Source organism: Uloborus diversus, chromosome 6 (assembly GCF_026930045.1).
Source record: "Uloborus diversus isolate 005 chromosome 6, Udiv.v.3.1, whole genome shotgun sequence".
NCBI lineage: Eukaryota > Metazoa > Arthropoda > Arachnida > Araneae > Uloboridae > Uloborus > Uloborus diversus.
Window position 1 is genome coordinate 66,924,730 of NC_072736.1, and position 142,484 is coordinate 67,067,213.

At 34.0% G+C, this 142,484-nt stretch overlaps 3 protein-coding genes across 4 annotated transcripts; 2 read left to right on the plus strand and 1 right to left on the minus strand.

Moving 5' to 3' along the window:
• Nucleotides 1-7,934: 7,934 nt before the first annotated feature.
• On the minus strand, nucleotides 7,935-38,822 carry LOC129224562 (alpha-tocopherol transfer protein-like). Its single transcript, XM_054859039.1, has 6 exons — nucleotides 38,700-38,822; nucleotides 30,737-30,896; nucleotides 28,929-29,165; nucleotides 25,426-25,625; nucleotides 10,055-10,165; nucleotides 7,935-8,313 (listed from the first exon to the last, which is right to left on the minus strand). The coding sequence occupies exons 2-6, from the start codon at nucleotides 30,882-30,884 to the stop codon at nucleotides 8,083-8,085; spliced, it is 927 nt and encodes a 308-aa protein (XP_054715014.1). The 5' UTR covers nucleotides 30,885-30,896; nucleotides 38,700-38,822; the 3' UTR covers nucleotides 7,935-8,082.
• Nucleotides 38,823-49,185: 10,363 nt separating this feature from the next.
• Nucleotides 49,186-85,482, plus strand: LOC129224284 (glutamate-gated chloride channel-like). 2 transcript variants are annotated; one of them, XM_054858713.1, is made up of 9 exons: nucleotides 49,186-49,340; nucleotides 53,959-54,057; nucleotides 57,261-57,355; nucleotides 58,104-58,168; nucleotides 59,454-59,674; nucleotides 60,551-60,633; nucleotides 65,308-65,445; nucleotides 84,236-84,576; nucleotides 85,067-85,482. In XM_054858713.1, the coding sequence occupies exons 2-9, from the start codon at nucleotides 53,999-54,001 to the stop codon at nucleotides 85,262-85,264; spliced, it is 1,200 nt and encodes a 399-aa protein (XP_054714688.1). In that variant the 5' UTR covers nucleotides 49,186-49,340; nucleotides 53,959-53,998; the 3' UTR covers nucleotides 85,265-85,482. The 2 variants fall into 2 exon arrangements, with proteins under 2 accessions (XP_054714688.1, XP_054714689.1); XM_054858714.1 differs by having other exon boundaries at nucleotides 85,070-85,482.
• Nucleotides 85,483-90,203: 4,721 nt separating this feature from the next.
• On the plus strand, nucleotides 90,204-121,131 carry LOC129224492 (gastrula zinc finger protein XlCGF8.2DB-like). Its single transcript, XM_054858954.1, has 2 exons — nucleotides 90,204-90,458; nucleotides 119,236-121,131. The coding sequence occupies exon 2, from the start codon at nucleotides 119,351-119,353 to the stop codon at nucleotides 120,215-120,217; it is 867 nt and encodes a 288-aa protein (XP_054714929.1). The 5' UTR covers nucleotides 90,204-90,458; nucleotides 119,236-119,350; the 3' UTR covers nucleotides 120,218-121,131.
• The last annotated feature ends 21,353 nt before the right edge of the window (nucleotides 121,132-142,484 follow it).

Consider the following 142,484-nt stretch of genomic DNA (forward strand, 5'->3'; position numbering starts at 1 on the left):
GTGGAATGCACTGTAACAATATTTCGGACCAAACCAACGAAATATTAGAAGATGGCCCCTTATATAAGACTTAAAAATGAAAACCAAAAGTAATATCAAACGTTAATACTATCCGTTGCGAGAAAATAATCAGTTCAAATATACTATTCCTGATTTATTTAAAGCTTAAATAGTTAGCCAAGCATTAACATTATATTATAGACTATCGCCGACACACACGAATAATAAAATTTTGTAACAAATAATTCCATTATGGTAGTAAAAACTTTTACTGAACGTCATTACATTGTTGATCCATTTCAAGACAATGACTATTATCATATTATTATCTATAAATGTTGTTCAAACATTTCTTTCCAAGACGTAATGATAAAAAGCTATTAATTTATTGAAGTGACTTTTTGGTTTTTATTGTGAGATTTCTGCATAGTGCGAAAAGAAAAGCGAATAATCGTGGTACTGCTCTTGATGGTCTAAGTGTTTCGAAGAGGGGGGGGGGGAAGCAAGAGGGGTAGGGGTCGGGACTTTGTGGCTTTTTATTGTGTACCTTATGTACAAACATTCTGCCAAAATTCAGCTTTCCCGTAATTAGTTGCGACACGAAAAACGTATAATCATAGTACTACTCTTGCAATGTTTCGGAGGGGGTGGGGGGGGGAGCAAGAGGGGTGGGGGTCAGGACTTTGTATTTTTTTAGTGTATACTTTATTTGCTAACATCCTGCAAAAATTCAGCTTTCCCTAAATTAGTTGCGACAAAGCCTATTTTTTTACCTTCATTGACTGGGCTACTCGTGGTGGCTGTTCACAACCTTCCTCCACTGCCTTGTAAATACTAACTGGGTCCTAAAGTCACTCTGATAGCATACTGTCCGTCAGTGGCGGATTGGTTGAAAAAATCGGCCCTGGCAATAGGAGATGTAGCGGCCCCATAGCTCTTATAGATATTAAATTTTACCTAACGATTGGGATATCACTTAAATATGAGGAAATTATTCTTAACAACTAAATACGATTTGTTTAAACAAAAATTAACAGATAGGAACACTTCTGCGCTTTAATGGTGAACGGATTGATACAGTAAACAATATTTTGGGGGGAAATTGTGACTGTAATTGTCCATTTAAGTATTTTTATAATGCCCGGAACTTGATTGATTATTTCCGTAATGATAACACTGCTTGGCTAGTATGTCCTTTTCTGCAGTCATAATAAGTAACTTAATTGCCCAGTTTTATGAAACTGATCTAGCGATGTTCATGGGTGAAAGACTAGGGCCGTCTTAGAACATGATGTGTCCCTCGACACAAACATACATTACTGGGTCCTGTCATAAACATTCCCTTTTTTATACTGGCGTACCCTGACAACCCCCAGACTCGATGCGAGGTCAAAAACCTGGTTGAGGGGTCGGGTACGAGTTTGGCAGCCCCCTTAATTTTTTTTTCAAACGCTTGTATTTATACAAAGAGATAGGGTAGCTTTCTGGCTTCTGGGAGTCATTAAAGTATTAGCAATATAAACTTAATGGAAAGATTAACATTGAGTCTGAAATGGGGGGTTCGGGGGTCCTCTCCCCCGGAAAATTTTCGAAATTGTAGTCTTAAAAACTCAATTTTAGAAAATATTTGGTGATGTTAGGGGAGCGTAGGTTCAAGGTTTCTCCTGCTGTAATTTTTCGGAAATGGAAATCCAAAAACAGAATTTTAAATTATCTTCGAATATATGGTATAAAGAGCAGTTCCGGGGGCTCTCCTCTGAAATTTTTTTAAAAATATTAGCTCTGAAAACGCAGTTTTAGAAAATCTTTGGTGATTTTAAGTCAAGATAGATTCCAAGGCTATCCACCAGAAAATTGTAAAATTTAAGTCTTAAAAGCCTTTTTTGGTAAAGACTAGTACACCGGCAGTTACTCGAAAGTTTAATTCCAGAAACGAAATTTTTGCTTACCTTCAATGATATAAGGAAAAAGAGTTTTCAGGAGGCTCACCACGGAAAATTTTCGAAATTGAAGCACTAAAAACGAGATTTAAAACGTTCTTCATTTGTGATGCCGAGAGAGAGGAGGAAGCGGGGCACTTTCCCAGAAAATTTTTGATGCAGTTAATTTAAAAACACAGTTTTAGACCATCTTTGGGAATGTTAAAAAATGGAGAGGTTCGAGTACTTTCTTCCAGCAAATTTTCGAAACTGGAATTCCATGGTATGGCGGGAGTGGATTCGGCTGTTCTCTTATGAAGTTATTCAAAAATAAAGCCAAAAAAAATTTACTTTTACACGATCTTCGATGATATTCGGAGGGGGGGGGGGGGGAAGGTTCTGGGGACCTCCGGAATTCTTTCGACATTGGTTTTTAACAACTTACTTTCTTTTTAAACTGAGGGGCGCGAAAGCGTGAGTTTGTACAGCGTACAGAATACTTTATGTTTCGTCAAAAAATGTTTGAAACTCACATTTCGGTGGCCTTTGATTTGATAATCTTAATAATGTAGAGTTTTTCATGCTCCTCAACGGCTTTTTGAAATTGCATTTTTTTAAAATAATTTTACGGAAAAAATATTTTGTCACTTTTAATCCAACTGTTATAAATAGGGTCGCCGAGAGCAAAAGCGGATCCGAGAAAAAAATGACGTAGGTCAATTTTTTCACAGTCTCCCTTGTACACCTTTTACCATTAGGATATTTTACTCTCTGCACGAGTTCAATTCTTAGCTGGGCCCCTATTCTCCAACTAAGCTGACATGACCTCACGTCGGCCCTTGTTGTAAGTTGCATTTTATAGCAATTGTGAATTGTCATTTATAAATAAAAGTATCAAAGAGACCAAAAGTATTTTAACTTTTTACGACCGCTAAGATTTCCCTGTTTTTTTTAAAATGTATTCATTTATTTTTTATTACACCACTAAAAATATATTAGCAGTTCCAGGCCCCGAAAAACTAAAAGTGAGGCCCTAGGCTCCATGAAGACTATGCAATGTTGGATTTACATTTTTAAAGCACGAATGCACTTTTGGAGGCCTCTTTGTCTAATCACACAACTATGTATAAATCACTTATGTGCATTTTTGAATCCCCTTTGGGCCCCTTCATAATCGTGACCAAGTAAATCCGTTACTGGCAGAATGATTAAAAATTCCCCTTTAAGTTTTTTTCTAACAAGTCATTTTTTTTAAAAAATACATGTATTTTTCATATCGTTGCAATGCTATGCATGATTCTTTAAAAAATTTGGGGCCCCTTAGGAAGATGAAGCTTCAGGCCTAGGCCGACAGCCTCTGCGGAAATCAGGCCCTGGGTAGCCCATTTCAGAACCCTCCCCCTCCCTCTTGGTGACGGTCCTGCCTCCCTCCACCCGCAAGCTTTAGCCAAAGCGTAAAGAGGAGCTGAGGCTGTGTTTTGCGAATTTGCGTTATTCTAAGCAAACCGGGCAAATGCCCGGTTGCCCGCCGGCTGTATCCGCCACTGCTGTCCGTTCTCGAAAGCAAAGACTACCACTAAGGATTAATTCCATTAAAAAAAAGGGGCAATAGGTTGAGGATGGGTTTTTTCCGCTCGCACTTGCTATCTCTATCGTTTTCGACGCTTCTTTGGAAGAACTGCTGAACATGTTATTTTGCATCTTTTTTACTTCCGGGTTTCCTTCCCTATTTTGATAAAATCATAGCAGACCTTACGCATGCGCAAACTAGGCACTAGATCTCGGCTAAGGAAAACAGACAGTAGATGGTTGCACCGTATTCATGGGCCACTTCAACATTAGTTTTACCCGCCTAAAATTCTTATTATTTAAATCCTTATGACTGTCTGTTACTAGACCCTTGTTTGTTACTGTTGTCATTACCCTATTTTGAAGTAGCTGGAAAAGTAACGCCTATGATTTTGGAATGAGAAGGAATTTGACTTGATTTTCATAGCAGCTATTTTTTTTACTTTTTATTTAAAAGAGGTTAACTTTTTTTGAGATAAGTGTTTAAATTGTCAAGAAATATATATTCAAGTGAATTCGGAACCTGAGCCGAATAAAAGAGAGAAAAAGAAAGAAAATGCTAATGTTACAAATTCATGTTAGTAAAAGAAAAAGTAAGCTCGTTTACTTCTGGATGAACATCTTGTTAAAAAAAATAATTGTTTTAGCAATCGTAAGTTTTTTTTTTTTTTTTTTCATGCTGAATGCTTCACAAATCGCTTTATGTAGTACTTGCATTCTTAAAACTTTCACATTCAACTCTTAGATTCAGACTAATTATTTTACGGTATTTTCTATTCCTTTATATAATATTACTTTCTAACACCAGTTAACAAGTCGGTGAAATTCTCAATTAGTTCCGATTGCATGGTTGCAGTCTTTCTATCTTAGTATAATCATAGTTTTGGTGTATACAACAGGTCATCTGTTTGGATATTCACCAGAACAGCTGCCAGTGTGGATTTCTTGGATCATTCTACGAAAAAAAAAAAATGCGTTTTTTAAAAGTCCAGCGCAGTTAGTTTAAAAAATATTTATTTTTAAGCATTTTTTTCTGAAATTTAGAAAAATATAACACATTTTGAAATGTGATCAGTAAAAGTTAATAATGGTTTATTTTTTTAGGTATGCCTTCATTACATGTTCCGACACATTTCCTCCCATGTACTTTTTCATTTATTTTCTCAATACAAAAAAAAAAAAGATTTAATGGTGCAATTTGAATTAACTGCTGTTTTTTTAATAGTTTAAAAGAGTTACAATATCAAATTAAAAAAATATGTATAGCATTCATAATCTTTTGAATCACAGTCACAGTCTTTTTTGTATCCTCTGTTCAGGGTCTAATTAAGCATAAGAATTTCCTATAAATGGCAGTACTGGCAGCTCATTACAGAGACTCAGAATCACAAGTATCCATTTTCAACTCTGGGTCTTCATAGGAAAGCTAAACAACTTAGTGTGAAACAATTTCAGCATTATTCTCTTTGAAGTCAAATAGGTCCTTTACTTTGTGTAACCTCCACCCTTGATTTTGAAAGGTAAGAATTGTTTATGGATTTTTTTTTTCAGTTAAAATCGAATCACTTTTTTTAGTAAGTTCTGAATAACATGTTGCTTTAGCCCATAATCAACACAATGTTGTAAGCATAACATAACTATTGAATCCTCCGTATTTGAATCCTAAGTTACAGTATAGATAAAATGGAAGATATACAATCAATAATGGAGTACACAACTTGGTAAAGAAATCCATTTTAAGAAAGATGTGTAAATTTTAATCAGATCAAATTGTGTTCCTCATAAAACATGCAAGTTTATTTAAATAAAATGTTTTGAAATACCATTTAAATATCCTCCGTTCAGGTTCAAAATTTTAACTACAAAAGAAAGTGATAAAATAATCAATAAAGAATGTGGCTAACTATGTGAGAGTAAAAAGGTGTCCAAAAGGAACAATATAAAGTAATTTAAAACAAAATTGAAGATTCTTTTTAAAAAATTAATTCCTACTCCAAAAACCTACGTTTTTTGTATAATGACCCTCCTATACATGGCAAATAAAAGAAGCTTCTAAAAGAGAATTAATAACTCATACACAAGCAGAACATATGTATGAAACATTGAAGTGGCCGGGGGGGGGGGGCATGGTGCAGTTTGGTGCTTCAAAGTGAGGCCACAAGTTAAAAGGGTTGAGAAACCATGGACAACACCATCCTTGCTTCTCATTTGTGATTTGCATAGAAGGAATATTTCTGCTGTTATTTTCTGAATAGGAAGATAAAAACACATTTAAAACGTTATGTTAATGAAAGGTAGAATTGAATCACGATATTGACAGCGTGAACTTCTACAATAAAGCACGTGTCAGGCATTGATAAGCTCCATACTGACTGTTAAAGTTAATTCTCTCACGTGGAAAAAATAACATTTTGCAATCTGCACGTGTATTATGACAAAATGCAGGAAAAATAATTTATCAAAGTCAGCTTGTCTTTGGAAAGTGAAGTTTTACTCGAATATGAGTATAATAGAGGGAAATGTATTTTCAAGATAAGAAAGGGAAATGTTGAGTAGATTATGAAATGTTTAATTTTTTTTTTCGTTCACCAGAAAAAGTTGTTTGTGAATACGGCAAAAAGATAGCTGTCGGGCCACTGGATGACAGCATATCAATATCCTGAATGTACTTCATTCGCATTTCACGTGTTCCTAACAGTTTTTGAGTAAGAAGGAGAAAATACCTATTCGAAATTGCCCAGTAACGAACCTCTCGTGATGGCATGTTGTGATATTGTCAACATGTAGAAATCTGCCAGGGCGTGCACGGGGGGGGGGGGGGGGAGAAGGGACACCTGTTGGTCCGGGCCCGAGTCTGAAAGGGCCCAATATTATTTTAACAAGGCATGAAATATAGAAGTAAACAACATAGGGGAGGGGGGGCTGAAAAGTAATTTGTGACGGGCCCAAAAATTTCTGTGCACATTTCTGGGAATCTCTATCCTTTGTACTGTAGACTACCTGTACCCGCACAGGGCCTGATTTAATTGTAAGCCCGGAATTAGGGGCCCTCTAGCCAAAAAATTATAAACTTCTTTTCCTCACATGTATAAATGTTTTCAAATGTTTTGCACTGTAAAAATTTTCTAAATAATTTTTATTCCAGTGTAAAAGTTTAAAAATTTAATTGGTATTGCTGGTTCTGTTTCAACAAGGTTTATTAACGCAATTGAAAACTAACTAACTTTCTCCACAGAATGAGACAATTATCAATGCAGTCAACCGGGAAAAAATAAGTGGTGCAGACTACACCACTGTTTCTTTCCTTCTTTTTTTGGGGGGGGGGGGGGAGGGGACTTTTCTTTCTTTTTGGAGGGTACGTCATTGCTTTTGCTGGATAGGAATCTATGCAAAGACAAAAATATGTGCGATTGAGCACGTTCTTCGATTGGGGCCCCACAGGTTTGTTGTGCTTACACTTCTAAAATAACTAAATCGGGCCCTGCCCGTACCGCTTTGTTCGTGCGATAACGTTAAATAACAAACTTTTAAAGCAAATGTAAATTTCGCTCCCCACTCTGAAATAAAAAGAATTTTTTTTCCCCTCTTAGCTGTTTCCCCCTATTATAATTTACAAAGCAGGATTGTGGATTTCTACAAAATAAAATATTTTTAAGAAATTAAAATAAGAAAGAAAGAAAGAAACGAAGACTTTAAAAGGTGTAAGCTTGGCAACACAAAATAAAACGGTTTAACTTGAATTGAAAAGAGATTTTTGAACTTCAGGCTAATTCGCTTGTAACTTTTTTCTAATTGAGGTAGAAGGTTAAATCTTCGACCATAGGTCGAGTTAGATCTGGAGTATTTAAAAAAAAAAAAAAAAACGCTCTTTCTAATGGTGACAAAAACAAAAATATGTAACGATTCATTACATTCGAGTTAAAAATGCAAATAACTCCCGCCATAATAAAGTTAGAGAATTGAAACAAATTGAGTAGAACGCAGAAAAATCATCCCTTTCCAACAATATATAATATTAATATATGCAATACTTTTTTAATCCCCATATTCAGGAATTTAGGTGAAATGTGGGCCCTAAATTAGAATTAAAAAAAAAGAACTACGTATTTGTCGAACTTTTTTCAAACTGTTCTACAAACCTTTTCTGGGCGTAAAGAAACAAACTAAAAATTGCAGCGAAATCGGTCCGGTAGTTCTCGACTTTTGCGCGTTCCAAAAAAAAAAAAAAAAAAAAAAAAAAAGAACCGCTTTTTGGAAACTTCATTTTATATTATGTAGAGATACAGAGAACAATAATGTATGTAAAAATGTTGAAACAGTCAAACATCAGGGGCTCCCCAATGGGAAGTCGCTGGGGACCTCCCAAAAAATTTCTTATGTTATCACGATTAATGAGTCGTACACAGATGCTAATGAAAGTTTGAAGTCAGATTTTTGTTCCAAAACTTAACCACGTTTTAATTTATACAAAAGACAGAAAAAAATACATAAAAAAGGCAGCAAACGCAGCAAAATCAGCAGTCGTTCCTCATTTATAGCTTCTGAATACTTCTGACTGAATTCCACGCCATATTTTACTTTTTGCAAATGTCAGCTACCAAATATCATCCTCATTTAACTTAGTGTATTTTTCTGTCACTTCTGTCTCTTCAGTTTTTACAAAACCAAACTGTCGTACGTAATTCGTGTAATCTTCACGATCCCGAACGAGTTGGACAAATTTTTGATAGTCACGCGAGGGTAATTTGCCGCCATATTCCTGGGGGAGAATAGCTGGGTCTAAAAACTGATGTAGGTCTTTCATGTCAGATCCAAGGAAATGCACCTGCAATAAATAAAATAATTGTTATTAATTACAAATTACAAAAGTTTCCTATGCATTCAAAGCAGATTAAAGACAGTAAAACAAAACAACTAGATACAAATTTCAAGGAAACTTCATACACATGTTTTGAGGATACAAAGAACCCTTTTTTTTTAGTGCAAAAGGAAATAGTTTTTTGATGAAAAGGCACGCGCCATTACTTTGTTTTATTGTCTTTTATTTTCAAACACAAAGGAATCAATCTATTCAATGCAAAAGCAGGTTCACCATTTTCAATTTTACCAGCGGAGGAGCAGGGGAGGGGGGATATCTCAACTCATATCGAACCCATCAGAAATTACGCTTACATTTATGTACGTACCTTAATTTCTCAAAACCACGAGAGGTAGGGGTCATTGTCCCCCTTCTGACTCCTGTCAATGACTAGTAAGCTCTACAATTGTATCATCATGAATAATATGTAACTCTTGCTTTATATTTATAGTTTTGAGTACAATGAAGTATCGTATCGTGAAAATGGATGTATTGCAATCATAACCCTGACAAACAAAAAATATTTTAGGAGCCTGGAAATGTTCAACTCATTTTTACTGTAACTTGAATTCTGGTTTTAAATATTAACAGCCTCTGAAACTTTGAAATTCAGCACAATTCAATCATGATTTTGATTTTGAAAAGTTGTTACGCAATGTATTCACTATGGTCAGTTGATTGAATAAATGATATTTTTTTTCTTTGATTAAGTGCAATGTTTACATCTAAGATAACGTTTTTAATCAATCGTAGCCACTTAGTTTCTTGGGTAAGACCATAGATGTAGTATAACTATATACTAGATACACGACTCCGTAAAGAAAACCACTGAACCATTGAATGCGCGAAACTTGAAATGGACTGGCAAAAGCGTTGATTACGTTGATGCAACGCTGTTTGTCTCCCACCCATTAAAAAGCAAAATCTGGGAAAAAATAGATGTAACTGGGTCTACGTCTTCGGGACTAACAACAACATCCAGTTCTTCTTAATTTACTTAGTAAAGACCATGTTAATCTGACCTCCTGAATTGAGATTGCAAAATCACTGTCTTTATCTGTTGATGATGTGTGTGTGTGTGTGACCTTTTCTTGTCTTTTTCCTGTTAAAAGTTTTACTTTCAGCTTTTGTTTTCTTTTCCAAATCACTCCGACGGATTTTTTCAAGTTTTTATGCTGAACCAAAGTAAATCGTAATTTTGAGGTTAGGAAACCTTGTTATTGTGAAATTTTAAAATAAAAATTTTAACGGAAATGAAATATACAGTTATATATTATTGCATAAAGAACTAAATAATGTTTGTAAATAGGTAACAAATTCTTAGCAGATGTAGAACTGTTTCCATATGTAAAAACTTAAGAGGTTATAAAGACACGTGTTAGCACAAAGTGAACAAAACCATTAATAATGCTCCTTGTGGAGCGCTGTCAAACTGCTTGGTACACATCACTGCGCGATTGATGCTGTTTCCTAGCAAAAATTGTTAAAATTAATTTTAAAACTATTTTCTGAAAGTTAGCATAGAACGTTGTATTTCTTTTTCTCCGTTTGAGGCAAAGAACCCTAGAACCAAATTAGCCAACATTCATGGTAACAAAAACCTAAAATACGGATAGTTTTGAATAAAGCTGCTAATTGAGATTTTAAACGAAACATTGGCAGTGTGTTGTTTTAAAGGAAAGAGGAAAAGAATAAAATAATAACTTACTCGATCTCCGAACTTTTTAGGTATCAAAGGTTTCACCAACGTCCATAACGTTTCTACTAACTGGGGAGTATTGATTACGAGAATTGTACTTACTCGAGCTGGGTTACTATTCTATAATGGAAAAAAAAAAGAAGAAATTAAATATGCTCTTCAAATATGTGCATAAATACATATTGGTACACTCACACACATATAATATGTAACATTGCCTTCCTCATTTACCTATATGTACTTCTTATTTGGAACTAAAGTATTTAATGGTTAAATGTTTTTAAAAAGTGAAACATTGAGATTTTTTCCGTGTTTTTTCAGGCTAATTAGTAATGTGATTTTCTTCTAGGATATGACTGAGGTAAAAATTTCGATTTAAATATGGCATCTGTTTACTGATTTGCCATCTTATGCAAGTAAAAAAAAAAGTCTGTCCACGCTTTCCTTCTGGTAAGCTCTTTGTAGAAAAGTTATTGAACTTAAAGTTATATATATATATATATATATATATATATATATATATATATATATATATATATATATATATATATATATATATATATATATATATATATATATATTGCGGTAAAATAAATAAGATACCTTGTAGGCGATATTGGGTTAAGAAATTTTTATTCTAATGGGGGTTAATCATTTTACAGGTAAGTCCTATGAACAAGAATTACTTGCACAATAAAAAACCACACACCTTACGTCTATTAGTTGAAAAATCAAAACGGTTATAGCCATGTATTTAGAATCGGCGTGTCAAGGAAAGCTACGTATTCTCCTGATATGGCCCCTCGCAGATTCTAGATGTTCTCCAAACTGAAGAGGCTTTTTAAAAGTGCACTATTTGAAACAAGAAGGACATTATAGCTGCATCGACAACCGAAGTATTCTTCATTCCGAAACATATCTTCTCGGAATGCTTCGAACAATCGCAGCACTGCTTGAAGCAGTGTCAAAAGTCCCACAGAGACAACTTTGAGGGCGATTAGGTTTCCAACGCAGTGGCGGATCACCGCATAGGCGCATGAGGCGATAGCTGGGGCCTCCAGCAAAGCAGGGGGCCTCGGAGCTGCCAAGTGTCACACCCTCAAAATTATGGTTTTCCATGATAAATCCTCAAAACTCATGGAAATTGATAGATAATCATGGATTTTAGGCGCGGGATGATTGCTCATTGCTCCCAATAGAGATAGGGCCCCCTGAGTCTTAAGGGGCCCCAGGCTTCAGGTGCCTTTGTTTAGATTTCCCCAGGAGTTTGGATTTTCCTCATTCTTCCCAGAATTTCAGTACAAAATAGTATGTTTTTAAATACTCCAAAACTATTTAGTACTTTCCGATAAAATGCAGTTAGTCTTGCTAGAATGATTTTTACCGTTCCAAGCAGTTTTTTGGCCGAGTACTCCGTACACTCGACCACTTACTACTCGGCTGAATAAAGAATATTCATCTTGTTCAAAAAAAAAAAAAAATAACACTATTGATCACGAAGATATTTGCTTTAATTGGAATAGCCAAGGACAGGCCCGGATCTGCCCCGCAGATCCCGCAGTGCGGGGGGCCCACCTCCGTAAGGGGCCCAACGGCCCAAGAAATTGAAGGAAAAATTTTAAAAAAAGAAAAAAAACTAGCACTAAGGCTTATTAACATTACAAATATACACTGCTGACCTCTAGAGAGGGGCCCTACAGATTTTGATGCAGGGAGGCCCAAAATTTATAGCTCAGGGCCTGGCCAAGAACGTGTCTAGAGGGGTTAGACCCCCCCCCCCAAACAAACGATAACCAGTCGTTATTTGTCGCAGCATTATATCAGTCCTCAAAATATCCCAGTCGTCATTTGTGAGATTATGCCCGAGTCGGTGTTTTTAAGGCAAGTAGGACTTTTATTAAATGGGATGTAACCAGGGGCGACAAATAGGGGGGTCGAGAGGGGGTGGTCGCACGCGCACCCCCAAATTTTTTGAGAGGAATGATAAAAAATGAGCACATTCAATTTACATAAATCCCAAATTAATGTTCAAGAAAAACAATGTTGCTGGTTCTTTGTAATGGTTGATGAAAACTCGACACATTTCCAGACATGAGCAATTGTTTTCCGTTTTTTAAATTATTAGAAATGTATCAAGCCTTTACTGGCCTTTTCAGAACAGAAAAAAATTAACCAACGATTCTTCATCAGTTTAACTAAAGACGTAATTTCCTCATATAGGCTAAATATCTCGTTCTTGTGTGCTCTGTGTAACAATAGTTAAGTTATGAGAGGCCCGTGCAAAGGTGCGGTTGTATGATTTTCACAGGAAAATGCCTTAGTATTTTACATTCATTGTTACCCTTATATTTTAAGTGCGTCTATTTAATGAGTGTTCATCACTTTCTTCTTCTAGAAACACATTTCAGCTGCTCAATGCATCGTATGCTTTCATACTCTTTAAAAATACATACTATTTTTGAAAAAAAAAAAAATCTCACATCAACAAATATATTTTCTGGGGGCTCTAACTATACAATTTCTCCCCATATCATGATTAATTGCCGTTAGCCAATATGTGTTTTGTTCTATACTAAGATAATTCATATTTAAGAAACTCGACCCTCCAAATAAAATGCTGAAATGCCGCCCCTGGATGTAACTCGACGTAATTCGACCTCTTCGAATGGTCACTTTTCTTGACGAACAATTATATTGCCCTTCCTTATCTAGAAGGGAGCCTAAGGGAGCAGAAAGATCTGTGGGGGGTCCAGATCGAAGCCATCGGCACAATGGCACAGCTGTGTTTTCTTTCTTTACTTTTTGCAAAGTTTCCCGCTTTCCCACCAGTAACCAACCCGTAACAAAATAGCTTTATGACGTATTTAGTTAAATAAGTAATTTGGAAAAGGCAGGAAGTTTTTCTTTTTTTGGAGAAAGAACGAAGAACGTTCGTCATTTGCTGTTTTGATTCACTCGTGCTCGTGAACGTGCTTTTGCTCTGTCTTCAATCAACGACAAGACCATTCTTTTTGAGATAAGTTTAATGATATGTTTTAACAACTTTAATTTTTAGAATAATGACTGCTATCATGGTGTTAAACGATGATATGGTGTTTTGAACAAATAGTTTTAATGGTACAAAGGTATAACTTTTGGAAAAAAAATATACTGTTCATTCTTCTTCTTTACTAATAATAAAGCTGAAAGTCTCTCTGTCCGGAGGATGTCTGGATGTCTGGATATCTGTAGGATGTCTGTGACGCGCATAGCGCCTAAACCGTTCGGCCGATTTTCATGAAATTTGGCACAAAGTTAGTATGTAGCATGGGGGTGTGCACCTTGAAGCTATTTTCTGAAAATTCGATGTTGTTCTTTTTCTATTCCAATTTTAAGAACAAAAATATAAGATGGAAAATTGCGAAATTATCATAACGTGGAACCGCAACATGGGTACAAGCCAATTGGCGAGAACATTCACCATACATTATTTGTAAATATACAGGCGAACCAAAAGACCTTTTATTTTTTCTATTACGGGCAAAGCCGTGCGGGTAACACTAGTTAAATTATATTTCCATTACAGCGAAATTGAACATCTGTTAATTCATTGCAAAAACGCTTTATAAAATTACTATAAAAATTTTAAATGCCTCTGCTGCGAAAATAGTTGATTTTGAGTGTTCTCCTTCTTTCACTGGTGCCATTTGTTTGTAATATATTTTACAATTTCCACTTCATAAAGATTGATTTACTCATTAAAGGTAAACGTTTTATGTATAAACTGCAGTTGGGGCAAACCTAGCCTAACAGCGTCGTAATGCAATAATTAAGAATTAGACCTGCGTAACTTTCACAATGCTGCCAGGTTAGGTTTTCCCCAACTATAGAAGTGTTTAAGTTTCATTTTCAGGAGTGTACATTAGGGTGTCCCGAAAATTTTTTTTCCCGTTTTTCTTAATGCAAGACCTCTCAAAATTTGCGAAATCGATCGTAAATTACAAAAATAATTTAAAAAATAGAATAAAACTATATCTTCAGGGCTCTACCGATCGTCAAAGTTTTGAAAAATTGTCATTTTTATGGCAACTGAAAAAGAAGTACTGTGAATAAAGCTATAAATTTACTGTGAAATAAAAGCTCGACAGCTGAAATAAAAAGATCGTGATTCGTAATATCAACACGAACAGAAAAAAAAAAAAAAACATATGGTGATTACTACTGTAAATGCCTATATGGGAATAACCCCCATTTCCGCAGTAGAATCGTCCACGAGGCTTGGCGCCACGTCTCGATTTGCATGCAACAATATGTTACTGACGACTTCGACTTTGTTTGGTTTCAACTTGCTAATTTCTTTTACTTGTTTCGAGGGCTTTCTTGGCTTGACTCACGGGTGTTTTCTTCGTAGCCAAAGTAATTTTAATGCTATAAAAGTACAGTTGCTATTGTTAGTGTTATATGCCGATTCTGTTAGTTTTAAGTAATGAGTTCGAGACGTAGTGAGACTACTTGTGCTATACTGGGACCCTACAAGGAACTTGATGATCGGCAGCTACCTACTGTAAAAGACGTCATAAAATTTATTTTATTTGTCAGGAGCGAACAGAAATGTATGCATAATGGAAAGGACCCTTCCAGTTCAGATATATATACAATTGTTTCTGAAAAAATCAACAGTATTTGGACAAAAGCTTCAATTCCAATCGTAACTAAGGAACGAGTAATTCAATTATTAAAATTCTATTTCGAAAAGTACGTCAATTTGAAACGATACCCCAGAAACAAACGAAGTGATAGTTTTGAAAATAAACTGAAGTGCATTTTAGAGTCATCTGAGAAGCTCTTCGACGTTGCGGCTTGTAAGTGCCCTGTATTTGAGTCTTGTTCGTGTTTAAAACCTAAAAAAGTTCCCATCAATGAGAGAAGTTTCTTGTTGGATCAAAGAAATGACAGAAAAATGGCGATAAGAGGTGTCGATAAGAAAGAAACAGCTAGATTAATGAAACAACAGCAGAGAAAACTTGAAAGGGCAGCAAAAAAGTCTTCTACTGAAAATAACGATTCTGTCTCAGCAAATTTTGATGGCGATTCGATGCGTGAATTTTCTCCAGAAACGTATCCCATAACAGAGAGGAATACGGCCTCTACAGGGACACCATCAACTTCAACGACAAATATGAATACACTGATCTTGCCAACAGTTGCTAAGGTCTGTGATAGATACGGTTTGTCGACGCGATCTGCTGCTGCTGTTGCTTCTGCAGTTTTAGCTGATGTCGTCTTGGTTTCAAAAGAAGATTTAACTGTAGTTGTTGATAAAAACAAAATCCACAGAGCTGTAGCTAAAGCTCGGAAAGAAGCTTCCAAAGATATTGGAAGTATTGTTATAAAGAGCATTTACTTTTATGGACGTAAAGACAAGACTCTGATAAATGAGAAAATAGGAGCTCGTTACCATCGCAAAGAAATTTTAGAAGAGCACATCTCAATTTTAGCAAATCCCGGATCAATTTATTTGGGACACGCACTGCTTCTAATGCAATTCTAACTTCGATTACAACTCTATTAGAAGGTCAATGCTTGAATTTAGAAGACGTGATTTGCGTTGGATGTGACGGAACTGCAATAAACACCGGTTGGAAGGGTGGCGTGATTCAATATTTAGAGGAGTATTTGGAAAGACCATTGCAATGGTGTGTGTGTATACTTCATGCCAACGAATTACCCCTTCGTCATTTATTATTGACCTTAGATGGTTGCACTTTGGGTCCTAAAGAATATTCCGGACCTATTGGAAAACAGTTAGCTGGTTGTGAAAGTAAAATGACATTGTCTTTTTGCCCGGTGGATGGTAATTTGCCTAATTTGCCGAAAAATGTGGTTGATGAACTAAGCACGGATCAAAAATATCTTTATGAGATTTGTCAAGCTGTATCAACTGGTTTCTGTAGTCCTGAGCTGGCAAATCGCCAACCTGGAAAAATGGCGCACTCGAGATGGCTTACTTCTGCTAATCGTATACTCAGACTTTATGTAAGTACTTTTAATCCAACAGAAAATTTGCGATTATACTTGTTATGTTAACTACGTGGTTAAAGTGTACGCTCCAGTTTGGTTCTTAATCGAGCAAAAATCATCTTTTAAGGAAGCAGCCAAACATCTTTTTCAAATGATTGTGTACTCTCGATTTTTACCCGAAAACTTGAAATCTGTTGTGTATTCTGTTTTCGAAAGAAATGCTTTTTTTGCGCACTCAGAAAACCTGCTGGTCAGTATGTTGTTTGATGATAGGGAGCACATTCGGGAGTTAGCATTACGAAGAATAAAAAAAGCTAGAGAGGCTGAAAGTAGCACTAAACGCAGAATATTTAAAACACCAAAAACTAACTTCTCTGCTAAAGATTATACGGAAATAATTGTCTGGCAAGAGTGTCAGGTTACAGCACCACCGGTTCTTCGACATATTTCTAACGAGAACCTTCAAATTATGGCAAAAGATAATAGCTTGGAAATCGTTGACTTTCCTTGCCACTCACAATCTGTGGAAAGATGTGTTAAACTAATAACACAGGCTTCACAAAGTGTTACTAACGCTACTTCTAGAGATGGCTTCGTTAGAACCAGGTTGCAATCTCGCGCAGAAATGCCAAATTTTGGACACAAAAATAAGTTTAAATTCTAAACTTTTGTCATTATTTATAAACTGTAGTTTGTTTATTTTGTTTTTTTGTGCTTTGTTTCATTAGTTTCTTAAATAAAATGCTTTCTAAACTTTATTTTTGTATTTTTTAAATCATATCGTTTAGGTCTGTCAAAAATGTAAAATATGCAAAACTTCAAAGAGCGGTAGAGCCCTCAAGATGACACGCAATTCCATTTTTTTTACCTTTTTCGTGATCTGTGAAAAATTTCGCAAATTTTGACACCTCTTGTGATAGTGTAGCTCAAAATTTGTTTTTTTCTCATATATGTACGGGACACCCTAGTGTACATATGCCATATTCTACACAGGCAAAGAGCGTGTTTTAATGCTTCGAAAAAAAAATGATGGTAATGGTTTAAAAATTTTATTTTAAAAACATAGACTTTTAGATTTACTTGAAAACTTCTGAAGAATAAGGATTTTCGAATTTTGAATTTCAGAAGAAAATAAACAATTTCAGGAAAATACTGTTAAAAAATCTGGATACTCAGGAATTCTGATGTTTCTTTCATATTTTCTTCATTTTGTAAACGTACTACAAAAGAAATTCATCATCCAACTGAAGTCGAAAAATAAATAAATAAATAAAGGAACGAATATAAAAGGGCTTCATTGATGACTTATTAAATGACCCTCGAAAAATGTACTGGTTACAAAATATGGTCTTAAGAATCGCCTTTTTAAGACTTAAATTTCAGGAAATATTCGAGCAAGGGTCCCCAAACTCCTTTAATATCATAAAAAAATCAAGTTTTTTAAACTACACTTAAAAAAACTTAATTGGAATAGCCCCTGAGTAAAAAAAAAAAAATGCTGAAGCTTAGGACCATAATTTTTGAACAAATTTTCACGGAAGCACCTCTTTCTTGAAAAATTGTTTATCATGTAAAGTTTGTCTACAATTGCGTTTTTGAAACTTCAATTTCGAAAATTGGAAAGGGGAGGGGGAGAGAGAGAGATATATTGATTTCGATCTATTTTTAAAAAATATTGATCGGTGTCACTCCCTTGGCTCCATCCCTTACCCTAACGTTGATAAATATGGCCTATAATCGCGTTTGTAAGGCTTCAATTTCTACTACTTTCCGCTGAAACACCTGCACCTTTTTGTTCCCAAACATCAGCAAAGAAAGTCTAAAATTACGTTTTTAAAACTTCAAGTTTCAAAAATTTTCCGGGGGAGAACCCCCGGATCCCCCTTCACTTCTCAGATAACAGGTTTTCTCTTTTCTTTTTTTTTTTTTTTTTTTTTTTTTTTTGTTAAGTGTCCCGCCCTCCAAAGACTTTTTTCTGGTTGCGCCACTAAATTACACTTGCGTTGGAAAACTGGGTAAAGCTGGGATTTTGCTAAATGCCAGAAATCGGGGCTCGGTGGAAATCTCCCCTTGCACTGACTAAGTTACGAAAAAATATAGTTTTTTTTTTTTTTGTTAGAAATGTCGTTTTTTCCCTTTTAAATATAAGAATGCAACTGCGCCCCCACCTCTTCCAAAACTTGTTTTTTATCATATATATATATATATATCTTAATATATAAAAATCAATGTCCTGAGATAACATATATATATACATATATACATATATATATATATCAACGCACAGCCAAAACCAGTGAAGCTTCAGACTTGAAGTTTGGCAGGCATGTCCGCATGATTACGAAAGTAACCACTAAGAAAGGATTTTTCGAAATCTCAATTAGTTCGGGAGAAATTAATTAAAACCCATTAATTTCTGCGAAATTAAAACCTGTCATTGAAATTCAAATCCCTTATTTTCGAAGGCTTTCCTCCATTCAAATCATTATTCAATACTTCATCTCAACTTTTGGTCGATAGCGAACTATAAATTTGATATTGTTTTTGTTTCTCACGTGATTCTTCGAGGCTTTTCTCAAGTCAAATCATGTTTCTGTCTATTGCTTTCATTTTTTCAAAACTAGAAACGAAGTTTTTAAAAACATCATCACAGGCGGACTATCCTTTTGAATTTAGAAGAGTGCAGTTTCCTGTTAAAGTTTGCTTTGCAATAACCATTAATAAGTCACAAAGACAGACATTAAAAGTAGCAGGGACCGATTTAAGAGAAGACTTTTTTTCACACGGCCAATGTTATGTAGCTTGCTCCAAAGTCCGTTCATCAAGCAGCTTAATAATTTTAGCACCAGAAAAAAAAAACTAAAAATGTTGCATACAAAGAAGTTGCTTAAACATAGGTATATCAATAAAATGTGGATGGCCTGTGTTTGCAAAGATAATCAATAATTTAAAAGGATCGTTAATAACAGTTAAAGATCGGTTAAGGACAAGGTCATATATGTAAGGAGTCCAGGGGCCCCGGGATCCTCCCCAAATTAGAAAAAGTTATAGGCAATAAGTAATTATTATAGGGGATTTTCGAAACTAGGTGCACCAAGCAGTTAACCCCTGCTAATTCCATTACCCGAGCAATGCCGGGTACGGGAATGCTAGTATATATATATATATATATATATATATATATATATATATATATATATATATATATATATATATATATATATATATATATATATATATATATATATATATATAATTTTCTGTATGGTTAATATTAATAAACTATATCGTTTTTGTTGTGTCAATAGAGGGCCTCCGGATAAGGCTGCGCCTGGGGCCTCACAATCCCATGATCCGCCACTGCCTACCACCCAGGACTCCGAAAGCGGATGAACTCTTTGAATTTCAGAAAATACTCGAGCAAAGGTCCCTGAACAGACTTTCTTTAATATCATAAAAAAATTAAGTTTTTTAAACTGCACTTAGAAAAAATTTAAATGGTATAGCCCCTGAATATAAAATGTTATTGAAGTTTTTAGGACCATAATTTTGAGAAAAAAATTTCATGGAAGAGCCCCATCACCTCTATCCCGTAAAACTGTTTATCATGTAAATTTTGTCTCCAAATTATTCTTTAAAAGTTCAATTTCGAAATTGGGAAGGGGAGAGGGGCAGAGAATTGATTTCGTTTTTTTTTTTTTTTTTTTTTTTTTTTTTTTTTTTTTAAATATTGGGGGCACTCCCTGGGCTCCATCCTTTACCCTAACGTTAATAAAATGGCCTATAATCGCGTTTTTAAGGTTTCAATTTCTACCACTTTCCGCTGAGACAACTTCACCTTTTTGTCCATAAACACCAGCAAAGGAAGTCTAAAATGGCGTTTTTAAACCTTCAAGTTTCAAAAAAACTTTTCATGCTGATATGCCTGTATTTTTAGACAAAATCAACTTCGTAGACCTTAAGATTTTTTTTTTTAAGAAAGAGAAAAACCTATGCTGCTGCTGCTTTTTTTTCTAGAGAAGGGGAGGGGGGGGGGTGCAGTTAACAAAAACAAATGCTCAATATAAAACTGTTTTATCTATACTTTCTACTTACTAATTGTCATTCATCTTCTACAAAAAAGCTATACAACAAAATAGGAACCCAAATGTAAGTACTTGGTTCAAAAAGCTTATTTAGAACAAAAGTTAAATGGTTTGTCCCCAGGTGGGAAGTAATATTTATTTTTATAATGCTTATCTTGCGTTGTAGTCTGAGCATTAGCTTGTTCTTCCAATACAAAGACTAAGTTTGCTTTTATTTGTGTTTCTGTTCAGTGAAGTTGGATTATTTCTTGCACATATTATTTTTAAATTTAGTCACTGACTTTTTGTTTTAAAAATGTGAATAACAGTTTGTTATATTTAAATGCCATGGGAAACGAAATTCTCTTCCCTGTAGTTGAAAAGGCAGAGAGAAATAGATGCAAAATTAGCACATGGTGCCATGCAGACAGGGATGAATTTAAAGCATTTTATTTTCACAGGTATTGTCTCATGCTGATGCGACGAGACAAAGAGGTTGACAAGTAGCTTGAAAAATCAAGCTGTATTTTTAATTCCATGTTCTTTGTCTTTTACTGAAAACATATTGGTTATAATGAAGCAATCCAAAGCTTTTGTTCAAATTAACTCCAAGATAAAATTTTGTAAGCGGAGGTTTTCTTATAGTTTTAGTTGCCATGAAAAACAATTATTCATTTGCGTCTTTAAATGATTTATCTGGAATTTACAGGGGTATTTTTGATGATTCTGAGATACCAAAAAGTATCAGATTATCTGATAAAAAGAAAAATGCAATAAATTTTGGACTTGCACCTTGCACTCTACTTTAAATCCCTCCTTCTTAAGGACATTTTTTCAACAACAACAAAGCGAGTTGACAGACGCAATTGGAAATATGTACATTTATTTTTACTTCATTTCATACTGATCACTGTGTTAAAGAATAAAAGATTGAATGCCTTGTATTGTAATTTCAAGATTGAATTTGAAACGTTTTATCATCCACTGCGAAAATCAAGCTTATACATTACGTTTAAGTTTAAAAAAAAAAACTTGATATCTGTTGTCCTAAAATTTTATCGAAATTCTATCCTAAAATTTTTGAAATCACCACTCCGATCCCTGTAAATGCCAGAAAGCGGGGCTCGGAGGTGCTGACTAAATTACGATAGGAGGCAAAATTTTTCACTGTAATGTGTTTTTTTTTTTTTTTTGGGGGGGGGGGTCAGAAATGTCGTTTTTTCCCTTTTAAATAAGAATGTAACAGTCCCCCCCCCAAGCTTGTTCGTTTACTCAAAAAATAAAAAAAGTTATGATTTCCAGCATTGTTAATATTAGTAAGACGCTATTGTTTTTGTTGTGAGGGCCTCAGGATCAGGCTGCGCCTGGAGCCTCACAATCACATGATCCGCCACTGTTCCAACGCTCCAAATTTACCAGTTTTTTCTTCGGCAAAAGGTCGGATACTTTTATAACAGATCATGTCTTATATGATTAACAAAAACTTTGTGATCAAACGTTCATTTACAATTACAACCCCCTTCAATAAGATTGCTTTTGTCAGGGGCATGCTACACAAAAAAGGGTTCGCAGGTTGAAAATAATTGAGAATTCTGGCAATGTAAACTAATAGGCACGTGTGCAACGGAAAGATGTCAAATTTAAATAATGAATTCATATAAATACGATCAGTCTGCTACGACTCTGTTTAAGAAGCTGCTGGTTGTTTGCAGCTGTTATTGTTCATATGACCTTATTAAATGCTGTTAAATACATAGTCGAGAAATTATTCCACACTAAACGCGGAGATCCTTTCCGATTGTGGATAAATACTTCACTTAAATGTATCCCTCTTGAAACAAAATAAAATATATTTCGACATGCATGATTGCACAAAACTTTATTCCGATAAGATTATTCACTATTAGTGTGTTGTATTCAGCACACCAGAAAAAAAAAAAAAAAAAAAAATGAGGTGAGATTTCTCACCTTCAGTAAAATTTAAAGTGAGCTTTTTAAAAATTGATTTGAAATGTTGGCTTTGTTTAATTTCATTTTTGTTTGGAGGTTTTTAATGAATATTTATTTAAACAAAATTCATGCATGTACTTAAATGGAAAATTTATTTTGTGGGCAAAATATTGGCAATAGAGATAAGTTTGTTACGAAGTTTATTAACAAGAAGCCAAATTTAGAATTTGTATAAGTTAAATTAAAGCTGCTATGTGAATATCGGTATTAAAACATTGTCGGTTTTTGTATAATAATAAAAGTTTCTTTCGGTTTGTTTGAGTTAATGGGTAAAGGTAATGGTTTCAGAAATTCTCAGGTTTGCGAACAAAAATACTGAAAAATAATTACCTTCACTTATTAAACATAACATTATGATTTTATTAGATGCCACGTTCATTCTCACCACCATATATTATTTTTCATCCTCAATAGTTTTATGTTACAGTACAACTGCGCGTAAAGAATGTGAAACCCACGAAAAAAGGAATTAAAGTAGGAAATAATTTTTTAATTTTCAACAATTTTTCTATCACTTTTAATTATTTATTTATTTAATTGTTATTAATTAATTAATTAATTCATTCATTCATTATTTTTGACCAAAAGTTTACTCTTTCAATTGTTGTATGAGGTAGACGATTCTACTTTTTATTATTTGTCACTTATGGTAGCTTTCTTAGTTTCCTATTTTAAGTCTGCTGCGAATATTGTAATTCGTATTTCATCCACTTGCTGCGCTAGGATTTGTTTGAAATTGGATATACGGTTTTATACGCGATGTCAATTCCCCACTTGAAATAACACCACAAAACTTATAATGAACAAAAATGATATCAATTAACTAAATTAATGTGAGTCCTGAGCTTAAACAATTCATTATGTGAGAAACACAATAAAAATTAAAAATATCTTAAAGTTAAAAATTGAGAAGGAGGATTAAAATATTTTACATTTTTTGTCCTTTACTTACGTTTTTTTAACACATTTCCCTTTTTTTTAACCTTTCTACCACTATTGCATCCTTGATTCTACATCGCACACGTTTGAAGCAGCCGATCTTAACGCTTTATGTACTCTGTCTGGTCTACAGACGACTTGATAGAATAATTATCTTCAAGGAACTCCAAACAATTGCTTTCATCCTTTGCTTACGGTTCAGTCTCATCAACAGGCCCATCACTTTCAGATTCCTTATTACTTCGCCATCTAGATTTCGTCATTTTTCATTATAGTTGGGGCAAACCTAACCTAGTTTGCCTTGACATTGCTTCAAGGTTAGGCCCCACATATAGTTAGTTTTCTTTGACTTTCTTCAGTCAAATCATTCCCTCTTGCAGTTTTCAATTCCCCCCCCCTCTATTTCTGTTGAACTCATGTCATAGACTTGAACTCCCTGCTCCTTGAAACATTGTCTTCTTCTCCAAGAAGCAGAGCTATTTTATGCTAGTGCTTGACGGGTCTGAAAGAGGCGCACGCAGTAACCAAGGACACCCCAATGGGAGGTCACGGCAAGTCACAGTGACCTCTCAAAGATGTTCTTATTCGACAAATTTTGTCTGACGATTCGGGAAAATTGTAATTATATTAGGCAAAAATTATAAAGTTTCGGCAAAATTAAGAGTACCGGAAAATTATTATTGTACCGGTATTTGGAATATTGAATTTATGTTGCTACAATATTGGAGCTTTATGGGATATTTGAAAGAAATGCTCTGGAACGATAATTTCTACCGATTGAGTGGCAGGACTGCCGAGAGTCAAGACGGGCCCCTGATCAGCTTGGTCGCCGGCCCCACTTTACCCCTACAACTTGATAAATTTATACTATTCCGATTCCGAACGGGACCTCCTCATGAGAGGGGCCCTATGAGAGACCATGTCAGCCTAGTTTCCGACTAGGCTGACATGGTCTGTCATTGGCCTTGTTGAGTGGGAAAACTCCCGCAGCTTTTAAAACATGGCTACTGCTAATTTAGTTCATACATTTCCACTCAAAGCACTAGCTTATATTCTCTTGAAATATGTTTGAGGATGATGTTTTATTTAGTTTTGCGTTTTATAATCGTAGTGTTATTTGAAAGTCAACAAGAATATAAAAACCTTGCTGATTGAAGTTGGAAGGTATGCCTTGTGTGACTTGGAGGAATATTTTTACTGAATTTTTGGATTATACTTTATACTATTCGCCTCCACGCGACTCTATAGCTGCGTTCACATGAGATTTTTCTACTTCACAATTTAACGCTCCAACTCTGAAAAAGAAAAAAAAAATTTCACCGTTCACGTTTGAAAGTCTTCTCACAAGAAAATAAAACCCTGGCTGATTGAAACTGGAAGGCATGCCTTGTGTGACTTGGAGGAATATTTTTACTCAATTTTTGGATTATACTTTATACTATTTAAATGGCAAAATTAATGATGAAGCTCTTTAGTCCTAAAAGTCATCTACATGTCAACAAACTAAAAACTGGAAAAATTATGCCACAAATTTAACCCACAGAAATTTTTCCGTAATTATTCTTAGCAATTGATATCATTCGCCTCCACGCGACTCTATAACTGCGTTCACATGAGATTTTTCTACTTCACAATTTAACGCTCCAACTCTGAAAAAGAAAAAAAAAAAAATTCACCGTTCACGTGTGAAAAGAGGTTGTACGTTACACCCGAGAAAAGCGTAATTCAGACAGCGTCCGCACATCACGTTCGCCACGTAAAGCGGACAGACTTACGTTTTCCGAAAAGAGAGAAGCATTCATATATTGCAAACACGAGAAAAGCGCATGTCAGTACTCTCACCCAAGAGAAAAGGCGCGCTCATCTCGTGGAGACCAATGAAATGCGACTCTCAATTCTACGGACGTCATAGACGTCAGACGTCTGGCTTCTTGTCCCGTCGACGGGTCCCGCACAATCGTGGCCACGGCACAATACGACTTGCTGACTTGCTGTCATGGCACGCCGATCGAAAACTGGTTTTGGGGAGAAAAAAGCGGAGGTCATATGTCGTACGGACGCAGTTTGAATGTTGCTTAAAGCGCTTTTACTCAGCATTCTTATTAGCGGCTATACCCAGCAAGTAAACAAACTCGTTTCGCGTAGTGCATTCTGGGTAAAAACCACGCATTTGCTCCAGTTGAAAGAAGGAAGATTTATATTTATCCCGGAAATAACCAGAATGCGATATAAAGCAAGTTTTTTCCGGGGTAGAAAAGATCAATTTTAACGGGGCTTATTAATGCGCTATCTCGAGAAAGCAGTTCTCTAAATATCCGTCTAAAAAGGGTAATTATCTGAAACATTATAAAAAAAAACTTAACTTACGGTTAAAATCGTAGAAAAAACAGACAGTTTCCTTGGTGAGCTCATCTCCAGGAAAATTTTCTTACTAAATCCTTGAACATCACAGATATTAACAATACCATTAATCTGAGTCACGGGATCGAACCATAAAATGCTTTCTGATGACAACATTATGGCGGCAGCCATATCCCAGAATGAATAGACATCCGGGTCCCAGGAAGCTGCAAAGAAAGACAATTTAAAAATACAGTAACTGATTCTTTTTTCAACCGAAACTTCGTTTGATTGAGTTTTTATTTATTTATTTATTTATTGGTATGCAAACAAGGCTTTAAGGTCTTGGGAGGCAGCCGTTTCTACAGTAGATGCAAATTATCCATGAATTTCTATCACTTATGTTCTTTTCCTCAAACACACTAGAAAATCTTTCAAACACAAAAAAATTATATGTTTAGAACTTTTGAATTCGAAAGCTAATGAATCGGAAAGTACAGTAATGTATATATGATGTACAGTAATTATTTTTTAACTACGTGTTCTGCTTAAAGTTAACAAACAAAAAGTAGTTGACTCTATCGTAAACAATACAATAAATAGTAAAGTTTACTATGTTATGTCTTTTAAGATTTAATTGCCTTTTCTCACTTGTGTGACAATTACTGAACAAAATAGTTAATTTTGGAAACATAGCTGAAAACATCATTATGTAGTATTCATAATGTAAATGTTTTTTTTTTCTTTCTGGTAAAATCATGTAGATACAATGTCGAAAAACACTTAAATACACTCCATAACAAAAAAATAAAAAATAAATAATGAAATAAAATAAAATAAAATAAATAAATTTAAAAATTTTTTTAAAAATGACACACCAAGAAGGTTTTGTTACAACAAAACAAAATTTTACATGATGGAAGGCAACAATGAAATATAAAAACGATTACAAAATGAACGAAACATGATCATTTATTACTGGAAAAATTCAAAATGAATGGAGGTTTCAGTCCCCTACTGAGCAGGGTTGGCCGAATTGGACCCAATTGGGTTGGACCCAATGGGTTTTTTTTTGAAAAAACCCATTATTTAACCCACTTTTGGGTTTTTTAAAATTTTCTGAGAAGTTTTTTAAAAAAATAATTAATTTAAATACTTTTACAATTTAAACTTCATTTTTATTTGTTCTTCACCACAAAGAAAAAAAAAATGAATTTAGAACTTGAATAGTATTTCTTAACTCTTAACGGCATAAAAAAATACTTCAGATTTTAAATAAATGTATTTAACTTTTTTCTTTAACTGGTCAATAAATAACTCAAATTATACTGACCAAGTCCTGTCAGTCTGCTTTTCTCAATATTTGTAGATTGTACAGAGGAAACTAATTTAGTTAAAAGGCTTTCATGTGAATTATTTTCTGCTAACCAACATATCACAAATCTCGAATAAACACAAGGTATATTTTTTAGAAATAAACAGATTTTTCAAACGGTCGACAGAAAACAGAACAGGTGCAGTATTTTCATTATCTTACGAAAAAGTTTAATATTTCTTACTCTGTACACAGAAATAGAAAAACATGCAACATACAGTTCAAAGAAATATCTTGATTAAGCTGGAATTCAGTAAAAAGGGATTTAAACTACTTGAGGTTCTACAGTAGTTTTACATAACAAAATAAAATACAATTAAGTAAAATGCAAAAAAAAAAAAAAAAAAATGTAGTAATTAAAAATGTACAATAGATTTTATCACTCGAGAAGTAACTTTACCTTAACTATTGGTAATAATGAAAATTAAAAAATCTGAAACTTCACCATTCTTGGGTTTTTTCGTCTTTTATATTTTTCTCCAGAAAATGCTGAATTTTAACTAGTTTTCCAGCTTTTTTTACCCGAAGACAATTTTTGCACATTGTCCATATACTTACGCTACAATATTCTATAAGTACCCCACATTTTCCCTAAAAAAAGACAAAAAAACCCACATTTCTTTTAAAAAAACCCAACTTTAGTTGGGTTTTTTTTGGGTTTTATTTAAAAAAAACCCAAAAAACCCTGGGTCCATGGGCTTTTTTAAATAAACCCGGGTTTTTGCCAACCCTGCTACTGAGCCACCTCTATTGCGAATGTACGAGACAATACAGGCAAGCATTGAGGCATAACAGTCGGGAATTATGTCCTATGTCATCTCGTACCACAGGTACAATTGACACGACCCCAATTCGATCAAATTCATAGGATGTTTAATTTACCGTCTCAAGAAATCCTACATATGCTCGATTTGTTACAAATCAGTGGATCGCGCTGGCCAGAGAAGGTGACAATGTGAAAGAACTTGCCGTGTATTTTCGAGCATTGTCTTGTTTAAAAATGGCGCCTGGGAACCTCATCATGAGTGCCAATACACGTGACTGAAGCATAACACAAACGTACCGTTAGGTTGTCATTGTGCTGTGCATTAATATTAGGGGTAAACATGTTTCATTTTCGATAACACCCCCTAAAGTCACTCCAGCTGTGAGTGCGATGTGCCGCATCCCCATTGTCGTCTCCTCTTAGAGTAGTATCCAATTAGATGGGATTAGACAGCAATAGACCCAGATCGTCTTTAGCGATGAGTCCAGATCAAATTTAGGCAGTGATGACAGTTGTGTACGTTTGTGAAGAACCCGTTGTAAACTCACTAATAACGCCCACGCTTTTCAGTGGCTTTGTGCACCCACCCTCGGGAGATGTTATGGGGTGCTATCGTATACGAAACATGGTAACCCCTAATATTGATCTACAGCCCCATGACAGCCTAACGGTACGTTTGTGTCATGTTTCAGTCCCGTGTGCTGGCACTCATGGTCAGGGCTCATATTTTTAACAGGACAATGCTTGGTCACACACAGCAAGGGTGTGATGGGACTTCGTCTTCCACTTTACCACTCTCTCTAGCCTGCACCATCCACTTGTTTGTTACAAATCGAAAATATATGAGTTTACTTGAGACGGTAAGTTTGACAGATTATGAGTTTGATCGGTTCTGAGGTAGTTATATTAATGTTGCCCTCACGTTTGTAAAATTTCATTTCACGCTGACGACTCCTGATTAGTGCGTCGATTTTTTTTTCGTTTCATAGTGTATAAGAAGTGTTCCTCTTTTTAGAATGTAAAAAAAAAAAAAAAAATCATACTCTAGTATAACAGAAGTTGAACTGTACGAGAAAACCGCTTTTATTAAATTTGCTAAAATAATACATTCATATCACCAAAATGTCGCTTAATTCGTTTCTGCCTGCTTCATAATGATTGCCAGGTGCGACATTTCCACGGTCGTACTACACTACTTTTGTGACTGCAGAACCCTACCTACTATTTCTGAAACACATACGTAAGGAATTCTAGACCTGTATGTTTAACATGCCAGTTGCGTCACCTTTCTGTCCTTCACAGTTTCACCAGATAAATGATTTCGAAGTCGGATCGTACTTTCTGAAACAACCTGTAATTTTAGCTTTTATTTGATTGTGACTAACTTACAAATATTTAAGACAGAAATAGCCCTTCCTTCTTCATCCCTGTACGGTAGATGGTAGTACAGTCCATTTCTGAGCAGTGCTTCCACTTGCGAAGAGTTCTGTAGGAGTTCCGGATACTGTGCGCGATAGCCATAAAAGTTCTGAAGGAGGCTGAATGCACGGTCAATGTCAAATTTTCGAGCCCTTAGAAAAAATAGTAAGTAATCATCATCCAAACAAGCGTTCAAATTCTGGACACCTAAAATTAAAACCAAGAAAAATTTGAAGGAGAAGTCTAAATTTTTCATATCATTTTAAACGTCTAAATTTTATTAGTGCTTTTGCAGGCTGACCAGGTTTGATTTGGAACTAGCAAGCGGTCAGCTAGACGGTTCTATCTGAGTGAAGGGAAAAGTACAAATTTGATGCGTGTGTTTCGTTTACTTCAATGTGAAACTGCTTTAACTTATGCCAACATACATTTGCAACCACAAATTGGCATTCCTGCAAACAAACTGATGCCTCCGTTTTCCTGTAAAACGGATCTCCACGTTTCCATCTGATCGGTGGTCAAACAGCAGCAGGGAATGTATTTTATTGTTATTACTAGTTCTGGATATTATAGGGTAACGGCACCAGTAACAGACAAGGGTCCAGTCCAGGGCCGGATTTAGGGGAGGGCAGGCGGGCCTCCACAACAAAGGGGCCCCCACAATAAAATTTTTACAAAATATTCTAACTTTCACGGGTCAGCAAATTTTACGTTCTTTCTCCCAGACTTTTTTTTTTTTTGTATTTCTACAAAGAATGCTTGCACAAAAATAATATTATTAACGATATATCAAGAAAGTCCCGATTGCAAGTATCCATTTACTATCAATTTTTTTATTTGATCGAGCATTTCAGTGGCAATATATATATATTTTTTATTCATTTAAAATGTAGTTTGTACCTATGAGTTAAAGAAAAATAAAGTAAGTTTAAAAAAATCCGAAAAATGGTTAACTTTGCAGGTTATCCTTACAACTTCTCGCTTCTTGAGCTCAAAAATTTAAAAATTATTTGATGAAATGACTTGAATGGAAATTTTTTAACAAAAATATCTATTAAACACGTCGATTTTCTCCCGCTTCCCTCTTTTTTTTTTTTTTTTTTTTTTTTTGACATTTTTTAATGATAACTAAGAATTCTGAATTAATCATTAAAAATCTGTTATAATTTTCTACATGGGGGCGCTCTTTTTTTTTTAACCAAAGAAAGGATTTAGCCCTTCAAGTTGGTGAAACCCCTATAATATGTCAAAGTATCGGATATTTTCGAAAATATGATGATCTTTTCGAACCCTGATTAGGGGCCTCCACACTTCGAAATCCGGCCCTAGTCCAGTAACAGACAGTCATAAGTCCTAAGCTCTAAGAAAGGACTTCAGCTCTTCAGATTTCCAGCAGATGCAGCAAGAAAAAAGAAATGGATAATTAATAGCCGATGAAGTGACTGGCAGACTGGAAACGGAGCTCGCTTGTGTGAGGTTAATATCAATTTATTTCTCATGATTTTACTATCATTACGTTATAAATGCTCTGTAATCTTTGCTAACGTGTTGCAGTGTTCTGCGAAATGTCTTGTATTATGCTTTTCCCTGTTGTGCGATAAGCACGCTTTCTCCCGCTTGGTCCAACATGGCGGATGCGTCGGCCTCTCCAGTTATAGGAGTTCTAATATAAGGGTTTGTTTAATCCGGATTTTCGCTTCTCCGGATTGTTTTAGTGTGGATAAAAGACGTTGTACAGCAAACATTTACACATTTTTCGAAGTTTTTCCACAACTTACTTCCAAGCATGTCTTTGAGAGTACGCAGTGCAACTTCTACACTTTCAGGAGTTTCGTTAAGCTCCAAGGCTGCTTTTAATTTGTCCTGAGGGTTCACCTTTTCTCCGTAAAGTGCTCGGAAAGTTTTCTCTCCAGATATAAGCGCCATACCATCCGTTTTCTTAAAGGAAATATGTGAAATACATGTTAGAAAGCTTTTGCATTTTATTTTTTACATAAAAAAATAATCGATCAAAACAATTATGATAATAATAGCAAAAATAAATGAATGATAATATTAAAAAAACGTGGATTTTTATTTTTGTTTGTTGATCAAGGATTTCAAACAAGTTCTAAAGCCTTTTTTTTAGTAGTCCAATCTTTTCGAATTTGTGCGCTCTAATTATGCTTAACGTTTCTGAAAATTCCAAATTTGTGATTAATCGTTATCAGGGCCCGACTTAGAAATTTTAGGACTGTAAGCACAACAAATTTGGGAAGGCTCCTTTGACATCCAGAACCGAAGAACGTGCTCAATTGCACTTCTACTCCCGATTCCATCCCCCCTCCTCCCCATTCAGGTTCCCATCCCACAAAAAAAAAAAAAAAAAAAAAAAAAAAAAAAATGCGTACCATCCCAAAAAAAAAAAAAAAAACTGATACCCCAACCCCTCAAAAAAAAAAAAAAAAAAACATTGGTGCAATATGCACCATTATTATTAATTTTTTTTTTATTTTATGTTAACCCTATTGACATTTGCTTGGTTATAGGCTGCCGTAAACCGAAGGTGTAAATATATATATATATGTTTTGAAAACATATATATATATATATATATATTTACACCCTCGAATTGAATACCTTAAACAAAGCCTTTTTCCCCCCCAAACTGGTTTCAAATTGCTGGCAAAAAGAGAAATAGCGTATTTTTTTTTGGGGGGGGGGATGTACCTGCACGAAAATAAGTTTATCACCTTCCATCAAGATTTGGCTGACTTGACCAGGTTATTCAGGAATGCTCAGATAGCTAGTCAGCTGCATGTATTTTGCAAGTCACATGTTAAGTATTGCTGATGTAAACTAACTAAATAAAATGCTAGATATTAATAAAAAGTTGTTTTGGTATTACGGATAAAGAAGTGATAGCTCACAACAGGTTCTGATCCCAGCTAATCGGGTGCTAGTCAATTTACCTGCTCGCAATTAAGATCAACAGCTCTGTATGTGTAATTTAAAACTTACATAAATAAACAATCAAAAAATATTCAAACATCTTGAAATAGTGTAAATCAACTGAAACAAATTAAATGTCTTAAGCAGTAATAGTGAGTTCCATATACCGGCATGGAGTTGCATCTGAGTGGTCTCATTCTACACAAGGGCGATTCTTACGTTACATGTGTTTCTTTTACATAAAAGTTTTCAACTTTAATGCTCTTTATAACAAACTTATTGGATACTTTTCATAGTTTTTTTTTTAAACTAGTTGTTAAATTTTCATGTGTTTTATGAATGCAAAAAAAAAAAAAAAAAAAAAAAAAGTTGAAGGTTTAGATTAATTTTTTGTTGCAAAATTTTTTTTTCTGAAATTTCGTCACGTGTGTTACTTTTTATAAAGCTTGGTATTTGAAACTTCGTATATATCTTTATATATTAATAGGCAAGCTGTTTTCTTTCGGTACCGATTCCTCCTCTGTTTGTGAACCGATTTCCTTCATCCTTTTTTTGTTCGGTAGCTATTGCCGAGTTTTAATGTCATCAATAAAAATTTTTGAAATCGAACGCTAATTAACGGAGATATTAATAAAAAACGCATTTTCGTCCTAAATGGCTCTTTCTACGCGAACGGATGGTCCATTTTTTTCGAATTTGATATGGTTGGAAAAGTCTTTAAAAAATACTCCTAACGAAAAAATTGTCAGGGTGCCCAAGGTCCAATAACCTAAATCCACTAGAAAAAAAGTTATAAGCGTTTTTTAGCTAGCGAAACTCAAAAATTTTAATTTTATCTCTTTTCCATTGTTGAAATTCATTGTTGGAAGCGTGAAACATTAAGTTTTAATTCATTTTTTAAACCGCTTTTTCTACACGAAAAATGCATTTAAGTGCTTTGAGCTTGGTATGGTTGGAAAGCTTGTGAAAACTACTTCTAAAAACGTTTACCCCCCGTTTACGGCAAAAAAACGAAAACCCGCTAAGATGACTAGAAAATAAGCTAGAAGCAATTAAAAGTTAGTGGAAATTCATTTTTATTTGCTTTTTCACCCGACATAGTTAGCGTGAAGAAATTGCTGGATAATATTGGGGTGTTGCCATTCCTCGCTTGAGCATAAAGAAATGAAATACTTTGCATTTTTCTTAATTATTATTGAGGCTTTTTGGGAAACTATAGGCATTAAAAATATTTTCATTTTGATTATGTTTTCGCGATTTTAATATTTAAATAAATCATTTTACGGAGTGAGGGAGGGCTTTCAGTTTCGATAAAATTACCTTCTTCTCACAATAAAACCTGTATTTGCTATCGCCAGCAAAAATCTCAAGGTGAAACTTTTGATAAATTGGCGTATTATTACGACGACCTGTGCTTTCGCATGGACCCGCTATATAGATAGGCCGACGCATCAGCTTAAGTGTAGCCTTTTTGGATCGGATTTTTCATTGTTGCACTGCCAGTGTTACCATAGCAAAGTTTCGGATTTCGCCAAATTTGCCGAAAATAATACTTTATTTAATAAACAATTCACGTGCCGCTTTACAAAGAATATTGTTTATACAGAAGTTTTACGTTTTAAAGGAGTTTTATGGTTTCATTTCATTCAGGAAGGCTTCCATAATTGTGAAAATGGCGAACTTTATTCTTTGGTGTAAAATTTTTGGCACCAAAATGCCAGCGCGAGAAATATTTTTCTTTTTTATTCGTAAAAAAAAAGTAGAGAAATGTCGATTTGCAAGGAGCTGACTACGAATAAAGTCCCTCTTTAAGGTGGGGTTCGTTAAATTAACCGTACGTGACAAGGGGGAGGAAATAAATGACAAGAGGGACATACAATGTAGAAAATGTGACATCAAGCCCTTTTTTTTTGGTAATAAAGTTTATTAAAAACAGTATGACATGTGGCAAAGAGAACAGGGAGCATGATGAAGTGTGAAACTTTGTGACAAAGGGGAGAGGCGTCAGAATTTTTGAAAAGAGCATTAGTTATTTCCTAAACCGTAATATCACAAAAACGATTTTTTTTAAAATAAAATTGCACTATTATTACGATGTCAAGTGTTTTTAAATGGACAATTTTTAATATAGTAAGTACCATTCGTTCATTTGTCTGTTTGAAATTTTATATTTCTAATGGAAAAGGTCAAGGCAACTAACTCAATAATATTAAACTTTTTAGAAGAAATATTGTTCCTGTAGAAATTTTACGTATAATCTGAGTTTTGCAGCATCATTTTATTCGGGAAGATTTTGATAATTGGCGCTCTCCATTTATTAGCCTCAAATTTTTGGCACCAATTGTAGCGCGAGAAATGTTTTTTCTTTGCATATGTAAACAAAGAGTAGAGAAATATATATTTCCATACGGTTACCACAAAACAGGGGCTGTCCTTGAATGAAGTCCCGCTTTAAGGTGGGGTTCACGGAATAGTAAAAATTTGTAACTGAGGAGAGGAAAGAAATGACAAGAGGGACATACAATGAGGAGAACTTGACAACAAGCCTTATTTTAATAGGAACGTTTATGAAAAGCAGCGTGACATGTGACAAAAGGAAGAGAGGTATGGTGAACTGTGAAACTTTGACAAAGAGGGGAGAGGGTCAAAAATGTTGAAAAGTGTGACATTAGTTATGCACCGCCATAAACGAATCTCAAAGATGACCCTTTTTTTTAAATTGCACTATTATTGCGACGTCCAGTGTTTTCGAATGGACAGTTATATGTTACCACGAGTAGAGTTCGTTCATTTGATACTTAGAAATTTATATTTCTAATGACGAAGAAGCTACTTACTTAGTAATAGTAGACGTTTTATAGTTCACACAGAAGTTTTTCGTATAAACTGAGTTTTGATGCTTCATTTCATACGGGGATATTTCAAAAATTGTATTATTGACCATTTTTATCCATTGGCGTCTCAAGTTTTTAGTTTCCAATGCCAGCGCAAAAAATGTTTTTCCTTTGCATATGTAAACCAAGAGTAAGGAAGTATCTATTTGCATAGGGTTAGCACAAAGCAACATGGTATCCAAAATAAAATTAATCAAGCCAAGAATTTGACGACCACACCAATTTCTCCAATGGGGCTGTTTTTTTCAGTCAAAAGTACTACTTTTAGTCACTGAAATTAATAGAATAAGCAAAAGAAATAACGTGGAGCCAGAAAAAACTTTTGTTTTCTCGACAGTTATTTTTTATTAATATTTCAAACGTTCGATTTTGGAATTAAAGCGTGATCTTTATCACGTTACAAGTGATGTACTTTGGCGCACTACTCCATTGTCGTGCTAAATGTTTACGCTTTGCTGTCAACCGCCTTTCCACGCTATGATAATTTGCGCTGTGCGCTAATGGCATCAGTGAATGGCATTTCATCCCTTTTAATGTCATGTTCAGAAGCGTAAAAACTGAATTTCAATCTGCGCACCGATTAAAATAATTGTTAAAAAATATTAAATTCTTAATATTTTTTTAAAAAAAATGGTTAAAACCCATGTTTCTAAGCTTGCTCTTTCAGAAAAAATACTTTAAAAATTTCGGAAACGTCCCCATTACCGAAATATCCCTTTTCATCCATATATTTTGAGATTAACAGACAAAAAGCAAAATTGGAATAAATTATTACCTTTTGTAATTGCGTGTACGTATAAAAATTGTATGTTTCCAGATACGCAGTAAACAAGAGTAAAAGTAGAAATAAAAATATTGGGAATAGTTAAATTCATACAAGGTTTCTCAAATATTCATTTATGAATATGGTCGAATTTCGACCACTGGGCGAACACTAGTACGTTTAATTCTGTGAAGTATAAATGAGTAAAATCAAGATATTTTTTATAGAGAGATATTTATCAAAGGTGTGTTTAGAGGTTTTTTAAAAAATTTTAAAGCAGTAAATATTCTTTTGATTTGTTGAAATTGCTGCGTTACGTGTGTTAACAGAAAGTTACGTGTGTTACCTTTTATAAATATTACAACTGAGGAGTCACAAATACTGCACAAAAATACATTCAATTACTTGAAATTTACTGAAGGAAACCAATTTATTTTAACAATTGAAGTAGATCATGGTTTAAGAAGAAAATTTTACCGGACTTTTCCACCGTAACGTGTGTGACTTTATGACGCTGTTTCTTCGCAAACAACAATAAAAATGTCAATGAAGTTTTTAAAATATCTTTTATTTTCTTTTAGTATGGTAACGAAGAATGTCTAGAGTTATTTTAATGGCAATATTTTTATTGTGGATAGTTCTAAATTTTTTCATAAAATTTTAAAGCATTATGTTTGTGATTCAGAAAATGAAGGAAATGGAATGAACTGTAAAGCTTAAAGAGTAAAACAAACTTCATTTTTTAACATGTATATAAGTGTTTACATGTGTTAATATTAATATTTGCAAATATATTTTTCTGAAGCTCTTACGTTGCCAGTACAAGATAAATACACTCTGTACAAATGTGACTGAAGAGTGGGGCCGCATGTGAAATATGTTTCAATCAAATGTCATTTTTTAGTAATAAATATGATTTACTAGTGGTACCCGCACGGCTTTGCCCGCAGTAAAAAATTAAAAGGTCATTCGGTTCGCCTGTATATTTACAAATAATGGATGATGAATTTCTTGCCAATTGGCTACGTTCATTCGCTCTCCCATTACACGTCATGATAATTTCGTAATTTACTCGTCCATCTTATGATAATTTTGTGCCGGAAAATGTTCTTAAAATTAAATTGAAATAGAAAAAGAACAAAATCGAATTTTCGAAAAACCGCTTCGAAGTGCACACTCCTATGCTACAAACTAATTTTGTGCCAAGTTTTATGAAAATCGGCCGAATGGTCTAGGCGCTATGCGCGTCACAGAGATCCAGACATCCCGACATCCTCCAGACAGAGAGACTTTGAGCTTTATTATTAGTAAAGATTTAAGTCAATTTCAAATCACATGAACTAAAAGAATCCAAGAATTTTAACTAAGGGGGGCCAGGAGTGGAGGGGTTATGGTGCAGACTGCGCCATTAAATATTTTAGAGGTTTTTTTTTTATAGAGTTTTTTTTTAAGCCATTTGGGGTGCGGAGAGTTGCTCTGTCGAACTCCAGGGGAATGGGCCATCCTCTTTGGAGAGATGGTAACCTTTGTGGTAAGTTATGTGGTTTTGAATTTTACCTATCTACATAACACCAGTCACCTACTTGTAGCTCAGTAACAGCCTTTGTTTAATTTGACAATCATCAAAATTCACTTTCAAATCTTTTGCATCATCTGCATGCCATGACTTTGCCCTTCAAAGGTTGACATAACATTCATTCTTTTGAAACCTGGAGTATATTTTACATTTTTGCACAGATTATCTTCAAGTCAATATCAACTTGATTGAATAAAAATACTTTGGTTGAATGTGTAGGATCCTTTATTACGTTAAGGAAATCAGTTGATGACTGAACTTTTATGTTTTTCAATTTACTGATACTTTTCTGCCTAAACCAAAAGGTTATCTTTTCTTTCACGCTGTCACTAACCTCTTTGCCATGCATATAGATAACAAATATTTAATTCAGATTTTTGTTTAGGTATGGGAATAATTTTCGCTTTGGTTATATTCTCTTTCTTTAGGTACAACCCTTTTTAAGCTCATATTCATACATGAAACATTTTTTCATTTTTTTCACTGAGGCATAGTTTTAGAGTCAGCACACAATATTTTTAGATGAATCATTTAAAACAGCATTACCTTAACAATCAAATGTAAAGATCCAACATTTGAAGAAAATCATACGAAAACGTTACCTGTGTTACCTCCTTTATGAAGCTCTAATAAATATTTTCTACCAAATGTAGAATGATGAAACTTCAGGTATATGACTAACATATCAAGTTAATTTATAGTATGAGATATTTTTCTTTTAACCCGCTAATTTAGGTTAGAAGAAAAACTTTACTACTTTACGCGTTACGTGTGTTACCGAAAAAATAAATTGTCTGAGTATTTTCTAGGGTTGAAATTTTAATAAAAGTCTTACTTTTAAGTTTTTACCTCATAGTTATAGTAGAACATTTGTTTTAATGTTATTTCATAGTTTTTTCAAGAAAAAATTAATGATTAAGAAAAATATGGCTTTTAAATTTATCTTTATAACTATGCATTTTTTTTTTTTTTTTTTTGGTGCTGTCTGTGTGCTACCGAATGTGGCCAAAATTTCATAGAAAAAATGTTTTTATCAAAAAATTGATGCTGAAATTGAAAACAGTAGATATTTTTTTATCTAAAAAAAAGATTTGTTTTCAATTTGTGTGAAAAAAATATTTCAGTGTTTCAGAACCACTTTTCGTGGAATCACCCACTAGATGTCACTCTAGATAGTTTTCTTACTCCATGGGAGAGAGTCATTTTCCGCTGAACTCATAAACCTTGTTGAAACAAAGCCAGCAATAACAATTTAATTTTTAAACTTTTACAATAAAATAAAAAATATTTAGAAAAATTTTATAGCGCAAAACAAATGAAAACATTCATTATGATTTTTTTTGTTTTGTAATTTCTGGGGGCTCCCAATCTAGAGGGCCCCAAAACCCGTGCTTATCTGGCTTACACTTCAATCAGGCCCTGATCGTTATATTTGATTTGTAAACAAAAATAAAGCAATGGGCCACACGGACCGGCTTCGAGAACAGCTTGTGGCTCACGGGTCGTAGGTTGGGCATCACCGAAGCTAAAAAAATTTTAAAAAGAGCAACTGTTACGCGACAGATTTAAAAACTTACCCAATATTGTTCAGAAACGGGAATAGGCAGCCAGCACTAATTCCAGCTGTAGAAGAAGTATTGCAAATGTTTTGCTATTTCGTAGTTAGATAAGAATGGAACGCAAAGAAAGTACAAAATCACGGTCCGATAATCGCAAAAGTAAGCTAACGCAAGGGCACTAAATTCAAAAGGATTCAAATTACAACTACCCGAGTTTGAGCACCTGCAAAGAAATGTGCATAGGGAAAACGAAACAATACCATTCTTCTTAAAAGATAACGCAGGTCATTTTCTAATAACAAAGCAATGTATATGTTGAAAAATTTATTTTGCTTCTTCCATTAAAATTGGATTCTATTATAGTTAAATAATGTCTATACGTAATAAAATCAAATCAGCAAGCCTGTTTCAGGATGTTCAGGAACATATAAAATCAAAATTTTAATTTTAAGTAGATGGGAAATGAGTGACAGGCGAATGGAACTTGGAGGAAATAACATATTTACTGAAGGAATTGTAATATATGTAGGAAAAGGAAACACTATTTTAATTAATTCAAAATGATTTTCTGAGGTCGTTTAACATTTGTTATCCTTATTTTGAAGCTGACTTAAAAAATTATTACAAAGAATTTTTGGGCCAAGTTCAATGTGATCGGTAAAATAATTTATTTAAAAAAAAAGTATCTATTTTATTCTAAATAACAATTTAAAATGGAAATTTCTTCAATATTTTTTCGCAATTTAATGAATTATTACCGACAATGGTCATTCCCCTTTCATGTGACAGAGGAGACAAAAATTTGGGTTTTTTGCTATCACCATAACTGCGTGCACGCGCACACAAACATATACAGTTAGTACAAAAGTCTGCGTACAGACTAAATTTTAAATAAATAAATAAAAAAAAAAACACTTAAAGCATAGAAAAATGTATTTTAATCATTGTATTTTTTTCTTCTATTAGCTACAATTATAAGTTTAAATAAAAAGTAAATAATATAAGTGTAATACTTTTTACATTTTTACAAAAATATATTTTGTCTAAAAATCTCAGAAATTCCCTCCACTAAAGTCTTTTAATAAAAAAAAAAAAGCAAAATTTAAGTTTTTTTTTTTTTTAAATTTCTTCAATACTTTGTCGGATATCATTTATTCTTCAAAACAGCTTACAGACGTCTGGGCATTGACTGAACTAGTTTTTCAGTGTGGTCCGACGTAAATTTCGCCTATTCTTTCTGCAAACTACTAATTATCTCATTTGGCGACGTAATATTGTGTTTTCGAATTCGTTTCTCCAATTTTGCCCACAAATGTTCGATTGGATTGAGGTCTGGTGACTGTGGAGGAGTACGCAACTGTCTTGGAGAGTGATAGAGGGGATATTCCTTCACAATTTTAGCTGTATGTTTCTTGTCGTTTTCTAGTTGGAAAATAAAGGTATTAGAAAGTAGGATTCGACCGATGCATCGGCGCCGATGGTTCAACAATTTAGCCATCGGCATCGGCATCGGTGGCCGATGCTAACTTGCAGGAAACATCGGCCCATCGGCCTTAAAATACATCGAAAAGCCGATGGAATTGGCCGATGTTTTTTAAAAAAAAGGACCTTTGCTGTTTTACTTTTTAATACATAGTAAAGGGAGTTATTGTTTTCTTATAAAATTTTTTACTTGAATTTCAGTATGAATTTCTATTTTATCACCCCTGAAGGAATTTTTAATTTTGCATTCAGGTACAAACAAGTTAATTATTGCGTTGTTTCTTGCAGCTGGATGTACGTATATATCTCTCATAATTCATAACTCAAAAATGGTAAGCTGTAGAAGGTTAAATTCTCGCATTCGGGGTGTGCGTACGTTCCAGTTGTGCACTTCCCTTTTGTTTTCGATCGGGTGCTCTAAAAAGCCAGTTTACTCATTTTTTGTGGCTATTAATTACATATTTCAATGCAAAACTAATATAGCGTCTCAGACTGACGATCATTTGGTGATATATTGCCGAATTGGAGAACATGGAAACAAATATGAGATGGCAAAACCGGTTTTTGGGTCATTTTGCTAAATTCCCGTTGAACCGACGGTAATTTTTAATTTTTTGATATTTGTAATAGGAATCACAGTAATGCAGTCTTTTCTGTATCGCTTCGGTGGAGTTACAAGTTTGGGGCCCGGTGAAATACATTTTGGGGCCCTATTTCTCTATCACAGAAGTTGTAAAACATTTATCATAAGCATTTTTGTAACTCCAACGGTGCCCCTATGGTTATGGGGCCTCTCGTGCAATTGCAACATTTGCTAAATTTTAAATCCGCCACTGCACGTCAAAACAAACTCGGGTGCAAGTTTTAAAAGGTTTTTTCTGGCCATGTTTATGATTATTTTGAACTCTATTTTTTACGACTATTTTTTCAATTTCCGAGAACACTTGCGTGCCTTTCTCCCACTCCCTCAATTTCTGAAATTAAACTCTAGTTGTACTTCTGAGTTGTTTAAAACTAACACCATTCATAAAATTAGAGATTTGTTTTTCAAACTTTATCTATTGTTTAGAAAGAATTTAGAGCATTAATGTAACAAACTAATTAAAGACGTTTTGAATGGTGACATAATTCGGAAATCAAAGGGACTTTTGAATTTTTTCTTCAGAAGTGCTGAAGTAGATTCAGAAACTCTTCCGAGACGTTGGTGGTAGCCTTTCTGTACTAAGAAAATGAGGCCAAAGTTGGTGCCGAAGTGTGAGTTACTCCAAAATCAGAGGGTGACCCCCCCCCCCCCAACCCTCCCTCGTCGTTTCAAGCATTTCTTAAATATTTAGCGATTATTATTTTTGGTCAAGAAATGTCATTTTGCGTATTTCTCATACTTGTTTCACCTATATTTCGTAATGCGCCATTTTTTTTTGCATCATTAATAACGATCGATTTTTTTTTTCTGTTGTAAGTAACTATTTTTATGTATTTATATAAAATCAATGAATAAGTTATTTTCGTTTTTTATAGAATAGTTTCAAGGATTTTCTATTATGCAATTTTTTAAATTTCAGAAAATTATTGCTAAATTGAAAAATTTAATTTGAACTTGTTTGTAAAGCTTCATAAAAGATTAAACAATCAAATTGTTCAATATTATGTGCAAACAACAGATCAAGTATTATATTTATTCAGTTATTAACTTAATGCAAATATTGAATTTGTTTATTGTTGCTTCGTTTTAAGAACCTCGCTCTTTTCATGGGTATTTCCTTTTTCAGCAAAACTTATGTCACTGTTATAGATTTTATGAAAAATGCAAACTTTTCTATTCATAAATTTTAAATAAGTACAAAAATATTTCTATTATGATTTAATATTGTAATTTATCTGTTATCTTTTTCGTTTAATTTAATGACTAAAAAATGTCTACGTGCAATCTTTCCAGTTTAATTGCGTAATTTGTTGACGGTTTCATAGTTTTATTTATTTATTTTTTTTTTTTGAAAGATTAAACAACATAATTTAATGTTTTTTAACTATTTTTAATGTATCTAAATCCATACATTATTACAATATTATTGAAATCTTAGTTATATGTTCAATTAAAAAAAAAATCAATAGGTTATTAAACAGTCTCTTTGTTTTTTTTTTCTTTCATTTTTTTTGACTGTTGTTCTTTTCCTTTCATCATACAGCTGTCAAAAAAAGGAGAAGCATAACTACACCCTATACAAATTGTACGTAGTACGATCCAAAAGCTCGGGGACAAGCTGTATAAAACCTTACCCAGAATTGTTCACATTACCGAAGCACATCCACCTGCAAAAGGACACCTTGAGGAATTATGTACTTCTGCCAGTGTTCATATAACTTTTGGAATCACTCCTGGGAGCCATTTTTCGCTACCTTCTTATGATGCAGCTTTATCTTCTCCTGACGGAAGAAAGTGGCGTCCATGCAAATGTTTTTTTTGCTGGGAACAGGTAAAAGTCACGTGGAGCTAAGTCCGACGAAACCTTATGTTATTTGTTTGTCATATTAGAGTATTGACCAATCGAACCGTGCATCCTCAACATGAAAGTTGCCTTCGTCCCCACGATGAAGTTAAAGTAGCAGCGCAAGAGGCCTTTTAAGAGGTTGCGAAAAATGTCTTCCAGGAGTGCTTCTAAAAGCTATACGAATGTTGGCAGAAGTGCATAGTCGTCCAAGGCTATTTTGTAGATAATTGTGCTTCGGTAATGTGAACTATTCAGGGTAAGGTTTTATACAACTTGTCCTCGAGCTTTCAGATCATACTACGTACGTATGAGTTTTCAACTTACTATTTCATAACGTTTTTGAGTGAAGAAAGTTTACGCGCATGAAGACATCACAAGGGAATTTGCGATAATTAACTCAGGAGGCGTTCAAAATGGATATTTTGGTCATCTATATGTTCTTAGGTACATATGCATGTACAGATGTGCCGAAAAAACTTGTGAAGTTTAAATTGGGTGATCGTAAAATAGAAATTTAGGTCAAGAAATTTGATTTTTCTTTTTTTTTTTTTTTTTTTTTGTGATTACGATTCCTTATTCGTAGAAAGGAAGTTAAGTGAAATGAATCAATGATCCTTTAAATCCCTGATAATCTTATCAATTTATTTCTGTTTGATTTTTTTTTTTTTTTTTGCCATCGGCCAACGGCATCGGCCATCGGCAATCGGCATTCGGAGGAAAACAATTGGCCATCGGCCATCGGCCGTCTTTGAACAATCGGCCAACAATCGGCATCGGCCCATCGGCCAAAAAATGCCATCGGTCAAGCCCTATTAGAAAGGTTTAAATTTCGGGCACAGTCTCGTAGATTTTTCTTCAGAATATCCAGATAAACATATTTATCCATGACTTTATCAATAATGTGAAAATTTCCAACTCCTTTCGACGACATACACCCCCATACCATCACACCGCCAGCACCATGTCTGACAGGATTTAAATTTCTCAGATTCAGTTCTGTTCCTGGTTTTCTCCATACAATAGAGTGGCCATTAAAACTTTAAATATTGTATATTTATTTTCATCTGAACAAATTACCTTATTCCAGAAGTCCTGCAAAGAGTTTAAAAATTTTTTGGCAAAAGCAATTCTTTTCTTTCAATTTGTCTCGGAAATGTATGGCTTAGACCTAGGTTTGCGTCCATGATAATCAGCCTTTCGCAGCATTTCTCGTACAGTTTCAGGAAAAATGTCCTTATTGCTGGCTAAAAAATATCTTTTGCAATGCTTGCAGCAGAAAGTTTAAGATTTTTTTAATTCTTAAAAAAAATTTTCTTTCTTCTCTCTGCGTTAGCTTCTTCGGTCTAAGACATTTTGGTTTTACAGCAAGACTACCAGTGTCAAGATAGTTTTGAATAATTCCTTGTACACTAGAAAATGGTTTTCCAATGGTTTTACCAATATCACGAAGAGTTTTACCTTCATGTCTCAATTTTATAATTAGTTGTCTCGTAACCAAAGGAATTTCTTTATTGGTTGTCATTTTCGTCAAAGAAAATAGAAATAACTTCCAATCAACGTGAAATTTGCTTCGGAAGTCAATGACCTTGAACGCGTAACCTTCTTTGCATTCTCAAGTTTGAAGCATTTGAAGTTTGAAAGTTAGATAAGAAATCCCATGCTTCCTTTGCGTTGTACGCAAACTTTATGGGCTTTGATTTCTGGCCAATTATCTTTTAAAAATTAGTGTGCATAAATTATTAGACATGAAAATATTACTGTTGAATAATTTCAAAGTCCCTTATTGAAACTAAAAATTTAAAAAATAAAACTTTAAGAAACTATCATTTTTGCACCTTAAATTTGGGTATGATATTACTTTTTCTTGATATACGCAGACTTTATTGACTAACTGTATGTACAAATAAATCATTATCGCATAAAAAAGAGGTTCAAAGCCTTTTCACTTCTGACCAGGAAACAACACGATCAAGGAAATTCGAAAAAAATCGAAACTGGAACCATTTGGAAGAGCATCGTAAAATATGTTTGTGGCGCAAAGATTATGTGCCCTCGTGACCCCGTTATCGAAATAAGAGGTCTTAAAGTTTGCCGAAATTTTAAGTAAAGTCGCCAAATTTAGCGAGTTTCGTTCGGAAATGGAATGTGCGGCCCTCATTCAACATCTGCATTTGACAAGACATCTCATTTCCATTTTTGGTCATTTGTGGACGAAGTGCGTGATAGATGTTTTAATTAAATTCTTTACTAAGGGGTAATTATTTGGGGGGGGGGGGGTTGTGGCACAGCCTGCTCCATTAATTTTTAAGGGGTTGTTTTTAGAGGTATTCTTTTCTCGTCTGGGGGGGGGTGGCTTTTGTTTTTGAAAAACGGCAACTTTAGAAAAAGATTAAACTTAAGTTTTATCTTATTATTGGTGATTAAAATAAGCCCACCACTTAAGGGGGTCAGGAGGTGGCTGTTGATCCCCCTGGTATTTAAAGAAAAAGTATTTACATGTACTTGCAAAAGTGTAGTATGATAGGGGAGGGGAACGCGTGGGAGCGCCGTCTCCCGAAATATTTTTATTTTTATTGTTACAAATCCTGTAAATAGTAATTATTGTAGGAACGTAACCTGTAAATAGTTTCCCGTAATGAATATACAACCCCTTTTTCATTCGGCTAAAGTATACGACCCCTATTTTCTTTTCTTTTCATTGATAACGGTCTACGCATTTCGGGAAGCCGAAAGAAGCGTGTGGAATATTTGAGAAATTTCTTTTCGGTGTCTATATAAGCGTTAGCGATGGATAAACAGTGGAGTTTCGATTGAGGATTTCGAACTGAGAGTGTATTAGCTCTGTTTATAGCAAAGCATTTCGCTGTGTTGTTTTCGTATTTGGAAGTAAATACGTGTGTAAACGTTGAGTTTACGGTGTTGTGTGATAGTTGCTTAATTGCTGATGAATAATTTAGCAGTTGTTGACGCTCTTTCCTGTACATAGTGTAAATAAATTTCCTGTGCTTTATCAAGAACTGTGTCTTCATTTCAAGAAAGTGGAAGTCGAATCGAATCCGTTACATTATTTTTTATTTATTTGTTTATTTATTTATTTATTTATTTATTTATTTATTTATTTGTAAAAACAATGCAAATGTAATGTAAAGTGATTTTATACCAACTTTTTTCTCTCTCTCTCTGGGGAGTTCCCTTAACCTTAAGTTGAGTTCCACCAAACATTTTTCCCAACTATAGCAATGTATATGTTTATGTTGCTTTTCGGTATAATAAGCATTTGCCGTGAGAAATTAAAACGTAATCTCTGCAAATTTTTCAGTTTTATTTTTATTTTTATTTATTTATTTATTTTTTTTCCATTATTTTTTTAATTTGCTTTTTTGTCATCTTCTGTGATTCAGCTTTAGTGTACAAGCTTGCTTAATTGGTTTTCGCTTAAAATTAAGCACGGAAAAAACGTTATATTCTAACGTTTCTCTTTATGGAACCCGAAAAGCGGTTATTCAAATAGTATCTCAAAAATTTATTTTTGCTGATACGGTGCTTTAACTTCCCACGGTAGAATTGACCCTTTCCCCACTAAAATTTTTAAGAGACGCGTCGGATAAAAGTACATTTTTGCATTTTAGTGGATTTTAAATAGATTTTACTTTATAGTACTTTAAGTGTTAAGTACTATACGAGAATGACGCAGACTGCGCCATTGAAATTTTCAAGGAGGGGGATGTTTTGAGGGATTTTTTGTTACTTAGGGGGAAATCTTGCTTTTTTTTGGGGGGGGGAGGGAGTCTTCACGATATTTACCATATTACCCCACATTATCCGACATGCCGAAAAAAAGCGAGGTTGACTAGCATGCCTGGAAATTCGAATTTTCCGGCATGTCGAATAATTCGAGGTTTATTTTGCAACAAAACAGAAATAAATTTCCCCATTCAGTTCCAATCAGAAAGCAAACACTGTAAGGAAGAAAAATTAATAAATCCCAAAGGTAACCTTCTTTCAAAAAAAAAAAAAAAATGTGTATCGCATATAATATGGGCTTGTTATTTATGGTAGGTCATTAACTATGGATTTAATTTTATAACAAAAATCAGTTCAGAAGCAAGCATCGTTACAGCAATTTGTTCATAATTTTTTTAAATAAATTATTTTAGGTTCCTTTTAGAGAGGAAGTTTCATTTATTGATTTGCTACGGTAAATTCTTCAGCACTGGTTTAGGGTTAGTAACTTACTACTTAAATGTTTGCTTACTTAGTTTTAATTTAATTTTTATAAAATTATTCGTTATTAAACAATATTTTTCTTGTTAAAATAACAAATGACATTGTTAGTAAATACTTTTACAAAATTAAAAACTGTTTATTAATACTAATAAGATATGTATAGAATTTATATTAACTTTAAGCTGAACATATATTTTATATCGTATTATTTTTTTCCTCTGACCTCGGTTTTTCCGGCATGCCGGGGCTGTTCACTTATCGGCCGTCCGTTCCGTCCATCCCGATTCTTTCCACCCGAAACAGGTTTTCTTTGCTGGTTGCCATGACAGCAAGCCATCTTTGACGGGACCGGTTTCGATCAAAAGTACCTTGATATTTGACGGCCGTCAAAAGTAGGACAGCATTTCATTGGCTCCCGCCAAGTAGTGCGCTCATCTCACTGCTGGGGGAATTCAGCCACGTGATTGATGTACGGCGACCGTATGTGAATGCTGCACTGTTTTCGTCTGCAGTCCGTCACGTCAAAAAACGGGATGGACGGGACGGACTATCGATAAGTGAACAGCCCTTAAATGCGTGGTAAAATGGCAGGAAGGGTGCGCCCTTGCTCTTAAGGGGGGGACCCCTGTATAGCTTGTGTTTTTTTTGCTGTGTTGTTTACAGTGTGGAACACGGCAAGATGCCTGCTTAATTGGGGGGGGGGGAATGCAGATTCACGCAAACAAAATGTCACAAACTTATTTTCTTCATTTGAAACCTCACCCAAAAATAACTAGTAAGTGGTTTTTGAACAGCCACAACATCGGTATTTTTTCATTGTGTGGAATGGAAGCAGAAAACCTTCTTTTGTAAGTTTTTTTTTTTTTTTTTTTTTTTGACATAGAACATTTTCTTGTTCAGCAATAATAAATAGGATTTATTATTCCTGGAATGTTAAAATTAAGTAAATTGGAATGCATTTTTTTTTTCAATAAAAATGCCGATGCTTTATGTTTTTATAGGTAATTAGCTGCGTTGCCAGTCTTCGCCCGGTCTACCTTGAAAATAAAAATTCTGTCAAGTGACGTATATTCAGCAATCAGGTGAACTAAAAAAAAAGTATCATGCAAAATTTCCCTTAAAAACAATGACGACAGATATTAAAATACCTTTAAGAAATTCAATCGAGAAAGATGGATTCAAAAAGCGTAACCATGGAAACACAAAATAAAATAAGTTTAAGGAATTAAAATGCGAAAGAAAATGGTTAACATTTTGTACGGATATGAGATTTTTTGAACTTGACTTAAAAAGGCTTGTAACTTTTTTTCCTTTGGAGATAGAAGCTCAGTTTTCCGACCGAAGGTCGAGATAGATCTGGAGTAAAAAATGTCTCTCTTTCCAATGGTGTCAAAAAGAAATCTGTGGGACCTTTCCTTCATCTTTTATCGATAGATGTAATGAAGAAAGTAATGCCTAAATTTCAGCTAAGCCTAAAAGAATTCGAAGTAAAAACGCTATTAACTCTCGCCGTAGTTAAGTTAGAGCGTTGAAACAAATTGCGTAGAACGCGGAAAATTCTACACTTTCCAACGATATGCAATGTTACTCTGTGTAAGTATTTTTTCACCCACATATTCGAGAATTTATGTGAAAATTAGGCTTAAATTGGAATAAAAAAAGAACTATTCATCGATTTTTTTCTTCGAACCGGTCTGCAAACCTTTTCAGGACTTAAATAAACAAATTATGAAAATTTCAGCGAAATCGACCGGGTAGTTCTCGAGTTTTGAGGGTTCAAACACACAGACGCTTTTTGGAGACTTCATTTTATACTATGTATAGATACTTATATTTCAAATTTGCAAAAAATATCGAATACTTTATAAACTATAACTTCTTTCGAATGATAGAGCTTCGGATAATTGGAAAAAAACATTCACATGCCAAATTCGGCACGCGTGCCGCTGTTGTAGTAAACTATGGTGTAGTAAAAAAAATTGCAACCAAAAAGAAAAAAAAAACGAATACAATGAATTATGAAAACATGAACAACCTCGTTTTTTTAAACATTATTTATTACTTTCCCCCATTAATATAATGAGTTTGCAGGTCAGATGTCGTGAGAGAGCAAATGAGGAATATCCAAACAATCTCATTTCCTGCTTCGTTGGCACTGTTGATGATTGCAGTTAATAACCGAGAGGGGACACAATTCATGTCCGCATCCTCATCAGCTGATGACGTCACACCCACCCACCCCCGGGACTGGCTCGAGTCGGGAGTAGGGCTCAGAGAAAAAAAAAATGCATCTAGAAAGCAAGGAAGCCCTGCGTTTCGGAAGTGATGTATCTGCCCTTGGATGGGGTGCATGCAATTTACATTTCCCGTTTCTACACTGGACAGAAACCGCCCGGATACAGAAGCTGGTGTAGAAACAGAAAGGCTTGACGTTTGAAATAGATGTCACTGGACGCTTAAGGTAAGTTCTCATAACATATCTAGTAACATACCACTGTGATTACAAGTGCTGTAAATAATTTAATGCGGCATATATTTTGGTAGGATGAGTCAGAAGTTTTTCAATAAATTGCTATAAATTACCGGTTTTATTTCTTTAATTAGTGTTACCCGCACGGCTTTGCCCGTAATAGAAAAATTAAAAGGCCTTTTGGTTCGCCTGTATATTTACAAATAATGTATGGTGAATTTTCTCGCCAATTGGCTTGCACCCATGTTACAGTTCCACGTTGATAATTTTGTATCTTTGCCAATTGGCTTGTACCCATGTTAAAGTTACACGTTATGATAATTTCGTATTTCGCCAATTGGCTTGTGCCCATGTTACGGTTCCACGTTATGATAATTTCGTAATTTACTCGTCCATCTTATGATATTTTTGTTCTTAAAATTGGATCAGAAAAAGCACCACATCGAATTTTCGAAAAATCACTTCGAGGTTCACACCCCGCGTGCTACAAACTAACTTTGGGCCAAATTTCATGAAAATCGGCCGAACAGTCTAGGTGCTATGCGCGTCACAGACATCCAGACATCCTCCGGACAGAGAGACTTTCAGCTTTATTATTAGTAAAGAAGATAATGCGCTATTAATTTTAGAAACCTAGTATGTAAAATGGCCTGTATGTATTTAAATACAGTCCTACATAAGACAGCTTTCAGCTAGTTCTTTGATACCACGGAGAAATAAAATTTTATTTTGATATAATGATGATAATGATAGCCATCATGATAATTAATGTTTATGTTATAATAACCATCTTGTTGCAGTTATGTAGCCCACTGAGCCTTCTTTTAGCATAGTATGGTAGACCGGGGCATGTTTACGCGGCTTGTTTTCAATGAATTTTCTAATTTTTATGTTTTAACTTGGGAAATTTTAGACATGGCGATTTTATGAAGCAGTTAATGGAGTCAAAATTGGTATATTCAGTTGTTGCTCAGTTTGTGCTTTTGACCGTAAAAAAATTATTTTTGAATCCAAGTCAGTTGCGTAAATTTGGCCCAGACACGGAGCACGTTTACGCATATTTATTTACACATACGTGGCTCTGTTAATGTTTTGAACATAATGTCTTACCATCGTTAAAATAAAGCAAATTTATTAGAGACTGAATAGTGTATAGTAAAAGCTGAATGAGCATGAAGACATCACTACATAATTGTAACCAAAAAAAAAAAACGAATTTGTAACTCCATTTTTTAAAAAATGCCGACTTTCAAAACTAAATAGCCTGAAAATACTAAAAAGGTTTGAGGCAGTTCGGAGCGAAAAAGGCGTCAGGGCACGTTAACAAAATTAATAACATTTCAGTTCATACAAGTACAATTCTCAAAAAAGGATAAAATTCTGCTAATTTTTATATATTTGTTCTTTTTTAAATAAATATTATTTTTTTTACAATAAACTTCAAAACGTTCAGCACAAAACTTACTCAACTTGGTAGAAAACAGATTATTATTTCTGCATGCTAGACCGAAGCTCGATTGATGCTCAAAAACTTGTAAGAATATGTGCTAAAGAGCTGCATCAATTTGTTATGACTGTTGGCTCTCCAGTTATAATTCGTTTTGAAAAAAGGGCACTCATGCGTAAACGTGCCCCGATCTACCCCTACAGTGAAATCTGTGTAAGTTGACCACTTGCGATGCAGTACTTAAGAAGTGACCTTAGACAGGTGGTTAACTTATAGAGATTGATATATGGATGCCTAAGTTGCCAAATCGATTAACTCCACTTGTTAAAAAAAATCATCATTTTTGCTTTAATAGTGCTGAATCAATGCTTAGTATGTGAATAATTATTAAAGTTTTGGTTCAGTACATTTCAGACCATGTGATGACAGAAAATACTACACGAAATCCTATCTACTCCTATGTATAACACTATCTTCTTCATAACTTTTTTCTACTTTTTGTTTTATGGAGTTAATAGATTTGGTAAGTGAGGCATCCATATATGACATAGGGCTAATTCTGTACTTTACAAACGTGGTCAACTTAAGCGTAATTCAGATATCGTCCGCACGTCACGTTAACCAGACGGACGTTTTCCGAAAGGGGAGAAGCATTCATATGTTGCGAACGCCCGTAAAGTACTCACACTATAGAGAGAATCTTGTGGAGACCAATGAAATATGACTCACAACTGCACGGACGTCAAATATCTAGCTTCTGGTCCCGTTGACGGGCTCCGTACAATACGGCTTGCTGTCATGGCAACGCGGACCGAAAACTGGTTTGAGGGAGTAAAGGCAAGTCGGCGCTGACGTGCCTTACGGACGATGTCTGAATTACGCTTTAAAATGGTGGTTAGCTTACAATTGTGATCAACTTTACAGGTTTTATTGTATATGGTTCCCGTTGCCTTGTTGCATTATGACCTATCTCTATCTCATAGAGTAAAGCATCTTTTGTTAACTTAGTATGGCTGCTCACTTTTAATACACCCACTTTACATACCTTTTATCAGAACTGAATGATAACTGAATGCTTTAAACAGCATTTCGGTTATTTCCTGGGTAAATGTGGATCTTTCTTCCTCCTATTTCTTCCTGGAGTAATGCTGGGTTTTTGCCCGGAATACACAACGCGAAAAGAGTTTATTTGCTGGGTAGTCGCTAAGTCAAACCACTTTCTCAGGTACAACCTATTTTCAAATGTAGATGGGGAATTTTCGAACCTTTTTTTTTTTTTTTTCGTTGCTGGAGCGGGGAAATGCGAGGTTAAAAAGTCTCATGAGAACGCGGCTACTGTGTCTATTCTTCACCACTCTGAAAATAGTTCACAGCATATCAGGCAAAAATAATAGTCATCTTCTAAGCTTTCTTCATCAGAGTCATGTAACATCTTTTTCTTGAAATTTGTCTCTCGATTTCTGTGCTGGTTTACCATTTTTGTTGGCTCATTCTCTTTCCTTCGTTAGTCGTCTTTCGTTTTCTAACTATGTTTTCCAATTTCTGGCTCTATTCCTTGTTCCAGTGCCAATGCATTTTTCTCTGATTGGGGGAATGTGGTTCAAAGCGGTTATGCCGTCCAAAGCGAGTACACAATCGTTTGCTGCCGCATGGTGTGCAAGCGGCGATGAATACATATGTCGTGTTTACCTGAATGCCTCTGAGTTTCAATCAGTCCCAGCTATGCAACGGTGAAAAGGCATGACGTAACCAGACTTAAAATACAAAAAAAAAAAAAAAAAAAAGATAAATTTCTTTAAAAAAAAAAAAAAAAAAACTGAAGGTATGTAACTTGTGATTAGTCGAAGACCAGTTCATTTTAATATCACGTTATTCTGACACCATCCACCTTTTAACTACGATGGTCATTCCGTTTTTTTAATTATGAGAATTAATATATAGATTATAATTATTGAAATGAAAAACGTGCTTTCGGACCAAGTGGGTAGTGCAAAGCGGGTATACCCGCTTTCTACATGTTTTGTTGGCAAATGTATTGATTTAGATTTTCTATTTAAATATGATAAGTATAATTTTACAAAGTTATTTTTTTTTATGATGAAAATTTGCAAGTTTATTGATTTAATCAATTATTTCTTTATGTTTTATAACGAATATGCTGACTTAAATTCGATACGTATAACTTTGTTTTTTATTTTTTTAGTTAACTAGTCAATTGGTTTAATAATTTCTTACTTCATATTTGACTGATTGTACCAAATCACAATTAGTTAAGCTTACCCGCTTTACCCGAACGGCTTAGACCAACTGATAAGGCAAAGCGGGTTTTTCTAGTGTTTGTAATGTTTGGTTATAAATAAATATTGGGTTTGAAATATTGCAAGAATCACTTTTTCTTTTGAAGTTCACAATCCCTTCCAGGAAATAAAATCAAAATTGTTACGATAAAAAGCCAAAACTGCAATTTTTGATCGTTCTTCGTTAACCTACCCGCTTTGGGCCACCCTATTAGTTAAAGTTCCTGATTTGTGAGATTATCATGCGATCTTGTTGATATCGCAGCAGTGCTTGTAGAAGGTCGAGTTATCTCGAAGAAAAAAATGCTTTTTTTAGGATAAATACATCTGCTAGGGCCAGCAATTGCTATAATATACATAAAGCTTTGAGCACAGAGAGAGCCAATATTTTGAAAAGACCAAATAATAGCACTCAGGCGAAAAGCACTACAGCAGTGCCGCGTAGTTGGAGGAAAAATGACCGACTCTGGATATCTTAGAACCTTCAACTCCGACTCCTTTACCCCAAAACCTGTCCGACTCCGACTTTGACTCCAACTCCGCAAGCTCTAGCAGAGTTGCGGACATCGAGGAAAAATGACCGACTCCGACTCGGACCCCGCCTCTTGGAACTTTATACCTTTGACTTCTGACTCTGACTCCGACTACTTTACTCCAAAATCCGTCCGACTCCGACTTCGACTCCACAGCCCTGATTATGATGCAGGCAGTAACGTACAGCAACCTTCCACGAGCAAATCCCACTTTTAGCGATCTCGCATTATGTAAGAAATAAGTAATCTTGCTATAGTTATTGTCATTTATAATGGTATTATTAGTTTTATAGCAAATGAATAATGTAAAGCATGTTCGTTTTTCTCTTTAGGCAAACTGAAAAGAAATATTGAAGTAAAAAACAGTTCGCCATGAAGGAATTTTTCTTGACTTGTTTTCTTCTGATAGCATCTTCATTTCATTTCACTAAGTATGTCAGAAAATATATCTCATATTTTTGTAACTGTTGGTACGCGAAGAAATAGATTTAATTTTCTTAATGTTAATATTATTTCTTGTATTTCAACCTATCATAAAGAGATTAATTTTAATTTTACTGAATGGATTTTTGCATTTTTTGATGTGGTCATTTTGTATGAAGTATAGTCAGTTAATGATACTAAATTTGATACATAACTTCCAATGTAATTGAAAATTAAGTTTTAAAAATAAAAGTAGTTTAATGTTAAAAAAAAGTGCGTAATTCAGCATGAAAAGTTTTAGAATTGCCATTTCCTGTTATATGTATCTTATGCCATTATGTTATACGATAGATGTAATATAAATTTAGTCTCCTAAACGCTTTTAGTTTCTAAAGTTTAGATGCTTCTCCTCCCTGAGCCTTAATGAATAAAGAACTTACTAAATAGCAGTAAGTCAAATATTGTTAACTAGCGACCCGCCACAGCCTTGTTCGGGTTGAAAAATTATCTATCTTAAATAAATATTATGCAGGTACTGTTTAGTAGAGAATATCATGGTACACAACATTTTTTGTTTCGTTTTTATGACATTTGAAACAAATTGATTCAGAGAACAACATATCGTAGTTGCCCACAAGTAAGAATTAACAGAGGTTCTTGTATGTAATGTTATACTGAGTAAAGTTGTACGTTTGGCCTTCAGATTTGTTCATGGTGATCACACAAGAAAATAATATAATTATGAAACCGATTTGTTAATATTTAAAGTAAAAAAATCATCTTCAAAGGTGAACTTAAGCAAGCATATAACTATGGGTTTAAAATAAATAGTGAAAAAAAGTGTATACAAGTATAATAAGCAAGTATATAAAGCAAGCCTGTGTCACTCCGTAATTATGTAGCTATCAAAGAGTGAAGAAATTTTCAAATAGGTGCAGTGGTTCCGAAGATATCCGGAACACATGAATATACAAAATCCGCTCTCTCTATGCATATGTTACCGTTAAAGTATATATTGCAGTTATTTTATAGAATACCTAGTTATTCCATGAAATAACTGATCGTGTCTGTTAAAGTGTGTAATATGTTATTAATTTGACACTTTAACTAGTTATTCTATGACATAACTAGGCATTCTATAAATTGACTAATAAGAGACAGTTAAAGTGTAAAATAAACAATTTATCTGAAATGAAATAACTATATATAGGTATTCTATAAATAAACTAATGATATACAATTAAAATGAAAAAGAAACATTTATCTAATTTATGCAGCATATAAATGATATTTATGGAAACGTACCATTAAATCATTTGTTACGACAAGGATTACTAAAACAACACTTGGAGTTACAAAGAACATTATTTCTAAAGCAAAAAATTTTTTTTGTTGACGTACAGGGTTTTGGAATAGTTCATAAATGCAGTAGGGGTGGAAGGTAAATGTATTTGTCGCGTAAGATGTATGATATAGATTATTTTACACTTTAACGGGCTGCAGATCGTTATTCTATGAAATAACTAGTTAAACCATGAAATACAAGACAGTTTTACACTTTAACGGACACGATCAGTTATTCCATAAAATAACTAAGTATTCTATAAAATAACGGATTTCATACTTTGACGGAACATATATATTAGTATAGATTGAGCCGTCGTTCTAACACCAACTCACCCCTGATATACAGGTAGTTTTGGTAGAGGTTTTATGATCTAGAGTAATCTTAAGACAGTTTGTATTCGTCTCTGAATGTTTAGAAATATTTTTCATTCAGTTATTAATTCGTCCAATGAAGGAAACCTAATTGAACTTAGAAATTCAACGAAGAGCAGACTGTTCCACCGAAATTTCCTTGTCTCTGAACCTATAAAATGCAATGGTAATTTCCTAACTGAATATTGGCTGTCGATTCAGCGTTTAGTAAGGTTTTTAACCGACTTCAAAAAGGAGGCGGTTATCAGTTCATACCGTATGCATGTTTTTGTTTGTTTGTTTGTTTGTTTGTCCACTCATAGCGTCTCACCTAGTGAACCGATTTTGATGATTCTTTTTTTAATGGATAGGGGATGGCTCAACTTAGGTCCCATTACTTTGTTTGACCATATTTGTTCTTTAGAAAAAAAGTTATGGGCAAAAAACAGTAAATTTTATGCAATTTCCAAATGATATTGTAGCGAAGTTCGCACCTTTCGTCCGTGGATAACGGTGGCTCAGTGGTAGAATTCTCGCCTCCCACACGAGCGACCTGAGTTCAAATCCCGACTAAGACGAGGTGAATTTTACTAAAATTTCTTTTCTACTGTTTCCCCTATTTTCTCGAATGTTCTATTAATTTCTACATCTTTCCAAGTCTGGAAAGTTCCAGCATTTTCTCAAGTTGTATATAAGCAGATGTAACGTTCATTCGTGGTTCTGAATAAAGATCTCGAGTTGAGACTAACGAGTATTGGCTTCATTTGGCTTTCACATTGTCTTCGCTATCTTCATCTACGCGACAATATGAAACTCATTGTTATAAAAGTTTGGTGCCATATAATAGTAATTGTAATGATAGTTTTGAATAAAGGCTTTTCTAAAGCAATACAGTGATATAGAGCCGAACTTCTTACTTTTACTGAAATATCTACATTTACACTAAAAAGAATGAAATAAAAAAATTTTGAAAAAAAAAATAGAACCGACTTCAAAATTGCTCTAAAAAGTGAAAAATAATTTTATTCTTTAAACACCATCGATAATACTTTTAAACATAATTTTTGAAGTTGGCGCAAAAACAAAAAGTAAAATCCATTGTAACCATGCTTCGTTCATATTTTTATCAAAAAATCATCCAAAGTTAGGAACGAAACATTTATATCGTTACTCAAATATGCTGTCATCAATGCGTAATGCATGTGGTAGTGAAGAAACTGGACCTGGTTAAATTGATACTTGTAGTTGAGTTATGGCTGTGAATGATTTTATCGATCGTTTTTGCGCCAACTTCAAAAATTATGTTTAAAAGTATTATCGATGGTGTTTAAAGAATAAAATTATTTTTCACTTTTTAGAGCAATTTTGAAGTCGGTTCTATTTTTTTTTTCAAAATTTTTTTATGACGAAAGTGGTCGGCGGAAAAACACTTAAGTACGGAATGGTTTTTTTCTTTGAAATTCGAATAAGATGTTTGCTTATACCCATTTTGAAACTTTATATTTTCTTACAGTGGCAAAGGTAACCTATATTTGGAACAGAAGATTCTAAAAGATATTTTCAAAGAATACGATTCCAGTGTCAGACCAGAAGGAAAAAATGGTTCAGGTATGATATTATTTAAGCACTGATAGCATTCTTAGAAGATAATAGCAATTTTTAAGATTTTTGTTTCAAGGTTTCAAAATTTAAATCTAAAACTTTTAATAATTTTAAGCAGTCAGTTTTCTGAGTAATTTATTAGCATTGATAAACCCTTTTTTGAACTGTTTATTAATCTGTCCATAACTTACATTTTATTTATCCATTGTGTATTTAATATTCTATATAAGCAACTTTAACAAAATTAATTGATCGTCGGAAAGTTTATAAATACTGATGTAAAACTTCCAAGATGAAAGTATTTTGCTGAATGTCATCAACTTGGATTACTTTAATTAATTTTTATTAACTTGAGGATTTTTTTTTTTCATTTAATTTCTGTTTTGTATTTCGTTCGAGGCAATGATTTTTTCTCAGAGAACTTCCAACCTTTTCTCAGAATATTAATATTCAATTTCCATTGAAGAGTTTCGGATTGGTACGAGGTATTATGATTTTCTTTTCGCATTTAACAACAATTATTTATTTTATTCAAACGCCGCAAAATACTATATTTAATTTAGGCATAGTAATTGTCTAACATGTCCCCCCCCCCCCCCAAAAAAAAAACTCGTGGAGAAAAGTAAAATTTACTGAGTAAGACAGCAGAAATAAAAAATTATAATAATAATAATAAGTTTTACTTGAAGCGATATTTTGAAATAATACTCAACTGACAAAGCAATACATAAAAGGTACTGTTATTTTCTTACAGGTCCAGTTGTTGTAACGGTTAATACTTATGTAAGGAGCATAACGAACATCAATGATGTAAATATGGTAAGGCATTTTGAACAAAAACATTTTTCTGTAAACTTGTCCATAAACGACGTTTTATATTACTTAAGAAATCTAATTGTTTTGAGTAATCAAATTTTTAGAAAAATAATGAATGCAATTCTAAAATAATAATTTAAAAAAAAAAGAACAAGGAAAGAAAAAAGACAAAAGCACGAACAGGAAAGAAAGAAAACAAGAAAAAAATAAACAAAGAAAAAATACCAGTACAAAAACTATAAACTAACAGTAATTAATGACACTCGATAGCGATCGGTTGAAAATTATGAGTATTACCGTACTGTTATACATTAACAGTGATGCACCGTAATTGATTGACGAGCAAAAAGAAAGAGAGAGAGAGAGAGAGAGAGAGAGAGAAACTGTCCAACCACGTCTACCGTGGAATATTGGTAAACGATCAGTTAGGGCGATTTTTTTAGTATATCAGTGGAAAGAGCAAAATTTAATCATCATGTTTCGTTCGTTTCAAAATATCTCTGTTTCGAATTCGGCAAACTGATAGATGCGTCTGTTTCCGCCCCTGCACTGGATGTACGCCTTCATCTCATTAGGGCCGTTTCGGACACTCATGGACACTTTCGACCTCGAAAAAAACCTGTTTTTCACCGCATTCCGGTTATTTGCGGGATACATGTGGATTTCTTCTCTTCCTGCTTGCTTATGGGAGTAAAGCGGAGTTTTACCCAGAATGCATTACGCGAAGCAACTTCGTCTACTAGCCGCTAACAATGCTGGGTAAAAACCGCTTTCTTTGGTACAATGGGAAACCTCTTTTTACATGGAAACGAGGAATTTTTGAATCGGAGCCAGAGCGGGGATTTACCGGGTCGAAAAGTGTGTTGTGAACGGGATGGTGGTTAAATAGCACCTCTTCTCATGTGCTAGAAAACGCAACTTGTGATAACTTTTGCCACATAGGTCTATTTACATCCACTGAAGAAGAGGTTCTCATAACTCAGAAACTTTCAACCAATTTTCATTGAATATCTATTCACTATTATTGATTTTATTCAATCTACTGCCAGTACAAATCTAATACTTTTAAAAAAAACATCTGCTTATGTCTTTCAAAGAAGTAATATTTTTTAAAGAATATCAAAACCTACGCACTCAACGAACAGCGAAAATGAAATTATTGTAACAATACTGTTACTCTGACTTTAAAAAAAAAGTTAATAAAAATCAAATTTCGCTTTCAGTCGTATGAATTTACCGCTTTTGCGTGTTTTCACAATTACTTATTTTCTGGCTTCAATTTTCGCAGGAATACGATGTTCAATTGACTTTCCGGCAAAGTTGGATGGACTCCCGCCTGAAATACGACAGTGGTTTAGGCTTAACGTACCTCACTCTCACAAAAATCGAACATATATGGACGCCTGATCTGTTTTTTTCGAACGAGATGTCGGGGCAATTTCACTTTCTCCTAACACCTAACACTCTCATTCGAATTTACCCAGATGGGAAAATCCTGTATAGCACGAGGTGAGTAAGTTTGAAAGCTATCATTGAAATAGTTACTAGAAAATATATGGAACAAAATAGAAATAAAAATTATCGTTTCTGTTTAGAATCAATACACTTCAAAACAAAAACTGCAGTAGTACTAGAAAATATCTCGGAAACTAGGCTTCCATACAGATTTCTAGTGACGATTCAGCTTCTTCTTAAGTAACATTAACTAATACTAACTTTAGCAGTAACTCTTTTTAAGTAACATTGCCAACGTTACTTAAGAAGAAGCTGAACCGTTAATAGAAACCTTTATGGAAGTAAGAACTTTAACTACACTGTAAAAAGGACCCAAAAAACCTAAACTACACAGTAAAAAAAGAAATGAAGAAAGAAACTACAGTACTACTAAAATATCTCTAGGAAACTGGAATTTTCATCAGCTTCTTCTTAAGTAAAATTGTCAACGTTAGTTGAAAAGAGCTTTATCGTTACTAGAAACCTTTATGGAAACCTAGTTTCCTAGAAAATTTCTAGTAGGTATTGCATTTTTTTTTCTTCTTTTTTCTTTTCTTTCTTTCTTTTTTTTTTCTTTTTATAGTGATAGATTAACTTTTTGCAATGCGTCCTGTCTCAATAAGCATTTTGTTTCGCAACCAATCGTTTGTCAACAACCAATATGGTTATTATAAATATTTCGTCAAGAGTTAAGCCCCCTGTGGTCAGGACCAGTCCAGGCTCCATGGTCCTCATGATCCAGGCTCTATCCCCAGAGTGGTAAGAATATATCACTTCATCCACGATGTATGACAACCCCAAGGCAGAAGGCAACGAGATCGGAGAGTGTTTGAGAAAAGTATGCCGTTTTTTACTTTATATGGGTATCTTTATCGTTTTGTTTTCTTTCAGAATTTCCATGAAACTTTTCTGTCCTATGGACCTTAGGAATTATCCCATGGATAATCAGATTTGCAGCCTCAAAGCAGCTAGCTGTAAGTAAAATAAAATTTTATTCGATTCCGTATAATTCATACATGAACCTATTTTCTTTTGCAAGGGCCGAACAGGTGTTTCCAGAAAATTTCCTTTTTTTCATCCTTTGAATCTAACGTTTATCATGTACATCACTGAAGAAGAAAAAAAAAACTGGTATAGTTTTCGAGATTGAGTCAGAATGGAAATGGAATCAGAAAGTATGTATAACCATAATAGTATGTAGCATGCGTAGAAAGTTACAGTAATGCACTAGACATTTGTATACTTACTAACAATATCAGCATATTAGTAAAATGAATTGTTAAAGTCATTTCAAATTATTTTCTTGGGGACGTCAGTATTGGTTTACTAATTTGTTTGGCAAATATGCTGGTGTCTGTCACGTCGAAGCTCGAAAGAACTTATCAAAGCAGGAGAATCATTGAAAGAAACTGTGCATGATGTCGTTTAATATGGAAGAACCCAGATGTTGAGGCTCGGTCTCATGGCCGACGAGAGACCATATGTCTGCCTAGTCGGAAACTAGGGGACTAGCTCTTGTGGGACCCGTCTCAGGATTGGAGTAGTCGTATGATTTTTATAATTTTTCAGCTAGAATGAAGGGTCGGTGAACAAACTGCCAAAGGGCCCGCTTTGGCTCTTTTGTGGCGCAGCTCGGACTCCACACAATATCCATCACTCAATGCTATTGGATATTACTGGCGATTTCAGCAAAGCAACTTGGACAAGAACTACAAAAATACACTCCAAATCGTCTACAGTTGCAATAAATAGCAGACTTTTCAACTCGTCACAAGTTTGAAGAAGGAATTATACAGCATGAGCATTTTGAGGTAGCACACAAACCGAATATCCCCATGTTCAACGAAAAGATCAGATTAGAACGACTGGGAAAATATTTTAGCAGTAACGCGTGGCGTTATAATTGACTCTAAAAAAAAAGTCGAAATGACATTTTCTGGAAGTGAAAGGCAAAAAGATTATCTCTTTCACTTCGATTGAAATTTTCTATTCCCCTTTACAATCCTTTTGAAATTTTGCCGAAAATACTAAGTAATATTTTATAAGTAAACTAGAAGCCCGTTCCGACCTAGTTCTGGTCCAAAAAACTATCTATCTTAAATAAATATTATAAAGGTACTTTTTAGTTTAAAAATTTATAGTAAGCAATATTTTTTTGCTTCGTTTTTCTGAGGTTTGAAACAAATTGATTTGCCATATTTCCAGAGCAAGAGAGACCAACATATAATTCCCACTGAACAATACGATCTTCCCGTATGTAACGTGGCACTACGTATCGTACAGTTGTACGTTTGATGATGGTGATGGCATAAGAAATTTTCACTGGGTTTTGTAATCACCTAAATGTAAAAGGAAATCTACAGGGACCATGGGATGCAAAGATTATGAGCCAACTGATATGCTGCTGGTGCTGTAAGAACAATACTCGAAATTATATTATTCCGTAGTGAATTTCATTGGGGTTGAATTCCATTGAATATATTAGACAAATTAAAGTGACGCAACAAAATTATTGGGATATCGCCTTTAATTTTAGAAGCATAAAGAGAAGTCCAGAGGAGTACCTTATTGAAGAAATTCTCCTACCCAAATTGCCTGGTTTTCTTATTAAATATACGCAGTTTTTCTGGAAGAAATATTCAAAGTAGTTTAAATGTGGAATGGTCAGTTTTCACATCTCTAAGTAAAGTCACTACAGTTCCGGAAAAAAAAAAAAACATCGCAAAAAGCCTGTTGATAAATTTTTATAGTGTTGAACTTATTAATTTTTTCCAATTCCACCGGGTATGCCGATCAACATTAATTTACATTCCTGGTTTTCACGTATCAATCCTGTTTTAATAGAGTTTTTTTCACTGTTTCTCTGCGGTGGTGGCAAACAAAAGTCTCCTGTTGAGTGTCCGCATTCACAAATTTCGTCTTTAATTTTTATATCTCTTGACGTTAAACAACAATCATAGCATTTCTGCTGACGCTCTTCTTGCAATATGTCGTCAACGACATCTTTTTAAAATGTTTGCCATAAAGCAATAGGGTTTAAAAGTTGACATAAAAGTTAAAATAGTTGTAAACAATTATCTGAGTTTAGGAGCGGAGTCAGAAAGTTACGTGTATAAACTAAAGTTAGTTTCCAAGGTATGTCGCCGTCTATAAGACCGAGTTCTTTATATGCTGCTTGATAGATTGGCAGGATCTTTAACCGTTATTCGACCAGGTATGTATATTAATATGTAGGACCACGAAAATGTTCCAAATTATTTCTTATGTGACCGGGGCCCGATTCATTTCTGAAATTAGGGGAAGCTCGGCCTTATTTTGGGGGCCCCGACGTTTTGTTCTAGGAAAATTTTCTAACCATTCTATGCACATTGATACAAAACTAACTAATGCTAAGTGGCCCAGCAGAATTCAGAGTTAAGTTAATTCCACATTACAGACCGACGGAAATTTTGTTTATTACATATGTTGCACTTGAATTCTCAGCAAATTTGGGTTGTAACATTTTGAATCGTACTTGACACTTTACAAAGGAAATTAAATGTCATAAAAGTACATTGTAACAGAGTTGTATCAAATCTCACATTTGAAAATTTAGCTTGTACTACATTTTATCAACTGTGTCATCACTTTCAATAAGTTAATTCTTTCAAAAGTTTTTGTTTAGCAAGTTCATACGTTTGCAATATCTTTAAGAAACACATTCAAAAGCTGAACTGTAAAACACAGTTTTACAGTGAAATGTAGACCCCCTAAAAATTCTGAGAAGAAGCTCAAGCTTCCTGAGCCTTTGGGGTAATCAGGCCCTGTACTGTCTGACCACGGATTGTATGGAAATACAAACATCCGTTTTACAGCCGGAAATGAACGAATCTATTATTTTTTAGCGATGTCAGCTTTTGCAGAAACAGAGTCTCATTCGAATGAGCGGAATACGCGCATCAAATTTTTACTTTTCCCCCTATTCACATAGATCCGTCTTATCTGGACGTTTGGAAATTCCATGCAATCCGTGGTTGGACAGTATGTGACCTAATTCAAATTAGCTATTAGAATGACTCACATATTTTATACTAAGAGGTGAGTTTTCTCTATCGCGGAATGCCTTTTAAGGTGGTTTACTCGTTTTCTTCGAGAAACTTGCTTTTTTCATATGCCTCCTTTTTTTTGTAATTTCCTTCTGATAGGATATTTGTTAGCTATATTAGTTTATTATATTGTTTTTTAATGCTTAAATATGGTCATCATAAAGAATTGTTTCGCTAATCATTTTTATTTATTTTTTCATCTTGTCTGTCAAATTCTTTCTTATCCACTGTTTTTTGTTCGTTGTAGTTTTAACTCTTAATTTTGAAAGTACGGTAATTGCGTGCCATTACTCTTTCAATTAATAATTTTCCAAACTAAATGTACTTAATTGAATGCATGCAAAATAACAACTTTCAGAAAGACGAATTATTATTGTCTATCTATACTATTCGAATACAAAAACTTATGTCCCCGAAAAGAATCGTAGTTATATTTCATTTAATTAAATTTTGAAACGTAAACAGTATGTGACGCTAAATGGTTTTTCAATACCCTAGGCTAATGGAATGCTACATAACCTATCTTCTGCAGCCTCTAATACATGAAAAATATTTGGCGGTTCTCCTACTGGCATCGTGATAATTTTATCATTAACATGTGCCCAACCCTCACTATTCAGTTTAAAGGAGAACCTTTAATTTTTCTGCCATTGCGGATGCGGAGCAATCAGAGTTAGTTTTTACGTGTATAAGAACAAAACAGTACGAAACATAAACTCGTAGTGAAGAGAACTTATTAGTTTTAAAAAATAGTAAAAAGAAATATATACATAATTTATAGCATGTCACTCAGCAAGAATGAACCTTTCGTATAGTAAAAGAATTTTTCAAAAAAATGCAGTGGTTCCGGAGATTATCTTGAACGTTTAAACATACGAAAATCCGCCCTCTCTCTTCATAATATTATAGTATAATATAGTATAGATTTGCTAACATTTTACAAGGCAGGAGGTTAGAGTTATGGAAAAGATAAATGCTTCATCAGTAGTAAAACTAACTCTTGTAACTGTTAGGTAATACAGGGTGTCCGAAAAGTCCTTGACACATTTAAAAAATTCATAGAAAACCAACAAATAGTCGTATGAATTTGCGGTTTGCACCATAATACTTCACGTTTCAAGAGTTTTTATGACATCGGAAAGAAAAAAATAAAAAATAAAATAAAAAGGGGACAAAAAGACAAAGGAAAAAGGTATTTCGCAGCCAGGGTGTCAGTATGCTATGCTTGTAATTCTTCATTTAGTAATTTTCATTCCTTTTTGCGTTTTTCCATGTCAACAAAAACGATTTAAAAGTAACTTTTAACCTGTGAAGTATTATGGTGCAAACCGCAAATTCATACGACAATTTGTTGGTTTTCTATGAATTTTTTAGATGTGTCAAGGACTTTTCAAACACCTTGTATTATCTCTTAAGGTTTTTAGTAAGAACAGGCATACGGTTTTATATTTAAATCTAACATTAGAATATCATGTGAACAAATAGTATCGTAGAAATTTATAACGGTACATTATTATGGGGCATTAATATTGTCTAAAATGTTATTCGTACTTCTTTTTGAAGATGCCTACACAACAGAAGACCTGGTGTTCTTGTGGAAGGATACTGAACCGATTCAAGTCACCAAAACACTGTCACAGATTCCGAAGTTTACAATGAACTCTTTCAATGAGGATTATTGCACCAGCAAAACTACAACAGGTAACATCAATTGTTGTCTGAAACGAAAGCAAAATTAGAGAATTTAGACTATTTAGACCTTTATTTATGTGCATGCCGCCTGCCTTGCCTAGTGGTCAGAGCAGTCTGACTGCGACAGGAAGGTTCGAATCCCGGTTCGGGCATGGACGTACTTTCTCTTTCCCATCCTTGTCCTTTATTTGTGTGAATGTGTTGTTATGCTGTGAATGGTTGCCTAGTGCCTACCCTATAAACGGGTCCTTATGGCATGTGTGTACTGCAGAATTCGGACTTCACACCAAATTACGGTACAGTTGGAAAAGTGAAGCAGCGCACCTCAAGTTGCCAGCCTAGCTGGCACACAGCAACAACAACAACATATATGTGCATAATTACATGTGTATATATACATTTATAATATTCCAGTGTAAATAAATTGATTTCTTTATTACTCATAATTAAAGATGAAAACAGTCGGGAAAAAAACGGAAAATTTCCGAAAAAAACGGAAAAAAAACCGTTTTTTTTTTCCAAATGAATAAAATTCTACTTCGGAAAAATTGAAAAAAAAAAAAGAATTTTTTCAACTTTTCAGGGTTTCAATTGAAATTTTCAGCAAAAAGTGATTAGAAATTTCTCACGCTTAAATTCTGATGCAATTTCATCCCCGCCCCCCGTTTTATGTTAAAATACTGTGCAACATTAATGCAAGTTGTTGTATGACAATATAATTTGCCATATAAATCAAAAAATGCTTAATAATACTTTTAGCAAAAAAGCTTAAACCAACAACCTTAGTGAAGAATTTATTTTCCTTACTTCATAAAACAAACGAGCATAACTTCAATCACAAAACTATGTTTCTGCTGACTGTGCGATCCAAACGTACAGGGTGCGGCAAAAAAAAAAAAAAAGAGCAAGCAATTTCCCAAGAAACGATTAAAACAAATAAATTAACAAAACACAAAAAATAATAATATGAGAAGACCTTTAGCAATCAATAAATTTAATTGGTTTCAAACTAGCAGCCTTATGCAGTAATACAGAGGTGCAACTGCTTATTGAAATTTTCATTCAAGGGCAGCAAGTCCTTTAATCAATCCTATTCCCTATAAAACAATTGGTTTAGAAAGTCCATTGTATAGTTTAGGGTAGACCTTTGACTCTGAAACAGGCCATACAGTGTAATAAATAGGATTGAGGTCGAGCGAGTAGAGCTTTCACTCTAAAGATGATATATCATGTAAAAAAAAATGTGCGTTGCACCACTCTGGTATTTTTGGCCATATGAATCGGTGTGGAGTTAAAGAAAAATGTCCAGTTTGTACAATGCTGAAGTGCTCTTAGGTCCACAGAAGTACAATAACTTCTAAAATGTCCTTTTGGTTCACTTTTTGATTCATTTTACGGCCCTCATCCACAAAAAACTAGAGATTTTTTATCGCTTGTCCCAAAATTTTAAGGGGGGTGGGCTCTGATATTTTCCTCATGGTTTAGCAGGAAATTTTCCCCATGGAAACGGACTTTAGTACAGATTAGAGCTAATAAAATTTAACATTTTTGATAACTAGTTCATTAATGGCTGGAGAAAAAATGTTTTTACATTTTTACAAAGAAAAAAGTTTTAAAAGAAAGGAAGTTCTCATTTCCAAAGAGGGGGGGGGGGGCTTGAACCCTCACTTTCCCCCCTATATGGGAGCCTATGGTATCTACAGACCAAATTTTATGGTTCTGGGGATATGAACCGGTTGAACGGTAAATCAGTGAAAGGTATCTCATCCAGTGTGGACTTGCGGGCCCGTCTCAAAAGTTTCTGGCATCTTTCGAATGCCTGAATTTTTGGATACGAATGTCTGAATTTTTGGAACTTGCAAAACTTCTGCTTGAGCTGTTTTTTCCCTTAGTCGCACTTATCGGTCCCAAATTCCCACAAACGACTGCTCTCGTGGAAACCCGAGGATTTCATTGAACTCACTTTTGGATGACATGACGATTAACTGAAATGTTCATTGTTCGTTTTGTACACTTTCCGGACATTGACTATCATTTCCAAGCCACTTGAGACGGCATGCCGTTTCAAATACTGTTTGTCGAGGCACTACAAGCAAAGGAACTGTCGTTCTACTTGGTTAAACAACTTAAAATAGCAGGTATTTCGCTTAAAATTTTAAGAAAACCGAAAAACAATACATAAACTGGGTAATATATTGTAAATTATTTCCTAATACAGTGAGAAAGAAAAATAAATTAGATACTCATTAAAATAAAATTACCTTTCTTCCATTCGATGATACAATTTTTGTCCGATATTTTTTTTTTTAAAGAATTTTTCAAAACAATAGCTCTTGATCAAATGACCCTAAAACATTTTATTTATTAAATAAAATACGAAACAGAGAACAACTTGGTTATAATAACTCAAATTTGTTCAAAAGGGCTGGTATGACTACTTTTACTACTGTGCTTAGCACGGCCGCATGAATAAACTTTAACTCCAGTTTAATTTTGGTTCAGCTTAAGAAAAACCAATTTAGTTTTTATTTGGACTTAGACTGGATTGGAAAAAATCCAAACTCAATAGCTTTCATTTTCAGATAGTAACATTGTATTACTTTTCTCCCCCCCCCCCAAAAAAAAAAAATATCAATCATGTTTGAAAATCGAAAGTTTCAGAAGTTTCAAAGGCTATCTAAAATCGGAAATGTAATTGTTATGATTAGACACACATTACCCAATATTATTGGTTGAGTGACGACTTGACTTATTTCTCATGAAAGCCCTCTACTCAGTTATAAAAAAAAAGGTTTTTTTCTTCTAATTAATCTTACCTTTATGTGTATTTCTGTCAAGCAGAAAAAGATGTGTGGATAGCATATATTTTTTTATGCTTAAACCTTTATATGTCACAAGAAACACAGAGCTATTAAGAAACCCAAATTTTATTCATAAAGAAATCAAATTTTCCATTTTTTCCAATTTTTCCCGAAAAAACCCGGTAAAAAACCGGTTTTTTCAACCACTTCAAAATTTCCGGAAATTTTATATCTCTACTCATAATAATCTCTTACATTCTTTTCATTTCCCCATTTTCTAAAAGTTGACTAATATCTTAATTATTTGCAAAATGCGACCATTATTAATATCACTCAGCCTTAAAGTTCAGTGGGTAAGAAAACAAAAAAGGAGTGGACTCTTATTCTTTTGATTTAACTAAAGGGTGGAAATAACCACTCTTGACTATGTCTACATTTTTTAATAGAAAATCTGACAAAACCATGGTTACAAATATGCACTTGTATCACAATCGTTTTTCAAGTTGTTACCAATTCAGAGTGGGTGAGTTCGTCCACGATAACCGACAGCATCACAAACCGTAACACTATAAAACGCTATGGATGATGTACTGAGGGATACAGTGTTTACATCCGCCCATGATAATCAGGGGAGGGTACAGAGGGGGAGGGATATGGAGGTCATGACCCCTTCCGCACCTTAGGCAGTTTTTCGTCAAGTGTAAGAGATCCTGCTGCAACTTGAGCCTAAGAAAAGAAAAGAGAAACGGAACGTCAAACTTAAGAAAAAGGTTTAAGTAGATTTTTTTCAGTCGAAATTAATCGCTTAATTAGAAAATCAATTTTCAAATTTGTTAATTTTCAAAACTGATTAAATTGATTAAGTTTACGCCTTACTTCTCGTCGATTCGAGGCTTTTCATTTGCTCTCAACGAATTCTAGAACGTTTTCCTACCTGAATATAAGATCTTGAATATGATCCCCCTGAAATGTTGGTCTGTATCCGCCGCTGATTATAATTAACATAATAAAGTGTCTTATTCAAATATGCTGATAAGCACATTACGACAGAAAGCGTCTATGGTCATTTGCCAGGTTTCTTCTTTCCAAGAAGAATCTTTACTTTTGCTGGGTAGTGCATGAGAAGATGCTGCACCTCACATTACTGTCAATATAGCTTCCAAGCCGAAGTAGAAAATAAAATCCGGATTCCCCTTGTTAGTGTTCATCACATTACGTGATGTTCTGTGCCTTGTACCAGCAACAATAGTGTCAGCTAGTGCGAGTAACAGGTTATCTTTTGAATAAGTAGCACACCAGATCCGCAGCGATCATCAGAAGAAATTCAATTGAATCTTTATAAAATTAATAAGGCCTCCTTTTTAGAAAAGAAGGTTGAGTTAAAATTAGAGTTTCATATGTTAGTTTTTCCTGCGAATTATGTGCCAGAAATTGCTATAAGGTTAAGTGAAAATTTAAAGTGAATCACCGAAGAGACACCGATGGCCAGGGCCCGACCCAGAAATTTTGGGGAAGTAGGCCTGACACATCTGTAAGGGCTCTCTGAATTTCTACATTGGATGTAAGTGCTGCAATTCTGCAACCGTACGTCTTTTGTTTATTACATATGCATTGTTATAGTACGCTGAGGGTGTAAACAAGGTATATTTAATCTTAATATCACTCGGGTCACACATGCATAACACTTCACATGGGGCCACATATGCATAACACTACACATGGTCCCACAACCTAAATGAAATGAATTTTTGATAGTACCTCTGAATTCATTTAATAAGTGGTACTTTCCCTCTGCTGGAAAATATTTGTTTACAATTTTGTGGGGTTCCTGATCTAGGGTTCTGACCTACAGCCGCTTTATAAATAGGCCGACACATCAGCTTAAGTTTAGCAATTTCGGATCGGATTTTTCATTGTTGCGGAGCTAGGGTTACCACAGTAAAATTTCGGGTTTTGCCAAATTGCCCAAAAATAATACAAATTTTAACAATCAAGTCACGTGTCGCAAATAATTGCTCGCAATAAAAAATCACCAAACACAATAACGTGCCAGGAAAGACAACCACTCAAACACGCTCTCCGATCCAAAATGACTGATGCATCGGCTGATATAGTGTACAGGGGCCTTAAGCGTAATTCAGACATCGTCCGCACAACACGTTCGCCACGTTAGGAGCTGTTCGCACTAAGGCCCCTATAGTGGAGGAGCAGACGCATCCGCCATTTTGGAGCAAACTTGATCCAGTGCTTCGTAGCGTTAGCATTGCTGCCGATGTTTACATTTCTTTAGCATATGTTAAATTGAGTCAAATGGGTGGTTATTCGGCTGTTAATTGTGTAAACAGCTCCAAAAAAGGATTTCGGCTTTTCAAATTTCCAGTACATGCAGAAAGAAAAAAGAAATGGATAAATAATGGCACGTGAAGTGACTGGCAGCTTGGAAACGACGCCAACTGTTTCCAAAATTTCGCCAATGTTCACCTTCGCTCTCCGACTTCTCGTTCCCTGTTAGGCGAAGGATTGCCAATAAAGGTAGCTTTCTCTGTTGTACGTTTGCTCCAAAATGGCGGATGCGTCGGCCTCTCCAGTTATAGGGGCTCTAGTTCGCACCTTCGAGTGAAGGTTTACACTAAGGCCCCTATAGTGGAGGAGGCGACGCATCCGCCATTTTGGAACAAACTTGATCCAGTGCTTCGCAGCGATAGCACTACTGCTGATGTTTACATTTCTTTCGCATTTGTTAAATTGAGTCAAACGGGTGATTGTTAGGCTATTATTTGTGCAAACAGCTCCAAAAAAGGATTTCAGCTCTTCAGATTTCTAGCAGATGCAGAAAGAAAAAAGAAAGGATAAATTAATAGCCCGCGAAGTGACTGGCAGCCTGGAAGCGACGAAAACCGCTTCCACAAATTCGCCAATGTTTCGCTCTCTGACTCTCTCGTGCATTAATTCTGAAAAAAGAAAAAAAAAGTAAAATCTGTGACCTACTTCCACCAATTAATTCTAATTTGAATTCCAAAACTTTGAATTCAAATTATGTTTTTCGCAATCACGAGTTGCGACAAGACCCTACTGATTAGAGTTATTGTTTCTAGAAACGGCTCCCTCCCCAAGCATGTCCCTCCTCCTGGGTGGTTACGTGTGTATAGTTGTGTGCGTAGGCTTACGTGTGTGCACGTAGGCGTGTGTATGTGTGTAAATGCGTGCGCACGTAGGGGAGTGTGTATGACCATTTGTGTGTAGGACATAGACGCCACCGCCCAGCAAAAGTGGATTCCGGTGGATAGTGCTCAGGACCAGCCGCGCCGCCGCCGGTGGACGGTGGTGCTGCAGCCCTGGTCCAAGCTGAAAAAGGAACCGTAACGTCAAGGACAGTCAAATGAAAGCAATAAGCAATCGTGATTGCTCAAAAAAAAAAAAAAAAAAATTGTGAAGTTGAAATTAGATTTTTTTGATCACTCAATTCTTACTCGTCGGAAAAGATGTTTTTATGAAATTTTGATATTGCCTTTGTTGTCTCCAAAATCCTAGAATATTAAAGTAAAATTTCTACATGCATGCAATTACAATTATCGCCTTCCCAGTCATTTTGGGATACAACCAAGAAATGTATTAAAATTTATTAGAGTGTTCTTACACTCCCCCCCTTTTCTTATCTAATCATGCCAGACCCATCAATTGAAGGGTTTCTGGGGCTTTATGATTATTTGGAGCTGTTAATTAGTATTAAAATATTGCATTTAGTATTAATAAATTTAAATCATTTTTTTATTTGCACGAAAAAAAATCCGAGTTGACTTTATTGAAAAAAAAAGAAAGAAAGAGTAGTTGATTCGATTTTAAAAAAATCGTACTAATACTATATGTATTTCGAACCCTTCTCAATGCCCAACTGCTTGAATCTTTTGTAAAAAGCGATCTTGGGTTGCTTTTTTTTTTCAATTCGACGGTTGTTAAACATTTGCTCCTCTATCGAAAGGTAGGGGGAGGTAATTAGAAGAAAGATTATCACTTTTTTTTTTTTACAAACGAAATATTTACAACCCTCTATTTGGAAATGTTTTAGTTTTGCACAAACAAATTGAAATGGTTTTATAATTTATCATTTTTTTATCGTTTAAATTCACTCATTTGCCGTTTCGACTGTATTCAATGTCCGAGACGTATATTATTTAAAATGGGTACTTTTACTAGCGTAAATTAAGTAATTAAATTATTTTTTTCTTTAGAAAGAGTAAGTCAAGCAAACCTAGTAAGTAATTTTGCTCCAACATGGCGGATGCGTCGGCTTTTGCCAGTTAGAATGATTCTAGTTCACACATCTGCCGTCCGTCACGTCCGCGCCGAGTTTTTTCTACCCGAAACAGGTTTTCTTTGCTGGTTGCAGCAAGCCATCTTGGACGGGACCAGTTTCGATCAGAAGAGCCTTAATATATGACAACCATCAACAGTAGGACATTATTTCATTGGTTTCCGCCAAGCAGGGCGCTTTTCTCTTTTTTTGGGTGAATTCAGCCACGTAATTGATGTACGACGATTGTTAGGAGACTCCTCGATTTCATTCTGACCATATTTTTATCTGTGAGATTGAACACATAGGTAGAAGAACTAACTCAAAATATCTACATACGGACTTTGTTGATGTCTGCCATCCACACTACAACGCGCAGAGTTGCGCTTCCACTGAAACAAAAAAGCAGTCGACTACCTGTCAACAGAAGGTATTATTTTATCTGGCGCCACCTGCCAGATAAATTTCTTTACATCAAAATTTACATAAATCACGATAAATAAAGAATTGAATAATTAAAAATAGAAAAAAAATTTTGAAAAAAAATAGAACCGACTTCAAAATTGCTCTAAAAAGTGAAAAATAATTTTATTCTTTAAACACCATCGATAATGCTTTTAAACATAATTTTTGAAGTTGGCGCAAAAACAAAACGTAAAATCAAGGGTAACCATGCTTCGTTCATATTTTTTTTCAGAAAAGCATCCAAAGTTACGAACGAAACATTTATATCGTTATTCAAATTTGCTGTCATCAATGCATAATGTATGTGATAGTGAAGAAACTGGGCCTGGTTAAATTTATAGTTGTATTTGAGTTATGGCTGTGAATGATTTTATCCATCGTTTTTGCGCCAACTTCAAAAATTATGTTTAAAAGCATTATCGATGGTGTTTAAAGAATAAAATTATTTTTCACTTTTTAGAGCAATTTTGAAGTCGGTTCTATTTTTTTTTCAAAATTTTTTTATTTCATTCTTTTTAGTGTAAATGTAGGTATTTCAGAAATAGTAAGAAGTTACCATCACGAAACTTCACATTTTTTTCTTAAAAATGCTCCATACTAAAAAAAAAAAAAAAAAAAAAAAAAACTCTTGACACGCGTTAAACTTTAAGCGGTTAGCACTAAAAACTTATCTTTGTTAATCTCTGGAAATCATGCGTAGTTAATTTAATTATAACCATTTAAGTATTGCTGTTTTCCTAACTAATTTACGTTCCACAGCATCTAAGTTGCTCATGATGCAACCCTGTATTTTCTTACTTAGCCCCGATCATCTGTTATCGGCACAGACGATAACGATAAAAATACTACAGAGTAGTTGAGGCAAACCTAATGGTAGCATTGTGAAGGCTAAGCAGATCCTAATCACTGCATCACCTCGCTTCCAGGTTAGGTTTACCCCTACTATGGAGCAATAGCACTGAAGAAAGGAAGATTTTGATAATTCACATAGGGTTACTATAAATCAGCAGGGTTACTAAAATAAAATTATTTACGCCAAAAATGAGGCGACAGCGCCAGATTCCTCATTATCGAAGTATCCCTTGAAGAAATTTAATGCTTGCTTCAGAGAAGCCTTCATTCAAAATTATCATTACAATTACTATTAATATTACTGTTATATGGCACCAAACTTTTATAACAATGAGTTTCATATTGTCGCGTAGATGAAGATAGCGAAGACAATTTGAAAGCCAAATGAAGCGAATACTCGTTAGTCTCAACTCGAGATCTTTATTCAGAACCACGAATGAACGTTACATCTCCTTATATACAACTTGAGAAAGTGCTGGAACCTTCCCGACTTGGAAAGATACAGAAATTAATAGAACATTCGAGAAAATACGGGAAGCAGTAGAAACGAAAATTTAGTAAAATTCACTTTGTCCTAGTCGGGATTTGAACCCGGGTCGCTCGTGTGGGAGGCGAGAATTCTACCACTGAGCCACCGTTTTCCACGGATGAATAGTGCGAACTTCGCTACAATATCATTTAATAGGGAAATTGCATGAAATTTGTTGTTTTTTGCCCATAACTTTTTTTCTAAAGAACAAATATGGTCAAACAAAGTAATGGGACCTAAGTTGAGCCATCCCCTATCCATTAAAAAAAGAATCATCAAAATCGGATCACTAGGTGAGACGCTATGAGTGGACAAACAAAAAAAAAAACATACATACGGTATGAACTGATAACCGCCTCCTTTTTGAAGTCGGTTAAAAACAGTTCAAAGTTCTTTTGTGATCAGTTTCACAACACTCCGACCTTTTTGATTTGCTTGAATCAAAAATTAAATAATGCTATTTTTAAAACAGAAGCACACTTCTAAAGGGTACAGTTTTCGTACAGGACGGGTCAATGTACCATTTTGGGTTTTTACTTTAACAACTCTTATCCGTCGGTCTCTTCCGGTACACAGTTCCTGAATATGCGCAATCGGCCAGTTAATTCGTTTGAGATTTTCGCTTCCGACCAATACAATGTCCCCTAATTTCAGCTCACAATGAGTTTGTCCATGCCTCTGCACCAATTGTCCGAGATACTCCTTGCGGAAACGACTTCGAAGTTGTTCCCTTAACTCTTGACAAAAGCGTTGGCGTACTAAGAGTTTATCTCGATCTAACAGGTCCAAATCTGGGGTACCTGAAAATTTAATGTCCTGTATAAACATAGAAGGTGTTAAAGGGGTTAAATCCTCTGTCGTTCGAGACATAGGTTAGAGGACGACAGTTCATCACCGACTCCACGTCACATAGGAGAGTAAGTAATTCCTCATAGGTTACGGATGCTTGTCCCAAAACTCGCACTAATAATTCCTTAGTGGTACGAACTAGACGCTCCCACCATCCGCCCCACCACGCAGCTGTGGGCGGAATAAAATTCCAAGTGATGGGGCTTAACGTTTCCAGCGATATCACTTTTTTCCTATCTATTTTTTCTCAGTAATCTTGACGCTCCAACAAAATTAGTCCCATTGTCGGTGTACACAACAGACGGACGACCTCTTCGGACTATAAAACGCCGCAGTGCTTGCATGAAGGTCTCTGTGCTTATGGATGACACCAACTCTAAATGTGCGCATCGGTATACCGCACACGTAAACAAGACTATCCAAGTCTTAGTTTTATTCCGGAGAATAAGCGGATCGCATAAATCTATTCCGGTGACTTCAAAGGCGAAAGCATCACGAACTCTGTCCAGTGGTAACTGAATGGATCCAGTAGTTGGAGGTTTTGCAGTAAATCTTTTACATCGAACATAGTTCTTAACAATTGATCGGATTGTGTGCCTAGCACCTATTATCCAAAATTCTTCTCTCATTATAACAGTCAATGCTTGAGTTCCAGCATGTGAATATTTCAAGTGATAGTCTCTGACTAAACAGTTCACTATGTAGTGCTTCGATGGCAACAAAATAGGATACCGGAATTCATAGGAATCTTCTCTTTCAACGATTTGTGTTCTTACTCTTCTTAAACCACTTTGATCTCTTATGGTCACAATGCCACCGATAGAGTCTCCCGTTTCCGGAAAACTTTCTGCCTGAACAAGAGCAAGAAGCGCGATTTTAGATTCTTTTATTTCGGAATCTAGCAAGAAAGGTTCTCGAATTACCATTATTTTTTGACAATTTCTAATGAATCTTTTTTCCCAACTTAAAACTCTTATCATTTTTGAAAATTTAGAAAACTTCTCGTACCATTTAACTCTCTCACTTTCTACTACGGCACTAAGATTTAAACATATGGATTTCTTGCGTTCTGCAAAAATTAAAGTTTCACTTGCTTTAACCTCAGATTTTGGCCAATTATCTTTAGAACTTTTAAGCCAAACAGGCCCACGCCACCAATCTGATTTAGAAACTGAAGAGGAAAACAACCGCGTGAAGGTAAATCTGCAAAGTTTAAATGACTTGAAATATGTGACCACTGATTTGTATTTGTAACTGAGCAAATTTCCCTAACACGATTACCCCCAAAAGTTCCCCACGCGTCATTTCTTTGTATCCAAAATAATGCTGTGCTGGAATCTGTACAAAAATATTTAGCTACATGTAATGCGAGTGCTTCCGACACGTATTTAGAAAGGCGCACACCTAAAACACACGACATAAGCTCTAGACGCGGAATAGTAATTCCTTTTAATGGAGCAACTCTTGACTTGGCTGCTACAAACCTGACAAATATTTCCCCTTCACTCTCGGACCTCAAAAAAATTACCATTGCATATGCATGCTGGCTAGCATCACAAAATATATGAAGTGACCAGGTACTTCGATCTCCGAACCCTATACGCCGCGGTATTCGCAAATCATTCAGAATTTTCAGTTGATTATACCGTTTTAAAAATTTATTTCTAGTAATACCGGGTAAAGGGGCATCCCAGTCCACTTTCATCTCCCAAATTTCCTGTTGTAACAACTTTATCTATACATATAATAAAATAAGATGTTTGTGTGTGTGTGGCGCGCTTCCCGGGAAAACGGTAAGGCCTAGAAATATGAAATTTGGTATACAGGTGCGGTTTTTGCTGAAGATGTGCACCTCGGGGTTCGATTTTTGATATTTTATTTAGAAAAAAAGTTATTAAATGTTTTATGTATTTTTCTGCACTTCTTAGTACTTTTTACCTCACAGATTCCGAACCAATCGCACCACACAAATATTTTTTGTACTATAGTGTAGAAACTTTAATTTTAAATATGATGAATGAAAAAATTTTGAAAATAGAGAAATTTTTGTATTTTTTATCAATTTTTGAAAAAAAAACTTTAATTTGCATTTTTTCCTGGGTTTTATTTTTTCTAATATAATCCTGCGAGAAGTTTCAAAGCCTCACTTCTAAAATTTAAGTTGGTAATAGTAAAATGATTTCGCCCTCTTCAAAAGAAAAAAGTTCTTAAAAATACGCAATAGGCTTTTTTTACAATTTTTTTAATGCTGAACACACCATGTCTTTCCACGCATCGGTCGAAAAAAGCGTTCTTCAATCTTTCATGCCACTGACGTCACTACTTGGATTTCAATTCGATATTCTGATGAAACTTAATCGCAAACAATGTTAATCTTTTTTTTTACTATATCGTTTACTTCTACATTTTATGACGTGATGACCATGCGTTTTTCCGGCAGCGATTGCTTTTTTTCTCTTTCCTTTTTTTTGTTTTATTTAGGGATTGCATTTATTTCTTTTTCCATCCCCCCTCCCTGCTGGACGTTTTGCTGTATCTATATTACGTTACATTTCATACTTGTGCGCATTTAATTCAATAAAAACAGCGAGGTTTTTTTCTTTGTCAAATGCTACTTTTTGCACACTATAGGAAATTTTGTATATATATATATATATATATATATATATATATATATATATATATATATATATATATATATATATATATATATATATATATATTTGGCTGTACTAAAATAAAAAAAAAACGGTTTTTTGAGTGATCTTTGTTTTAATTAGGAAGGTAGATAGCGGCCGAAGGCGCCAATCTTGGCGAAAAAATTTGAATGGCACAAAAAAAAAAAAAGATAGAGATGGCTTGATTAATACTGCTGCCAAATTTATTTTTACAGCCGCCGAAGGCGGCAAACTTGAAGTAAAAAGGTAAATGACAAGTTGGCCAAACAGCCGCCGTAGGTGGCTGCTTACATAGAAAGGCGAATGGCGTAAGAAGACGAACCAGCTGGTCGCCGATGGCGGCTAGTTTGCAATAAAACAGGTGTCAAAAATCCCAAGGGATCAAAAATTGATTGCTTTAAAGACAAAATCTCCCTTTTAGTCACTTTCTTTGAAACCGCGACGTTCTCAATTTTTACGTGAAGATTATCTAACTATCTGTCCCACATAGTTCCTAAAACTAGAACGGGATTCTCTGCCGGGGAATCTGCGCTCGAATAATCTGGCGCCAATTCAATATCTTTCTCTACTGGACCATATGTCCACATTCGCAAGTCCATTCGAGCTTCAGCTAAAATTTCAGTAGAGGATTTTACAAAATCCACGAGATCTTTTTCATTATCTACTGAAGTCACGCAATTATCAGTGTAAAATGATCTGTCTAATTTTCGTGCAATATCATTTTGATCAGGCGGTACTTTTGACAAGTGGAAGGAAATAACCGCCCCCAGTAAAAATGGGCTCGGTCGTACCCCGAACACGACTCTTGTGTGACGAAGAACCTTTAACTTGCCTTTCTCCCACCATAAAAATCTCAAAAAGTCCCTATCTTCTTTCCTCAACTCAATCTGCAAAAATGCACGCCGAATATCGGACGTAACACCAATACTTTTCTCTCTAAAACCCAACAAAATAGATGGAATTTCTTCAATTAAATTTGGGCCTTTAACCAAACAATCATTAAGGGATGGTGATCTATTAACTTTACATAACGCGTCAAAAACGGGTCATATCTTAGTCGTAACACTACTATGTTTAAAAACTGGATGATGGGGTAAATAATGCCCTTTAAAATGCAATTCATTATTTGGTACCGCTTCGATTACACCCTCTTCTAACCACTGTTTAAAAATGTTATCATATTCCTCATATTTTCTCAAAGATTTTTTAAGTCTATGGGAGACATTGAACAATCTCTTTTCGGCTATATGACGATTTGAGGGCAATTCTACATTGCATCCCAGCCAAGGTAATCCCACACTATAACGACCCCCCTCGTTTCTCGAGAGAGAATTCAAAAATTGCTCACGTGCTATTTTTTCCTCTAAAGAGTTATTTAAGTTGAGATTAGCATCCAAAATTCCGATGGTTTCTAAGCTCCAAAGATCGGAAATCTTGAAATCCTGTATTGCTAAATTCGTGCAAAAGGCAGAAGCATTTTTCCCTTTATGAAAATCATCTGATACACCGCAAACTGCCCAGCCCAATTTTGTACAAATAGCGGTTAAACCTCCTTTCAATTGCTTAACTCGCCCGGTAAGAATTTTCCCGTAAATGTCACTACCTATGAGCATTTCTATTTTAGGACAATTTTCACCTAAATCCGACAACCAAATCCGATTTCGCTTTAATTCTTTCAATATCGGACCCTTTGGTACCCGAGGTATATCCCCACAAATTACCTTCTGATCCAAGAATTCAAATTCTAAATTTGGATACCTTTACGAGCTGACCGAGCACAATTTTGCTCTGTAATTGTTATGTTATGCAACTTTGGTTCAGTTTTAGTACCCCCAAATAAAGTAAGAGCTACATTTTCTTTTGACACAACGAGTAATTCTAGCTCTGTGGCTAATGATTCCAAAATGTATGATTTTCGGGAACCACAATCTAAAAGGGCTCTTATTTCTTTACACTCCTTAACTCCCGCTATTCTTACCCACAAAGTCATTAGAGCTACCTCCGGGGTACAAGTTTGCCCGACTGTAGTTGTATGCAATGTTTCAGCTACCGGCTTTTCCTCTGTTGGCTGAATTGTTTTATTCAACTCTGGATATAAAATATTTAAATGCGCTTTACCGCAAGAAAAACACTTAATGAACTGTTTACAAAATTTTGCTATATGATTTGGCTCTAAACATTTTAGACAACATTTCTTTTCTTTAACTTTAGCTACCCTTTCATTAAGAGATAATCCACGTGTCCCACAACAATTTTTACAATCATGCATTTTATCATAAAAAAGACAAGCTCGATCCTTAGTGCTAAGAAAACTTGAAGCAGTGGAACTGTGAGCTTGTTTCTGAAACTTAAATTTTCCTTTCAACTCACGATTTCCTTCTTTATGACTAAAATTATCTAACCCACTGCGAGCCAGTTTTAGCCTCTCTTCACCCTCCACTTCAGCTTTCAAAAATTTCATTAAATTGGAAAGGCGAGAAACATCAACTCCTTCAGGCTCGTTTAAGTGCGAACTTCTTTGCCACGCTTTCAAAAAAACCTCGGTAAGACATAGGGTAGGTGGGGGTAAAGCCCCGCGTGGGGTAAAAACCCGCACCGAGTTTTCTGACTGACCTCAATCGAGTAAAAAGTTGACCATCGGGTGATAGTTTTGTCTCATTGAAACTAATTGTTCCATGAAAGTTCGACCCGGTGAGTCACTCTCAAAGTGAGAAAATGAGGAAAGTCAGTTTTCTACTACTTACATGTAACTTTTCTGAAACATTATTTAAGCAGTACAAACTGCTGGATTTGAGGAAAAGAATCGGCGAATTCCTTGATGGTACTGCTGAATTTAAGCTTTATTTTTGGGTTAAAATAATTTCTTCGGCAGGCTTTTTAAAACAACATGGTGCGTTTTTCCAGAAAGTGGCTAAATGGGGTAAATCACCGCAGGAGTTTTGGGGTAAATCCCCGCAGCTCCAAAAGTGCGAGGATTTGCCCTGCTTGACTCCAAATTGACAGTTTTCACTACTTCATTATTATTATTATTATTTTAGAATGTGTTTGAGCAATTGTTTTTATTTTTAAAAAATATTCGGTTGTTCGCATTTGCTCACAAATTTGAATTTGAATAAGATTATATGGGTATTTTTTTATTTTAATAAAATTTCACGCTCATTTCAGTTAAAACATATTTTTAATTTCTGCAATTTACTCCAGGACGTACAAAATAAAAAGAAGATTTAAGAGCAATAACGGAGGTTTAACTCAATGAAGCGCTTAGATTAATAGAAGAATGCTCATCAATTTGCATGGCAGCCGTTAAAATTGGGTTAAAATCTGGGGATCGACAAAAGAAACGGGGAGGTGAGAAACTTTGAAGATTTAGATCAACCTTTACTTTACCTTTTAGAACAAGCAAAAAAGATTTGGTAATTTTTTTGTATTCCTATCCATCGGAGATTTTTTGGTCTTACTCTAAAATCTCTAAGGTTTCTTCTTTATAAATATACATAGGAAAGCAAAATAAAATGATCAATTTTGTGTTCAATCCCATTACTGGTAGGGATTTTGCAAGTGAGTTCATGAAGAGAAATAGGCTGTCTCTGCGAGTTCTAAGCAAAACCAGCCTAGTTAGAGCCATGGGTTTCAAATAGAGCTTAGCTCTCACAATACTTTGACAACTTGGAATCCGCGGTAAAAAAGTATAAGTTCAGCTCCAACCAAATCTTTAACATGGACGAAATTGGTGTTCAGACGGACACCAAACAAACTTTCTCTACACGTTGCTCCTAAAGGAAAAGAAAAATATTTCCGAAACTGTTGCAACTGAGTACTGCTGCGTATGCCATGAATCCACTTGAGCACTACATCCCACCGTAATTTATTTATGCAAGAAAAAGGAAGAATCCACAAATTCTTCGAGACGGCCCAGTAGGCTGAATAGAAAAGCCATGGAAAAAGAACAGCTTGCTATGGGAAAGGAGAGGAAAGCCGTGCGAAAAACAGAAAAGAGCATGATATGAAGTCAAAACGACATAAGTTAACTTTTTCACAATACCAATATCAAAAAAAAAAAAAAAAAGGCCAAAAAGCCAATAAATTCAAAAATAGAAAAGAAAAAAAGAATGAGATTTTTCACTTCATTCGATAACTTAAATACAGGTATGGAATTACATCTAAAAAAATCTAAACCAATAAATAATGTTATAAAGAGTTATTATCAGTTGTTTTTTATGCAGTAATCCTTTATTTATCCAGTATTATCTTGACTGGGGTAAAGATCCGCATTGCGGTTCTTTACCCCTACAATGCGGGACTTTACCCCATTTTGTGGGGTAAAACCCCGCAATTATTTTTTCGGTTCATTTGTAAATTTCTCCGTAATTAATGATCAGACTGAGCTGGAATTAGGAGTGGCAATAGCTAATAAACCATTCTACGGTTTTAATTTGAAATAAAGAGAAATTCTTCTCTTTATTGACCACAATGTTACAGAAACTAAAAACTGCGGGGCTTTACCCTCACCTACCCTAATTCCACCATCGGAAACAACCAAGCTGTATTTTCGTGCGACTTTAAACCTAAAGATTCCAAGGCTCTCAAATGAGCTTCAATTTTATCATAGAGTTTATCGAGCGATAATTTATCCTTACTATTTGCTTTAACATTAGAAACAATTAACTTAATTAACTCTCTGACATATACTTCTACTAATAGTTCCGGTTTTACGAAACGTTCTTTCAAAGCTGAAACAGCTTTATCATAATTCTCGGAAGTAACTGGATAACAATCAATAAACTCCCTAGCTCGAGAACCGAATTTCATACACTGAATTAAATAGGCAAATTTGTCACTCTCATACAAATCAGGGTCACTGTGAATTTTTTCAAATTGGGACCAGAACAGCAACCAATTTATAAATTCCCCGTCAAACTTTTTTAATTCAATTTTCGGAAGTCTATATTGTTTAATCCTATTCAAAGAAAAGTCAGCACTATCGGTTGACCTCGATTCTAATTTAACTTGTTTAGGATTTTGAAATTTTTCATTTACTTGCCGAGACAAAGTTATGAATTAATCAGAATGCATTTCACACTGTTCTATTTCTTTATTAACATCTTCCTCTAAAGTATTCTTATCAGAAACCAACAAATCAAGAATTTGATTATCAAGTGTTTTAAGTTCTAACTGTAGTTTGTTAACTTGGTAATTTTATCTCGTACTACATCTGAGGAAAATTCTTCCTCACTTAACTCTACTTTTACGACATTCGCAGTTTTCGTAAAAGAAGTTCTTAAACCAGTACGTTTAACCCTCAATGCTTTTAATTTTAAAGTTTCCATTTTTAGCATTCAAAGTTACGTTAATTAGCAGAACAATGCCGACAATACAGAACTACAAACTACTACAATTGCTAAAAATTTACTTTAAGAAACTTTAAAATTCCGAACATTTATCAACATACAAAAAGTATCGGAAAACATCGAAAAACACTTCTAAAAATACCTCAAAATTCCTATTAAATCCTGTCGCGGACGCCACTAAATGTTAGGAGACTCCTTGATTTCATTCTGACCATATTTTTATCTGTGAGATTGAACACATAGGTACAAGAACTAACTCAAAATATCTACATCCACACTACAACGCGCAGAGTTGCGCTTCCACTGAAACAAAAAAGCAGTCGACTACCTGTCAACAGAAGGTATTATTTTATATGGCGCCACCTGCCAGATAAATTTCTTGACATCAAAATTTACATAAATCACGATAAATAAAGAATTGAATAATTAAAAATAGAAAACAGTTCAAAGTTCTTTTGTGATCAGTTTCACAACAGCGATCGTATGTGAATGCTATCCTGTTTTCGTCGGCAGTCCCTCACGTCAAAAAACGGGATGGACGGGAAGGACGGTGGATGTATGAACTAACCTTTAAGCGGACAGACGTATGTTTTCCGAAAAGGAAAAAGCATTCGTATGCTGCGAACACACGTAAAGCACATGACAATACTCTCACCAATAGAGAGAACCCACTCATCTTGTGGAGACCAATGAAGCGCGACTCCCAACAGTACGGATGTCAAATATCTTGCTTCTCGTCACGTTGATGGGTTCCGTACAATACGATTTGCTGTCATGGCAACGCAGACCGAAAACTGGTTTCAGGGAGAAAAAGTCGGCGCTGACGTGCCGTACGAACGATGTCTGAATTATACTTTATTCCGATTAAAATGTCAGGGTCTCATGGTCCAAATGGCAAATCAGTCCCTGTCGATGACGACATATCGTTTTATCTTTTATTTAAGTAAAGAAAATTTGTGTTTTAATTCGTTTCCTTTGTGTTTCAGGAGAGTACAGCTGTATACAGCTTGACTTCCACTTCAGTAGAGAGTTCACGTTTTACTTGATACAAGCCTACATGCCGAGTTTAGCTTTGGTTTTGTTGTCATGGGTGATTTTCTGGCTCCGCCCTCTAACTTTGCGTCTTGGCGTCTGGGTGGGACTTCTGGTTGCTCTGATGCTTGTGACTGCTCATGTGGGCGACCAGAGCCCTCAAGTCTCTTACGTGAAAGCCTTGGATGTGTGGATGGGCAGCTGCGTCTGTTTTCTGTTCTGTGTTCTTCTTGAAATATGTGCCGTCAGCAATGCTCTTTCTGGAGATGAAGGTTTAGATGAAACCTTAGCTGAAGTAAGTTTTGCGCATGAGATTTCTTTTCCCTTTTGTGCCTTTAATTTTGATACATTTTTGAATCGTCTGAATGTTCCAGGATTATTTTCTTTAAGACTTAAGCAACGCCACTGCATATATTGATAGCTGATGCCTTAGTTTATAACAATATTTTATTAAACTTTCAAGCAAATCCCAAAAAATGCTTTTAAAAAAAATCCTAATACATGCTATGGGTTTGCTGAGTGGGATTTTGAGTAATTTGTTGTTGTTCCTTAATTAAGGGACTATTAAATTTCTAATTTTAAGTATTTTTTCATTTATTATTTACTCCCTTTGGCTTTACTTATTCTTTAAATTTTCATTATGTATTTTCTGCAGTTTCATTTACTTAAATGTTATTCATGTTTTCCCTTTTCTGCTTGGAAGGGGAAATAACTATTTTGAAAAATTGCTGTGCACTTATAACCACTGTTTCAACTGCATCAATTAAAGTTTTATTTTTGCCTAGAAGAACTCGATGGGCGTTGAAGAAAAAGGTGGTAAAGGTGATAGAGGAGGCCGGTTGACAAGTTATGCATCAACTCCTCTCAAATGGCTCAACAGGTACTCAACTAGAGCTCAACGGATCGATGCTGTATCACGAGTCCTGTTTCCAGCAACTTTTGCGTTTTTCAATTTCGTATACTGGATCACGTATGCTGCTTAGGGACTCCAAAGCTGCCTGTGCCGAAATATAATGTAGAAGCAGTGAAACTGCCCAGATACAGGAATTGAAAAAACAAAAAAGGACTTTTTGTTAATGCTATATTGAACTGATGTAATGTTTTAAAGCTTACTTTAAACTTTTTATACACATGACTGGGTGCCAATCAATGTGCCTTGTTCTTTGGAAGTGAATAAGTAAAAAATAAAAAATAAAACGTTTGGGAACATTCTTCGTTTCGATTATTCTTTTTTTTTTTTTTTTTTTGTAATCGTGAAAAATGCGATCTAATTTAGAATCGTTGCATAACACACACACATTAGGCCATTTATTCACACAAATAAAATATTCTTATTTTTTAAATACAACATCGGCATCCTGAATTATGTTACTTGATCAATAAATACATCGTTGCTTGAAAAGCATAGTGACAAAACTCAAAAAATATCGAAAATGAGATTTTTAATTGATATTACTTTTTAAAAAATTAACTTTTATGTGGAATAAAGACACAAGTCACAGATAGCAAAGTTGCCGGTAGATGGCAACTTTGATTAAAACCTAATTTGACCTAAATTTGATTAAAATTTCTAGGATCCCATAAAGGCTAGCACAAAAGCTGCATGCAGCAAACAAAGAATAAGCATTAACCATTAAACTCCTGAACTGTAATGCTTTCTTTTTTAATCCCTGACGCACAAAGGAAGGGGGTTATAAGTTTGACGTGTCTGTGTACCCGTCTGTGGCACTCTAGCACGTAAACGGATGGACCGATCTTGAAAGAAAAAAAAATTGTTCGAAAGGGGAGTTGATCGAGAGTGTTCTTAGCTAGGTTGCATCTTTCGATGACATTAATTAACGAAGATATTAATTCAAAACCTCTAAGAGGTTTTTCGCGATTTTTGCAGTGAAAACATAGTTAAAAAATTTGAAATTGAATACCAAAATAAAGAGGTTTTTTTCGGCATCTGATAATATATCTCATAGAATTCGAGTTATAACGTTTTTTTAAGCAGTTTTAATAACGGCTAAGTCTTTATTCACGCGAATGAACGAATACATTGTTAGACGACAACTCTTGATTCTACAGTTGCGACTCAGTCGGGATTTTTAAGATTTTTAATTTTATCGTTGCTTGTTTATATTATTTTTAACCCCCGACACGCAAAGGAAAGGGGTTATAAATTTGACGTGTCTGTGTGTGTGTGTATCTGCCTGTGGCACTCCAGCGTCTAAACGGTGGACTGACGTTGGAAAAAAAAAAAATTGTTCGAAAGGAGAGTTCATCGAGAGTGTTCTTAGCTAGGTTGCGTCTTTGGAGGACATTACTTAACGAAGATATTAATTAAAAACCTCTAAAAAGGTTTTCGCGATTTTTACACTGAAAATATATTTAAAAAATTTAAATTTTAATACCAAAATGAAGATAATTTTTTTCTAAACGTGATAGAATGTTTTTGGAACTTCCATGTTACATAGAATTCGCAACTCCAACGAACTATAGGGGGCACTGCAGTCACTGTCTAATGGCGGACGAAAAAACTAAAACGCACGCCGTAGCGTAGAAAACGCCAATAAGCCTACTAATGTTTGTTTGTATGCATGACTTTTTTGTTTTATTCTTTTTAAATTAATTTTCAAAGTCTTGTGGATATTCTGGCCCACGTAGAAAGAAATGAGAATTCAAGAAGCATTACTAAACGTCAAAGATTAATGCAAACTACGCAGTTCGTAGTTCTAAGCAGCTATTTCCACGATGTTGAATTCGATATTTATCAATTCTTGATAAAACTAAATAATAATTGTGGCCTGACAAGAACAACAATTAATGCAAGAAAATTCAATATGACATTACAAATTATTATCGAAAGAAGATGATACTTCTTTGCCTTGCTTGGCTAGCGCTTATTGTTTTGCATTTGTTGCTGAGTTATTTCTCTCGAATTCCCGAATCGGTTAATTTAAAATTTTTCTGTTTCGATTTTTCTAATTTCTGAGTTACGATTTAATTATGTCAAGTTATGCAAATCATCTACAGAATTCTTACGGATATATGGTGGTTGTTTTCTTTTCAGTTGATTGACCATTATTTCTTTTTAGTTATCGAATTCTGTAATCTTACTACCATTTTATTCCACTCATGATAAAAATGAAAAATGGTTTAACTAAAAACGCGAAATCTCGCCAAGGTTACTTTGCTCGCACAATACTAAAACTATAACCCTAAACAAATTTGGCGAAACCTTTCAGCTGAGAATAAAAGGAATAAAGTAAATTCTTTCTCGGTGAAACATTTTTCATTTTGTTCTACGATAATATATTCAAGAAAATATTTTGCATACCGTCCATTCCAACTAAATGCTGTTGTAAAAGATGGTTGGTTAAATTAATTTAAGATTAAAAAAAACTCATATTTTTACAAATTCATACAAAACAATAAATTTTTTTACCTTGTATAATCCAAGTTTGTTAATCCAGTTTTCGCTTTCACCATTTTCAATCAACTCATATTTTAGAAGGAAATAAGGAAAACTAACATTATTTTGAGAAGCTCGAGAATACTACTAAGGGACGAATTAATTTCTGTAGCTGAAAGCAAACTAAGACTCATCGATTGCGTTAATAAATACTCAGAACAAACTGCCTGTGTTTACGTCAACACACACACGTGGAACGCAACGTGGCAATGTTTTAGATTCATCGGCTGTTTTGTAAATCACCGCAAGGTAGCGTATTCGAGCGCTGGAGTTCCGAATACGAATTACAACGCTTTTTAAAGCATATTTTAATAACGGATAAGCCTTTATTCACGCGATTGATAACCAAATTCATTGTTGTCCGACAAGGAATTTAAATGCATTGATTTAAATTTTTTTATCTGTTGCCAGTTTCTATTTGCTGGCAAATAAAATACTTGAAATTTATTTTTTAATAGTATAAGGCTTATAAAAGGATTTTCAATTTTCCCTCTTGATTCTACATTTGCGATCCAGTCGGGGTTTTTTAAAACTTTTTAATATTAGTTATTATGATTTAAATGCTCGTCGACGTGCTTTCGTCTCAGGCAAAAATTTTCCTTGTAGCTTACGATCAACATTTTTGTGCAGTCAACTCGAAGTCTACAAACACAGGTACGCCTATAGTTGGGGAAAACCTAACCTGGTAGCGTCGTAATGCTGTGAGGCTCTGCGTAGCTCCCGAACAGAGAAATGAATTGCACAACGTTTACTAGCCTTTTTTCCGAATCTCTGTTAATACCACTCTGGGTGTATGTTTTTTATTCCTTAACAGCTGCTTTTTCTCCATACAAAGCCAGCCATCTGGCACGTGCAACTGATGCGATAAAAGGGGCCCCCCCATGCTCCAAGTCATTAAAAGTTAAATTATGTACTCTTACGTGGGCGATTGAGCAACCCTCTTATATGTTACTAATCACCCTCAAAATGTAATCGAAAACCCTCTCAAGTTAATCCCTCTAAAAATCCCGTTAGAACGAATTTCAAAAGACACCGCTAAGTTTCTTAGATGAAATAATGGTTCTTTCTTTCTTAACTTGAGATTCCTTGTCTGAACTCTGAACAATTGGTTTCGTATACGTTTTCAGTTTAAATATTCACTGGTCTTTTATTCTTATTCGGAAATGAAAAAACAGCGGAAAGGAACGTTACGTTGCTGTTTTACGGAATGTCTAATGGAAATCGAAAGTAAAATTAATTTGCTTGAAAAGCCGACCATATGAACTTAATTCTGTAATTAGGGTCATAATATAAAATTTATTATTCATAATAGAACTATGTATTACTATAGTTACTAAAAAAATTGCAAAGAAAAGACTGCGCCATAAACTCCCTTCTGGACCTGATTACTGAATAGGTCTTGGTCTATAGGGTCGACGTGGTGTCCGAATGGCTAAAATTGCTCTAGCTAATGACTAAAACTGTGAAATTTGACTACGCAGAGTCCCCTAAACTGGTTTTGAGGATCTATGGCCCCCCACTTTTTAGGGACCTCCAAACTGCTAAAATTGCTTTAGCTTATGACTACAATTGTAAAGTTTGACAACAGAAGGGGGGGGGGCACAAAAAAAGTTTTAGCAAACAATCACCTTTGTGGGGATTCCTGGTAGCAGAATTTCTAGATCGTCATAAGTATGACAAAATTTCCCTGAATTCTCTAGTAAACATTATTACAGTAGATCTCTGAATATCGAAAACGATATCCGGAAGAGGAAATTTGAGAATCCCACTTAAATTGGAATATTAAAAAAATCTCCATATCATGTATAGCAATATTGCACGCGTTAAAAAATGTAAACAATGCGTATTACTTCTGTGTTCAAGCATTAAATAAACGTGCATAATGCTTGTCTTCATTGAGATTTACTTCATTTTACAGAAAAAAAATAAGAGTACCAAATAGTTTCTTGCATCCAGTCCAGGTCCCTTTCTAATAAAGAGGCTTGCTTTTCCTCTATACTTGTCAATAAAAAAAATTTTTATATGCAGCTGTGAAGTTCAAAATCTGCTAAATTTTGACATTAGCCGTGACTATCAACTTTCATTTTTCGTCGCATTGGAGTCCCTGAAAGCGTTTTATTAAACGGTAGAGTCCTTTTTTATGAAAACAGGGACTCAAGGAGGAACTCTACCGTTTCCGAACGCTTGCGTTGGCACCGATGGTGCGACCGGTGCCTACTTTAGGAAGTACCCTTTTTTTCTCGTTTGAGATGTATGGAGTTTTGCCCTTTGTTCCCCAGCCCACCATTCATGGAAAATTTTGAAAAGAGGGGATGATGATCTGCGGTTGTTCCGGCATTTATTATGAGATCAAGAGAAGCCTTGTTTGCCAGCCTATTATTCATAACATGTTTCTCAAATATTTGGCAACAGCAACAGTTAGTATTAATTTTGTTTACGATTTCTCTGGCGAACAGCTGGTGGATGTCTATGTTTTCTAATGTTTCATCATTCTTCTACAATTTTGTACAGAAGTAATTATAAAAGTGAAATTTAATTTCTGTGAAAAACCTTTCAGTAATTGATGCTATCATAGTTCAGAAGGACTTGATATTTAGTTTTCTGTGTTGGTGTGATGATTTGTTAGATCGTTCAGAGACAAAACACCCAAGTAAAGTCTCTGTCGTGTCGTCATGCCTCGAATAGTTTTCTTTGTTTTTTTACGAATAGATATCTAAGAGGTAAGCTCAAATTGTTTTTGAAAGTTTTCTTGAATAAAAATTAAGCTTTAATTTAAAAAATTCGATTTCTTACAACTTTTCGGAGTCTATTTTTTGGTACGCATTTAGAAAATATCCTGATTTATTAATTTTTCAATCAATTAAGTTGATTCACGTATCGATATTAGTGTGTTCCCAGACATTTCTTGGAGGACGCTGCCCCTTTTAGGTAGGCTTGCCATATTTCTGAACTGTTCAACCGGGACACCGGAATGCCCTCCTTCCCCAGTGTCGTTAGTATTCAAAAGGAAAGGGTACACACCCCTGGCTGGTTTTTAGAATACTTTATAGGGCCGTTCGTTCTCAATGCTACGAGTAAATGGGAACCTAAAACGAGGGCAATTAGCTGATAAATTTAAAAATTTTACTTCTTGCATAACAAGTTAATATTTACAAATTATTCTAGCAAGAAGAAACGCTTTGAATGAGGAGTAAAAAATTGAACGTTATTTAACATTAACTTTTTATTGGGAAGGACTCTTCTTATAAAGTCTTCTTCTTTTTAAAAAAAAATCTTGTTGCAAAAATCTTTACAAAGTAATCCGGTATTAATTTTTCAAGTCAATGTTACAAAAGACTATAATCATCCCAGATAATCCTTCCCAGTCATTAAACTGATTTGACCATCTGTGATCAAATTTATCTTGTTCCGGGACATGAAGTAAACCTGCCTGGACACCGGGATCTTGTCTGAAAACCGGGATTGTCCCGGTCAAACCGGGACATCTAGCAAGCCTACTTTTAGGCAACCTTCGATCCTGCCTCTTTTTAACTAACGTCAAAAAGGAGGCGGTTATCAGTTCAAACGGTATGTATGTTTTTTTTTTTTGTCCGCTCACAGCGTCTCACCTAATGAACCAATTTTGATGATTCCTTTTTTAATGCATTGGGGATGGCTCAACTTAGGTCCAATTACTTTGTTTGACCATATTTGTTCTTTAGAAAAAAAGTTATAGGCAAAAAAAAAACAGTTAATTTAATGCAATTTCCCTATTAAATGATTTATTATGAAACTCATTGTTATAAAAGTTTGGTGCCGTATAACAGTAACATTAATAGTAATTGTAATAATAATTTTGAATAAAGACTTTTCTGGAGCAAGCATTAAGTTTCTTCAGTGTCATTGCTCCACAGTGGGGGGTAAACCTAACCTGAAAGAGAGGTGATGCAGCAATCGGGATCTGCTTAGCCTTCACAATACTACCGGTTTAGGTTTGCCTCAACTATACAGGATTGCATCACAAGCAACTTGTATGCTGTGAAATGCAAATTAGTTAGGGAAAATGTAATATTTAAATGGTTGTTATTAAATTAACACACAAATGAATTCCAGAGAGAAAACAAAGATAATTTTTTTAGTGCCAATCACTTAAAGTTTAAGGGGTGCTTATAGTTTTTTTTTTTTTTTTTTCAGTATGGAGCACTTTTATGAAAAAAATTTGAAGTATCCTGATGGCAATTTCTTACTTTTACTGAAATACCTACATTTACACTAAAAAGAATGAAATAAAAAAAAAATTTGAAAAAAAAAAAAAAATTGAACCAACTTCAAAATTGCTTTAACACTAGAACGACTGACATTTTCTGTATACTTAGAAAGACTGAAGGGGCCAGTGTGGCCCCTACCCATTTTTGGAGTAAATTTTTTTAAAAATTCTTCCTGAGGGAGTCCACATGCCTGATACACCTTCTTTCATGACTAAATAAAAACTTAGTACTTAATTGTTTTTAGTTTTTCTCTCTATACTGGGCAAAAGGTTGAATTAGTTTTCCTTTCTAAGAGCAATGGCCACCGTTAGGATGATAAGCAGTCGGTACTGTTTATAGCATTTGGATATCCAATCGGCTGCATAAAGAGGAAGTTACGGGTTAAACTAGAGTGAATGGCATTTTTTTTATGCTACAACAATTAGGAGAAAGGAAAAAAATTAATTTTTTAATTGTCAAAATGCTTAGGGGCCACTGTGGCCCCTCCCGTCTTTCTAGGTATAAGCATCAATATTAACAGTACTATGAGGTGAATGATTAAATGATTAAACAAGCATTCAAATAGTGTCATATAATGAAAAGTCAGAAAATTCCATTAAGTTCCGTTAGGTATTATTCGAGTTATTAAACAACAAACTGCGCGAGGGGCCACACAGGCCCCTCCGTCTTTCTAGTGTTAAAAAGTGAAAAATTTTTTTATTCTTTAAACACCATCGATATTACTTTTAAACATAATTTTTGAAGTTGGCGCAAAAACGATAGATAAGATCATTCATAGCTATAACTCAACTACAACTATAAATTTAACCAGGCCTAGTTTCTTCACTCCCACATACATTATGCATTGATGACAGCATATTCGAGTAATGATATAAATGTTTTGTTCCTAGCTTCGGATGATTTTCTGAAAAAAATCTGAACGAAGCATGGTTTCACTGGATTTTACTTTTTGTTTTTGCGCCAACTACAAAAATTATGTTTGAAAGTATTATCGATGGTGTTTAAAGAATAAAATTATTTTTCACTTTTTAGAGCGATTTTGAAGTCTGTTCAATTTCTTTTTCAATTTTTTTTTTTTTTTCATTTCTCAATGCGCCCTCCTTTCCCCTTCAAAATGTATCAACACTTGATCATAAAAGTAAATTTTATTGCTCGAAAGGTAAAAATTCAATCCAGCATCGTTTTGAAAAGGTCTCTAATCTATTTGTCCTCTAGAATGTGTTTGAAGATTTTACTACAAAATTTTGAACCTTTTTACAATTGAATTCTTTTGAAAAAATGCCTTTTTACTTGAAGAAATGCTCTTTTATCAAGAACTCTAGATTTAGAACTAATACTTATCTATTTCAATATAGAGAGCAAAAACTGCTTTGTGAATAGTAGTGATGCCACTCTTCATCTAAAGTTAGTTTTCATTTAAATTTTAATTTGTACATTCAAAAGGTCATATCTCAGAAGCACCAACTAATATCCAAGGCCTTACTAGCAAATTTTCATGCCCAGGGTACTTTTCAAACCTTCTTTGGACCGCAGTTTTACATTGTATACAGTTGACTCTTGGTATCTCAAAGTACTAGAATCCAAGAAGAATATTTGGCGTAACCAAAGTTCAAGATACCAGAAAATTAAAATGATTTCTTTTTTGAGCCACTCGTAATGATTATTAAAAATGCACAAGTGCATAAAAAAGTACAAAAACTTCTAGTTTCTTTTCTATAAATACAAAAATAATACTCTACTAATATTAATTACAAATTTATAAACAAGAATATCATTACAAATTTCACTTTCTTTGCTCATTTTTCTAAAAGTAATGCATACAGCAAGTCATTAAAAATTGAGTGTCTAAATTCAGTGGTTGGTCAAAATTTTTCAAGTGAGCAATTCAACTGGTTTAGCCTTCTCCCAGGGGATATTACAATCAGCAGTCTGCGACACAGAATTTAAAAAAAGTCTGCTACGGCGATTCTCGACCAGTGATCGGCCAGACCAGGATGAATTTGCAGGTATATTTGGCCGATCTCTAGAAATTTTTGCTCATCCACAAAAAAAAAAACAAAAAAAAACCCAGCATTCCTTCACATTATGTATTTGCGATAGATCCCTACTCGCTGGGTTTCTTTTTCCCGCAAATAGAATGGAACGAACATGGAGAAGAAATTCGCACCCGTCATATTATCTAGTAATACATATCCAAGGGGGAAAAAAAGGTAATTGGGATGCAGTAATAAAGGGTTTAAGTTATGTTTATAGTGCATAACCATTATGGTATTTTTATTTCTTATCAATATTAAGTCATGGAAAGTTGTGATCTTTGTATTTTTAGATGAAGTATTGCTATTTCATTTAGGATTTTTTTTCTGTGTGTGTGTGGGGGGGGGGATGTGGCTTTACACAAAACAATCATGTTTCTCAAATGTAAAATATGCTTGAGTTAAGCCTTTAAAAAAATGACTGCAACACACAGACAATTAGTACCATGATGACGAAAATAACTCTCTAATCTAGATCTGCACATTATTTGCTGAATACCAAATGCTCCTTTAAAATTCAATCCAAATATTCGGCCAAATACCAATTTGGTTAAAAGTATTTATCTTTAATATTTGTATGATAGCTATTTGAAATAGAAAATATTTTATTGATTTTGTGTCTTTTGTGTTAAATGCATTAAAACCCTAAATTTATCTACATCAATTATAATTATTAATTTAAAATAAATAAGAAATGAAATAAACCATTCCAAAAGAGGGAAGCAAATTAATATGACGTTTGGCTAATTTGGTTTGCATTCATCTGCAATTCTGCACAAATTGATAATTAATTTCTATCCTGATTTGTGGTTTGGTTATGTATGATCGAGCTAACATGTTATAAATAAGAATCTCTCATTAAATTTACATAAACAGTTACAAATAGGGTGCAATATGGAAATGCAGAATGCCTATGTTGTTTCACAAGAATTTACCATCACTCAACTTAGATTACAATAATTTAATTGAATGGTTTTTAACAATTGTGAATATTTCATACCCAAAAACTTCTGAAATTAAAATACTAGGTACTAAGTTTTATGTCTAAGGGCTGTGCCCTTGATGTATCATTTATCATTTTTATTTTATTTTATTATTTTTTTTTTTTGTGAAATGAGGTTGGAAAATGTTTGTGAAATGAGTTAGTGAACATCTCTTAATTGACTTACCGTTTATGAGCAATTAATATTCCAAGGGTTTTCTTTTTTTTCTTTTTTTTTAGTAATAATGTGGTTATGAAATATGACAGTAGATTTTTTAAAAAATGAAAAAGAGCAAAATTTCGGCCAACATTTACCTAAGTACTTTTTTTTACATTAACATTACTTTGAATGTGATAATTTTAATAAGTAAGAATTTCAGTCAATTATGTAGTGTGGTTCACTTGACATTGTATAAAAAAAAATGTTTGTTTACCAGTTTTCTCGAATATTTCAATTTGTTTACTATTCGGTTGTTGAATATTAGTATTCGGCCAAACTGAATATTTGGTTTCTCTGCCGAATAAGCAGTATACCAAGTACTAGCTGAATATTTGGTACTTCTCTATCCTAAGTAAATAGTGAAAGCAATGAGCTATACTAATTCTCGTCGTCAAGATAATGTGAAAAATCCAAGGAACCTCAACAATGATCAAGTGAGGGTAGTACGCAATTTGTGATTTTTCAAAAAAGGAAGAAAAAGAAAACATTCAGCTACTATCACAGATCACAAAACATCCAGCATCTATTATAAAACATCCAGCATCAAGCACACAACATCTAGCATCCAGCCCTTGGTGTTTAACGTCTTGAATTAAAGTTTTGTTTTTCACGATCATGAATTGCAATTGGACCCTACTCATTGAGCTTCTTGTTTCTGCAAATGGCTCCTATCGCAATCATAATTATGATTAACATAATTCAAATTCCAGTTGTCAAAGTTCATATTAATGCCAGGGTCTGGATGCTACATGTTACGTGCTGGATGCTGCTTTTGGCTAAAGAGAGTCGGATACAAATACAGTTGATTCCACGAAACATGGACGCCATCGTCCAGGAGGCTCAAAAGTGACCCGGAACGCCAACTTCAATTCAGAGAAGACAATCAGCCTTTGGTAATTACTCAAAGAAATGACTGTTGTGTGTATCACATGACTTCCTTTTCCTCCAATTTAATGTCATTTCCCCATCACTGGCAATTTCAATGTGATTCAATAGTTGACTCTCTAAATATCACCAACAATGGCCAAATTGAAATCAGATTTAAAAAAAAAAGAAACGCCAAATTTGTCTCCAAGATGGTGATATGTCAAAAGACTGGCGATATATCGCCAAGTGTCTGCCAAATTATAACACCACTTGAGTCTGCATTAAAATTAACATTGATTTCCCCCCAAAAAGGTGTAAAAGACCCCGTTTGGAGCATCTGAATGCAACCAAAAAGGGAGGGGCACAACTAGACCCCACTAGGAGTTTAGGTACCAAATTTCAACTTTCTAGGACATACTATTCTTGAGTTATGCGACATACATACGCATATACATACGGACATCACGAGAAAAGCCGTTGTAATTAACTCGGGGAATGTCAATATGGATATTTCGGGTGTCTATACATTCTCAGGCACTTATCTGCTTGTGGTTGGGTTGAAAAAAAAACTCAACGTTAATTCGGGGGTGAGCAAAATGGAAATTAAGGCCAAATTTTGAGTGAAAATTTTTTCGCGAATACAATACTTCCTTTTTTGTAAAAGGAAGTAAAAAAAATCAGCATTTGTTTTTACAAATGGAGAAGAACTTTGCTGTCATATTATGACTGGTGATTTTCTAGATTGTGTAGTATGAGGTATATGCATAAAAAAGGGATTGTAATTAAGATATTGTAATAAAGATATGGTTATTGTGACCAGTAAGATTATGATTACAGCGTACACCATAGCCGTATTTTTGTTTCATTCATCTTAAATGGAAATTAGTAAACTAGAAATTTTGTATTTAAATTAGTTTTGTTATTTCAGTTCATCCATATAGGTCTTTTATCTGAAAAAAGGTTTTGGCACCCTTCCCCCTTAAGTTTTTATTGTAAAATCTGCTTCAGTTAAGTCTGAAACGAAAAAAAAAAGGAATGTTTGCAAACCGCAAACAATTTGCAACCATGATAACCAAAATTAGTCTTTGAATAAATATTAAAAGCCGACTTTTTCTCATTGGTCATGATAATCTGATGAAGCAAAGGAACATCAACTGTGTTACTTCGGTCTAAAAAAAAATCCCCCCCCCCCCAAAAAAAAAAAAAAAGTGCAAGAATTAATAAATATTAATTTTTATGAAATTCTTCTTTATTAAAATATGTTGATAAAGTATTTTCATACTGAGGCTTTTAATTTTTTTTACTCCGATAAAAAAATTGTAATCCTAAATGCATTAAACCAGGAGAAATAATGTCTACAATGGAAAACATAATGATTTTCTGAAAACCTACTTGTCCTGTTTCTATAATTGTTGTCACTGACTCATCAGGTAAATAAATTACATGATTTGTAGTTTTTTAAACAATTTTAAACAAAATATGCGTTGACCTTTTGTTTTTTAAAGTTATGTAATGTACATCAGACTTGTAATTCATTAATTCATTTATAGATACTGCAAAATACTTTCTATGTTTAAAAATGTGATTTTAATTTTACTTTTTTATTTATTGTAAATAGCTATGATTATGAGGAAATTAATTTACAATTATTTATTCTTGATTATAATAATAATAATATTAATTGCAAATAATTATTTGTAATTAATAATGTGTGAACTATCACAGTAAATTATTTCTTTACTTACCTACACCAAGGCCCATTTACGTATTGTATTTTTTTATAACAGTTAAAGATTTTCAAACAATATTCTCCTATAGTATCTATGTATGAGGAAATAAAATCACAAGATTTTACTCTTAATTATTTAATCAATTACGAAGAAATTAGGTACAAATATGAATATTAAACAATTCTTAACAGTTAATTGATAAAATCTTTACGATTTTCCTAAAATACAATTGTTTTTCTTTAAAATAGTATTTTAACCAAATAAACCCGGTTTAAACCAAAAAAACCTGGTTTAAAAAAAAAAAAAAAACTGAGTTTTTTGGGTTTTTAAAAAAATAAATAAATAAATAAATTTTTTACCAACTCTGTTTTTCAAGAACACGCGAGACACATATTCTGCATCATACCGTCTCTGCTACCGGAGTCATGGGAACGTTTTATTACTGATTATATCTACCATTTTTTACTAAGTTGTAATAAAACCACTGAAAATAACTTATCTTTAAGTAAGGCTTAAGAAAATGTTAAATAACAAGAAATCTTCAGACTTTCTCAAGAGTTGGTGACGCGCATCAGCTGCATCTTTGCTGTCGCTGCTACCGGAGTCATGGGAACGTTTTACTAATTATGTATCTACCCTTTTTTACTAAGTTATAATAATAAAACCGCTGAAAATAACTTATCTTTAAGTAAGGCTTAAGAAAATGTTGAAAAACAACTAGTGGATTTCAGCTTTCTCTTGCAGATGGTTATCTGATAGTATAGAGACAGTCGTCGCTCGATGGACCGGTGTCAATTATATTAATGCTAATGATATTTTTTATTTTAATTTATGACCAACAAATAGCACCTATGGTCCTTCAATTCCTAGAATGGAATCACATGGTATAGTTATATTGAACAAATTTTATTTTAGAAAGTCATTTCAGTAATGCTTAGTAGTGATGTGGATCGGGTGAATGACTAATAGGTAGGTAAATATTTTTGGGGTATAATTGCAAAAAACAAAGTATGCTGAATGGTTGGTAAAATTTTACCTGGTTGTGAAATAATAGATAAAACTGATACATACACAAGGTTGCTACCCTAGTCTGAGGGAAAATTTCCCTATACAAATCTGCAGCATTAAACATTGAACAATCACTAATATTGTACAGGCTCTACAAACATTAATATCCTAATAGTTTCATCACGAAAAATAAATAAATAAAGGTAAAGGGGAGAAAAGAATTCACTATAACTGAAACAATTGTACAGTGCCTGAATATTTATATTTATTTTTTTAATTAAAAAAAGACAACATAACAAAAGGGTTTTTTAAAGTTGTCTAACCTCATGCTCTGTAAATAAAATTTACAAAATTAAAGACGCCTGTCAAATAAAACATTAAATAACTTTTGCTTTCATCATAGACATTTTAATATTTATAAAAAAAAAATAACAATATTTTTTTTGGTACCTCATATGTTTGGGTATTGATATTTTAAATTTCTATTGATTTCACAGTCATAAGTTTCATTTTTCTTTTCATCAAGTAAATTTTCAATGCTATTTAGATTTATTTGACCCTTTTTCTTTTTTCTGCTTCTCTAAAGCTTCATAATCATGATATCTCATACATGCGTGTAATTCGTTCGTTTGGAAGTAGAGTGCCACAATACGAAATTTTTAATGGTCTTTTTTTTTCACTTAAAGGCCTTCAAAGGACATTATCTTATTTGGAAAAAAAATGACAGATTTTTTTTTTGTTCTAATATTAACCACTGGAGAGCACAGCAAACTTACATTTCTTAGTGCAAACTGCCCGAAGAGGTCAACTTCTAACGCTTCTCCTATATAAAATTTCATTTCTTCGTTTTGTGGCACTTTTCCTCCAAATGAGCGAATTACACTGGTCGACACAAATTTTGTTTCTGGCTTCTGAGTATTAAATTGTTGTTTGCTTTATGATTCTCAGAAAGGAAAAAATAATTATTTTCATCAAAGTTTGGTTTTGTACTTTTGTAGAAACTAGAGGAATTTTTTTTAATTCGAAAGTGAAATACATGATTTTTTTACGACCCAAGTAGAAAATTTTTTCCTGAAATTTAGTGCTTTTAATTTAAAAATAATACAATAAATTATAGCACATAAACGTAAAATAATAAAAAATCAAGCTCAAAAATTAATAGTTTGGTGATTTTGTTTTGTTTGTATGGACTGTCTCCCCCATGTTAAACCCCAAATATAATCTCTCATCATATTCTCATAACACTGACCTTGGAAACGATTTTCAAAGTCTATCCTTGGGGGAAAAAAGGCTCTCCTTGCTCCTCTGAGTAAGCACCCATATCTTTAAATTGGTCCAGGTGAGCCTGAGCATGTAGCATAACTAGCATATGAAGTATACGAGACATTCTACAGCCCATAAATTTAAAGCTTTTGGACGATGCTTATCCGTTCAATTTAGGTAACGTTTAAACTGATACAGAGAACATCTTATTTAAAATAATTCTTTTATTTACATTATGTACAAATGCCGCTTCTTGGCTAGCAAACAACTGAAGAGAATATAATTGAAGCTTTGATTGCATTAAATTAAGGTTGTTAAGACAAAATCATAGTCCTTGGACGTTATAAAGAATAAATGAAAATGTTACTTCCAGGTGGTTCCAGTCCGTGGTATGAGGAATAGGTACCGTTGAGGGTTGACTTTTCCGAACTAAAATAGAAGGGCCGGTTATACTCCAGCGACCTATGGATTATGCGCACAATGCGGCTTATAGGAAATACCTCGAAACAGTCCAATCTACTACTGCTTGATCTATGAACGAACTGAAGACGCCCACACATAGCACAACTCGCGCTTTTATCCAGTTCACAGCGTATGACGTTGAATCTCCTAATTTGCATTTCAGGGCGGAGACTCTCCATGCTCCCTCGCGTTGAATGACAATCCAAAATTAAATTCTTCATAGGGCAAGGCTACTATTTTCGTAATTGATCGTTTGTAGACAGCAGATGAGGTTTTCACATCGACGACACTCTCACTAAACCATCAGCTCCAGGGTAGACTTTGGTTATCCGGGCGAGACGCCAATGCAGAGGCGGCCGGTTGTTCTCCCTCAGCAGCACCAGTTGACCCACTTTGACGTTTGAAGTCGCCTTACGCCACTTGCATCTCTGTTAGGAACTCTTGAGACCATCTGTTCCAGAACCTGTTACGAATACATTGCACTACTTTCCATCTACAAGAAAAAGCAGAATTAGTTTCAGCAGAATATTGTTCAGGAAAAGACAGAAGGGGTGCACCTATTAAAAAGTGCCCTGGTGTAAGAGGCTGTAAGTCCATCGGGTCAGCAGACAAAGGGGTTAAAGGCCTGCTATTTAAACATGCTTCGATTTGAATCAATAAGGTTGAAAGTTCTTCGAAATTAAGAATAGCAGAATTAGACGCCTTGATTAAATGCTTTTTCATAGTCTTTATGTTTGATTCCCATGATCCCCCAAAGTGAGGAGTAATGGGAGGGATGAAATGCCAGTTTATGTTTTCTTCTGTGGCATAGTTTTGAACATCTTCTGAAGAACAAATAAGTGCTTGATCCTGTAAATAATTTCTTGCGCCTTTGAAATTTGTGGCGTTGTCACTAAAAATATCAGAAGGCTTTCCTCTTCTGCCAATGAATCTACGAAGGCAAGCCAAAAAGGCTCCCGTGCTTAAATCCGATACAACTTCTAGATGTATTGCTTTAGTAGAAGAGAACACGAATAATGCGATATAGCTTTTCAAAGTTACTTTTGACCGCTTAATATTAGGTTTCGTAATTACTGGACCAGCGAAATCTAATCCACATTTTGAGAAAGCTCGAGCAGGAATTACCCTTTCTTTGGGTAAGTTTCCCATTAGCTGCTTTGAGTTTAAAGAATTAGCTTCTAAGCATACGATACACTTTTGAATAATATTTCGAACAGCATTCCGACCAGATATAATCTAAAAATTTTCTCTAATCAAGAATAAAGTTGTTTGAACACCAGCATGCATAGCTTTTTGATGAAAGTACTCGATTAAAAGTTTTGAAAAATGATAATTTCTTGGAAGCAAAATTTGATGTTTTTGATCTTCACGCAAATTTGAATGTTTCAGTCTGCCCCCAACTCTTAGAATTAAATTTTCATCAAGGAAAGGACTGAGTGGTAAAAGTTTGTGTGTTGAAGGTAGTGATTGGTTTTTCAATTTACGTATTTCTAAATTGAATTCTTCATCTTGTACAATTTTAATCACTCGAGAAATAGCTTCCGATTTTTCTTTAGATGTTAAAAACCCAAACTTGCGCTCTTCTGCAATAGTTTTACAGTTCTTTATGAACCTCAAACACCAAGCCGTAATTCTAATTAGTTTAACATAACTTGAATAATTTTGAATGAATGGACTTGACTCTACTTTCAAACAACCTAGTACGCTATCCGATTCTTCTTGTTCTTGATCCGGTTCTTTAGCGGGGTGAAACAATGCGCTTGAATTAATGCTAAAATTTGGGTCAGAAAGCCAAACTGGACCTTTCCACCAAAGTTTATGTTCTTTTAACTTAGATGGCAGAATCCCTTTGCTGGCGCAATCCCCTGGGTTATCTTCACTTCTTACGTGAAACCAATTTTCAATCGAAGTTAGTTTTTGAATTTCTGATACTCGATTTGCGACAAATACTTTCCATCTACGCGATTCCGATTTTATCTAGTCTAAAACGATTTGCGAGTCTGTATAAAAGTAATCGAAATCTGTTGCAATCAAAATCCGATTCTTAATGCTTTTATACAAACGACTCAATAATACTGCAGAACAAAGTTCTAATCTCGGTAAAGTGATTTTCTTTAAAGGAGCAACTTTAGTTTTCGCTACTAGAAAACTGACCTTAATTTCACCGTTTTCCAAACGGAAGCATAAATAAATTACTGCCGAGTAAGCTTTTTGAGAAGCTTCACAAAATGCATGAATTTCAACGGATTTTGAAATTGAACATTTATCTTTCAAACTTCGCGGGATTTGAATTTCTTTCAAATGCATAAGTTCCGATGCGAATTTTTGCCATTTGCTCATAATCTGTTCTGGTAAATTTTCATCGCAGCCTATTTTCTCGGACCACAGTTCTTGAATTAAAAGTTTTGCTAGTAGGGTTGTAGGTGCTAGAAATCCTAGTGGATCATAAATTTTAGCGATATTGGAAAGTAATTGTCGTTTATTCTTTAGTAGTGGTTCCCGCACGGCTTTGCCCGTAATAGAAAAATTAAAAGGTCTTTTGGTTCGCCTGTATATTTACAAATAATGTATGGTGAATTTTCTCGCCAATTGGCTTGTACCCTTGTTACGGTTCCACGTTATGATAATTTCGTATCTCGCCAATTGGCTTGTGTTCATGTTACGATCCCACGTTATGATAATTCCGTAATTTACTTGTCCATCTTATAATATTTTTGTTCTTAAAATTGGAATAGAAAAAGAACCACATCGAATTTTCGAACCCCCATGCTACAAACTAACTTTGTGCCAAATTTCATGAAAATCAGCCGAACGATCTAGGCGCTATGCGCGTCACAGACATCCTACAGACATCCTCCGGACAGAGAGACTTTCAGCTTTATTATTAGTAAAGACTTCGCTTGATGGCTTGATTTGTATTCTAAAGTAATCTGTGATAGGATCCCACTCAATACCTAGTACCTTAATAGAGTGTTCTTCCCCTAATTCTTTAGGACAAATAGTCGCTTTTAAGTCTTCGGGCAAGAATTCTATTACCTTCGGGTCATTTGATAACCACTTACGCAAAGAAAATCCACCTTTTTTCATAAATTCATTCATTTCAAGGACGATATTTCGAGCCTCTGATGTTGAATCCGCGCCTGTAAGTAGATCATCCATATAGAAATCTGTTTTTACGATTTCCGCATCTTTAGGGAATAAAGACTGCTCATCTGCAGCAAGTTGCGGAATAGTCTTTACTGCTAAATAAGGTGCACATGCAGTGCCGTATGTGACTGTTAAAAGCCTGTAAACTTTGATTTCACTAGTTGAATCGGTTCGCCAAATAATTCTTTGGAAGTCACAATCTTCCTTAGAAACTGTTATCATTCTAAACATTTTCTCAATATCCGCGGTTAGTGCGATTGAATGAGTTCTGAAATTCATTAGAATAAAACTTAAATCTAACTGAAGTTTAGGACCCTTTTGTAGAATATCGTTTAGGGATATGTTTTCTGACGATTTTAAAGAAGCATCGAATACTACTCTAAGTTTAGTAGTTGTGCTTTGCTCTAGAATCACATCATGATGAGGCATGTAAAAAGATTTAGAATTTAGCTTTTCATTTTCACCCAGCTAGAAAAAGTTTGCACAAAAAGTGCAAAAAAAAGTGCACAAAATCTAGGCATATTTGGCACCTCTGTTTTGTGCACAAAAAGTGCAAACTGAAATGTGCACAAAAAGTGCAAACTGAAACCGTGCAAAAAAAGTGCACAAAATCTGAGCATATTTGGCACCTCTGTTTTGTGCACAAAATGTGCAAACTGAAAGCGTTCTAAAAAAGTGCACAAAATCTGAGCATATTTGGCACCTCTGTTTTGTGCACAAAAAGTGCAAACTGAACTGTGCACAAAAAGTGCACTGTACATACAGCACACTGTACAGCTAAATTGTACAATACTTTTCATATGCAATCACAATGCTCAGAATTAATGCACTTTTTTACGTAATGTTTTCACTGTGTAGAGAATACTTTTAGTCCACAATATTTAAAATGAAAAAAAAAAAAAAAAAAAAAATTGAAAATTAAAATTTCTTAATTTCAGCATGTTTATTAACAATAAATTTATTAAGGAGACCATATCAAAAATATTGTTCAATTTTTGATGAAATATGAGAAATTCTAAAATAAAGCCTGTCATGAAGTGGAAATCATCTTCTTTGTTACCAAAAAACTTATATCTGTTTATTACACCTGAAATTCAGCAGCAGTTGTTACTGCAGTTGTAACTTTTTATTGAATGCATTAATAATTTAAAGTTGAACAAAATATACATTTTAACTTACTAACATGTATGGCAACAATGTCCTTCATTCCAGGAATGATGCACCCCCTCCCCCAAGCAAAGGAGACCCCAAAGTTGAGGTCAATAAACCCTTTAAAATGTCTATGGCATAATCTGAATGTTAACCCACAACCTGTTGCGGGGTCTGTTTGGGGAAAGATCTTTCTAAAATAAATTAAAACATACCAAGCCCGGCAACAAAACTCCAAAATTTGGAAAAATGTACGAACCACTGTGTTATAACCCAAATTTAATGCTCTTTCTTGCCACAAAAGGTTTTCTTGTACATGCTGATGATATAAAAACGATATAATCAATGGTGACACATTAAAATTTCATAATTTAGAAGCAAAAATTTCAAACATTCAGTATGCATTATTAATTTAAACAACAAAAAGTAAATAGCAAGCGCCACGTCATTTTTTGCAAATATTGTAACATTTGAGTTCAAATCACTTAAAACTACTATTGTGTAGACGTTTATTCTTCAATATTTTTTCATCTGTTCGTGTCAGTTTTGTTGGTGTATCAGTGGCGTACCAAGACAGATGGGGGCCTGGGGCGCTACTCGAAATGGGGGCCTACCTGGTATTAAAACTGAAGTTTCTCAAACTATGTGTATGTACCATATATTACAATAATTATTTTAAGTGGTACATTTTTACATATTTCAGTAGTGTTGGTTTGATTTCGGACACTGTTGTAAATACCACAGCAAAACACATGGTTTTAAGTAAAATTAAGTAAATACTATATTTTTAATAAAATTGTGCTTTTTCAGAAAATATCAAAAACAGAAAAAAGTCCTAAAATTATATTGTATCTTAAAAATTTATTGCATCGGAACATCCAAGTACAGTGAACAGAAACGTTTAGGCATTCCAGATTTAATTAATTTTAGGATAAAAATTTTCTTTTACAGAAAAAAACCCTTTACTATTCCTTTGAGTAAGACACACCAGTTAACTATTTACCTGATAACATCACCTAATCTCAGAGAAAAATATTTTTAAAACATGCTTACCTAAATAAGGATGAAATTCACACGTTCACAGTCTAAATAAAATTTTTCTGCTAGGTCTCACTCACAAAAAAAAAAAAAAAAAAAAAAAAAAAAAAAAAAAAAACGCTCTTTATGTTCTTCAGACAAAAAAACTCTGGTGTGACCCTGTACTTGCCTGGCGCGTTTGGTTGAAGTGGAGAAAACGCTCCGCGCGTCTTCGCTGGTAGAATTAAAAATATTTAATGTTCGACAGAAATTAAGACAAAAAAATTTTGCGTATGCGTGGGTCTAACTAACTAATCCGATTTCTAAAGCGAAGGGCGTAATTTCCCCCGATTAGTAGTGTATGAATTAAGACTAGACCATCGTAGTCTTAATACACAAAACAAAACATAAAACAGATATTTTAGCTGTATACTGTAATGATTAAAAATTATAAACGTGCATCTGTTATGCATTAGTTTTTTTTTTATAAGTTGTTTGAAAAAAAAATGCATAAAACTTTGCTGAAAGCACTTAACAAAATAAAAGCAAATGATTTTTATAGGTTTAGTTAAATTAAAAATAAATTTGGGGCCCCCATTAAATTCGTGGCCCAAGCGCTCATGTACCTTTGCACACTAGGACGGGTCACTGAAAAAAAGTTATATTTAACAAAATTTATGATATATACTCGCATATATAGGTAACTGATTAATATTTCTAATCATGATGTATATGACAGATCTACTGGAAAAAATAAGATACAATTTCGGGGCTTATGTCAAAGCGGGGCGTGTGGGACATAATTTGCCCTCTCTTTGTTTAGGCAAGAGTCACTGATAAAATATTCATTCTACATAAAAAGTCAACTTTTTATTTATCTAAACCAAGACATAAGGCACGTCTGGCGAAAAAGAAAACGAATTAAAATTTTGGAGCCTATGTCAAAGCGGGGCCTGGGTATCATAAACTCTCCATTGATCCCGAAGAGGTATTGATTGTATCCCTGAACAAATATTTGGTCTTTAAAAAAAATTATGATTTATTAAGCCAACTTGTTTAAGCATTCAAACCAAGATATGCGACAATATTGGTGAAAACCAAAATTTGAAATTTGGGGGCCTATGTCAAAGCGGGGCCTGGGGCGGACCGCCCCCTCCGCCCCCCCTTCGGTACGCCACTGTGGTGTATAGCATAGAAAATCTAGTGTGTTATCTATATAACTCACTGCGTGTTACTGGATTCCATGGTTTGAAAATAAATTTTGATAACTGTCGGATATTTTCAAATTTAAGTAATTAAATGTATTGTCAAATTGCTGCTGTTTATTTTCTTACATTATTCTTATAGTATATAGATTTAAAATTAATGTTTCTTTCATTACTTATACATACAAACCTGTTTTTATGCGGTGGATGGGGACCACATAAAAAAACACCATTAAAAATATTGTTCGAAACTTCACCAAGTTAGAAAAAGTTGTTTTTGCAACGCAGTTTAAAAAAAAAATGTGGTGGATAGAGACTGCATAAAAAAAGTCTCACGTAGAAAATAACTCCAAAAGTTATCTTTAAAAAAAATCAAAATAAATCAAGTGATGATAATTTTGCCGACTCCCGAAAAATTTCCTGAATAAGGAAATTTTTGGGAGGTCAGTGGCTTCCCATCGGGATGCCCCTGTCCTCACTTGAAGATATTACCTCACACTTGTTTCATAAATAATTTTCATACACCGCACAAAACAGGTTTGATTATAAATAAACATGTATTTAATGTAAAAGGTTATGCAATTAAATGGTATCAAATATAGCTGATATCTACAATTTATGAAATATGATAATTTAACATTATATAAGAATAAAATATAGCATAACTACAATTGATATTGGCTATATTTTGGTTATTGACTGCAATATTTATATACTCTATGAAATTGATTAAATATACACAAAAGTCTTGTAAAGAATTATACAGTATCATGTACACAAATATAATATTTTATGTAATATTAATGCATGAAAAACTGATTTAAAATTATAGGTTATATAAGTATAGTTTTATTGATTATTGCTTATATGTGTTTTAATGTTTATATGTAATTTAGAATTAATGTTTACAATAAATTTTATTAAATTTAATCGAGTTGCTTTCGCAACAGCAACAAACAAATTTAACAAAATTATAAATTTTAGAAACTGAAAAAAAAAAATGCAATACTTGTCCGTGCACAGCCGTCAAACACATTTTCTTTTTTTCTTATCAACCATTAATTTTACATGAGGCATTGTTAATCTATGTTTGTGTTGTTACAATACTAATAGTTTTAGGAATATTAAATAGAAAAAGAATATATTACATTATATTTAATGATACATTAATATATCATATAAATAGTGCATTATTTTTAATAAAAGGAATATTGATATGACAAATGCATATAATTTTTATTTTATGAGCCTCGCAGTTCAAAATAATATCGAAAATATCATGATACAGGATCTGTCTTATACGATTACGTTTAATATAAAATCACAATTAAAACAAGCATTTTGTTGGTTAAGTTTGGTTTGCTATTGAATTACACTAAAAATTTCACGTATAATGCATACAGTAGAGACGTACCGAGTATCGGTAACTATTTGCGGTACTCGACCTACTCGGCCAATACCGAGTAGTTTCGAAAAATTGAATATTGTTCAAGACAGATATTACAATTAATAATAAACGCAGGTATATACTATACTGCAATTACTAACAATATAAATTTACAAGTCAAGGTTAAATTTTGAGAATAATGAAGTTTGTATAGCTTCAATGAAATAAATCTATTTTAATGTCCCCAAAGTTAACAAAATTTATTTACAAAAAATTGGACAAAAAAGGTAAGTATAGAAAATATGGAATTTTTATATCATTAAATGGATTTTTGCTACGAACAAAAATTATTTATAAGGAACATAAAAATACCTTTGCTTAAAAAATAAAAGCAAACAAAACAACATTAAAAGCACGAATGTGCAGGAACACTGCAGACACGTGTTTTGGCGTTACTAGGCCCTTTTCAATGTATAAGATGTGAGCTCATGGATTTAAAGACATCCGACAAAAGTCGGATTTTTTTTGTCGAATGTCTTTACATTCATTTGTTCACATTTTATGCTCTAAAAAGGACATTCCTTGTAACGCAGAAGCACGTGTCTGTAGTGTTCGTGTATTTGCTTTTAAAAATTATTTATGTTTGGCGGACTAGAACTATAATAGATTGGTATAATTCATTTTAACTCCAACTTGATTATACATACCTTTTAAATATGTTTATTTTTAATTTTTAAAATTTCTTTTTTCTAATATTTTTGACACAAATAAAATCTTTTAAATAACGCATAAACTAATTTCAGCAGGAATTTTGTTTTAAAAACTATTATATGGACATGGAGGTCTATACTACTATTCCAATAAGTTCAAAATGCATTACGTATGTGTCGGTGGTTCTTCTTAAAACATAATTGGTACTGGGTAACTCACTACTCGGTAACTCGGCCAAAGTGCTACTCGGTATGTCTCTAGCGTACAGTAAATTAAAGGTCTTGGCTAAGACGAACAAAAATCTCTGACCTCTTTACTTGAAATATTCGTTGTTGAATACTGTAATTCTCCTTTTTAGAGATGATTTGTTATTTTGTTAGTTAGTAGAAATCCCATTGTGTAGCTAGGAAAAAATATTAAATATTTTGCATAGCAAATAAAGCGTGTACATTTGTTTACCCGTGGTTATTTGAATTTACTTGGAGATAAACTGTTCACCTGCCATTGTGGATCACAACCTTTCCCGCGATTGTCGATTATCATCTTCCTTTTTCAATATTTTTCAAAAGCAGTCAGTCATTTATAAGAAATAAGTGGTTGTTTTCTGAAGATACTAATAGCTGACAATGTGTTTATTTAGTAGTAATATTTTCTAAATACATAGGTAAGCATTTATATATTGGCAAACCTTTCTAGTTTCTATAAAAACTTTGGTTTTTCGAAGGAGACTATTTCATTTATTTTTTCATCTTTTTTAATTAGTTTTCAAATCATAAGCTATTTAGTCAAGAAAGAAAAAGTTAACAGAGTAAAAAGTATATTTTCTTTCTTTGTCTTCAGTTTAACATAAAAATTATAGAAAAAGAGCAAAAAAAAAAAAAAAAAATCAATAGCTGAAAAAAAGCCACATCAGTCTAGGTTGGAGAGGTATTCGAGCGCAACTGTGTCAGACAACCGACCGAGTACACCCTCGCAAAATTTGTGGGTCCGAAAGTCCTGAGATAAGTCCCTTGCTAGCACTTACCTTGAGTGTACTGTATTAGAGACCATCTCTCTCCTTCAGCAGCATAATGTAATTGTAGAGATATCAGCAACTCACTCGATGTGGATTGACAAAGTAATTAAATTGGTAGATGCTGGCATCTTTTGGGGCTAAGTGCAAAGACCCATAACAGAATGAAGTTACAAAAATGCTACAGGCCTATGTGATCTTAATGCAAATACAGTAACACCTTTAGTGAAAATACAGGGTTTTGTATATTTGATTTGAACTCTTGATCCTGTAATATATGTCATATCTTCTTATAGGAAATCTTTGAATAAATTCGTTCATTGACGCAGATTGGATAAAAGGTGAAAGTGAATTAGAATGAAAATTAAAAATTTCATTTCTATTTTTTAATCGTTATGACAATTCTTCTGATTACGTGATAAAGCAATTAAATTGCTAGTTGTCGGGGTCGTAAAATTAAATTAAAAAAGCACTACAGGCCTGAGTGCTCTGAATGAAAACATAATATACCTGTAATGAAAATATTGTGTATTTTTATTAAGAAATTTGAAACCTTGACCCTGTAATGTAAAAGTTTTGTGCTAATTCAAATTTTTTTAAGAATTTTTCGTGCACTGAAGAAGAGTGGATAAATAAGATGAAAGGAAATTGGAATGAAAATTTATATTTTTAAGTGAAATAGTCAAATCTCGGTAGCTCCAATATTCCTTTATCTCGAAGTTTTCATCAGGTTTGAAACTTTTGTGGAAACTTCCCATAACTCGCACATTTTAGTCGGTGCCTTGGGATTTGAGCTATCAAGTTTGAGTTGACTGTATATTTTTTAATTGTCATGATAATTCTTCTGAGGACGCATGCCTCAATTTCCGATTATTATCTTTATCGGAACATATATTGACAAAAACATTTTGAAAATCAATACGTGTACATTTGGAGGCATTCGTTTGACTAACACGGACAGTGGAGTCCCGGCACTTGAATGATAATCTGGCTGAATCTAAGAAACACCTCAGCAGCAAGGACGGATTCAGGAATCCTTCAAGGGAGGGACGAAATTGCGCTTTTAGTACTTCAATTTTGGAAAAATTGCAAGCCTCTGAACCCTCTCCCTCACCATAATCCAGTATGGTTTAAAATAGTCCTCTTGGAACTGCAGTTTTGAAAAATTAACAGAGGAAAGAGCTTGAACCTCATTCCCTTACCAAAGCCTCCTCCTAAACGTTACCAAAGATGATTTAAAATCGCGTTTTTAAGACTTTAATGAAACAAGTTAAGACTTCAACAAATTGTTCGAAAAATCTTCTGATTAAAAGTTCCATAAATTTTTTGGCTGATTAACTAAAAAATACTTTTGAAACTTTAATGTCAAAAAATTGCCTGTGGAGTGCCTTCCTTGTATCCGTCCATGTTCAGCTGGGCGAAAAAAATTGCAGACCTACCCATCAACAATACATTTATACTGCATCAACAAAAAATTTATTTTTGGATGCCCGTTAAAAAATCATGACCAATAATTCAGAACAATCATTCAACAGAATTCCAAGATTCTGGAACGGAAAAACTGCATGAATTCTTCAGAGTCCAGAGTAGTCTTGAAAGAATTTTGCTGCTTATATGGGGAGAAGAATCCAGGACAAAAAATAAATAAGTAAAATAAAAAACCTTTTTTTAAAAAATGAATTGACGAAAATCAAAGAGTCTGCACAACAATCTGACAGTGGCCTGAAAACTGCGCAACGTATGGTGTAAATGTCTATTTACTTTGCACGTTTTAGCTAATTCTCTGATTTGTTACCATTTCTTATTTTTAGTTACTTATAAATTAAGTCATGGATATTTTCTATTTGTATTTGTAACACGCATCTCATTTTCCTTACTGATGTGTACAGTAAGTATACTATTATTCGAATTTTTTCCAGAAAAAGAAAATTAAGACAAACTTACGCAAAATATAAGTAGAAGCGATTCACAAAATAAATAATCTGTCTAAGTGCTTGCTTTTCCCTCTGCGTGCTAGTTAAACGCTAGTTCACACCAGTCACTTTGACAGAGATATTCAGCAAGCAATGATTTTCATTTAGAGTACAATACATCCTTACTGTACATAATGTTCAGCACATGTTACTACACTTAGCATGTAAAAACGCTCTACTTTCATTTGATAAAGACTTTAAAAATAGTTTTTTCCCCCATTTCAAATACAAAAATTTATTAAAATAGATTTTTTTTCGGAAGAAATTCATTTGTCCGAGTCTACTGTAATTGAACATTGACCAATTTGTAATTTTTCTTATTTCTATACATTTGAATTTTTAGCCTTATTCTGCTTAACTTGTTTCTTTTAGGTACAGTTACTTCTGTACAAAAGTTACTGCTACTCAACTGTGGTTTTATTTTTGTGTAAATCATGCAAAAATGTTTGGTGACAAATTTTACTTGACTATACCGACGAAATATCCCCCAAAAATAAATAAATGTGAAAAAAAAACCCGAACGAAACAAATAAAAGGGGCTTTACCTAAAAAATATAAAAGGAACGTAACAAAAATTGCTTGTGAGCGAAATGTAGGATTTTTTTTCTGTTTTCTAACGACGAAAATTAATATGGTGAAGACCTCGGGGACTTATTTTATATGCTAGAATTAACTCAGACAAAAATTAAAAAGAACAAAGCTTAAAATTAACAAATATTACAAAAAATAACTTTATATTAGCACCTTAAACGATGAAATAAGGACAGCGCAACACTAGTAAAGAAATTACATTACAAAAAAATTGCTAGAAATAATAGTAAGAAAAAAAATTAATAAAAATTTATCGAAAGAGACATCAGTGGCGTAGCTAGACCCGACTTTCGGGGGGGGGGGGGGTTACTTCTTTTATATATATATATAATATATATATATATATATATATATATATATATATATATATATATATATATATATATATATATATATATATAATGTGTGTGTGTGTGTGTATATATATATATATATATATGTGTGTGTGTGTATAATCGCTTGGAATTTTTTCCTTTTCTTCTTTTTTTTTCTTTCTCTTCTCTCTTCTTTTTCTCTTTTTTTTTTTTTGAGACTAACTTTTCGGGGGGGGGGGGTTTTGTCCCCAAAACCCCCCCCTTAGCTACGCCCCTGAGAGACATACTGAACTGAATGAACTAAAAAAAAAAATTCAGTTCGCAAAAACGTGCAAAGCATGAAGCAACAATGTAAACAAATCGACCGCATGGCTCCGTATCGTATTCGGTAATTCGGTTGAGTTGATTTCACTTCTGTCCGAAACTGATTAGTTAGGAGTGAAAGAAATATGGAGAAATGATTCATAAATTATTAAATATTAAAAAATCTAGGACGAATACAAATTAAAAAAAACTTCGTTAGGCTAACCGCTGGGATGAAAATTAATTTTGTGCCAATTTTCAAAATCATACGTTGCGTTGATTTTTCAGCAGAACGTTTGATCCGAAAAGCTATTGCGCAATCAAAATTTAATCGCAGCTCCAGAGCTCGAATACGCTACCTTGCAGTGATTAGCAATACTAAAGAAAAGGGTAAAACATTCTATTCCACGTGCTTTCTTTGGAGAAAATTACAGGTTTCAGACAGTTTATGATGTAATGTAATTTCAGAAGAATAGAAAAAATAGCTTCCCACAAACACGGTGAAAAATTACTGTCATTCACTAAGCGTCAAAGCAAGTTATAAGTTGCGGCGTTTGTTTGTTTTACCTTTTTCATCCCCCTTTAGCCAGTAGTTGCAGCACCACCAATAGTTTATTGGAGTTTCGAATAGATATTTTTTTATATTCTTTATTTTCTGAAGAAAAAAAACTTATTTTGGTCAAGAACAGAAATATAAAGAAAAAAAAAAGATTAGAAAAAAAAATAAACTAATAAGTCGAATTTGAATTTAAAAAGTTTTTTCTTTTCACTTTCTTTCATTTGATTATTTTCATATTACACAGAACTCAATTCCCACCTCCCCTACTTTTCTGTATAATACTACTATGTCATCTATTTTAAATTTGATTTGAAACAGATGCATTTTCAAGACAATTGGTTTTACACCCCGTTATGATTTTTTTAATGAAAGTTCAAAAGTGGCCTGCTGGATGCATATTAGTTTTTCATGGCAAAATGGAAACTTCAACATCACTTCAAAAATCAATTGTTTAAAAAAAAAAAAAACTTAAAAACTTGTGATATTATTTTCTTAAAAATAGGGATAGTTAAAAAAAAAAAAAAACTCTGTTGGTCAAATGAAAAAGTTAGATCTCAAAAAGTGCACTGTAAAATGTACTCTGCGAATAATGGAAAGAGCACAGATCAAAATTAGCACTTAATTTTCTGGCTTTAGCTCTACTTGTATGTATGAAGAGCTGTTACGCTTATTTTTTTCTCAATTCCAATATTTTTTTTAATTTGATTTTGGTCAAGAACAGAGGAAAAAATAGTTTAATTTGAATTATAACATTTTTTTTTCATTTAACTTTCATTTTATTTTTTCATTTTTTCACATTAAGTGTGTCCTTCCTTCCCCCCATATTTTTCTGTATAGTACTATTATATCATCTACTTTAAATTTGATTTGAATCATTATGCATTTGCATGAAAAATGATTTACACCTCATTCTGATTTTTTTGAAGTACAAGTTTATCAAAATATCATTATAAAAAAAATCTAAATATTCAGACACAATTTTTTCAAAAGTCCATTTATTTAAAAAAAAAAAAAACTATTTTTTACTTCCTGCCTGCATTAATATTGAAAATACATACCGAATATAAAAAATTATTAAGTGGAAATAACAAATCTCTGACTGCTTTTTTTTCCTGATAAATTTGAGGCAAATATTTTGTGCGTGAAAAATGGCACATAATTTTTGACAAAATCGAGTGTGCACTTTTTTTGTGTGCGGAAAAAGGGCACAAAATTTGCACAACAAGTGGATACTTCTTGTAGTATTCAAAAGTTATTCACTTTTTGTGCACAAATTTTGCACAAAAAGTGAATACTTCTTGTAGTATCCAAAAATCATTCACTTTTTGTGCACAAAGTTTGCACAAAAAGTGTATATTTTTAGAAGTGTTCAAAAATTGTGCACTTTTTGTGCACATTGTATGCACAATGTGCCCTTTTTTGCAAAAAAAGTGCAAACATTTTCTAGCTGGGCAGGTACTAACTCCATGTGATTTAAAGCAATGTATTCTTGCATAAAACCCTTGTATCGTTCAGCAAGAATTTTGTCTTTTTCAAATTTCTTTTCTTGAGATAGAAACCTCGAAACTGCTTTAGTCCTGGACTCGCCCAAATCAATTTCCCTTTTAAAAGGTAACTTTACTGTATATTTTCCACTAATATCCCGTTTAGTTGTGTTTTCGTAGAATTGTTCGCATGTAATTTCCTCGCTGTTTAAATTGTCCTTGTCTTCGTTTGGAATTGAATCCAACTCCCAGAACTTTTGGAGGGTTAAATCCAATTCTTGATTTACATCATGATGAAATGTGCAACTTTTAGATTTTGGAGAATATGCTTAAACTTTTCCCATCAGCAACCAACCTAATTTAGAATCTAATGCACCCTGAGCATTATGTTTGTTTTTTATTTGTTCACCTTCTATCAGGTCTAGAAAAACATCAGCACCGATTACTATGTCCACTGGTCTGGAAATGTGGAACTGCGGATCTGCTAGTTTTAAATTTTTAAGATGAGGCCAATTTACATTAGTCATATTGCAGTTGGGTAAATCCATGGTTAGGTTTTTAACAACCAATGCATTCATAAAGAATTTATTTGAATTGAAATAGGGGGTGAATTCTAATTTTATCATTTTACTTGATTGACTTGTGATTGAATTTCCTATTCCCTTTATGGCGCAATTACAAGTAGCTGAATTAAGACCCAACTGCTGAAAACAATCTTCCGATATTAGAGAATTTTGAGACTCACAGTCGATAAGAGCTCTACACTCCTGAAAACCACCCATAACATCTTTTACTTTAATCATGGCTGTGTTTAATAGTGTTTTCTCAGAGTTATTGGTACCCGATAGAGATACCGCATTAGAATCATGTTGCACAGTTTGTGATAGGTCAGAATTGGAATTTTCCTTCTTAGAGTTTAATTTCGTTTCTTGAGTACTAGATTTATTCGACTGATGATGCAGTAAAGTATGATGCTTTCTTGAACATACCCTGCAATCCTGCAATGCATTGTTACTTTACAATAGTAAACATCATGATTTTCTCTTAAACAATTAAAACACAGTTTGCGTTTTTTAACGAATTCTAGTCTATCCCGGAAGTTCAATCCCGAAAACTTTGGACATCTAAATATCGTATGATTAGAATTGCAGTATGTGCAATTAATGGCTTTTGTAAATGCAGCTTATTAGATGTTGTGTTAGTATAAGTAAGCGTTTGAGCTTTAGATTTTTCTTCCTTCGCGTAAGAATCTTTTGATGAGTGTAAACTTCTACAATTTAATTCTAAGAATTGCATAAATTTCTGATAAGAAGGAAACTCGTCACTTTCTAAAGTTAACTCCCACTGTCTTCTTATGTTTTCGTCTAGGCGTTTCTGAAGGAAATGTATTAGTATAATTTCTGATAGTTTGTTCAGTTTCAAACCTAACGTGTTCAAATTGCGCACCGATTCATTGTAACAGTCTATCATTTCATGCAGAAATTTTGAAGACATTTTACCCGACTTAATGTTGAATATCTTTGTGCATAAGGAATATGCGAGTTCTCGCTTATTATCATAGTGGTTTGAAAGTGTTTCCCATGCTTGAGCGTAATTTGCTTCAACAACAGAAAAACCTTTAATCAATCTGTGTGTGTTTCCCGATACAGCAGCATTTAAATATTGCAATTTTTGACAATTGTTCAATGCTTTGTTTGAACCTTTAGCTGAGGTAAAAACTTGCTTAAAACTTATCCAGTTTTGAATATCCCCGTCAAATGTGGGCAAATTGAATTTCGGCAGTTTTACATTAGGTTTGGGTTCTACCGTATGACTAACTGTTCGATTAGCACTTTCTTCCGTTGGTTTAAGATCTGAAAGTATTCTTTGAATTTGACTTTTAATGCTATGAATTGATTTCTTAGCTTTACTAAAATTCTCGTAATCATCGGTCTCTTCTTCGGATTCATTTTGCATTACTTCTAATATTACATTGTTTAAAATATCTTCCGTGTCTTCTAATTCCGTGTCTACAATAAATTTTCGTATAGAAAGATATCTGTATTTGGTTTAGCAATAAAGTCATTTAGCATCGATTCGAATCTACTCACTTCTTTTAAATGTAACTTAAACTTAGCTTGAGCTACTTGCAGTTTTTTGGCCATATTAGCAGATTAAAGCAGTTTTACTACTTGAATTTTCAAAAAATCAGTTTGCTACTAGCCAAGAAGGGCATTCCGGCTCGACGGACCATCTGATGGACGATGCTTGGCCGTTCAATTTAGGTAACGTTTAAACTGATACAGAGAACATCTTATTTAAAATAATTCTTCTTTTATTTACATTATGTACAAATGCCGCTTCTTGGCTAGCAAACAACTGAAGAGAATATAATTGAAGCTTTGATTGCATTAAATTAAGGTTGTTAAGACAAAATCATAGTCCTTGGACGTTATAAAGAATAAATGAAAATGTTACTTCCAGGTGGCCAATCATATTCTGTATATTTTAATTTCTCCAGTACCATTTTAACACTATCGTAACTTTCCTTGCACATTACAGAATCTGCTAAGGGAAGACTGGGTAATTGGTTTCGGTTGTGAAGAAGGACTGCTTTTAAGCTCGATGAAAAGTCGCCAGTCAGAAAATATGCATGGTATTCCAACGTTCTCGAACAAACCCGTCACGTTATTACAGTAACAAAATCCATCTTAGGTGAAAAAATTCAAACACAATTAATAACAATCTGTTTGATCAGTTATTTTCACATCATTTTCAAGCAAATTCCCCTGCTTTAATCGGGAACCTAGAAGCTCTGCTTTATCCTTTGGCAGGTTAAGGTCTCGTACTAAATCATTGAAATCTGTCGAGCTGATGATTGGGGTCCTGGTGTTGATGCTATCAAAGTTCTCCAAGAATATTTTATTTTATTTTAAGAGGGGGAGGGGTGTCAAAGCGAGGTCTTGCCCCTTTTTGAAAATGACCTAGTTACCTCCTTGATGAGCAGAAGATAAATTTACAAAAAGCAGATTCAAAAATCTATTTTTTTCCTACGCTAATCAGTTAAAATCTTCAAAACTTACTTATAAACGTAAAACAGACAAAAACAAACTTTTAAAGCTATGGATGGATATTTTAGGGTTTTTCGATGGGTAGTATCAGAATTCATGCATTAAAACAGAAACACAGAAATTTTTTTTTGTTGACCTGTGTTATAGTATACTGAGTTTAGTATGCTAAAGTAAATTTTTTAAAATTAGGACACTTACGACTCCACTATAAAAGTGTATAATATCATATTCTGTTCTCAGGCTAATCAAGAATTAACAATAAAACCATAATAACACAAATTTATTTTCCACAGTTGCATTGCCTTGTGCCATATAGCTTCTCATAAATCGGGACATTATTTCAACTTTAAAACATTTTCATAAAATACATCTAAACTAATCATCAAAAAAATAATGAAGCTGTTCTTTGCATTCAGTCGGAAAATTCCTAAGAAAATTTCAGACTGAACTTTAGTGCATTTTGAGCATGAGTAGAAGATATCACAGTTTAACAATCGCGAATAACATTGTTTAGTATTCAGCAGGGCTGCGGAATTGTTTATGAAGTTGAAAAACTATCTGAATAGTTATGGTTGACATGTTTAAATTTACTTGTCTCACTACTGATTCTCGTCTTCCATAGTTTTGCTGAGCGAACAGGAAATCTCTTTCCTGAGTTATTTTTTAAGTTAAATGCATTGGTATTAACCCAATTAAAAAAAAAAGATCCAACTTTGAAGGGTTACGTTATTAAATTGTCTTATTTGTGTGACTTTTGAAACTAAAATATTTCCTTTCTTTCAGGTAAGAATTGATACAATGTATATTAGTGCCTATCCAAGGAATATTGTATAACAATGTCATACAATATTGAAGACCGCAGTGCTTTTTCCCTCAACGCCTTGTGAATTGTGTGAACATGATCACTAAGATGGAACCTTTAAGTGAAGAAAACGACACTCTTCTACGTAGAAACAACAAAGCAACAGCGAAGTTTTCATGTGACTATTGTATGAAACTTTTTGGATGTCGTAAAAGCTTGTCTAAGCATAAAAGAACTCATACCCCTCGTAATAGAGAAAAGATTTTTCCGTGCCCACATTGTGGCAAAACATTTGTTAATGAATCGTATATCAGCACTCATGTAAAACTGCATGAAAACGAAAAACCTCATTGTTGCGATATTTGTTCAAAACGCTTCATCAGCAAGCATACGCTTTACTATCACATGAAGACTGTTCACAATGAAGAGAAGCGGTACGCTTGTGACGAATGTGGTAAGAGTTATTCTGAAAAGGGGACTTTAGTTCGTCACAAAAAAATTCATACCGGTGCAACGCCTTTTACTTGCAAGTTCTGTTGCATTAACTTTACTGAGAAAGGGAGCTTGCGAAGGCATCTGAGACGTAAGCATGGTCGAGAACTAGATGCTTCCAATCTCAATGCTATTGATGCTGATGATGATATGACAGAGAAATCTGGAAATTTACACTCGAATCTGAACAGCTCAAATGAGAGCTCAGAACAGCAACTTTTCAAATGTAATATTTGCGTTAAATATTTATCTAGGAAAACGCATTTTGCTAATCACATGAGAATACACACTGGTGAAAAACCATTTTCTTGCGACTATTGTAGCAAAGCATTTGCGGAAGCTGGGAGCCTGAAACGTCACTTGAGAGTTCATACAGGTGAAAAACCATTTTCGTGCGATTTCTGCCAGAAAACGTTCCGTGACCGTGGCAATTTAACGAGGCATGTCAAATCTCATACGCAGCCAGATTAGCATTACTTGGTGATGCAAACAGAAATGGTGATATTTTGAGTAGATTTTTCTAGGAAAACGCATTCTCTTAATCACATGAGAATACACGCAGGTGAAAAGCTGTTTTCTTGCGATTATTGCAGCAAAGCATTTGAGGAAGCTGGGAGCCTGAAACGTCACTTGAGAGTTCATACAGTTTAAGGCCCCTATATATACGAGCCGGCGCATCAGTTTAAAATCAGCCATTTTTGATCGGAGCGCCTGTTTGCGTGGTTGTCTTTTCTGACGAGTTATGGCGTTTGGTGATTGCTCATTGAGAGCGATTATTAGCTGCACGTGAATTGTTTATTAAAAAAAAATATTATTTACGGAAAATTTGGCCAAACACGAAACTTTGCTGTGGTAACCCTAGCTCCGCAACAATGAAAAATTCGATCCAAACTGGCTAAACTTAAGCTGATGCGTCGACCTACCTATATAGCAGCTCTAATATAGGTGAAAGACCATTTCCTTGTGATTTCTGCCAGAAAACGTTTCGTGACCGTGGCAATTTAACTAGGCATGTAACATCTCATACGCAACCAGATTGACATTGCCTTGTGATATTAACAAAAATATATTTTGAGTGGATTTTTCTAGAAAAACTAATTTTGCTAATCACATGAGAATACACACTGTTGAAAAGCCGTTTTCTTGAGACTTTTGTGGCAAGTCGTTTGCTGTATCTGGGAGCCTGAAACGTCATCTAAGAGTTCATACACGTGAAAGACCATTTTCTTGCGATTTCTACCCGAAAACGTTCGGTGACCGTGGCAATTTAACTAGGCATGCTTAATCTCATACCCAACCAGATTAATATTGTCTAGTCATATGTTCAAAGAAACGGTGATTTTTTTGACTGATGTAAACTAAAATAATAGAATATTTTTATAATAAAAAATGTAAGGAGAAATCATGTGTGCATTTTATTTGCAATAAAAATAGTAATTTTTTTTACTGATGTAAACTAAACTGCTAATACTAGCTGACCCGTGTGAAGCTTTCGCGCTTAATGGAAAGAATTCAAAACCCCGGTTTTTTAAAGTTCTTTTTATATTTTTTTTAGGTTTCTTAATAATAGTAAAAACGTGACTAAAGTTTTGTTCTTCGCACAACCGAAATATACATACATTAATTCAGGTTCCATTATACATTAATTATTGTTTCCTTTTAACCTTCAAGACCTTTATTTTCGCAACCATTAGTCCTAGATGCATACTTCCGATCGCAAAAATGTTCGAAATCAGATGAAGAATTAAGGTATTAAAAGTTTGAAGCAAAAGAAATAATGAGTTAAAAAATTCAAAATTTAACTTTTTATACGGTCCTTAGGTCCCCTAACTTGTATTTAGGGAAATCATCATCATGATTACTAACTTGAAAAACTTGACATTTGTGCGACCAAAACTCGACCCGGAGGTATTTGATTTCAAAGTTTTAAGGGACCATGCAAAAGATGAGATTGGAACTTATCGCCCGTTAAGAAGAATGACAGATTGTCGAAGTAAAAAAACTAAGTATTTATATTTTTCTTTGTTATTGAAAAACAAGTGCAAATGTTATTCCATGATATGCAAAAACACACTACAACAGCTTGTACAATTTGAAAAATCACTCTCTGCACACATATAATTTTAAACCACTAGCTGCGTCGCCTGGCTTTGCACGGTCTACCTCGAAAATAAAAGTTATGTCAAGTCACGCGTGTTCAACACTCAGGCTTGCACAATAAAAAAAAATCAATGAAATTTTGCGGCAGATTGCGGAAAAATAACCAAAAAGTAAATATTTTAAATCCCCCGATGACAAAAAGCCTTTAAAACAAAAGTAAGAATTTTTGAGAAGCAAAAATGGAAACAGATCTTTCGTCTCAATGATTTTCTTCATGCTATAAATTTTAATAAAAGCATTGTTGCGGAAAGTTGAAATGAAGCACTGAATAATATTTTGAATGGAGGAAAGCCTTCGAAAAATAGGAATTTTAGGTCGAACTCTAAGTGTCATAATTAAGTTTCAATTTATATCTTCGCTAATTATTATCGGAGAATTATGTTAAATATTCAAACATAAAGGCGGGAAGATTACGAATCCATCGATACCTGGTTCGATGGTCAGTTCACTGTCATTCGAGAGAAGTAACTCGGACATACACTGCTTGACAATTGCTAAGGAACAAGTGATTTATGCAAATTTGTACCTCAACCACCTCGCCAATGGAAATAAATTCAAGTTCAGATGGCGTGGTAGACTCGTTATCTGTATAAAAGACAGTGCATACACGCTCAAGATTCGTACGAAAATTCACGCTGTTTGGTTTTTAACAAAAATAGTGCTGGATGTTAAAAATGATGGTTCTTCTCTGAAATTCTGTTTCGTTCTTGAAATACTTAAGAGTAAAATGTCAGCAAGGCATCATTTGAGTATCTACGATCGTGGACGAGCGGTTGGACGACTGGAAGCAGGTCAAAGTGTCACCACTGTGGCTGCTGCAATGGGTGTATAAAAAAGTCATCTCCCGATTAAAGACGGCCGCTGAAGGTGGAAATGTTTTGCAAAAGCATGTCGGGGGTCGTGGTAGGAACACCACACCTTCAGAGGATCGCTATGTAGCCCTCGTGGCAACAAGGAACAGAAATTTCACTCCTGGACAGATAACTGCAAATCTAACAACCGCTACCGGTAAGCATGTTTCTGCAAGATTCATCTCACGGCAAGTAAATAACGTCGGTTCGTATGCACGGAAGCCCGTACGTTGCATCCAAGTTTAACCACGCCATCGTCGAGAGAGATTGCGCTGGTATAAGGAACATGTGGGTGGAATCATCAAAATTGATCTAGAGTGATGTTTTCTGACGAATCTCGTTTCAGTGTGACAAGTGATTCTGGTCACCAACTACTGTAGAGAGAGTGTGGAACACGTTATGCACAAAAAATTGTTTGCGAACGTGATCGATACGGTCCAGGCGTCATGGTGTGGGCAGGCATCATGCACAATGGCAGAACACCGCTTCACATTTTTTAATAAGAAAGCGATACGTCGCAAATGTATTGCAGAGATGTTATGCTGGACCATGTTCGTCTTTTTAGTGGGGCTGTAGGTCCAGACTTTCTCTTTACGGACGACGATACACTGCCACACTGGAGCATTGAAGTGTCTGACACACTGCAAAGTGAAAACATTCTCCGTATGCAGTGGACTGCTTACTTTCCCGACTTAAATTCAATTGAACTTGCCTGGGAGGCTCTTGGCAGACGTGTTGCGCGAAGAACCGTCCATCCCGGAACAGTACAAGAACTCAAATCCGCATTGAGAGAGGAGAGGGAAAACATCCCCCAGGCAATCCTCAATAATTAGTGGGGAGTATGGAAAACAGATGTAAATTGTGCGGTGTCGTGCCCGATGCAGACAATGCCTGGAGCGGACCAAGAAGAATCGTAGCTCAGGCGGACAAGGAAATGTCCAAATGGTAGTTGAGTAACCAATTGTGCATCAGTGTCCCTGGTAATCATACATCATATTGAGGTACTCATGTCTCCATCATTCTGACCTAGATCACTTTTTTGTGGTTGTATAAAAATCATCTAAGTAGGATAAGTTTTTTATTTTTAAGTTTTTACTTCATTGATGCAGTAATATCTGTATTATTTTGTTCTTATAATAAAGGCACATCTTCCCTACTAACTATATATTTCGTTCTGTTTCTTTAATCATTATCTATTCTTAACTATTCCAAAAAACGTAATTGTTCTTTATCAATTGTCAAGCAGTGTAGATGACTACATACATAGATGACTACATAGATACATACGCTCAGTTTTTAACTATATAAGATTGTTAGCAGCTACATTTTCCCCCAAAAGGTGTCATTGACGGCGAGTATGGAATGCAATACCGGGCCAAAAATTCAATACCGGTATTCGGTATTTTTAAAACGGGATACCGGAATACCGGTATTTAAAATTCTCAAAAGATGATTCAAAAAATTTCGTTTCGTTGCCACATTCCATAATTTTGTACAAAAATTGTATTATTTATGAAAACGTATTGTGAACAAATATAAAATGAATCAACAAATGTCATAAGAAAAAATCAATAATAGTAAAAAACATAGTGCAACTTTTGAATTATCTCTAAGCCTGAAACTCATTTTAGTGCTCAACTTTCCTACAGTTGAAAATACTCTTTATAAATTCACGCAGGTCGATTGTACAGTTAATAGATAAACCCTTTTTTTTTTGTGTCTGTTTCTTAAGGTGGTTCAAAAATACATGTAAAAAAAAGTTTCTTCTAGATAACAGGACACCTCTCGATATTTTTAGACTTGTAGGTAGCAAAATACTGGAAGAATTTTAGCTTCCTATCTAAACTGAAAGAGGGTGCTCAACCCCCTCCCCCAAATTTCGTAAGTATGGGGAGGGGGTTTAAAAAATACATTGAACTGAAAAAACAGTGCTACATATTATAATATACACGAGAAATATATGCATATACATTGCCATAAAATAATTATTTACAAAAAACAGCTAGGTAAATTAAATTTTTCTAAATTTGTGACATTTTCTATGTAACGTCTAATGTGAAATTGAGGGGTCACTGAGCTCCCTCTTAAAATTTGAGTAAGAAGTTAAAACTTTTACAACATAATACTATTACTAAATCTGAAAAAAAAAAAAAAAAAAAAAGGGAGTGTCCTAGACTCTAGCTGAAAAAAATTTTTTTTTGAACTACCCTAGTGTTTCTATTGCATTATGTGTATTACTATTTTTAATTTATAGCTAGTTGTAATTTCTTACCGAGACAAGATACTAAATATCCAATACCAACTTCATTTTCTCTTGAGCAGGAGCTTTTATTAACTCTTGTTAGCAAATTTTTAAGGTACTATATAATTTCTAAATATTATATCGCCAAGTGAAAAGTCAAATAGTGAGACAAGACAACAAACCAATGCTAATGACAAAAATTACCATTTGTTATGCTAATAAATAAAAAAAAAATTCTCAAAATTTAGTACAGTTGAGACAAATAATTAAAAAAGAAATCATAAAGTATCACTGCGATGGTTCGAATAAATTGTTCATAAGATATAGAACAAATGCATTCAAAATTTGACTCGAAATTTACTTTCACAATAGGGAAAGTGAGGGATCAGGGAATCGTAAAAAATAAAAACACGGTGCACAAAATAGTGTTCCATAATGCGATCCATCTCATCATCTAGTAATGACAATATCATTTTGCAGTCTTTCGCTACTTTGGTTTAACGTTATTCTATTAGTTCGTGCTTTTGAAGCCAAAGTTTTACATCATTAGATTGAGTTTGGATCTGTAGCATGGAAAAAGAAATGTGCATTTAAAAATAGAAGTAGATATTTCATAAGTTAAATTGAACATTCTTTAACTGAAACTATTTAATATTTTCAACTAATACCGATAATACCAGTATTTTATCTCAGCAATACCGGTATTTCGAAATCAAAATTACTAGAAATACCGGTATTCGGTATATCGGTATTGCAATCCTTAACGGCAACTGAAAAGTGGTTAAGTCACAAACTCCACGTTTCATATCTCGGTGAATATTGGTCGTACTATAAGTTGCGACGGTAACGCACCAACCCATCCACGACAGAGCAAGTATAATAAAAACTATTGATAAAAAAAAACCTTTATTTACTGACATCTTTAATAACTATTTGCAAGACTACGACACCCTTTTACTTAAGAAATTAGGTGCTTATTCCACGGTTTTGAATCAACTTATTTTATGTTCTATTGCGAAAACAAAGTGCGCAAAAGTAAAGATTGCCTTTGAATTCGTCATTTCCTTAATCACACATTAACATATAATTGAATCAATTTTTGTTTAAAGAGCCACGTAAGTCAACTAACAAACAGTGTTGACACACACTCTTCTAAAAAATGCGATTCGATTAGATTCCAGAATTCTGAAAGTGCCCTCAGCATTTCCTGTGCTTTTGGGTGCTGTAGCAACTAGGGAATAAAAGTATGTCTAGATGCGAGATGATGCAAGGGAATTCCCCTCCTTGAATTTTCCCTTTGCATAAAGTTATCACGCTTCTGCTGCATAAATCAACAAGAACGAAACGAGCCTACTTTCAAGTATACCAATATATCGACTTTCTAGTATCTGATCAATATTCTCAAAATCAGCTAAAATCGCAAATTTTTTCAAACGTAGTTTTTTAACAGTTTAACCTGATTTTTTCAATAAAGTCTGTCTCTCTCATCTGAAGAAATAGATGCATAAAAAATAAATAAACGAACAAATGAAGTAGTAGCACATTCAAAACAAAGCAGCTGATATATTTTTTTTCCATCAAAAGTTTTTTTAATCGCTTTAAAGAAAAAAAAAAAAAATCCGTCCAGAACTAAATGATCTTACTTTACCGCATATCAATAACGAATTTCTAGTATCTGATCAATATTCTGAAAATTATTTGAAACAGCAAATTCGCAACTTCAGCGCTCGAATACGCTACCTTGCGGAGATTAACAAAACTGCCGAAAAAACTAAAACATTGCCACATTGCGTTCTACGTTTGTCTGTTGACGTAAACACAGGCAGTTTGCTATGAGTATTTATTAACGCATTCGATGTGTCTTAGACTGTTTTCAGCTACAGACATTGTTTCGTCGCTTAGTAGTATTCTCGAGCTTCTCAGAATAATGTTAGTTTTCCTTATTTCCTTCTAAAACGTGAGTTGATTGAGAAATGGTGAAAGTCGGAACACAAGAAAACTCTGGATTAACAATTTTGGATAACGTTATACCAGGTAAAATTTTTTTATTGTTTTGTGTACATTTGTAAGAATACGGTTTTTTTTTAAATCTTAAATTAATTTAAATAACCATATTTTACAGCAGCATTTAGTTGGAATGGACAGTTTGCAAATTATTTTCTTGAATATATTATCGTAGAACAAAATGAAAAATGTTTAACCGAGAAAGAATTGACTTTATTGCTTTTATTCTGAGCTGAAAGGTTTCGCCAAATTTGTTTAGGGTTATAATTTTAGTATTGTGCGAGCAAAGTAGCCTTGGCAAGATTGTTGGTTAAACCATTTTTAGTTTTTATCATGAGTGGAATGAAATGGTAGAAAGATTACAGAATTCGATAAGTAAAAAGAAATAATGGTAGATCAACTGAAAAGAAAACTACCACCATATATCCGTGAGAAAATTTTATTGATGATTTGCATAGGATGACAAATTTAAATCATAACTTAGAAATTAGAAACATCGAAACAGAAAAATTTTAAATTTACCGATTCGAGAATTTGAGAGTAATAACTCAGCTACAAATGCAAAACAATAAGCGCGAGCCAAGCAAGGCAAATAAGTATCATCTTCTTTTGATAATAATTCGTAATGTCATATTAAATTTTCTAGCATTAATTGTTATTCTTGTCAGGCCACAATTATTATTTAGTTTTATCAAGAATTGATAAATATCGAATTCAACATCGTGGAAATGGCTGCTTATAACTACGAACTACGTAGTTTGCATTAATTTCTGACGTTTAGTAATGCTTCTTGAATTCTCATGTCTTTCTACGTAGGCCAGAATATCAACAAGACTTTGAAAATTAATTTAAAACGAATAAAGCGAAAAAAATCAAGCATACGAACAAAATTTACTAGGCTTATTAGCATTTTCTTCGTTACCACGTGCGTTTGTTTTACCTTTTTCGTCCGCCATTAGAAAGTGGCTACAGTGCCCCCTATAGTTCGGTGGAGTTGCGAATTGATTTTAGTTGTAGTTAAATTATGTTTCTGTTTGAGAAATTGTGTTTGCCTAAAAATATGTTTTTATTTATACATTGATTTTATATTAATTTATATAAATATAATTTGCAGTTTATATAAATAGTTTGTTCACTAGAATGTACTTTTTGAGTTTATTTTTGAAAATTATTGGTCCTTCTTGATACCACCACCTGTTTTATAGCTTTTTCTATAATGAACTTGCTGAGTGAGACCAAGTAGCCGCAGCGCGGGGCTACTTGAACCCAACTTTAAAAAATAGAAAACAAAATATAAAGAGTTAAAATTGTTGTTTAAAAAAAGGCTTTAGGTGGTAGCCGAATGTCTGAAAAGTGGTAAAAACAAGGTTATCAGTTCATATTATGGATTTAGCAAAGCATTTAGTGTAAAACTCGCAAAAAGTATGAAATTTCGATTCCAAGTAGCTCTACTTTACGGTACATAAAGAAAAAACAATGTGCTGTATAAAAAACTTACATTAAAGCATTATTTTTTGGCAACAAATTTGTATCTCCAAAAAGGGTGGAAATTTTTGATTTTTTTTATGGGGCAAAGTGAAAAATGAAATATTTTTCTAGTGAAATATTTTCTTTTCGATTACTAAGGGTAATTTTGATCCTATAAATGAATTAAATAAAAGACTAATTGAATAACGAAAAGAAAATGATGCAATAAACGAATAAATAAATAAGTTAATAAATGAAAAAAAAAAATTAGTTAAAAAAAGTGAATGAATAGGAAAATAAGTGAGTGAATGAACTAAAATAAAGGAATTATTAAATGAAGGAAGAATGTAAATGAAATGACCAATAAATGAAAATGTAAGTGATTTGATAAAAAATTGAATAAGTACAGTTTGACCACGGATTGTGTGGAGTTGGCAAACATCCAGTTAAGGCGACTCCATCTGAATGAGGGGAAAAATAAAAATTTTATGCGCGTATTCCGCTCATTTAAACGAGACTCAGTTTAATTTAGAGGCTAACATACATCTGCAAAATCTGACATCCCTAAAAACTAATAGATGCTTCCATTTCCGCGTGTAAACCGGATGTTTACCTTACCATACAATCCGTGGTTAGACAGTATAGGAAAGGGACTTTTTCACTTTGCCCCATCCACTTTGCCCCGAATGCACTTGACTAACTATACAAAGAACCATTCCACGAAAACAGGTAACTCAATGATAAATTTTAAAACTTAATTAATGAAAAATCTTGGCGTTTATGCAAAGTTAAAATGTTAAAATGTTATTATTTTTGTTTTGAGTAAGATATTAAAGTTTCTTTTTTCTGTATTGGCAAGGCAGCAAGCGTGATGCCCTTCAGAGTCAAATTTGAAAATGCTCGTGGTCACTATGTCCTCCAAGTGAAACGATACCTCTGGGGGTTGCCAGACCAAAAAGTTATTCGTCTCCTGGCTTGGTTCTAAATTCTCGAACTGTCCATAGATGGCACCACCATCTATTGTGTTGTCTTCTGAAGGCAAGGCAACTGGCACGCACACGCAGTCCTTCATAGTTTGAGGGCCAGAGGTCCCTTTGATAGTTGAATTTGAAATCTGATTCGGTTAATTTAAAAACATCGATTGAAATTTTTAAAGTCAAGTTTATAGGTAAGTTTAAACTTTATTGTTTTCGTATTATCACATGTTAAGATCCAAGAAACGTCCTAATAACTATGCGAAAGCACATACAAGAACCTTAATTTTTGTGTTCCGCAACAAAAATATGTAATGAAAATATAACTACGTCTGACGTCTCTTTGTTCTAAATGAAAAGGTAAGAAAATGTGATATCTCCAGTTTTTAAAAAATATTAAGCTTTATAACAAATTTTTGGGAAAATAATAGAGTCTGATTGTCCCGCATGTGCCGGTGGAATAGCCAGTGTCTACGGGGAAATTTAAGGCAAATATTTAATCCTGCAATTGGAGGCCGTTTGCTTCACAGAAATTGTGTTGAAAAACGCTCTTCATGAAGAACCATGTATCGAAAATATCTTTTTAACCGACTTCAAAAAGGAGGCGGTTATCAGTTCATGCCGTATGTATGTTTTTTTTTTTTTTTGTTTGTCCACTTATACCGTCTCACCTAGTGAACCGATTTTTTAACCGACTTCAAAAAGGAGGCGGTTATCAGTTCATGCCGTATGTATGTTTTTTTTTTGTTTGTCCACTTATACCGTCTCACCTAGTGAACCGATTTTCATGATTCTTTTTTTAATGGATAGGGGATGGCTCAACTTAGGTCCCATTACTTTGTTTGACCATATTTGTTCTTTAGAAAAAAAGCTATGGACAAAAAACAGTAAATTTTACGCAATTTCCCTATTAAATGATTAAAATGATATTGTAGCGAAGTTCGCAATTTTCATCCGTGGATAACGGTGGCTCAGTGGTGGAATTCTCGCCTCCCACACGAGCGACCCGGGTTCAAATCCTGACTAGGACAAAGTAAATTTTACTAAAATTTCGTTTCTACTGTTTCCCGTATTTTCTCGAATGTTTCCAAGAATGGAAAGTTCCAGCACTTTCTCAAGTTGTATATAAGGAGATGTAACGTTCATTCGTGGTTCTGAATAAAGATCTCGAGTTGAGACTAACGAGTATTCGCTTCATTTGGCTTTCACATTGTATTCGCTATCTTCATTTACGCGACAATATGAAACCCATTGTTATAAAAGTTTGGTGCCATATAACAGTAACATTAATAGTAATTGTAATGATAATTTTGAATAAAGGCTTTTCTAAAGCAATACAGTGATGTAGAGCTGAACTTCTTACTAGGTAACTTCTTACTTTTACTGAAATATCTACATTTACACTAAAAAGAATGAAATAAAAAAATTTTGGAAAAAAAAATAGAACCGACTTCAAAATTGCTCTAAAAAGTGAAAAATAATTTTATTCTTTAAACACCATTGATAATACTTTTAAACATAATTTTTGAAGTTGGCGCAAAAACAAAACGTAAAATCCAGTGTAACCATGCTTCGTTCATATTTTTGTCAGAAAAGCATCCAAAGTTACGAACGAAACATTTATATCGTTATTCAAATATGTTGTCATCAATGCATCATACTTTATGTGATAGTGAAGAAACTGCGCCTGGTTAAATTTATAGTTGTAGTTGAGTTATGGCTTTGAATGATTTTATCTATCGATTTTGCGCCAACTTCAAAAATTATGTTTAAAAGTATTATCGATGGTGTTTAAAGAATAAAATTATTTTTCACTTTTTAGAGCAATTTTGAAGTCGGTTCTATTTTTTTTTCCAAAATGTTTTTTGATTTCAACAACTTTCCGCCGAATTTTGAACAGTTCAAACTCCTTAACATCAGCGTCTATGAGAAAACTAAAAGTCAATAGATTTTGTGTGTGTATGAAATTAAAGACAGATTTGCTTCAAACAAACTTCTTTGGAAATAATTTTTGATAACCAACGCCAGACTTTAACTCCTAGAATTTTAGGGTCGCTGATTCCGACTCCTATACTGCAAAATTAGTCGGACTCCGACTCTGACTTCTTAGCTTCGGAAAAAAATTAGGACGGAGGGAAGATGGACCGACTCCGACTTTTGGAATTCTAAAGTCTTCGACTCCAACTTCTTTATCCCAAAAGAAGTCCGACCCCAACCCTGCAAACATTGGCTGAGGTACCGACTTTGAGGGAAAATTACCGACTCCGAGTTTTTGAATTTATAACCAATAACCGTCAACTTCCGACTCTGACTTCTTTATCCCAAAAACAGACCGACTTCTACTCCGAAGCCCTGGTTTTTACCATTGAGAAGGAATACTAATTCCTTCTCAATGAATCCTCCCTCAGTTTTTACTGTGAAATAATTATACTTGATATGATTTGTTTTTAATTTATGTATTCTGTTTTTGGCAGCCACTAATAAAGCGAAATTCTGAGCTCTTTTTGTTTTAAGATAAAAAACTGCGCTGACGATTTCTTTTTCTTTTTCTTTTATGATGAAAATTATTTCGTTAAAATTATTGAGTGAATCCACCATGAAGTCCAATGATTCCTACAGTCGTGCCGATTGAATTCGAACGTGTTCAATTTCCTATTAGATCGACATTCGCAATAACAATCTATAAGTCGTAAGGCCAAACGATATCTGTTAGCGGCTTAGATTTGGACACAACATTTGAGCCAAAATAGCAACGATTCAACTGCTGGATTAAAAATTGATTTTCCTTACATAAAATGCTTATAACTTTTTCTTGGTTATTTAACCGCCTCCGTTGTTTTCTACCGTAGGTAGGAAATGTTCTTCATCTGTGTTTTTTCCGCTATTTACAATGAAATCAAAATTGAGACGCTACGATAATTATTTGAAGTAGAAGCATCGATCTTTAAGTCAATAAATTAAATTTTGAATAAAAAAAAACTATTCGTAAAATATATTTCGAAACGATCGATAAAGCTTTCCAGCACAAACTGAAAATTTCAACGAAATCGGTTCGGTAGTTCACGAGTTAACCCCGGACATACAAATTATATGAAGATCTGTGAAACTTAAAAAAAAAAAAGAAACTACAATATTGTGGAGAGGGGGCAGTTACATATGCGCCTAGGTCAAATTTTACATAAAGTGCATTCGTCCAAATTGAGACTTGTCCTGGCAACAGTTTTTGTTTTTGTTTTTTTTTGGCTGTTAAAAACGGGGGGGGGGGGGCTGACACCTGTTACAGGTTGGGCTTGTGTATGTTCTATCATAAAGATGAGTATGATTCTTTCTTAGGATACGAATAAGTTCTTGCTTTATCAAATTATCTTTAATTATAAACGAGGGAAATATTGGGCTGAGAGGGATTTTTCAACGCTACACTGCAAAAAATAATTGTTGTTTTTATAGTAATATACTGTTTTTTCGTACAGTTTAATACTGCTCTGCTAAATAATAGAGAAAAACTGTTTTAGATTGCGCAGAAGGAGTTTCTTTTCATAAGGGAAGTTTCAAAGAGAAACTAATGAATTCATGGTATCGACAGCCATGTTATTTTGAATGTACTGAGGCAGGACTGCTCACCTGTAATTCAAGTTAAAGGTAAGTGGTAGTTATGTTATTCATTCCCTTTTCCTCAAAATGTAGTTTTCTTTATCATCGAGAATGTATGTAAAATAACAGTGTTTATTTTGAAATCGTAATTCGTACCCCAATATTCGTTGATGTTGACTTTTCAATTTGTTTTAGTTCCTAAGTTGTAGCGATTGCTTTATAGCTAAAATCCGAGTAGTTGTTGTGATTCTGAATATTTTACTGCACGAATGATAGTTTTTAAAGATTTTCTGAAACTCAAATTTGATTTAAAAGTAAATCAATTCCTTTCTTGATCGTATTTAAAGTTGTTAGAACATAAGACTTTGTTTATGATTATATTTTGTGTTATGTAGGATGTTAGTACTTCAAATTTAAATTCTTATGTTTTCTAGTAAATTTTTAGCGTATCGCGATTGACTTCTTTCTGCTGTTTTTTTTTCTTTCTTATGTTCAGTTTTAAATTCTTGAACAGTTTGCATTTAACCATTTTATTGATAAACTTTACGTTATAGTGCCAGTAACTTTTATATCCTGTACATAATTTGATTAATAAAATATAAATAAATAAGATAACAACGTGACCGAGAGACATGCAAACAGTATCAAGTTTACTGATATTTTTTGTTGAAGAATTTGCCACTCTGGAAATACAACACTCTGATGTCTGAACGACTCAAAATTCTCTGAAATCTGGAGCCAGCTTTCATACTTATCGATCAAAACTAAAATAATAATAATTAAAAAAAATCATCAATGAAGCACTCCAAAAAAAACTAATAAAAAATAACCATCTTTAGATACAAACACGAAACCCTTGTGTTTTAAAATTTTACATTTGTGTCAGCAGGAAATTCAAGTTTTACTTCAGGTTGAAACTAGTGAACATAAAAATAATTTTAGAAACTATATTCAAAGGCACTCGATGGGAGGTCACGGGAAGTCTCTATGACCTCCCCAAAATTGCCGTATTGTGAAAATTTTGCCTGACGATTCGGCAAATTTGAGGACATAATTGTAATGTGGCAATTTTTGAATTCTCATTTGTCCAAATTTCATTAGATGTTGTACTTAATTATGCGTGCTTAATGTGTGCATGCACTACTATTTTAGTAATCGGCAAATATGTAAGTTCCATTCGACAAATTGAGATTATACGCCTTCCTAACATATAAGTTCAGGCCGTGCCTGGCTATGTTTTAAAATTTTCAGCTTTTCATTTCTGATCTGGCTGGCAGTGTAGCGTTCTCGTCAAAATTGCAGCTTTTTATTCAGTAAGTTACCCTATAGTCAGGGCTAAGGCAGAAATACATGAAATACACCGCCAGCTCAGTCAATTTCAGCGGTATAGGAAGTGACTGAACTGGAGGTGGAAAACCTCTTAAGGAATTCGACAGTGCCAAACAAACTGGTAACTAAAATAGAATTAGCACAGACCAGACGAGTGACCGAAGCAATGGTTCGGTTCAACTCGAAGATTGAAGGCAAGGTAGGTATATTCAGTAAGTTACCGCCCCATAGTCAGGGCTAAGGCAGAAATGCATGAAATACACCGCCAGCTCAGTCAATTGCAGCCGAGGACTGTGCTAATTCTACGTTAGCTACCAGTTAGTTTGACACTCTTGGCTTCCTTAAAAGGTTTTCCACCTCCAGTTCAGTCACTTCCTATGCCTGGCTAATAAGCACGAAACTGCAGTCCCCTGCTGGAATTGACTGAGCTGGCGATGTATTTCATGAAATATCAGGTTTTCTAAAAGCACTATGCTAAAGGAGAAATGTATCGGAACATGAAAAGTATTGCAACATTGTATACGTGTATCTATTCAAAATAGAAAAAAAGGAAAATAACATTCTTTCAACCATTTGCTTGCAAAATAATAATTAAAAAAAAGTAATAAAGTAATATTTTTTAAAGCAAGTCCGTATTTTTTAAAATCAAATAATATTTAAAAAAATAATTAATTTTTTGTTGAATCAAAATTTAATTATTTCCAGAGTAAGTTGAAACATGTATAATGTAATCATATGTATAGTTAGATAGAAGAAAATAACTGAAAAAAATTTTTTGCTGTCAAAAGCTGGGGTTAGGGTATCATAACATAAACTTAAGAAATGATTCTAAATTTTCTTTAAGAAAAAAAAAATCATTAGGATTTTTTTTTGCTGGAGAGAGTTAAAACAAGGTTGCATTGGGATCATATTGACATTAGTTTATTTCTGTTACATTTCTTTCCTTTAAAAAATGAATATAAGCTAGCCTGATTTTTAATTTTTTGAACGAAAATAAGGCTTAGTACCAAACGGCACGACCTTGAGGGTCACAGATCTGGACGAAATTCTGGTTTTAGGTCTATTCTCACTAGCCTAGATACGAGCCCAGGTAAAGCGCTTTGACTGCATAGGCCCTAGTTCGGCCGTAATGGGGATCCAAAGTTTCTAGTTTGGCACCAGAAAAGCAATGGTTTTTCCTTCGAAATTAACCTTTTTTAAACTCTCTTCTTGACATTGCATTGCAATATCGCCCAACTGAATGCATTCACAGTATAGAGTAAATTTTACCACTCCTACGTTGTAATAACAAGAGACGCGACAGATGTTAGGAGAGCAAATATTGTGCCATAATTTCTAATTCAAAAAAAAAAAAACAAACAAACAAAACGCTACTGCAGTTCGGGAGCCAAACAAGCAATTCAGACCCTCCTTGGTGAGGACCTAAAGCCTATGCACTCAAACCATTTTACGATATCTAGTACAAATTGACCTAAATCCAGAATTTTATTCAAATTTGTGACCCTCAAGTTTTTTCCATCTGAACCACACTGATTTGTAGAACCCCAGAATTAATTGCAATGGCATTTTCATTCGAATTTGAAACTTGGGAACAATATCTACCCTCTCAAGACATGCGGTGTCTCTTGTCAGTACAACGAAGGGGAAAGGGGGAGATTTATTCTATGTTTTGAAAGCATTTAATTGGCTCTTACTGCAATGCAAATGCAAGAAAAGCGTAATAAAATTTTAATTTCAAAGGAAAAACCATTACTTTTCTGGACTCAAATAACTGCTTTACACCCGTTGGAGCCGAACCAGGGCCTATGCAGTCAAACCGCTGTACATAGGTTCATATCTAGTGCGAACTGACCTAAATCCAGAATTTCATCCAGATCTGTGACCCTCAAGGTGGTGCCATTTGGTAGTTAGGTCAGTACCTTTTTTGTATACCCCATCTGTGCACTAGGTTAGTTAGTAATTTATTAAGGGATGGAACTTACGAGAAGGTAGTGCTCAGAAATGAATTTTTCTCAGTGTGCTCTATACATGACAAAAACTTTTTTTAAAACGTGCAAATACCCGATTCGAAAATGCTTGTATAGCTTAATCGAAGTTTTAATGTTTAGTTATAAATTAATTTTATAACATGGATACCATAGTTGATTCGTTCTCAAAATGTCATTCCATACAGATCCAACGGATGAGTTCGCTCGACCATTCTTAATTTTTTTGAAACTCATATCCCAAAAAGATGCATATGAATGATGTTTAAAACCACTTTTATTTTTTCTCTAACCTTAACCCTTGATTTTTTAGAGGTCGCCGAAAGTGATTTTCGCAGTAAAAATGGGATTTTTAGACCTTTGCCTTTTGGCCAAAATCTATTTGAATTACATTTATGGCAGTTAATTTTACGCTTTGATGTTAAAGTGCATAAGATGATAGTCTCACATGCTGAGTTACGTGGAGCTGAGCTTAATAATTAAAATAATGGCAGCAGGCCAAAGTTCAAGGTCAAATGTAAAATTTTTACTCATTTCGAAGGGTCATAACTCGCTTAGGGGATAAAAACACAAAGTGAAATATGGCAAAAACTAATCACTGGAGTCACACTAATGAGAAAATATAGCTGTAATTGTGTGTTTGTTTACCCTTTATAAATTACAGCCCCTCAAAGATCAGAAAATTGAGAAAAATGACATTTTTAGACCCCTGTAAACCAAAAGCGGATGGAATTAAAAATAAAATTTCTTGGTCAATTGAATATTCCATTCAAGTATTATACATGTTATATATATTGTTTTGTGTATTTGGTTTTTAAAAAAGATACAGGTCCTTGAAATTGAGCAATTTTGCTAGTCAATTCACACTCTAAAACAGGAATAAAAAGTGTGAAAACTTCATTGTACTTTTTTAAATTACGTATAGTGTGCTTTATGTAATATATTACACTGGAAAAAGATATTTTAAGTATAAAAATAATTATTTTATTTTGATAACTTAGAAATATTTGGACATAAATGCGTAGTTCATACATGATTTACAGCTTAAGTAGTTAATTTATAGACTATCTACACACACAAATTTTCAATACATACAAACATTTGCTCTGTACATTAACTTATGTAACTTGCCTAAACACGTGCAAAAGCGTTATCTACATAGTTGAAAGGAAAAAAAGGTGCGTTTTTCATTTCTTGCTTCAGCTTATAGTTTTAAGAAAATGAACTCACACAGTAGTACTTTAGTTCTGGTGGTGACACAGCATGTGGCGTACTGAAATACTTTACTCAAATACACAACAAAAATAGAAAGAACTTTCTTAATTTATGCAATCACGAAACGGATGTCAACTTGAGAGCTGAATAGCATTTCTATGCAATATCACACGGTAATGGACATTGTAGCAGAATCAGAAGAACCGTAAAAAGAATTGATACTACTAAGACTATCTTGCAAAGAACTACTAGGTGTCACATTTTAATTTATACAGAAATGTATACCTTCTGCATTTTTGCTACTAAACATTGCATGTATCCTTGTGAGCATTCAGTATATTAAACTAGCTGAAAAAATGCTGCAAGAAATGTTTAAATCTGCAAATAAAATTCCCAATACAACATTTAATCACTGCTTTATGCCACCGTATTAAATATTATCACTGCAAAATTATTGTTTCCTAGCAATAGGTATGAAGAATGGTGTGTTACTAAAAAGACTATTAAAAGAAAATGCCCATTATTGTCAGAAAAGTTATTACATAGCTTGTGTTGATCACTAAATTTAGAACCCCTGTCTTGCTCATAGTACATTTTCAAAGTATCAAATTATGAATGTGCCTTGGTAAAGCATTCCAAAACGCCATATACTTGAGTCACCATTACAACTTACTAGGTGACTACTAGGTGAGTTCATTTTTTTCAATGCTACACTCAAACAAGAAATAAAAAACGCACTTTTTTAAATTTAAATTTTGTATATATAGTGTTTTTGCATATATTTAAGGCAATTTAGATCTGTTAATGTACAGAGCATATGTTAGTGTGTATTGAAAATTTGTGTGTGTAGATAGTCTATAAATTAACTACTTAAGCTGTCAATCAAGTATGAATTACTAATTCATACCCAAATATTTTTAAGTTATCAAATTAAAATAGTTTTTTCATACTTGAAATATGTTTTTTCGGTATAATATATTATATGGGCCATTTAAGAAAGTGCAATGAAGTTTTCACACTTTTTATTTCTGTTTTAGACTGTGAATTAACTAGCAAAATTGCTCAATTTCAAGGACCTGTATCTTTTTTAAAAACCAAATACACAAAACAATATATATAACATGTATAGTACTTGAATGGAATATTCAATTGGCCAATAAATTTTATTTTTAATTCCATCCATCCCCTTTTGGTTTACAGGGGTCTAAAAATGTCATTTTTTTCAATTTTCTGATCTTTGAGGGGCTGTAATTTATAAAGGGTAAACAAACACACAATTACAGCTATATTTTCTCATTAGTGTGACTCCAGTGATTAGTTTTTGCCATATTTCATTTTGTGTTTTCGTCCCCTAAGCGAGTTATGACCCTTTGAAATGAGCAAAAATTTTACATTTGACCTTGAACTTTAACCTGTTGCCATTATTTTAATTATTAAGCTACAGTCACGTTACTCAGCATGTGAGACTATCATCTTATGCACTTTAACATCAAAGCGTAAAATTAACTGCCATAATTGTAATTCAAATAGATTTTGGCCAAAACGCAAAGGTCTAAAAGTCCCATTTTTGACTGTGAAAATCATTTTCGACGACCTCTAAAAAATCAAGGGTTAAGGTTAGAGAAAAAATAAAAGTGGTTTTAAACATCATTCATATGCGTCTTTTTGGGATATGAGTTTCAAAAAAATTAAAAATGGTCGAGCGAATTCATCCGTTGGATCTGTATGGAATGATCCAAAACAAGAGCGATTTCAAGCAACATTGCATATTTAGCGTGTTTCGGAATTTCACTTGTTTTACTTCAACAATTTTTTTCCCACTTTTTCTTTGAAGAAAATATTTAGTGAGGAACTCGAATCAGAGTAATAGTACAATAAACATAAGCTATTCGGCATTTGTTGTACTAAAATTATCTTAATAAACGTATTTATATTTGTTAATAAAATCGTTAACAAACATATTATATTGCTTAATTATTTAAATGCAATTACTAATTAAAAACAATCAGATTATAGATAAAAGAAATAAATACATTGCTACAATAGCTAGTTTTTGTCAGTAAAAATTACATTTTTTATTTTTTATTATTATTTTGGTCTTAAAGCAACGTCTTCTTAATACTAAATGCCTATCACATTTTGCTTCAAAAAGTTATCCTCCGCCGGAACACTATCAACGTTACCTGGAAGTAATACATGGATGGTGTTGTTAGGACGATGGATCCAAACAATTCAAATCAGAGTATTAATTGGTTAATTTCAAAATTTAAATTTAGAAGTTAACCAATTGTGTTCTCCGCTATTATTTTCTAATACTTTCGACCTTCGATAAGATGACACGACAGCAGTAGCGAGAGTACCGAAATTGTGCTTATTGGGATCACTTTGCACTATATTAAAAGCGAGAAAGCGATCGGCATTTAATATTTAGGAGGCGTTGGTCTATTAAGATAAGTAAAATTTCTCATTAAAGATGGTATAAAGTTTTTCATGTGATGCAAATATCACTTTCAAAGCAATATTCCTTCCACGCAATGATTAAATGTTTTCTCACTCAGTCAGATTTAATGTTTTATTGTCTGTACATTCATTTTTTTTTGTAATAAATCGATTTAAATTAAAAGTATCCATCTGATTTCATTTGTAAAAAAAAAGTTCGTTTGACTTTTTCACTACAACCAACTAAATAAGAAATTTTTCATGTGTGATACTGCTTTGTTCTTTTTAAAACTCTTTGAAATTTGAATGTTGATGAACAGTTATTAAGAACTTAAGTAGTATCATATCCATTAGTTATTCGACAATTTTCTTCAAGAAGGTACCTCTAGTAAGGCTTTCTCGTTGATTCTTGTAAAAATGCTGTTTGATTTTTTAAATTGTCCTCAGAAATTGCAGTCTTTTTCGATTTTTACTTCTTGGAACTTTTTGAAGTTTAAATGTTGAACACAACTGTTAGGAAGAACTTAAATAGTATCATCCATTAGTTATTCGAATATTTTCTTCAACAAGGTACCTCAAGTAAGGCTTTCCCGTTGATTTTTGTAAAAATGCTGTTTGATTTTTCAAATTGTCCTCAGAAATTGCACTGTCTTTTTCGATTTTAACTTTTTTAATCACAACATAGCCGCCATTAGATTTATTTATTTTTATGCTGTTCAATGTTTCGTTTTTAGGAACGGTATCGTTTTTGCTTACATCTTCTGGACAACAGTCCGTGTTTGTTTTGAAGTTCTGTCCAGTTTGTGTAACAAATGGTGCTTGCTTTGTGTCATTATAGATAAAGGTTGGGTAATAAACAGGATTTCTTTGTATCATTGTAGTATCTTCATTGTTGACGTTGTGATGAGTATCATTTTTTGTGCCAGGAGTGGTTGGCAATATTGTCTTAGTTTTTCGTGAAATTTCTTTTCCTTCCACTTGAACACTTATTGTAATTGTATTCGACCTCGTGTAGTTCCCGCCATAATCACTAAGGATTTCTTTTTTAATGGTTTCGTTTTGAAATCCAAAAAATTCATCATTTTCTTTTTCATATGCAATGTTTGAAACAGTAGTATTCTTTTTGTTTGTTTTAGAACTGCTAGAATTAGCTTTATTTGGAAGGGGCAAATGTATATAGATTTGCTTCACTTTTTTTCTTCGATTATTGGAAGTGCTTTTATTATTATATCTAGGCTTGCTTTCCGCTGTAAAAATTTGCTCTTCCCCATTTTTAAATGTTGTTCTTTTCTTAGGAGAAAATTTATTTTGAATATCCAAATCAAGTTTTTCATGTTCAGCTCTCGTTTTTACGTTAGTTGTTCGTATGGTTTTATTAAACAGCGGGTTAAGGGACATTTCTGATGTTTTTACTGTTGTTTTATTTGCGGGTAATGTTTTTTGCGCACGTATTCGAGTACCATATCGTTTAACATTGGATGCTGGAGGCAATAGCGTGTAAGAATTTTCCATCAATTTTCTAATTCCTTCACCTTCAACTGACTTCCGTAAATTATCGTTTAGTTTAAAATTTTTAGTTTCTCTTCTACCCAAATTGACTTCAACTTTACTTATAGAACTTCCGGGGTTTTCATTGTTTGGATTTGAAACATTATCATTTGTAGGAGATTCAATGAGCAAGGTATGTGCTTGTTTCTTGTCTTCGCTATTATCATTATTTTTATCTTCGCTGCGTAGCGCAAGCACACTTTTTATTTTCAATGCATCCTTCGAGTTTGTTCGCGTATACTTAACATTACTTTCAGCAGAGCTGAATTCTTTTGATTCTTTTTCATCGGGTTTCAGGTTTTTTGATTTCTCAATTTGATGACTTATTTTTCCTTCATCTTTATATCTGTCTGACTGGCTCTGCTTTTTGTAATGTGCATTTTCTTCAAACGTTTGAAAATGATCTGGTTGTAATTCAAACTCTTCATCGTTTTCGGTTTTAGGAAGCGCAAAGGGTTTCAAACCGCCAAAGTACTGGGACGGCTTTTCTATTTTATCGTCAAGCTCATAATCGAGAACATACGTTTGTGGTTCCCGTCCTTCATTTCGTATAACTTGAAAATATTTCTCACCGTTCACTTTTGATTTGACGAATGAGTTAGTTGTAGCACCATCTATTTGATCTGGGTGGAGATTTGTTTTTTCTTTCTGACGAGAATCGTAAAAATTGTTCTGTATGGATCCCGATGAACTTTTCACGTATTCGCGTAGTAAAATTGCATAGCCAATTGGATAATTTACAGTTTTACTTGGCGCAGTATTAAAACCACTCTGTGCCTTAACTTCAGGTTTTGTTTCTGATTCAAAATGTTCCACGTGAGCATCTAGTTTCTTTTGAACATGGATTGGCGAGAAATCATTGTCTTTTAGAAAGTAATTCGCATTATCGTGTGGTTTATTCAGTATTGAAGATGCCAGAACCGTAATTTTTTT

Bases quoted from the DNA above. Each gene is read 5' to 3' on its own strand.
- LOC129224284 (XM_054858713.1), top strand. From the start codon at position 53,999: ATGAAGGAATTTTTCTTGACTTGTTTTCTTCTGATAGCATCTTCATTT. The intron at 58,169-59,453 runs GTAAGGCATTTT...CAATTTTCGCAG, and splicing joins ACATCAATGATGTAAATATG to GAATACGATGTTCAATTGAC. The intron at 84,577-85,066 runs GTAAGTTTTGCG...ATTTTTGCCTAG, and splicing joins TAGATGAAACCTTAGCTGAA to AAGAACTCGATGGGCGTTGA.
- LOC129224562 (XM_054859039.1), bottom strand. From the start codon at position 30,884: ATGGCGCTTATATCTGGAGAGAAAACTTTCCGAGCACTTTACGGAGAA. The intron at 29,166-30,736 runs GTAAGTTGTGGA...TTTTAATTTTAG, and splicing joins TCTCAAAGACATGCTTGGAA to GTGTCCAGAATTTGAACGCT. The intron at 25,626-28,928 runs GTAAGTTAGTCA...CTTTCTTTGCAG, and splicing joins TATTTCTGTCTTAAATATTT to CTTCCTGGGACCCGGATGTC.
- LOC129224492 (XM_054858954.1), top strand. From the start codon at position 119,351: ATGATCACTAAGATGGAACCTTTAAGTGAAGAAAACGACACTCTTCTA.